Source organism: Chrysemys picta, chromosome 1 (genome assembly GCF_011386835.1).
Source record: "Chrysemys picta bellii isolate R12L10 chromosome 1, ASM1138683v2, whole genome shotgun sequence".
NCBI classification, from domain to species: domain Eukaryota; kingdom Metazoa; phylum Chordata; order Testudines; family Emydidae; genus Chrysemys; species Chrysemys picta.
Window position 1 is genome coordinate 142187748 of NC_088791.1, and position 144179 is coordinate 142331926.

Genomic DNA, 144179 nt, shown 5'->3' on the forward strand with positions numbered 1-144179 from the left:
AAGGCTACGTTTTAGTCACAGGTATATTTAATAAAAGTCATGGACAGGTCACGGGCAGTAAACAAATATTCACGGCCCATGACCTGTCCATGACTTATACTATATACCCCTGACTAAAATTTGTGGGGGTAGGGTGGCTTAGGGAGGCCTGTGCTGTGGGTACTTGGGGGACATGGCTGGGGGGGTGCCCCAGGTGCTGGGGGGGCGGGTGCTCAGGGGGGTTGCGGGTGCTCGGGGGGCATGGGTGCTGGGGGGGCATGGCTCGGGGGGGGAGGGTACTGAGGGGGGGGGGATTGGTGGGGCTGGGGAAGGTTCCCTACCCAGCTCCTGGGAAGTGACCTCCAGCTCCTAGCTCCACGTGCTGCCTCTGCTCCTCCCCAAGCCCTGCTTCTGCAGTTTGGCTGGGAACAGCACCCAATGGGAGCTGCAGGGATGGTGCCTCTGGATGGAGGCAGCACGTAGAGCTAGGAGCTGAGGGAGGGGAGTTCCTGTCGCCCTTCTGGAGAACGCCCCCTAGTAAGCACTGCCCCACACCTCAATTCCCAGCCCCGAGCCCCCCCACACACACACACACGAACTCCTGCTGCTGGGGAGTGGGGGTCCTGAGTCTGTCCCAGCAGCAGCCAGTGTGACTGGCCCAGGGGCTGCCCGAGCTGCTCAGGCGACTCCCAGGCCAGCCGCACAGGCTGCTGCAGAAGTCATGGAGGTCACGGAAAGTCACGGAATCCATGACTTCCGTGACCCTCGTGACAAACATGGAGCCTTAGCAATAACACAGTTTTCACTGACCAAAGCCACAGTGCAAATCTCCAGCCTCACTCCTGCTCAGCTAATAGAGCCCCTGATTTGAAGTAGCCCCTGATATATCAGTGCTGATTTTCTGCCCCCACAACACTGTCAAAGCACCTCAGTCCTGACCTGCAATTTCATTTGCTGCCTCATTTCAACCAAGGGGATTGAAGTATGCAAATGAACTGGTGGGAGTGTGTGATGATTGGCTGAATTACCTCTGATGTCACAGTGCTCCTCTCTCTGCAGCACCAACTGGGCACAGTGTGGAAATCAGGCTTTTATTGTGTTCCTGTTTTCCAGTTATCACCAAAATCATTTAGGGCTCTTTCCACTGATGCCTAGAATGTCCCCATAAATATTGGAATTGATTGGACATGGACTTCACAGATTATTGCATTACGACCAGACAAACAGAGAAATGCCATTGAGTTCTGTGTTGGGCCTCACTTTCCTCAACCAACAAGGAGCCAAGTCTCCTCCCTGTTTCTTCAATAATAATCTGCTTATCTATTCAAGGGACACCATCATAGGACCTAACCACATCAGCCACGCCATCAGGGGCTCGTTCACCTGCACATCTACCAATGTGATATATGCCATCATGTGCCAGCAATGCCCCTCTGCCATGTATATTGGCTAAACTGGACAATCTCTACACAAACAAATAAATGGACACAAATCAGACATCAAGAATTGTAACATTCAAAAACCAGTAGGAGAACACTTCAGTCTCCCTGGACACTCAATAACAGACTTAAAAGTGGCAATTCTTCAACAACAAAAATTCAAAAACAGACTTCAATGAGAAACTGCAGAACTGGAATTAATTTGCAAACTTGACACCATCAAATTAGGTCTGAATAAAGACTGGGAGTGGCTGGGTCATTACAAAAAGTAATTTCCTCTCTGTTGATATTCACCCCTTCTTGTCAACTGTTGGAAATGGGCCACATCCACCCTAATTGAATTGGCCTCATTGGCACTGACCCCTCCCCCCAACTCAGTAAGGCAACTCCCATCTTTTCATGTGCTGTGTATTTATATCTGCCTACTGTATTTTCCACTCCATGCATCTGATGAAATGGGTTATAGCTCACGAAAGCTTATGCCCAAATAAATTTGTTAGTCTCTAAGGTGCCACAAGGACTCCTCGTTGTTGTTTTTTAAAAAAATATATTGTAACTTTAGCGCCCTCGTGGCCGAGATGGAGTCTGCTCTGCAGGCGGCTCTGGCCAAGAGAAGGCGTGCGCAGGAATGCAGCAGGAGAAATCCCTTCCACCCCAGGGGCACCTGTTCCAAACCCTCCAGAGTGAACACACACACCCACAGGAAAAGTACAGTGGATATAACAAGGGAAATATTTATTTACAGAGGGATGAGAGGAGAAAAACAACAAGGGGAAATATAGGAGGAGCAGTAAGACAGGGTTGCATCCAAGCCAAGCCCCCACAGGCCCAATGGTAGCACAGTCTGGAAGGGCAGACACTGAGCAATGTGTCTGAACACAGAGTTGAGGAGTCCTGAGCAAAGTTCCAGTCCAGTGGTGAGTCTTGGGTGCTCCTGGTCGTCTTTGATGCCAGTGAACTTTCCCCCAACAAACCCCTCCGGTGCCCTCTTCTGCCGCTCTCTGCAAAGCTACACAGAGCGACCACCTCCCCACTTAACTAGCTACAGCCTCCCTCCTTGTTTCCAATGCAGAGTCCCAAGCTTCAGTACTCACAGCCCCATGCAGCTCTTGGCAGTCGTGATACTGGGTCCAGTTCCGGCCTGTCCTTCTTGGCAATTCCTCCCTGGCACAGTGCTCCTCCTGGCTCCTGTCCTGGGGTGTCCCCGATCGGCCACCCTGTCCTTCACAGGCTTCAGGCAGGTTCTCTGCTGCTTCACTTTTCCAGAGCCTGCAGGCTACCTCTCCCTTTCCTTGGAGCTCCAGCGCTGCCCCCTGGCATTTCCCTCCTTTTTTTTTTCCTCTCCCCCTCCCCCTTAGGAAAAAGATTTAAAGGGCCATGTTCTCTAAACCCCAAAGGGGTTACAATATGTTTCCAAAGATTTTAGGCATAACAAAGGATTTTATATCTTACTAAGGTACTGATTTTGCTGGAGCATTCTCTTAAAACTAGTTCATCAAATGGTCAGAAGTAAAGAAAGGGAAATTCATTTGTCCAGCTATCTGGAAGGAAAGGGGTGTTGTCCTTTTAAGGGCTCTCTTCAACACGGGGGGTGAAGGGAGAAAGGGATGGACAGAAAGGACAGGAAGACTTTGGAAGCAAGTTTTTTGTACTATAGTAATTAAAATTAAAATGTGTATTTTAGATAAGGGTGGTCTTTTGAAGGATTTATTTAAAAAACTATATTTCTGAAGATCCAAGCATTTAAGGCTAACGATGAATACTCAGATTGTGCATCTAAAACTTTATGGAAGGATTTTTTAGAGATGTGATTTTATCATCTTCAGCAACACACTAATGAAATATTTTTAAAGCAAATTTTAAACTAAGGTCCTGTAGACTAACATTTTCTGAGTAAATATTACAGTAATACACAACTGGTTTTGTCAGTAAATTCAGAAACTGACAATATATACCGGAGGTTGGCAAATGCCTGTTAAAAGGCTTCATTACCACTTGGATGACGCTTTAACAGTCTAAATGTGCAGGCTGGAAGGCTTTTTCACTTTTAAGTTACTAGATCCCCTTTGGAGAAAGCCTCACCAGGCTGCAGTAGTGGACCTGTTATTCCTTGACTTTAGCAAAGCTTTTGATAGGCTCTCCCACAGCATTCTTGCCAGCAAATTAAAGAAGTATGGGCTGGATGAATGGACTATGAGGTAGATAGAAAGTTGGCTAGATTGTCGGGCTCAGCAGGTAGTGATCAATGGCTCCATGTCTAGTTGGCAGCCAGTATCAAGCGGAGTTCCCCAAGGGTAGGTCCTGGGGCTGGTTTTGTTCAATATCTTCATTAATGATCTGGAGGATGGGGTGGACTGCACCTCAGCAAGTTTGCAGATGACACTAAACTGGGAGGAGTGGTAGATACGCTGGAGGGTAGGGAAAGGATACAGAGGGACCTAGAGAAATGAGAGGATTGGGCCAAAAGAAATCTGATGAGGTTCAACAAGGACAAGTGCAGAGTCCTGCACTTAGGACAGAAGAATCCCATGCACCACTACAGTGATTGCCAGGGGCAGGGACTAACTTTCATTTATTTACTTTGTTTAAGCTTTATGAAATGCATCAGTTGCCTGGTCTTGGGGGGCAGACACAGGAATCAGGAAAATAGAAATTGTTTATTAACAAATAATAATGCACTGAGACTCTTGTCACAGCAGACAGACCCTCACAGGCCCCACTAGCAACATCTCAGGTAAACGTGTTAATAAACAGGGGGCCTGATTCTGTCCTGTGGGTCAAAAAAACAGGATTTAATCCCACCAATGTGAGGAATGAGCCCCCAGACATCCAAATCCAGGAAAAGTGAGTGGAAGAATCTCAGATGTCATGAAGGGAGAGAGGTGGATCCAAACTACAGGGGGGATTATAGACCAACACCTTGAATTGCACCATGCAATGAATGAGAAGCCAATTCAGTCATCAGAGAACTGGTGTGCTATGGTACCATGACCTACAACTCTAGTAATAAAGAAGATAAACGTGGGTCTGCAGTGTACCCATGTACAGCACAAGAAGGCAATGCAATTGGTAGATTACAGGACCATGGAGAACTCTGCTGAGTCCACTTCACAGACTAATCATTCCAGTGATGTAGCTAAACTTAAATGGATAAAGGCATTTCTTGTCACAGATGCTACCTGGGGATTTAGGAGTAGACTTGGGAACTGTAGAAGAGTGACTCACTGGCTGGTATGCCCCCACATGGCTGAGCATGGGGTAGCAGGCTCTCCTTCTTTGGTTTCCCCTTCTCCTGGCCTGTGGTCTGCTTTTTCTCACGACTCTGACCAAGTCACGTTCAGTCCCACCCCTTCCGGGGTAGCAGCAAGTCCCACAAACAATGGTTCATTGATTTCATGCCAGGTCTTTGGCCCCTAACTCTGGGCCTAGTGTTCCTTACACTCTTTGTCTGCACTAGTCTTTACTCCTTGTATCAGGGGTTTCATGCCACCTTCCTCGGTGGCCACTAGGGATCCCTGGCCCTTCCTCTACTCTTGGTTCCACTCAAGGGACTCTGTAGCAAACAGCTGAGGTCTGTTTCCTCAGACTCCTTGCTGCCTCCCTGGACCCCTTCCAACCTTGGCCTGTCTCTCGTACCTTTTCCACAGTCCCTGTGACAGGGGCCCTGTCTAGGCTCTGCAGCAGGATCAAATTAAAAGTTGGTCAGTAAGAGACATGTCAGCCATTCTCTTGCAGCACATGACCTCCATAGCTGCCTTTTTGAAATGCCTCAGCAATGATGTGGGTCTCAGTGGGGCAATACAGTAAGGTGTGTGATGAATGCCAGTTACATCCTAGGCAAGATGCAGGCCCCTGTCACCTGTGCTGGGCTTCTGCAGACCAAAGGTGCAATGAAAGTTTTGTTTTGGTTAGTTCTTGGTGTCCTCACTGTTCTGTGGGGGAATCACGGGATCGCACAACCACTGCTCGTTCCAGCCCCTTGCTCTGTCCAACTATGAAGAGATTAGGAGGAGTTTGTCCACAAAAGAACCTCAGCCATGTTTTCTCTTTCTGCGCTCTCCACTCCCAACAGGTTCTGTGCCAGTGCCCCAGATGTCCCTGTGGGAATATGCTTGCAGTTATATGGCTAAGATACTAACCGCTCTGTGCCTTAGCTCTCCCCGTACACTGGGGTTAATAACACCTGACTCACAGAGATGATGTGAGGGTAAATTGATGAATGTCTGGGAGATGCTCAGATACTACAATGACGGGGACCATAAGAATACCTAGAAAGACAAACCATTCAGTTGACAGATATTGTAAAACTCAGCCAGGATGTTATTTGTCTCAGTATGTTTCTGCTTCCAGTACAGCATCCTTCTGTTACACTCAGAATGGACATGACCATGTAAACAAAGCTCAGTAGGGCTATGTTAATCTCCTCAGAAGTTCTGCTCTTTGTTTTCACTTTCATAGAATCATAGAATATCAGGGTTGGAAGGGACCTCAGGAGGTCATCTAGTCCAACCCCCTGCTCAAAGCAGGACCAATTCCCAACTAAATCATCCCAGCCAGGGCTTTGCCAAGCCTGACCTTACAAACCTCTAAGGAAGGAGATTCCACCACCTCCCTAGGCAACCCACTCCAGTGCTTCACCACCCTCCTAGTGAAAAAGTTTTTCCTAATATCCAACCTAAACCTCCCCAACTGCAACATGAGACCATTATTCCTTGTTCTGTCATCAGGTACCACTGAGAACAGTCTAGATCCATCTTCTTTGGAACCCCCTTTCAGGTAGTTGAAAGCAGCTATCAAATCCCGCCTCATTCTTCTCTTCTGCAGACTAAACAATCCCAGTTCCCTCAGCCTCTCCTCATAAGTCATGTGCTCCAGCCCCCTAATCATTTTCGTTGCCCTCCGCTGGACTCTTTCCAATTTTTCCACATCCTTCTTGTAGCGTGGGGCCCAAAACTGGACACAGTACTCCAGATGAGGCCTCACCAATGTCGAATAGAGGGGAATGATCACATCCCTTGATCTGCTGACAATGCCCCTACTTATACAGCCCAAAATGCCATTAGCCTTCTTTGCAACAAGGGCACACTGTCGACTCATATCCAGATTCTCGTCCACTGTAACCCCTAGGTCCTTTTCTGCAGAACTGCTTCCTAGCCATTCGGTCCCTAGTCTGAAACAGTGAATGGGATTCTTCCATCCTAAGTGCAGGACTCTGCACTTGTCCTTGTTGAACCTCATCAGATTTCTTTTGACCCAATCCTCTAATTTGTCTAGGCCCCTTTGTATCCTATCCCTACCCTCCAGCATATCTACCACTCCTCCCAGTTTAGTGTCATCTGCAAACTTGCTGAGAGTGCAGTCCACGCCATCCTCCAGATCATTAATGAAGATATTGAACAAAACCGGCCCCAGGACCGATCCTTGGGGCACTCCACTTGAAACAGGCTGCCAACTAGACATGGAGCCGTTGATCATTACCCGTTGAGCCCAACGATCTAGCCAGCTTTCTATCCACCTTATAGTCCATTCATCCAGCCCATACTTCTTTAACTTGCTGGCAAGAATACTGTGGGAGGCTGTATCAAAAGCTTTGCTAAAGTCAAGGAATAACACATCCACTGCTTTCCCCTCATCCACAGACCCAGTTATCTCCTCATAGAAGGCAATTAGGTTAGTCAGGCATGACTTGCCCTTAGTGAATCCATGCTGACTGTTCCTGATCACTTTCCTCTCCTCTAAGTGCTTCAGAATTGATTCGTTAAGGACCTGCTCCATGATTTTTCCAGGGACTGAGGTGAGGCTGACTGGCCTGTAGTTCCCCGGATCCTCCTTCTTCCCTTTTTTAAAGATGGGCACTACATTAGCCTTTTTCCAGTCATCCCGGACCTCCCACGATCACCATGAGTTTTCAAAGATAATGGCCAAAGGCTCTGCAATCACATCCGCCAACTCCTTTAGCACCCTGGGATGCAGCGCATTCGGCCCCATGGACTTGTGCTCGTCCAGTTTTCTAAATAGTCCCGAACCACTTTTTTCTCCACAGATGGCTGGTCATCTTCTCCCCATACTGTGCTGCCTAGTGCAGCAGTCTGGGAGCTGACCTTGTTTGTGAAGACAAAGGCAAAAAAATCATTGAGTATGTTGGGGTCCACTAGGTATAGCTACCAGGTAACTCGGGAGAGTGGAAGGCCAAAAGTGCCGATGAAGCTCTTTTGCTCTGGGTCCGTGAACCACAGTGACTCCATCTTGGGAACTCTCACCTACTTCTGTGCTAACTGCTTACATGCTCTGAAGTAGGCTGAAGCAGAAATGTAATGTCAGCTTTTTAGCAGATGGCTGCAATTTCACTCACACTAGCAGAAATAATAGAGATAAGAAGCGAGGGAAAGGAGGGGTAGTTAGTTTGCAGGCGTCTAATCCAAGGTCGCAAAGACTGGGAAAGTTTTCTCACAAGCTTATGTAGAGTTTATTGTAACAGTTGTCTGGAAGGGAGGGGTAAGGGGGAATAGCCAGACAAAGAAATGTATGTAAATAGTTTGGAGTATAAAAGGTAAAAGTTGTTTGTATTTGTTGCACTGGATTTGAGACATGCTGGTCTCCTAGTGCCGTTTCAGAGCTCTGAAATAAACTTGGCTTGCTTTCTCCCCTCGGTGTCTTTATTGGTGCCAAGCACACCGGGCAACGAACCCCCTTTTTGCCATCTCGGGCCCAGTTCTGGGCAGGCAACAGTTTTGGCACCCAACGTGTGGCTCGAGACTGAAATTTAGCCTTGCCCGGATCCCTCCTGGTGGCCAACGGATTACGACGACGCCCGACGCCCAGAGCGCTCACCGGTGACTTCATCGGGGGCCTCGGCAGAGATGTGGTTTGCTCGACCCCTGAGGGCACAACGGTGCAACGCACACAGACAGTGGAGAAGCAGCTGCGGGCGACGGTGGGGAACCAGTCCCATGGATAGGGCGAGAGTGCAGAACCGGACCCTTAGATAAGGTAGGAACAGTCCAGTGGGGACTTTATCTGTCTTGACCTGGGGACGCCCAGTGTCAGCCTGTTGTGACCTGGGGACGCCCAGTGTCAGCCTGTTGTGACCTGGGGACGCCCAGAGTTTCCCTATGGGGCAGGAACAGAGTACAGCTGGCAGGGTACAGTGTACACCCTTAGAATGCATTCTGGGGAACTGGAAAGTGTTTGGATCTGACCAGTTGATTAAAAGTTAATTGAAAAGGTTCTGTACAGTTGATTGGCCTCACTACCAGCTGGAGTGCCAAGAAAGGTGGCCACCGGAAGGATCACTCAATTACAACACGATCCTTCAGTTGCTTTTGTTTTGTCAGAGAACAGGTAAATGGAATGAACATCTCTATGCGTATACGTTTATGGTGTTAAGAAATAGGACTGATGTTTTGCTCAAGTGCCATTTGACTCCGACAGGCTTGGTAGTAACGGCTTCTAAACCCCAGAACCCTCCCACTGTTGTAATGCCAGAATCGGTGTCCCCTTCGGTTCCTCCACCCCCACAGGCTTTAGAGAGAACCCCCCAGTGGGATTGTATCCGTTGATTACTGAGAGTGTGGTAGCCCGTCCAGGAACTCAGGAATGGCCAGCTCAGATAGTGTCTGTATATTCGCATGTACCTTTTAATCCAGTCCATCTAGCTGCTTTTAAGGCAGAGGCAGGAAAATTTTCAACAAATCCAAGCAAGTTCATTTCTATCTTTGAAGGGTGTCTAGCTAGCCATAAGCCTGACTGGGATGATTGTAATATACTTATGAGAACCCTGTTGTCTGAAGTGGAGCGGAATCAGGTCATAGCCAAAGCCAGGGAGGAGGCACAGAAAAGGCATGATGAGGAGAGAGAAGGCAAGCCCTTGCCAGATGTCGCTGTCCCCCTAGGGGACCCCCAGTGGAATCCGAATGAGGAGGGGGATTTGAGGCTGCTTAACTCCTATAAGGAACTGCTTATGCATGGTCTCCGACACTCAGCTGTCAGGCATAACAATTGGGCTAAGCCTTATGAACTAATCCAGGACTCGAAAGAAAGTCCAGGGGCTTTCCTGCAGCGTATTCGGGATACCATCAGGCAAACTACTAGTGCAAACCCAGATGATCAGGCAACTGAGGCAATTATAAAGGGTATCTTCACTAGCCGTGCGGCCCCTGATATTAAAAGGAAATTGCAGAAGAAGGAGGATTTAATGGGAATGTCTATGGCTCAGATTTTGGAGACTGCAAACAGGGCTTATAGCCTTAGAGAGGGAGAGAAGGAAAAAAGGCAAGTGAAAATGATGGTAGCGGCGGTGCAGGCCGGCGGCAAAGAAAGGCCACAGAAAGGTGGAATGGGCTGGGGAATGAGAGGCAGTGGATGTGGACGCCCTGGTCCCCGGGAAAGGCGCCTGGGTCGCAACCAGTGTGCCATATGCCGTAAGGAGGGACACTGGAAAAATGAATGCCCTGAAAGGGAAGGTACCCCTATGATGGCAGCGGAGGATCAAGATTAGGGGTGTCAGGGGAGACGGACCATCCTACCCCCGGAACCCCGAGTAAATGTGTGGGTGGGAGATGCAGATATAGACTTTTTAATAGACTCTGGAGCAGCAAGGACCGCTGTAAACAACCCCCTACAGTTGCCAGTGGCAGGCTCCCTCACTGTGGTGGGTGCCACAGGGAAAGGAACCAAGTGCCCAGTATATGCCCCAGCGGAATGTGCCTTGGGAAACAGAACTGTATCACACAAGCTGGTTTACCTCCCTGATTGTCCAACACCACTACTAGGACGGGACCTGCTTTGTCACTTAGGTGCCACCCTGCATTTCACTCAAGATGATATAACCCTCACCTTACCCCCTGAGAATGCTTGGATAATGACCCTTGCAGTCGAACCCTCAGCTATCCAAGCCCCAGAGTGGAGTGAGTGGGAAAAGCAGGTTTTTCCTCTAGTCTGGGCATCAGGGTGTCCCAGGGAAAGCAAACCGTCAAACCCCTGTGCATATTCAGCTCCTCCCAGGAAAAAGCCCAGTGCGGATCAAACAGTATCCGATTAAAAGGGAAGCCAGAGAGGGACTACAAGAGACTATAGATCGGTTCCTAGAGTGCGGTGTATTACGAGAATGCCAGTCAGCTTGGAACACCCCCATTCTGCCCATACAGAAGCCCAATGGCACGTATCGGCTGGTACAGGACCTCAGGGCAGTTAATGAGCGGGTTAAGACTCTGCACCCCATGGTTCCAAATCTGTATACACTGTTGGCCTCTATAGGGAGGCAATATACCCATTTCTCAGTCCTAGATTTAAAAGATGCTTTCTTCACGATTCCCGTTGACACCCAGTCTCAGGAGATATTCTCCTTCGAATGGGAAGACAAACGAAGGGTTAAAAAGCAGCTTTGCTGGACAGTATTGGCTCAGTGATTTAAAAATTCCCCCACTCTGTTCGGCCAGGCTTTGGCCAGAGACTTGGAGGAGTGGGATAATTCAGTCAGAGCCCTCCTGCTGCAATATGTAGATGACTTGTTAATTGCTGCTGTGGGTCTAATCCCTTGTCTCAGAGCTACTGTGAGTCTCCTAAACTTTATTGGACTGCGAGGATACAGGGTATCTCAAAGCAAAGCCCAAATTGCTCATTCAGAGGTTCAATATCTGGGATTTCACATCAGGCAGGGAGAGAGACAGCTTTCAAACAAAAGGAAGGAGGCTATCTGCCAAGTTCCCATCCCCAGCAACCGTAAACGGCTTAGGGCATTCCTGGGCATGGCAGGTTTTTGCAGAATATGGATTCCAGAGTTTGGACTGTGGGCTAAACCTCTGTATGAATGTGTTAAGGGAGCGGAACATGACCCCTTTCACTGGTCCCCAGAAGCAAACAGGGCATTTAGAATCTTGAAAAGGAAGCTAATGGAAGCTCCAGCCCTGGGTTTGCCCGATATATCTAAGCCGTTCCAACTGTATGTGCATGAACGAAAAGGGGTAGCTTTGGGAATGCTTACCCAGCTATTAGGTGCCTGGAAACGTCCTGTGGCATACTTTTCTAAACAACTGGATCAAGTTTCAAAGGGATGGCCAGCCTGTTTGAGGGCGGTCGCAGCTACTGCTCTAGTGCTTGGGGAAGCTGAAAAACTGACACTGGGAGGAACTGTGCAAGTGTATGTTCCCCATATGGTCCGAGCCTTGCTGGACACTAAGGGTGGTCTTTGGCTCACACAGGCTCGGGTTGCTTGGTACCAGGCGAAGCTATTAGAGAATCCTGAAGTCACCCTGCAGACCTGTCCCTCCCTTAATCCAGCTACCCTGCTACCAGAGACAGAAAAGCAGGAACGTGACTGTCGGGAAATCATAGATGTTCAGTATTCTAGCCATCCAGATTTAAAAGATCAGCCACTCCCAAATGCTGACTTGGAATGGTATACAGATGGAAGTAGTACTGTTGTGGATGGGCCAAGGAGGGCTGGTTATGCTATTGTGTCTCTTCATGATACCGTGGAAGCTGAGAGTTTACCTGCTGGGACATCTGCCCAACTTGCTGAACTAGTGGCCCTGACTCGTGCACTTGAGCTGGCAAAAGACAAATGGGTTAATATCTTTACTGACTCAAAGTATGCTTTTGGGGTATTGCATGCTCACGCTGGTTTGTGGAAGCAAAGGGGAATGCTAACAGCCCAAGGATCTCCGGTCAAGCATGGGTCTCAAATTCTCCGGCTTTTAGAAGCAGTACAACTCCCCTCAGCAGTAGCAGTGGTGCATTGCAAAGCCCATCAAAGGGAAGATCAAGATGTAACCAAGGTCAATGCCAGAGCAGACAGGGAAGCTAAGCGAGCTGCTACCCTGAAATCACCAACAGAGGAGAATGCCCAAATGCATGCCCTTATCCCATCAGTGGGTGAGCTTGCAGCCCCTCAGTACTCCCAAGAGGACAGAAACCTGGCTGACAGTCTCGGTCTCCAGGAAAAGGAGGGATGGCTTTATACCACAGAGGGAAAAATCCTCCTGCCCAAGGGCTTGATTCGACCAGTATTGCAGAAACTGCATCAAACCACACACGCAGGCAGAGAGGCTCTTACCCAGCTTATGAATAAATATTTTCTAACCTCTGGACTTAAACCCCTAGCATCACAGGTACAAGCTGAATGTTTAATCTGTCAAAAGAATAACCCTCGACCAGGAGTAGCAGTGCCACCAGCCACCCTGGAACCTACCCCAGGCCCAGGATTAGTGTGGCAAATAGACTTTACTGAGTTTCCCAGAACCCAAGGGTACAGGTACCTTCTCGTCTTAGTGGATCGATTCAGCAGATGGCCTGAAGCCTTCCCATGTCGCAACAACACTGCCAAGACAGTGGCTCTTAAGTTTGTCAAGGAAATCATTCCTCGCTTCGGCCTTCCTCAGTGGATGGAATCTGACAATGGAACACACTTCACATCTCAAATTGTTCAAAAGATATCAAGTGCTCTGCAAATCCCCTGGAAACTCCACACACCCTGGCGACCACAAGCCAGTGGAGTAGTGGAACGCACAAATCAGATACTCAAGTGACACCTCTCAAAGGTCTGTCAGGAGGCTTCTCTTAAGTGGCCTGATGCTTTGCCCCTTGTGTTACTTCGCATTTGTGCTCTCCCTAAGGGTAGGATAGGGCTTAGTCCCTTCGAGATTATGTTTGGAAGAGCATGGCCTATGAATGGTACCCCAGTTCTGGCAGGGGAATGGGAAGTGGGATGTGGTTTCTTGTCTCAGTACATGTGCTCTCTGTCTGCTGTTCTTTCTTCTCTTCACAGGTACATCAAAGATTCACAGCCTCTTCTGCTGGATACTCCGGTCCACTCCCTGCAGCCTGGTGACTCCGTTCTCATGCGAACCTGGAAGGACGAGCCTCTCCAAGAAAAGTGGAAGGGACCCCACACCGTCCTGCTTGTCACCCATACAGCGGAAAAGGTCGAAGGACACAAGAACTGGATTCATCACTCTCAACTGAAAGCAGTGCCCATTCCTAAACAGTGGACTGTCCAGCCTGCGGAGAAGACTGCTAACGATGATTTGGGACTTAAGCTGTTATTCAAAAGACAGTAAGGGTCACTGGGAATGCGTTGTGATCTTTCTGAACAGTCACAGCATACTCCCCGCGAGAATCCTGAGCATTGGTTTTATTTTCTCACAGAAGGCCAACCTGGCCTATATATTTGGTCTTGTTATTTTTTTACTTGTTTAGTGTCAACAATTCTTCTTATCTTCTGGGCATTTGGGTTGTTGTAATTGTCTGTGCTCTTATAGGAGAAGAGTGTTGTACCTATGTCCCAGAGTTTTCACAGGACATTAACAAGCACATCTTGTCAGCTGAACGGGCCTTTAACCAGTGGAAGGCCCAGGAAAGAGAACCCACTATTTTGGATTCCCTTTGGGGTTGGATACCTGGTTTAGGGGAACTAGGAGGTATAGGGGGAAGCATTGTTCGCATCTTGCTCACAGGTGTGGTGATATGTTTTGTTCTTGTTCTTTTGCTCATTTGCTGTAAAGTGCTCATACGTAAGATTTGTACCTCCCATACCCCAGAAGTTCCCTTATACCCTGTCATTGATAATCCTGATTGCATGGAGCTTAATCGCATTTTGTCTTTAGAGTATGAGAAAACTCTGACAAAGGTTTGTTGAGTGTTCTCAAAGGAGGGATTGTTGGGGTCCACTAGGTATAGCTACCAGGTAACTCGGGAGAGTGGAAGGCCAAAAGTGCCGATGAAGCTCTTTTGCTCTGGGTCCGTGAACCACAGTGACTCCATCTTGGGAACTCTCACCTACTTCTGTGCTAACTGCTTACATGCTCTGAAGTAGGCTGAAGCAGAAATGTAATGTCAGCTTTTTAGCAGATGGCTGCAGTTTCACTCACACTAGCAGAAATAATAGAGATAAGAAGCGAGGGAAAGGAGGGGTAGTTAGTTTGCAGGCGTCTAATCCAAGGTCGCAAAGACTGGGAAAGTTTTCTCACAAGCTTATGTAGAGTTTATTGTAACAGTTGTCTGGAAGGGAGGGGTAAGGAGGAACAGCCAGACAAAGAAATGTATGTAAACAGTTTGGAGTATAAAAGGTAAAAGTTGTTTGTATTTGTTGCACTGGATTTGAGACATGCTGGTCTCCTAGTGCCATTTCAGAGCTCTGAAATAAGCTTGGCTTGCTTTCTCCCCTCGGTGTCTTTATTGGTGCCAAACACACCGGGCGACAAACCCCCTGTTTGCCATCTCGGGCCCAGTTCTGGGCAGGCAACAAGTACATTAGCTTTTTCCACATCCTCTGTCACTAGGTTGCCTCCCTCATTCAGTAAGGGGCCCACACTTTCCTTGACTTTCTTCTTGTTGCTAACATACCTGAAGAAACCCTTCTTGTTATTCTTAACATCTCTTGCTAGCTGCAACTCCAAGTGTGATTTGGCCTTCCTGATTTCACTCCTGCATGCCTGAGCAAGATTTTTCTACTCCTCCTTGGTCATTTGTCCAAGCTTCCACTTCTTGTAAGCTTCTTTTTTGCGTTTAAGATCAGCAAGGATTTCACTGTTAAGCCAAGCTGGTGGCCTGCCATATTTACTGTTCTTTCTACACATCGGGATGTTTTTTTCCTGCAACCTCAATAAGGATTCTTTAAAATACAGCCAGCTCTCCTGGACTCCTTTCCCCGTCATGTTATTCTCCCAGGGGATCCTGCCCATGAGTTACCTGAGGGAGTCAAAGTCTGCTTTTCTGAAGTCCAGGGTCCGTATTCTGCTGCTCTCCTTTCTTCCTTGTGTCAGGATCCTGAACTCGACCATCTCATGGTCACTGCCTCCCAGGTTTCCATCCACTTTTGCTTCCCCTACTAATTCTTCCCAGTTTGTGAGCAGCAGGTCTAGAAGAGCTCTGCCCCTAGTTGGTTCCTCCAGCACTTGCACCAGGAAATTGTCCCCTACACTTTCCAAAAACTTCCTGGATTGTCTGTGCACCGCTGTATTGCTCTCCCAGCAGATATCAGGGTGATTAAAGTCTCCCATGAGAACCAGGGCTTGCGATCTAGTAACTTCTGCTAGTTGCCGGAAGAAAGCCTCGTCCACCTCATCCCCCTGGTCTGGTGGTCTATAGCAGACTCCCACCACGACATCACCCTTGTTGCTCACACTTCTAAACTTAATCCAGAGACACTCAGGTTTTTCTGCAGTTTCATACCGGAGCTCTGAGCAGTCATACTCCTCTCTTACATACAATGCAACTCCCCCACCTTTTCTGCCCTGCCTGTCCTTTCTGAACAGTTTATATCCATCCATGACAGTACTCCAGTCATGTGAGTTATCCCACCAAGTCTCTGTTACTCCAATCACATCATAGTTCCTGCCTCTGGAGATTTCCATTACTTGCATCTGAAGAAGTGAGGTTCTTACCCACGAAAGCTTATGCTCCCAATACTTCTGTTAGTCTCAAAGGTGCCACAGGACCTTTTTGCTTTTTATCATAGTTCCTTGACTGTGCCAGGACTTCCAGTTCTCCCTGCTTGTTTTCCAGGCTTCTTGCATTTGTGTATAGGCACTTCAGATACCTCGCTTATTGTCCCGCTTTCTCAGTCTGAGACAAGAGTCCTCCCTTCTTGCACTCTCCTGCTCGTGCTTCCTCCCGGTATCCCATTTCCCCACTTACCTCAGGGCTTTGGTCTCCTTCCCCCGGTGAACCTAGTTTAAAGCCCTCCTCACTAAGTTAGCCAGTCTGCTTGCGAAGATGTTCTTCCCTCTCTTCGTTAGGTGGAGCCCGTCTCTGCCTAGCACTCCTCCTTCTTGGAACACCATCCCATGGTTGAAGAATCCAAAGCCTTCTCTCCGACACCACCTGCGTAGCCATTCGTTGACTTCCACAATTCGACGGTCTCTACCTAGGCCTTTTCCCTGCACAGGGAGAACACCACTTGCGTTTCAAACTCCTTTATCCTTCTTCCCAGAGCCACGTAGTCTGCAGTGATCCGCTCAAGGTCATTCTCGGCAGTATCATTGGTGCCCACGTGGACAAGCAGGAAGGGGTAGCGATCTGAGGGCTTGATGAGTCTCGGCAGTCTCTCCGTCACATCGTGAATCCTAGCTCCTTGCAAGCAGCAGACCTCTCGGTTTTCTCAGTCGGGGCAGCAGATAGATGACTCAGTCCCCCTGAGGAGGGAGTCCCCAACCACCACCACCCTCCTCCTTCTCTTGTGAGCGGTGGTCATGGAACCCCCATCCCTAGGACAGTGCATCTCATGCCTTCCAGTCGGTGGAGTCTCCTTCTGCTCCCTTCCCTCAGATGTGATTCATTATTGATATTAGGACAATTGTCTGAATATCTTAGGCTGTGTATGTGTGTGTGTGTGTGTGTGTGCGCGCGCGCATGTGTGTGTGTTGCACCCCATGTTGTTGTGAGTGCTGGCTTTTGTTGTCATATCTCAGAACATAGATTCACATTCTTAAATTTTAGGGCCAGAAAGGACTATTGTGATCATTTAGTCTGACCTTCTGCATAATATAGACCACAGAATTTCACCCAGTGATTCCTGCATTAAATCCATGTCGTTTGGTTGAGCTACAGTGTGTCTTTTAGAAAGATGGCAAGAGAGATAGTCAAAAATTTTCCTGCTGAACCTTTTTCTGTCAGAAAATGTTGATTGACAAAACAAATATTTCACAGGAAGTATTGATTTCAGCAAAATTTTGGACAGGAAATTACTGAGGCCTTGGCTACACTTGAGAGTTAAAGTGCAATAAAGCCGCCCACAGCGCTGTACCTCACTCCCCATCCACACTGGCAAGGCACGTACACCGCTGTGTCTCAGTGGCTACAGCGCTGCAGGTACTGCACCTCCCCGAGAGGATTAACAGCTGCTGCAGAGTGGTCGAGACGCTGCTGCTCCAGTGTAAACGGCGAGTAACCTTATTACGCAGTGATTGACCTGCGGGAACTTCCCATAATCCTTTTAGCTGAAGCTTCCTCTCTTTGTTTTGTTGTGAACTCCGGATGTTCCGCTTCGGAACTGCTTATCAAAAAAACAAACACAGCTACTGTTTGCTTTGAATGAGTAGAGGCAGGCAGGGGGGCTCCCTTTGGAACACCCACAGCTAATGTTAGCTTGAAGAGAGAGGCGGCACGGGGGGAGGGGGATTGGGGTCTGTTTCGGCGAGCGGCTGCTTATCTGGTCTATGAGAAAAAAACAGTCACTGTTTGCTTTCAGTGAGTGAGAGAGGTGTGGAGGAGGGAGGGGGGTCAGAATTTACAAGGCAGCGTGCTGACACAATCTCAGCATTCCAAAAACCCACTTTCTCTCCCCCCGCGCTCCTTGTCACACTCCCATCCCCCCCTTTTGAAAAGCATATTGCAGCCACTTGAACGCTGGGATAGCTGCCCATAATGCACCGCTCCCAATGCCGCTGCAAATGCTGCAAATGTGGCCATGACAGTGCGCTGGCAGCTGGCAGTGTAGATAGACTGCAGCAGTTTCCCTACTCAGCTGTACGAAGGCAGGTTTAACTCACAGCGCTGTAGAGCTGCAAGTGTAGCCATACCCTGAATTGTATTATTTCAACTTATATATTGTATTATAACACCACACAATATCCACAGACACACACTCCCACCACAACACCCAACATATACACATTCCACCAACGTCCCACCCTATCACACACAAAACCAACACATGCTCAATACCCTCCACACATATCACACTCAATTCACACCCCTCAGACATCACCCAAGCTACACCCAACACATAGACAACATACACTATACCACCATCACACACTTCATAAAACACCCCACACCCAACACTCATCTAGTACCCACACACCCACTGTCAGACACACACACAACACATATACACCGTCACACGCACTGGGGCAACACACATGTAACTTTAGCACCCTCATGGCCAAGATGGAGTTCGCTCTGCAGGCAGCTCTGACCAAGAAAAAGCATGTGCAGGAACACAGCAGGGAAATCCCCTTCTTTCCCAGGGCCATCTGTTCCACACCCCGTGGAGTGAACACACAGACACGCTGGAATAATACAATGAATATAGGAAAGGGAAATATTTATTCACAGAGGGATGAATGGTGAAAAACAACAGTTGAGAAGATGGGGGAGTAGTAAGACAGGGTTACATCCAACTAGGGTTGCCAACTTTCTAATTGCACAAAACCGAACACCCTAGCCCCGCCCCTTCCTCGAGGCCACACCCTTGCCATGCCCCTTCCCTGAGACCCTGCCCCCCCACTACATTCCCCCTCCCTTGGTGGCTTGCTGTCCCTCACCCTCACTCACTTTCACTGGGCTAGGGCAGGGAGTTGGGGTGCGGGAGGGGGTGAGGGCTCTAACTGGGGATACGGGCTCAGGGGTGGGGCCAGAAATGAGGGGTTTAGAGTGCGGGAGGGGGCTCTGGGCTGGGGCAGGGGGTTGGGGTGCGGGAGGGCTCCCACTGGGGGTGCGGACTCTGAGGTAGGGCCCGGGGATGAGGGGTTTGGGATGCAGGAGGGGGCTCCAGGCTGGGGGGTAGGGCAGAGGGGTTCAGAGTGTGGGAGGGAGCTCCCATTGGCCGCGGTTCCAATTGGAGTGTGGAGCCAGTGCTCAGGGCTGAAGCAGCGCGCAGAGCCCCATGGCCCCCCTGCCTAGGAGCCAGACCTGATGATGGCCGCTTCCGAGGTGCAGTGCAGAGCCAGGATAGGTAGGGACTAGCCTGCCTTAGAGCTGCAGCACCGGCGACCAGACTTTTAACGGCCCGGGCAGCGGTGCTGACCAGAGCTTCTAGGGTCCCTTTTCGACTGAGTGTTCTGGTCGAAAACTGGACACCTGGTCACCCTACATCCAACGCAAGGCCTCACAGACCCAGTGGTACCACAACATGACAGGGCAGACACCTAGCACTGCATCTACACTCAGAGTTCAGGAATACTGGGCAGAGTTCCAGTCTGGCAATGAGTCTTGAGTGCTCCTGGTCATCTTTGGTGCCAGTGACCTTTCCCCAACAAACTCCTCTGGTGCCCTCTTCTGCTGCTCTCTGCAAAGTCACACACAGCAACAACTTTCCCACTTAGCTAAATATAGCCTCTTTCCTTATTCCCAATTCAAGGTCACACAGCCCCGTATAGCTCTGGGCAACAGTGATAGTGGGTCCAGCTCTGGTTTGTCCTTCTCAGATGATTGCTCCCTGGCAGGGTGCTCCTCCTGGCTCCTGTTCTGGGGTTTCCCCAGTCAGTCACTCTGTCCCTCCCAGGCTTAAGGCAGGTTCTTGGCCGCTTCACTATGTGATGGCCTGCTCACTGTAGTCCTCTTGTCTGGAGCTACAGACACACACATCCTGGTTTTAAAAGGGCCACACACAAGGTTTTAAAGGGACCACACTCTCTAAACCCCAAGGCGGTTACACATACAACACAACCATATCACATATACAGAGGCATTTTAACCTTCTCTTAGATATTCCCATAGAATATCATCTCTAATTCAAGGTCTCAGTTCATATATTCAACCAAGAGCCTAAGAGGTATTTAGGCCCCATTGAAATCAATGAAAATTAGGAGCCTAAATACATCTGAAAATCTGGGCCTTAACGATTTGGGCCTTAGACATCTCAGGGATTCCCTCATATTCCATGACTGCACTCATCAGCTTTGTCCCTCAGACACAATGGAGCTGTCTCAGGCAAGGGGAAAGCTCATATGTGCAACAGACAGTTTTCGGGGGTGGGTGGGCTGATCAAAGACTCTAGAACAAACTCCCACAGGATCTAAAAAAAAATCACCTGAAAACTCTTTCCGTTCCACTTGCCAGGGGGCTACTTCAATCTGTCTTCACTAACAGAAGCTTGTAGCACATCATGAAACAAAACCACCAATAACTGCCTGTAACCCTCCATAAAAATCCATATGTGCTTTTGCCCCTAGGGGAAGGGGGAGAATGAATCACACATGATGACAGAAAATAATGTCACTTGACTAACACTTTTCACTTGTCACTTTTCTGACATTTTGGGGTTTCACTCAGACCAGTAAGGGGTCTGTCCTGTAACCCTGGGTGTCTCTGTCCTGTGCAGTTTTGGCTCAGGGCCCTGACACCAGCAGCCTGATTACAGCACAGTGGCCTCACCCTGGCTTCCACCACCCTGTTTACTCCTTGGAGGGTGACACCAACGTCACCCTTCCAGTCCCAAGACTCCCCAAATCGTCTCCTCTGCAGTGCCCAGTCCCTCTCACTGTACCCTCACATAAATTATTGCATTCCCTGCCTCCAAAGAGACAGAGTACACACAGGAGCCCGATAGTTTGGCTGAAAACCCGCGCTTCAACTTAAGGCACAACTCTGAGATGTTTCTGTAATCAAACAAAAAAAATGTTTATTAATAAGGGCATAGGTTGGAGTGATTACAAGTAACAGATAGGAAAGGTTACAAATAAAACAAACAAAACATACTTTCAAGTGACTGAAATTTAATTCTAGCAAGTTACAATCTTTGCCTGATCAGTTTCCTAACTTATATCAAGTCATCAGCATCCCTGGTCCCCCACACCACAGGACGCAACTGTCATAGGCTTGAAGGTGCTGTGACCTGTTGCCTGGGATGGATGACAAAACAACTTTTTGCCTCTGTTTATATCTTCTCAAAGTCCACTGACCCTGTTTCAAGAGGTAGGGAGGTTTTCTGGGAGTGTATCCCTCCATCCCCCATCAAGATGGTTAATTGGTCAATTCCCCCCATGATGGCTTTGTCTACCTTGCTTGTAAATGTCCTTTTCATTGTCTTAAGTCACACCTTGCTTAATTTACACTGGAGACACAGTCAAGCTGCAAAAACACATTCCTTTATTTGAGAAAGGCAGCGCTTAGGCACGGTCTGCCAAACACATTTTAGAAATATACTTCCAGCACACATCTCTAGTTCTTTATACAGCACCCGTACATACATCATGCCATTATATTAATGAGCAGCATGTTAGCAGTTTGCATAGAACATCTTACACAACACCTTTTAGATACAGATTACATGAGTGAATTGGGGCAATGAGAGTGTCAGGCCTCGAGAGTTCTGGTATGGTGTTCCCTCTGCCCATTGGCTCCCTGGATCACAGGATGGAGGCAGAATGAACACACATGATGAAAGACAATAATGTCACTTAATTAAGGACCTTCTTTTTAGGTTTTTATTTTGTTTGAAGTTTCTGGGGAATATCTCAGTGTTTATTTCAAAAATTAAAAAATGGTGGAAAATCAATAGAAAAAATTAACTTGGCAGTTTTCTGGGGAAATATCAGGGAAATATGACTCTCTTCTCCTAGGATTTTTTTTTGTCTATTTGTTTTTTAACTTTCAAGCCTCCTTCACCCTCTGTTCTGAAATGTAAGCAGATACAGTTTTTTTGTTATCAACCCATTTTATCATAAAAAGTAGTTAAATACCTTTATTTTGCTTTCACTGCTGATGACAATCTGCACTATCTGTAAAGTTGGTAATATATATGTGGTGTGTGGTGGTTGTGGGATTGACACCAGTACATACACTACCACTCAAGTTGTTCCAGTGCTTTTGGCTTCCCACTCCGGAAGGAGAGATGGTGGCTTGGTAACCTGGGTCACCCATTTCTCCTGGAGCAGGGAGATGGAGTTCCAGCACATCTAAATTTGGGTAAAAATTGTTAAAAATGGAATAACGATTTTTGTAAAACTCAGCAAATGTTCATTAAAAAATCAGTATAAACCAAAGATGAAGGTCCTTACACTTAATGCACCACTGAAAGATGCTCCGATGCTACAGTAATGGGCATAGTATATGAATTTGTATAGAGGAGACGAGAAGAGGATGGGACGGGGGGTATCTTTTAACTGCTATCTAATTGTGTGTGTGCATTAAGGTTCTTATAAATAATGTCCATTTATCCTCCTGGATTTTAAAGGAAAGTCTGGAGTTTGGATGGCGGTTAGGGCCATCTCTGGAGTTAGAATTATTCTGTTGCTGGGTTTTTAACCATTACCACACAACGGACGGAACGTTCATTCTCCATCCAGTACCCTATTGAACAACCTGCAATACCGAGAGGTGATATTTTGCAATTATTATTTTTTGGTTGTTCAGACTCCATCTCACTCTCTTATGATCTCTTATGCACCTTGTGAAAGAAGCATCGTTCCTGGAATAAACTTTTTAAAAGGATTCAATATGAAAAAGGAAAAATTCACGATGAAGAAAATATTAGGAATAAAAAAGCAGGACAAGTTCCAGGCAATCTGATCAATGAGAAATTACAGGGAAAATCACAGACCCTGTCTCAGTCACACTTATATTTCTTGCAACTACATAAAACCCCAATATAAAAGGTATCTGAACTAGATCCATGGCAGGGACTATCTCTGATGCCTCCATGCCCAGTTAGTATTTAGGAGAGAAAGAGTTTAATCATACAGCATTTACATCCTCACAGGATATTTGATCGGAACTCAGTCATTCTTATATTGATGTCTCAGGGATGCCAGCTTCAACATCATCATAACCCGGGTCTCCAGGAGGCAGGAATGGGCCGTCTCTCTCAGTCCCTGAGGCCCCTTCACTTCTTAGGGAGTGCAGATTCCAATCTGAAAATATCAAAGGAGGCACATTACAGCCAATATATCTATTCTACACCTGTGTGCACTCACCTAACATGGGTGAGCAGCCTATAGTACGGGCTGTGAATTATTCCCTCTGTTCCTCTGATTGGGATTCTGACAAGTTTAATCCATTATGTCATTCTGTTCCATAAAGAAAACATCTGGGAGTAGATTCTCTCCATGCTGAGATCTGCCGGGTGCAGAAGTGTGGGAATGTCAGTGGCTTGGTGACACCTCCCTAATGCTTCAGTCGGGGCTGCTTAACTCCCGATGGCTGGCATAGTCCCTAAGGGGACATCTGCCAGGTGAGACCTGGTGGGGAGGAGCAGGGCAGGGCCCCTACCCCAGGGGACATGCAATGGCAAAGAACCCAAAAGGGGAGGATGTCATACAGTTCATCCTGCCCACACAATACACGTTTGCATGTTTTTCTCATCAAGTACAATGAAATGCACATTTCATCCCAACCCACTTTCCTCTGAGGTGCAAAGTGGGAGCTCAGCCCTCAGCATCAGACTGTGAGGTGCTCTGGTACAATTGGGTCCATTTGCATATTGAAGAGAGTGATTTCAAACCTGAAGCCAGGCCACTAACTAACCCCATCGCAGGGCCCTGCTCTTCCCATTACCATCCAGGGCACTGCCACCTTTTTTGGACCCTGATCCTGCAAATCCACTCATATAACTTTGCTGATCTGGACAGTCCCACTGAAGTTGGCACTAGGGTGGAGCTTGCGGGGGCTATAGCCACCCCAAAATTTGTCTTAGCATCCCCATAGCCACCCAGTAGCAGCTGCCACTCTCCAGTTGACTAGGCAGAGCGGAGAGAGTGGCGGCTGCTGGCTGGGTGCCCAGCTCCAGCATCAGCAGAGAAGTAAGCCCGGGCCGGGTGCCGGGGTGCCCAACAGCAGCCCCCAGCCCATGTCCCTGCCTGCCGAGATGCGTCATCCAGGGCAGGTGGATGGTCCAGGGCTCCTCATAGTGGCCTAGACTGACCTGCTCTGGCCCAGGCTCCTGGGCCCCGCCCTCCAAGGCCTCTGTTAGCCCAGAGCCAGGTCCCCCTGCCTGGACAGCTTTTAACGGCTGCAATCAGCCAGTGCCTGTCACTGCCTGGCTCTGGCTTCCAGCCTGCAACCTGGCCAGGGGGCAGGGCCACAGAGAGGGGTGGTACCTCATGGTGAGGAGGAGCACAGCCCCCCCAGGTTTCTGTCTGGCCCACCTCAGTCCCCCCACCAGGAAGAGGCTGGTGTCACCCTTGAGTCAGTGAGAATATTCATGTGATGAGAGTGACAAGTGGGCTCCACTGTTTGTAGGATTAGGGCCTTATCTAGGAATCATCATGTATTTCAGTCCATTTAACCAGGGCCGGTGCAGGAGGCAGCAAACAGGGCTGCTAACAGGGGAGTTTGAGTGGGAGTAGCAGAAGTCAGGGTGGGAATACAGCTGAGGTGGTTAGTTTAACAATACAGGCAAGTCTCATCTTACGCGGGGGTTCCATTCCGCGGTTAGCGCATAAAGCGAAAACCGCATATAACTGCCTTACATTGACCTAAGTCTGTAGTGTAGACCAAGCCATAATGAGACTAGCAATCAAACTGCAAGAATTACAACAGGGCTTTTCCCCACTTACCTCTCTGTGAATCCCTGTTCTTGTCATTCATCCGAGGGGCCCAAGTAACTTCCCGGGCACACTGCCCTGAACCAGGATCATGTTCAGGGTCAGAAACTTCTCTGACATCGTCATAACCATCCCCTGGGACATCTCCAGGCAAGGCATCGCCCTCTGAAAAAGAGACAGGAATTAATGGTAATCAGGGCCAGTGCAAGGAAGTTTTGCGCCCTAGGCGAAACTTCCACCTTGCGCCACCACCCCACCCAGCTAACCCCGCCCCCCACCTCCTCGTGGCAGCTAACCACGCCCACTCCCCCCACCAGAGGAGCCCCCCCCGTGGCAGCTAACCCTGCCCGTCATCACCCCCCACCCGGGGAGCCCGCCGCCACCCCCTGCCCAGGGAGCCCCTCCGACCCACAGCAGCTACCCCCCTCTGCAGCTAACCACGCCCAGGGAGCCTACCCCAGCTCACCTCCGCTCTGCCTCCTCCACTGAGCATGCCAGCGCCGCTCTAATTCTCCTCCCCTCCCAGGCTTGTGGTGCCGATTGGAGGAGAATTAGAGCGGGGGCTGTGTGCTCAGCGGAGGAGGCAGAGTGGAGGTGATCTGGGGCGGGGAGCGGTTCCCCTGTGCATCCCCCCCCGTTACTGCGGGCGGCCCTCCCCGCGCCACCCCGCCCCAGCTCACCTCCACTCGACCTCCTCGCCTGAGCGGGCTTTTAGGCACCCTCAACCACTAGGCGCTCTAGGCAGCCGCCTAGTTCGCCTAGTGGTTGCACCGGCCCTGATGGTAATGAGAAGAGACCTTCCACTGAATAGAGAAATAAATTATACACCAGGTAGGAAGGGCCCTGAGGTACTAACACTCCCACAATGATAAGAGATCAAAAGTCCCCTTCTCCCCCCACAACTTCAGTGTCAGAGGAATTTTATACAGGTCACATTTATCTGACACATTTTAAGACTTGATGTGTCTGTAAATTGCTGGACGGAACCTAAAGCAGACCCAGGTGGGGATGTGGGAGATCTGGAAAGAGATGGCTGGGGGTAGGGTCTATGTCAGAGGAAGATTTCTTCACTGTAATTTGTTGTTATACTAATTATATATCAATTAGTAATTAGTAACAGATAAATGACACTTTAATTTGTTCTGTTTATCACCCACTTCCTAAATTTTCAATTATGGTTAAAAGCTTGTTTTGTTCCATTTCCCTGAACTAGTCTGGCCCATAAACCATCCTCAATCTGCAGTCTCTGGAAGCTGCACCACCAGTTCAGGACAAGATATGGGTCTGTGTGTGAAATCTGTACATCCCTTCACCAATCACAGTGCATGTGAAACTCACGTCTAGATCAGTGGACTCAGCACAGGCAGGAATGGTGGAAAGGGACCGTTACTGCAGATCAGAGGGCTGTGCTCAGAGAGATTGTCCCCTAATATTGTGAGTAATGCTAGTGCATATGAAAGTGAGGGCCAGGGATCAGTGCCTAGAATCAGGCAGCGTGGGCAGGGGGAGAACAAGCTTCTTCTAGAGTCACACTGGTTGGCTAATGTGCCTCTATTCTGACCTGCAGCACCACATGCTTTGCTATTTCTTGGTCCTCTCAGTGCATCTCTGGACTAAACCAGTGCACACAGCCATGTTTTATGGGAGAAGAGTTTGTCAAACAGCTACTTGCAGAAGGCTTGATCCTGTGAAGTGCTGAGCACTCTGAGCTCCCATTGATCGCAGCAGGACGGAAGATGCTCAGCACCTTACAAGAGCAAACCCATAAGACACAATTTTTGTCTCCACAAAGACAATATTATTAGCTTTTTCCTGGGCTAACACTGGTCCCAGAAGGCAGATTCACTCCTCACCTTGGTCGTCTGGAGTCTGGGGATCATCATTCAATGCAGGCTCCTCCACGTTATCGTAATCCAACTGAGACGCCCCAGGGGAAGCTCCCTCTGGAACAGCGAACACAACACTCAGCTCCCTCTGAACACACCCAGTTCCTGAGCAGGTTTCTAGTTCCCCATTAAGTGCCTGTTGCATTGGAGTCCAGGCTATTTATCCTGGCGTTTGTAGGAGAAGTCACAGGGTGATCAAGGAGAAAAGGGAAAGTCATGGACATTCTGTAAATTAGGAGTGGTGTCACTGTGACAGGTTCCCCCCAGGGTGCTACCTGGAACTGGGGTACCACTGAGCCCTCTGACTCACCTGCCTGGGCTCCATCTCACACTGTTGCTGTGACAAGCTGCAGACCCACTCCCAGTCCTACACTTCCACCAGCATTCACACAGGTAGGGACACACCCAGCTGCAGTTACATGCAGGCTCTCTGACCAGCCACTGTATGAACCAACTGTGACGGTACCTCCCATAAGGCTTTATGGAAATATGCTTAGAATGTGTTTTATGCTACATATGCCATAAAGGTTATGATCTACTGAATGTATTAATCCTATTTGTATTCATGTATCATTTTTGTATTCGATGTTATGAATGTTGGCTGTGAACTGGCTTCATTTCTAAATAACCTTAGTAGAGCATTTGGTCAGTTCCTGGAGAAAGGAATGTTGAAATGAATTACCTAATCCAGAAACACTTAAAGGACAATGGATCTTGGAATGCTCCAATCCAATAAGAAGTCTACTTGAGGACAATGGATGCTACCTGTAAAAACTATGAATCATGCATGGACATGTGACTTGCACATGTGACTTGCCCAGGTGACTCCTAAACTCCATCTTGGAGCTGGACTTTGCATAGGATTGAGGAGGGGGTCTCCACCCACAAGAAAAAGTCTATTTAAACCCTGGGGAGACCCCTCCATTTTGTCTTCAGCTGGCTAAAGAGAGGAGCCATCATGAAGAAGCCCCTAGCTCCCACCTGAGCTGGAACAAGAGCTGTACCAGGGGAAAGAATTGTGCCCAGGCCTGGAAGGGGTCCAGTCTGAGAAAAAACTTACTGAAGCATCTCTGAGGGTGAGATTATCTATATTCAGTTTGATTAGACATAGATTTGCACATTTTATTTTATTTTGCTTGGTGACTTACTTAGTTCTGTCTGTTACTACTTGGAACCACTTAAATCCTACTTTCTGTATTTAATAAAATCACTTTTTACTTATTAATTAACTCAGCGTATGTAATAATACCTGGGGAGCAAACAACTGTGCATATCTCTCTAGCAGTGTTATAGAGGGTGAACAATTTATGAGTTTACCCTGCATAAGCTTTATACAGGGTAAAATGGATTTATTTGGGTTTAGACCCCATTGGGAGTTGGACATCTGGGTGTTAAAGACAAGAACACTTCTGTGAGCTGCTTTCAGGTAAATCTGCAGCTTTTGGGGCAAGTAATTCAGACCTTGGGTCTTTGTTGGAGCAAACAGGAGTGTGTGGCTCAGCAAGACAGGGTGCTGGAGTCCCGAGCTGGCAGGGAAGGCAGGGGTAGAAGTAGTCTTGGCACATCGGGTGGCAGCTCCCAAGGGGGGTTCTGTGATCCAACCCGTCACACCAACAATAGAGAGGCTACAGCCAAAACAACTGACAACATTCCAGTCTATGACCCCAGATCTGTATCGTCCTGCCCTGGTCAAAACCCCGACCAGTATGAATTTATTATCCAGTTTGCCTCCCCCTCAATGTGCAGAGGAAATGCAACAGCCTTTTCTCCTTGAGCTAAGATTTCCAAGCACTTCATTCCAACTCACTCATTTAGATAAAGAAAAAACAAGTTTACTAACTAGAAAAGATAGATTTTAAGTTATTATACATGATAACAAACAGATCAAATCAGATTACCTAGCAAATAAACAAAAATGCAAACTAAGCTTAACATACTAGAACGGGGTAGGCAATCTATGGCATGCGTGCCAAAGGCGGCATGCGAGCTGATTTTCAGTCGCACTCACACTGCCGGGTCCTGGCCACCGGTCTGGGGGGCTCTGCATTTTAATTTAATTTTAAATGAAGCTTCTTAAACATTTTAAAAACCTTATTTACTTTACATACAACAATAGTTTAGTTATATATTATAGACTTATAGAAAGAGACCTTCTAAAAATGTTAAAATGTATTACTGGCACGCGAAACCTTAAATTAGAGTGAATAAATGAAGACTCGCCACACTGCTTCTGAAAGGTTGCCGACCCCTGTACTAGAAGGATAGGATTTGACTTAACAATCTCTCATCCTGACTGATGATAAAGGCAGGCTTACAGACTCTCAAGGTACAAGCTGCACTTGCTTTACAGCTAGGAATCCTCAGGTTTTCATACACAGGCTAGAAATCCCTTTAGTCTGGGTCCAGCTCTTCCCCCAGTTCAGTCTTTTGTTCCTTTAGGAGTCTTCTTGTGTTGGGAGTGAAGAACCATGGATGATGTCACTTCTTGCCTTCTATAGATTTAGCATATGGCAGGAGCTATATGTTTTAATCTTGGTTCCCAGGCCAGTTTGTGGAAAAATACTGACATCCCAAAATGGAGTCCAGTGTCATGTGGCTTAGTCACATGCCCTTGCATATCTTTCTGAGTCACAGCAGCCATTACTAACAGGCTGTCTGGAGCGTTCTCAGGAAGTTTAAGCCATTCCACAGCCTATTGTCTTTGTTGATGAGCCATTGGCACTGTCTGTCTTCTTCACTGTAATACCTGAAAGGCTGGCTGTAGGTATGTTCCAGAGTAAGCCCAATACAGATCCATAGTCAATATTTATAACTTCAGATACAAAAATGATACATGCATACAAATAGGATAATCATATTCAGCAAATCATAACTTTTCCAATGACACCTTACATGACCTGTCTTGTACAAAATTCATCATAATTATGCCATAATCATATTATAATAATATCACTATGAAGAATATGGGGTGCAATGTCACAGCAACCTTTAATTTCTCACAAATATTTTGGGGCCCATCCCCACTGAATCCAATAGCAATGTTGTCAAGTCCTTCCATGGGATCTGGATCTGTGTTGGTGCTGAGCTAACACTGGACATACTGACAGTAGCTGCTGCACCAGAACTGACCTTTGTGAATCCAACTGAACTATAATAATAATTAATGGAGATATCCCATCTCCTAGAACTGGAAGGGACCTTGAAAGGTCATCGAGTCCAGCCCCCTGCCTTCACTAGCAGAACCAAGTACTGATTTTGCCCTAGATCCCCAAGTGGCCCCTTCAAGGATTGAACTCACAACCCTGGGTTTAGCAGGCCAATGCTCAAACCACTGAGCTATCCCTCTCCCCAATAAACTCTATAAACATGGTGTAAAGTCTCTTAGTTTATATAGGCTAGATTGTGATTTGGGCTTGTGTTCATGCCATAGCAGCAGGTGGGTAAGACCATGGGCACAGATTAGGGTTTTGTTTAATGCTCAGTGTCAGATATAAAATTCAGATTCTTCTATTGCAAGCAAATATTCCTGGGCCCCATTTCTTGCAGGTCCTCCCGCGGGGGAGGGTACCATGAACTGCACACAGGAAGGGCCAGAATTTGATCACATATTTCCATCACGGGGTTCATCAGAAATATTTGAAAGTCTGGTTAAATCCGATCCCATCAGAAGGGATACAATCAGTGCTGGGCCATGAAATCGAGTAAAGGGAAATGATGGCCTTTACAGAAAGTGACGTGGAAATTAAATTCTCCACCCAGATTTGAGTATTTTTCTTTGTATGCCACCTTACCCCATTACCTCGTTCTGATCCAGAATCGCTTCCCCCCTCACTGTCCCCGGTGTAATACTGCAGCTTCGTCACTGAATCCTCTGCATAAGAGACTGGAGAGACAACAAATGAGATGTTATCACAGTGAGAGCAGCTAAACTGACTGCTGGCTGATGCACCCGGGTCCTAGAGCAGGATTTACAGCATCCATATATTCCAGGCATAGCCAAACCATGGCTCTTCTACAGTTAAAGTGCAGCTCGTGGAGAAACTACGGTCTAACACAAGTTGTGGCTAAAATTAATATTAACACCAATTTTTTAAAAAGGCTATACAAATTGGTGAAAGAATTTCAAAATTGGTTTTCACTCCTACTGAGTAAACCCGATAGTGAGAGTGAGATTGATAGAAAGAGAAGCTCTCACTCATATGTGCATTATATCAGGAAATTGCATCATTCTGTATTCAAAAGTTGTGCTGTGTGGACCTCGAGTGCTCGTGATCTCCCTGCATTCCACAGAATACAGGCAGTGTTTACTGTTCATATGTCACATTTGAATAGTTTTAGATTTAAGTTTTAACCCTACATTAATTTCGTGGATAACAATGACATCTTCAGATTGTAAGAAACACAAGTATGAAGAAGAAAACCAAAGTTTTAAGTCAGAATGGGAGGAAGATTTTGATTCACTGTTAAAGGTGGCAAACCCCTGGGCCTTATCTGCAATGCATCGAAGCGAGCAACTTGAAAAGTAATTCTGAAACAAATCACAATAAATTTTCATCTAAATACCCTTCTGAATCAGAATTAAGGAAAAACAAGATAGCCACATTAAAAGTACACCTAAACAGTCAACAGACACTACTTTCAGCGTTCAGTAAAGAAACTGACACAACGACCAAAGCTAGTTTTGTTATAGCATGGAATAGCACACATGCTCACTTCTGTGAACCCTGTATAGTGCAAATGATTGGGTAGTGTTTTTGCGTAGCTATGTTTTAAGTAAAATAATTAGTTAAGGCATAGATAAGAGAAATCCTTATTTTAACTACATAATGAGGGTCAAAAGACAAGCTTGTTGGAACTTAACTCTAGAATACAATAAGGATTTGTCTGTTGTTCTGTATGTTGTTCCCTCTCCAGATGGAGGGAGAAGACAAGCAGGTACAATACCTTCTGAAATATATACCTGGAATAATCCATCTAAAACCACAGAAACTGTGAGTAGGGCAAGGAGATGTGTTAGGTTATTTCTTGTTTCGGCTTGTGAATTTCACTATGCTACAGAGGTAGTTTCATTCCTGTTTTTGTAACTGTGAAGCTGAGCCCAGAGGGGAATCCTCTGTGTTTTCAATTTTTTTATTACCCTGTAAAGTTACCTTCCATCCTGATTTTACAGGTGCGATTCTTTTTCTTTTTTCTTTATAATAAAGTTCTTTTTTTAAGAACCTGATTGATTTCAAGGTCCTAAAATAAAGGGTCTGGTTGAGCTCATGTTGCTAAGGCAACTGGTTGGTATTTTAGTCTCAAGCCTCCCCAGGAAAGGGGGTGAAGGGGCTTGGGGGGATATATGGCAGCAGGATAGGGACTCCAAGTGACCCTTCCCTGAATTTTTGTGTAAATCACTTGGTGGTGGCAGCAATATACCGTCCAAGGACAAGGAAAGAAATGTGTGCCTTGGAGAAGTTTTAACCTAAGCTGGTAGAATATAAGCTTAGGGAGTCTTTCATGCAGGTCCCCACATCTGTACCCCAGAGTTCAGAGTGGGGGGGAACCCTGACACTCCCACATTGTTGAAAGATTAGGCCCCTCCCCTCCCAGAATCACAGCCTGTGACCAACTGGATGCACTTACCATGCTCAAGAGAGCCTCACAATGTCCTAAACTGACAGTAGCATGTTCCCAACTGATTGATATTGAGTCAAAATGGCACAAAGGTTGAAAGGGCCATGACTCAAAGTTACCCACATCTCCTGGGCTGATCTCTCTGATCCCAGGGCAGGAGGGAGCCAATCCAGCAGACCAGAGGCTGTGGTGGGAGGGAGGCACAGAACATCCCCTGCTCCAGCAGTTTTCAAATGATGCTATAGCCTGGGCCCAGAGACAGTCACATTGCTGACTCACAATTAGTTACACTGCAAGGCTACAAGATGGGCAGATGGGACTAGCTGGGGAGGGGGCTCACCTGACCAGATGCGGATTACTGTTTTGTGGGGCCCTGGGACAGAGCTACTTCTATCAGTAGTCCCCTGCCCCTGGCGCTCCTGCCGAGAAGCAGGGTCAGGTTGTGGGGGCTTCCCCCTCTCCCTGGCAGGAGTGCCGGGCAGGCATACGGGGTGAGGCACGCCCTGCACCCTGATCCCGCTCCCTGGCAGGAGAGGCAGGCGGAGCAGGTGTGGGACCAATTGTCCGGGGACCCTGGGCACAGGCCCCGTTGGTAAGGGCCGGCTTTAAGCCGATTCGGCCGATTCCCCGGAATGGGGCCCCGCGTCTAAGAGGGCCCCGCAACGCCCGGAGCTGCCAGCGGAGCAGGGAAAAAAAAAAAGCCGCGTCCTGCTTCTCCCCCCTCCCTCCAGCGCTTGCGCCGCCATACAGCTCATCAGCACAAGCCTGGGAGGGAGGGGTGAGGAGGAGGAATGCAGGCGTGCTTGAGGAAGACACGGGGCCAGGGCGGATATTTGGGGAGGGATCCAATGGGACAGGAAGGGGGCGGAGTCAGAGCGGGGCTGGGTTGGGGTGGGGGGGCGCGAGACAATTCACGTCCCGGCGTGGGACCCCGCATCTGCTAAAGCCGGCCCTGCCGTTGGTCCAGTGGCTAATCCATCGCTGTATCTACATGAGTTCAGTAACTGGCCCACAGCAGTCCAGGGTTCACAGAGCTGGTGGCTGAGGATATCTAGCTGTGGGTCATGGCCTCAAGATGGAAAGTTCAGTAGGAATGAGACACACATACCTGAGTGACCCAATATCTGCTTCTCTCCCATCAGGTTATAATCAATCTCCTCATACACGGGATCTGAGGGTCTTGTGGCACCTGAAAAAAAAGGACAAGGTTTGCAGAAGGTCATAGAAACTATAGATAGGAAACCCTATTAGATCATCCAGCCCTGCGCCCTGGGGCCAGTCCAGGACCGAACCGTACAGCACATTCCCAATGCTCTGTCCAGTCTACATTTGAATGTGCCAGGTAACAGAGACCACGTCCCTTTCCACAACAACCCTTTGATGATGGTTCCCATGGGCTAGTTTCCTGTCACAAGTCTCTCCTCATATTTAGCCTAAAATTTCCCATTGTACATTAATCTCATTAATCTTTGTTATTCTCCCTGGTATCACCTGAAATAATTCCTCTCCCAATCTGATATTTACAGCTATGAGCAAAATAGCACTTACATACATATATACTTAGTACTACACATGCTGCCTAGGGACTGTGTGGGCATTAACTAGTGAATGTTTTTGCGCTTTTTAAAAATGAAAAGTGCCAAATATTGGAATTGTCTTTGATTTTTTGGCAATTATCACCCAAGCTCTTTTCCAGCATTTCTTCTTCCTCGAACTCTCCCTCCTACTGATTCTCTCTGTTCAGTGTCCTCCCTCACATACACTTTCTTGTACTTTCCCAAATGTGATCTCTATTTTTTGCCAATATTTACCGTCTCTCTAATCCCCTATTTATTATTTCTTTGTCACCACTGCTCTCAAATGCACCCAGGTTAGTGTTATCTGAAAGTGTTTTTGCTCTCCTGGTTATTTCTACAGCCAGATCATCAATGACAATATTAAATAAGACAAGACTTAGCATAGACCTGAGGTCCCCTCACAGCTCTGCCAATGCCCACAGCTCTTCACAGTTGCAGCTCTCCCTGCTATTGCAGAGACTTTCAGACAGTGACACTAATCAGGACCTACCTCTGTGCTGTGCCCTGGCCCTTTGCACCTGCGCACCCAGAATGATTAACAGCAGGCAGAGAAGGACACCCAGGATAATGCAGATGACAACAGGCACCGTGACTCTCCCACTGTCGGTCAGAGGGCGGCGTGGGGGAGCTGGATGGAAATGAACATGCAACAGGGAGAGATTATTTTGTGAGAGTCAGGGGCTCACCAGTGTCTGATTGCACCACCTAGGAAGCAGGGTAATGGGCTAGGACACAGTCTGTGCACCATGGGGGCAGCTCACAGGCTGCTGTTTAAATCATGGCCCTGGTGGCTAGAACCAATAGACAGGAATTGTCCTCCTCAGCACGGCCTGCAGCTCCCACCCGGGTGTCATTCACCCTTAGATTTCACACCCTGTGTAAAGAAGCTCATTTTCTCAGGCTGGAGGTTCCAGCTCACCCCCTGTGAGCCTGGCACTAGATAAATTTAACCCTTGATTGGAAGAGAATGTGTTACCTGTTGTAGCAGGTGAAGCTGTTGTTTCTGTCACACCTGCAAGGGGAAAAGGAAGGAGAGTAGGAGTGTGGAGTGAGGGGGTGGTGACATGCTGTTACATGATTGTTCCTCTGAGTCCCCATGTGCCTCTGCACATCACCTACATTTCACCCATGATATCTTCCTCAGAGCAGCCCAGGCTTAGTGGCTTAGCCTGTGCTGGATAAAGGAAGTGACATGGTCTGATGCCTTAGCACATTAGAATAAAAAAAAATCCCAACACATCCCATCCATTAAGGAAAAAGGAGGCCTGGTCTGTGGGCAGGAATGGGGACCCAGCTGCTGTGATGCTTGCTCTCTCTTAAAAATTATATAACAAAGCAGAAACATCTCCTGTCACTCACCCGAGCAATTCACAGCAGTATCTTCCTTATGATCACAGTTACTCTCACCCCATGGCATGGCAGGACAGTCCCAGAGAGATGACTCTGTCCCTCTGCAGTTCACCTTCTCCACCCAGATGGGACCAGTCCCCTCGCCAAATGCAGCCTCGCCCGTGGCAGATACAGCAGATCCACAGCCCAGTTGTTTACACACAACGTTAGCATCCGCCATGTCCCAGGAGTCATCACAAACTGTTCCCCAGGAGCCACGGTACCAAACCTCCACTCTCCCCGAGCATCTGTCCTCTCCTCCCACGACACGTAACTTCTCCTGGCCTGAAAATGCAGAAACGTCACATGTTACTGGGACAGCTGGGAATGTCGTTAGGGACTGAGAAGGAGACACAGAGAGGCAGAGATACCTGTGCAACTCGTAGAGTTCAGGCATTCAGCAAATGGATTCTGAGATGATTTCCCTTTCCTACCTGTGGAGATAAAACACTGAGGTGAATGGACTGGGTGCATGTGTGCTGCAGCACTTTATAAATTGGTCAAAAGCTAAAATCTGGTAATTTAGATAATTAGCTCTTATGGTATTTCTCTGGATTTTGAAGTATTTGTTCAGTTCCCAGCTGGCATGCATGTGTCTTTATGTAACTGGCAGGACAGTATATCTAAGCTACAATGGCACAGCTGCACCACTTCAGGTAATAACAAAATGTTTTTTAAGTACATCAGAAGCAGGAAGCCTGCTAAACAACCAGTGGGTCCCCTGGATGATCGAGATACAAAAGGAGCACTTAAAGACGATAAAGTCATTGTGGAGAAACTAAATGAAAATTCTTTGCTTCAGTCTTCACGGCTGAGGATGTTAGGGAGATTTCCCAACCTGAGCCGTCCTTTGTGGGTGACAAATCTGAGGAATTGTCACAGATTGAAGTGTCACTAGAGGAGGTTTTGGAATTAATTGATAAACTTAACAGTAACAAGTCACCGGGACCAGATGGCATTCACCCAAGAGTTCTGAAAGAACTCAAATGTGAAATTGAAAAACTATTAACTAACTATGGTTTGTAACCTGTCCTTTAAATCAGCTTCTGTACCCAATGACTGGAAGATAGCTAATGTAACGCCAATATTTAAAAAGGGCTCTAGAGGTGATCCCGGCAATTACAGACCAGTAAGTCTAACATCAGTACCGGGCAAATTAGTTGAAACAATAGTAAAGAATAAAATTGTCAGACACATAAAAGAACATAAATTGTTGGGAAAAGTCAACATGGTTTCTGTAAAGGGAAATCATGTTTTACTAATCTATTAGAGTTCTTTGAAGGGGTCAACAAACATGTGGAAAAGGGGGATCCAGTGGACATAGTGTACTAAGATGTCCAGAAAGCCTTTGACAAGGTCCCTCACCAAAGGCTCTTACGTAAATTAAGTTGTCATGAGATAAGAGGGAAGATCCTTTCATGGATTGAGAACTGATTAAAAGACAGGGAACAAAGGGTAGGAATAAATGGTAAATTTTCAGAATGGAGAGGGGTAACTAGTGGTGTTCCCCAAAGGTCAGTCCTAGTGTAAGCGGGGGAATGGTCCCGCTATTGTGGGGAATTTTCCTGGCTTCTGCACTACCCCGGTGAAGTGGGCTAGCGAAAGGATCCGAGTCCTCGCTCCCACTTCCTTTACCCAGAGGCCTCCCTGCCCTTGAGGACTCCCCTTCCACTCTCCTGTCTGGCAGAGTCCTCGTAAACCCCGACAAGGCTGGGCCCAGGATTCCTGGGGGGCTCGACCCCCAACCCTGCTGTGGTCACCCAGGACAGGGGCTAGGGTGTCCCCACTCCGGGGTACTCTCTCTGCACTGGGCACCTCCCTGACCCACTGATCATTTCATACAATTTAAAGCAAATACAAGTTGTTTAATTAACAATTAATTTTAAAAAAGAATAAGGAAAAATGGGAAAGGTTAAAGGAAAACACATCACCCCGCTCTGTGGCAGGGAACATTACAATCAGTGTCTCTGGAACGTCAGGGCAGTTCACAGTCTGTTCCTCGTAGGTCCCAGGCCTCCTTCTCAGGTCCAGGCTGTGCTGCAGAGACGCTGTGGGTCGGACACTTGCTCTTGCAGTGGCCACACGCTCTCAGGCTCTAGGTGGCAGGATCCTTTTTCCCAGTGTCGCCCCCGCCCGGTCGGGGTTATGATCCCCCTCCAAGTCTGGCCTGCAAGGCCTCTTGGCTGAGGCGTCTCCCTGTGCTGGGCCCACTGCCCAGGGTCCCCCTCACTCTCCCCAGCTGCTCACCGCACCCAGCTCCGGACTGCTCCAGCCCCGGCTCCAACTCCACTCTGCCTCAGCACGGCTGCTGCTGCTGCTCTGCCTCCAGCTCCCTGGGCTGCGTCTCTGGCCTCTCTGGCTCTGGTTGCTGCAGCTCTGCCCCCAGGACAGGTCTGCTCTGCAGGCTGCTTCTGTGACTCTGCTCCCAGCTCTGACCTGCTTCCCGGCTGGTTGTCTGGCCCCTCTGGCTCTGGTTGCGGCAGCTCTGCTCCCAGGGCAGCTCTGCTCTCTCTGGGCTGTGCTCTGGCTTTGGGGCTGCAGCTCTCCTTCCAGCAGCTTAGCTCGGGCCCCTGCTCTCTCCTTAGCTCGGCCCCACTCTGTCTGACCCAGGCAATTCCAGCTCACACGGAGGACGGGACCCACCCTGGCCTCCTATCATGCTGATTAGCCTGCCCGCCCTGTCAATCAGGCTTACCTGGAGCATTGGCCTCTCGCCATTGTTCCTGGGGACTGTCAGTCTCAGGGTCCTGATTTCCCATCGACCCCTCCCCTTTTAGTGCTGGGAGCTAGCAACCAAAACACCCCCACTGAATGTTAGTAAGGGGGCAACAGTCCCCTTACACTAGGACCAATCCTATTCAACTTATTCATAAATGATCTGGAGAAAGGGATAAACAGTGATGTGGCAAAGTTTGCAGATGGTACTAAACTGCTCAAGATAGTTAAGACCAAAACAAACTGTGAAGTACTTCAAAAAGATCTCACAATACTAAGTGATTGGGCAACAAAATGGCAAATGAAATTTAATGTGGATAAATGTAAAGTAATGCACATTGGAAAAAAATAACCCCAACTATACATACGGTATGAGGGGGGCTAATTTAGCTACAACTAATCAGGAAAGAGATCTTGGAGTCATCGTGGATAGTTCTCTGAAGATGTCCACAAAATGTGCAGCGGCAGTCAAAAAAGTAAACAGGATGTTAGGAATCATTTTAAAAGGGATAGAGAATAAGACAGAGAATATCCTATTGCCCTTAAAATATATATCCATGGTACGCCCACATCTTGAATACTGTGTACAGATGTGGTCTCCTTATCTCAAAAAAGATATACTGGCATTAGAAAAGATTCAGGTTTTTCTAAAAGACATGCTGTAGGTAAACCAGAATGTATAAGCTAGATGCAGAAATTACTGGTTAATATGCTATGGCCTGCCAGATTCGATTATTTTAACAGGCTCTTCAGACCTTAAAATCTACAATTTGATTACTTCACTGGATTAGGTCATAACTGATCATGCTGTGTAATATGTATTTTTTAATAATTGATTTCCATGTTTGTTATTAACAGACTACATTCCTATCTCTATAACCTCAGAAACTGAAAATAAGTTTATGCCATTGCTGAGTATGTTAAAAGAATATAGCTATGTATTTCATAAAATATAGTGAAAATATAAAATACCATAATTATATCAAAACCTGTCAGCAAGTTAGACTTGTGGTTTGAGTGTTTATATAGTACAAATAGTTTACTATTTACCTTCACAAGAGATGTGGGTTTCTTCTCCTCTGTTATTACTACATGACTGCTGATTCCATGGGTCTGACGGGCATTCCCACAGAGAACCGTGCTGCTTATTGCACCGAATACCATCCACCCAGGTGGGGCCAGAGCCTATTCCGTATGTAAATTCTTTTAAAAGAATCCCACTGTCTCCGCAGTCCAAATGTTTGCATATAAGTGCCCTGGTGACGGCATCCATAGGACTGTTGCAAACACTGCCCCATGTCCCATTGTAGAAAACTTCCAGCCGCCCAGCACAGGCACTGCCACTCACCAGTCTCAGATCCATGAGCCCTAGAAAAAAATGCAGAAGTTGGCTGTGACATTTTCTGATTCTGAAACACAATGTGGTTTGAAGGCTGAATCCCTGAGATTGCTAACAAATCTGCACATTCTTCTACAGAAGCAACATTCATTTAACAAGTCAGAGAGACTTTTCTGGAGACCAGTGACAGACATATTAATAATGGAATTGTTATTTAAAATACACCGTTCACCAACAGTTACACACAGTGTTACCCAAGATTCAGAATTTAATACATGTTCTAAAGCTAAGGTAATAATACAATATTTCCAGTACCCATTAATATTAACTGTTGTCAGTGTAGACTTTTTAATGGTGACATTGCAGGTGGGTAGGTCAGGAAGAAAGACAGACAGAGAAAGGGAAAGGGAGATAAACTTTCTATTATCCTCATCTCTCTTCAAACACCCATATACTTCACTAAATCCCCTGGTAACCAAACTCATGAGATCATTCACAGAACATACCTGAGCAGAGAACTCCTGCGTCCTCTTTGTGTCTGCAGTTATGCTGGCCCCAGCCCCCGGAAGGACACTCCCAGAGATCAGATTCGTTCCCAGAGCAGTTCACATCATCCAGCCAGATCTGCCCGGATCCTTGCCCATAATGAGCAGAGAGAGTTGCATTGATGGCGTGTCCACATCCCAGTTGATTGCAAACAACATTGGAGTCTGGAAGGTCCCAAGAATCATCACAGACTGTTCCCCAAGTGCCATTGTAATAAATCTCCACTCTCCCGGCACAGCGACCAGGCCCATCCACCAGCCTGATCCGCCTGCTCCCTACAAGGATGAAACCCAGTGGGTAATATGTAATATAATGATAACTGAACAGCTTCCACACAAATCAATGACACTGCTCCAATGGCTGAAATATTGAAATGCTTTTAAAAGTCTGTCTTTAACAAGAAACATAAAGAGAAGTCTGCAGAGTTAGAAAGTGATTAATGCATGGTAAAGAGATCTTAAAAGTGCGTAAGGGAATAAGGCCTAATCCCGAATGCTTGACTTACCTAGGAGAAAGAACTAGCTGAGAGTTTGTGGATTTGCAGAACCAGTTGTGCCTTCAAAACTCAAATCTTTTCAGACGTATTTGAAAATAAGTTTAGAGGGCATTCAAGGAATTATTAGCTCACACGTTTGCTTAAGTACTAATAATTATGTTTGTAAGTGCTGAAGAATTGGGAGGTACTAGAAGATTAGAGGAAATCAAATATGGCACCAATTTATTTTAACAATTATGTAAGAAAGACAAGTGATCCTGATTACTACTGTCCTGTAATTTATATTCCTATTCTGAATCCAATGTAACCATAAGCCATTAGCAGCTGAAATTTACAAAGAAACTGGTCATGCTAAGTACTTTATACTGCTTTTTAATAGCTATCACATCAATGGATGATAAGAATACAATAAATGTAATAACTCTTCATTTTAGTAAAGCATTTAATAAAGTTTCTCACAAAATCAAGCTTTCAGCATTCAGCATTCTGACTTAGATATGATTTTGGCTAGGATGTGATCAGCTGCAGGGCTGAATACACAATGTAATGATAAAATGGCAATGGGTTATGTATAGTGAAAGTCTCAGATTACACAAAACTGGGAGAGACTGTGAACACTGAAAAGTGGGAAATCATAAGCAAAAATATAAAGCCCCATTATATACTATTAACTTTTAAGTATAAATCCACACTAAAGTCAAAGGGGAATTGTGCTTACATCCTGATGACACTATATGGCAGGGGTGACCAAACTGTGGCTCGCAAGCCACATGCAGTGCCTTCACCATTAAATTATGGCTCGCAAGCCCCCTCCACCCTCCCTTCTCTGCCTACCAGACCTGGGGGAGGGGGGGAGGGGAGCTCGGGACCTCTGCCTTGCAGTGCGGTGGTGGGGTAGGAGCTTCTGTCCAGCAGGGTGGCGGGTCTCGGGACTTCAGCCCTGTGGGGTGCACCTGCCGAGGCTCGGGGCTTCTGCAGGAGTGGGACTGAAGCCCCAAGCCCTGGCTCCCGGCAGGTGTGCTCTGGCTCTCGAACTTCTGAAGACCATCATACATGTGGCTCGGCGGGCCAATACGTTTAGCCACCCCTGCTATATGGCCCTTGGATAAGGAAATCAAAATGAGATTCAGTTCAGAAAAATGGAAGTGAATATGTCTGGGGAAAAATAATATGAAGCACATATAATCATTGAGATCAGCTGAGAAGGAGCAAAAGTGAAAGAGACCTAGTAGCAAGAAAGGAAAATAGAATAGATATGAGTCTGCAATCATGGGCAGCAAGTATCAAAGGCAGGGGGAGGCTGTGCCTCCCCAAACAGCCTAGCGTGGTTCTGCCCACGCTCCCCCTCCAGGCCAGGCCCCCTCCTGCTGTTCACAATGATCTGCCCTGGCTGTCCCAGGCTGGAACTCAGAGTAGCTGGCGCTGGGGCCACGCTGCCAAGTGCACTGGGGCTGGGGGCGCTGCAGCCACACAGCCTGGCACTCTGGGGCTGGCTGCCCGGCGCACAGGGGCTGGAGGTGCTGCGGCCACACCACCCGACTACCTGGAGCACTGGGGCTGGGGCCTTGCCCTCCGGCTCCCTGGCGCTAGGGCCAGGAGCCACGGTGGGGTGCTTTGAGCTCCTGGGAGGGGGGGCAGAAGAGGAGGGGCAGGTCCTTAGGCACAAGGGGAGGGAGAAAGGGGGGTCACAAGGGGAGGGGCAGGGCCTTGGGCACAAGGGGAGAGGCTGGGGGCTAACCTCCCCAAAGGCCAGATCACCTGCCACCCATGTCTGCAATGTGATACAACTGCAAGAAACTAAGCTGTCTACTCTAAGCTGCCTGCATAGAGGCATCATATCGGAGAGCCGGGAGAGGAGAGTGGTTCCCAGTATGGTTCTGAGAAGAACTAGTTGAATTTTTCAGACAGAAACATTTTCCATTGGAAAATGATGATTTGACAAAATTGCAACAATTGTATTAATTTTTTCAGTTTTAGATCAAAATTATCAAAATGTATTGTTTCGGTAATGCTGAAATGATTAATTTCTGCTTTATCATTTCTACTTTTATGTTACATTATGTCATATTACAATTATAATAAACATAAAAGTCAAGGCAATGGGGTCAAAACAAAATGTTGTTTCAATTTTTCTGAAACAAAATTTTTGAATTTTTGCTTGTGTGAAATTTCAAATTTTAATTTTAATTTGGAGGGGAAAAAATCAAAATTTCCCAGTTTCCTGTGGAATGGGAATTCTGGTTTCTGACCCTCTCGAATTCTGAGGAGCACACCCGTGAACACCCCTGCCTGATCCTACTCCCTTGACATCATGAGGGGAAAATATGAAACAATCTAATGTGTCTTTAGAAATCTATTTATTGTACATTGGGACAGCAAATACCATTATGCATTAACCATAAATGTAAGTTATTGTGTGGTGTCATTACAGGGCAGAGAAAGAATCATGCTATTGCCTAGAGTGCTCATCCTAGAGGCAGGAGATCTCTGTTCAAATCCCTCTCCTCATCAGGGAAAGAGGGGACTTGAACTGGGGATTTCCCACATCCTAGGTAAGTGTGTTAACCACTGGGATAAAAGCGGCACTCCTCCTTTCTGTTTCCTCCCTCCCCACATGCCTTTTTGCTGTTCATGGAGTTTGGTGTCCTCTGAGCATGTCTACCAGATAGGACTCTGCACCAGAGTTAGGCACAGAAATGCCTCTCTTCCCTCAGTTCCTGGAGCACAATCTGAGACTGGTGCCTCCCTGCAGCTCAGACTTAGGGTACATCCACACTGGAATAAAATAATTGTGACATGGCTGCAGCTGACTCAGGCTCATGGGGCTCAGGCTGCAAGGCTAAAAATTCCTGTGTAGACTGTTATATCCTTGGGGGCAACAGTTTTGGGAAGAAATCACTGGAGACACAGAGAGCTGCAAACCTTGGAGCAGCCATTTATTGCTACACACAGAACTAACCAATAGCCAGCCAAAGCAGGTTGGGCTATCCCCTAATAATCTAACTCAGTTGCCATAGCAACACAAGCTTCTATTACCATGACAACCAAATACACAACATAGACCTTTGGGCTTGGCTTGGGGCCCAGGCTCTGGTATCCTTGCAGCACCTGACCCAAGACAATCACAGATGTTTAATTGCTGTGTAGACATACCCTTAGGTGCCTGTCTCTGTGAGAGGGGCAGAGTTTAGGACACACCCCTCTCACTAGCATCTCCCATTGACTAGTTTACAAGGCTCCCTGCCTAGTGAGCCAACTTTTGTGAGTCCCATTCTAAGGCTCCTATCTTAGGGTTACCATACGTCCTCTTTTTCCCGGACATGTCCGGCTTTTCGGCAGTCAAACCCCCGTCCGGGGGGAATTGCCAAAAAGCCGAACATGTCCGGGAAAATGGCGGCTCTGCTCCTCCCCGACTCTTCGGCTCTGTTTAAGAGCCGGGCTGCCCGAGCGCTACCGGCTTCGGGCAGCCCCCGTGCCTCCAGACCCTGCGCTGCCGGAGCCCGGGAGGGGAAGTGCCCGGCTGGGGGCGCAGGGTCCGGAGGCATAGGGGCTGCCCAAAGCCCAAGCGCTACCGGCTTCAGGGTTTGCCGGGCAGCCTCCAGACCCTGCGCCCCCGGCTGGGCACTTCCCCTCCCGGGCTCCAGCTGCGCTGGGGAAGCGCCGGCTGGGGGTGCAGGGTCTGGGGGCTGCCCGGCAAACCCTGAAGCCGGTAGCACTGGGGCAGCCCTTTCCCCCTGGCTGGGAGTGGAAGGGAGGAGGGGGCGGAGTTAGGGTGGGGAAGGGGCAGAGGTGGGCGGGGCTAGGGGTGGGAAATGGGCGGGGCCAGGTCCCGTGGAGGGTCCTCTTTTTTTATTTATGAGATATGGTAACCCTATCCTATCTCATTCCCACTCATTGTATAGGGTGCCTAACTCAGGTGTTGTAAATCACATCATTCCTGTGATTTTCTAAGCTCTTACGAGATAAGTTTTGCAATGCCTACTTCCCTTTGTGGGTCCAGGCTTTAGTGATCTTTCTTTGAGCTCTCACATCTCTATTGTTTGCAACAGGTCTTTGCTATTCAGCAGAATCTCCTGTGGCTACAGCACTGCCTTTTCTTTGTCCCATGAAATTCTATTCAGATTTGGCTAAGATATACAGTGTTCAAATTGCCATTTCCCTTCTCTCATTTGAGTTCCTCAGGAAAATGTTGGCAGCCTGTCAAAATCACTGACCCTTCTTCCCATGCCAGGCTAACACTATCATCAAAGCAACAGCAGCAGCATTAGCTGTTCTGTGACCAGCACGGAGTTACCAGAGCAGCTGTAGAGGGGGAAGAGAGCAGGGCTGGATTCCTGCCCACTCCTCTGTAAATCCCCAAACCCAGCACTTGGCCTCAGTGGCCCATTTACCACTACACCCCACACTCTTGGGGCAGAGCATGGGACTAGAACCCCAAGAACCTGGCTATGGAGTAAAAGAGACACAGAGTGGATTTCCCCCAGCCATCCTGCTGGTGCAGCACACGGTCCAACAGAAAATCACACAATCTGGGGTAATACATGGAGTGGGAGTTCCCCCAATTTTGAAGGTGAGGGAGAGAGAGCCAGACCGGGCTGGATTTCCCCACAACCACCATGCAGATCCAGCAACCCATCCCCATTTTTGGATAACAGCCTTCTCCTGCTGCTAGCTAATATTGTTAGTTCTGCAGGTTAATAGTAGCAGCAATCTGGGCTCTAGTGCCAAAGATATGAAGTAGGGGTCAAATCCCACTGAGGAGTCACAGGGGGAGGTGAGTGGTAGGGGTGCATATAATAGAATTTGGTTTTACCTTTCTCTTTTTCATAGGAAATTTCACATAAAACTACATTTAAAAAATATTATTTGGGTTGCAGATTCAAGCTGTCAAAAGTTATGAAATAGATTTACGTTTGCTAGTGCAACCTTAATATGGGCTTTTTGTGCATGTGCATTATGATACAGACTTGGAGTATGTGATCACATACTATTTTTTTCACAGACCCCCTGCCTCATTCAGTGCACAGGCTGGATTGTGCAGAATTGCTGAATTGCTGCTTTGCATCGGCACTTAATTGCTAATGAAGTTATGCTGTTGTTTCTGCATATAACACACATACTTTTACTAGAGACAGTCCATAATGTGAAGCTCAAATCCATATCTGTTTGAGATCTCAGCACAAGGTGGGGTGGAGGCAGGCCCCAGGGTGGGTCATGTACCTATTGGACAAGGACAGACTGTTTGTAAAATGTTTACAGTAAGTCACCTGAGCAAACGACACCGGCATCCTCAGTAATTCCTGCCTGGGCTGTCTCAAACGCGGAGATGTTGCAGAGAGTCAGACGAGTCTCATTTCCTGCACACTGGACACTTCTCAGCCCCACAGGGCCCGTTCCTCGCCCAGACTTAGGGGGGTTATAAGCTTTCTCAGTAACTCCGCACTGGAGCTGCCTGCACACCACGCTGGCATCGTTCATGTCCCACTGGTCATCCAACACTCTGCTCCACACACCATGGAGGGAAATCTCGACTCTCCCATCACAGCGGCTCTCTCCATTCAACAGTCTGAGTGATTCCGAATGACCTGGGCCCAGGAGAGATGGGAAATCGACTGTGCACATTAGGAACAATACAAGCTATAGTAGTTCAGTGAATTAAATGACCCATATTCAAATCATTGCATTGATACAGGCATCTGCATGTGTCACAAGGAGGTAGTGATCATGTATGGCAGTGACATGTGTGACACAGAGATCCCTTAGCAAAGGCTCCCCAGTCCTTTGAAATTCTGTTCTCAGACCTGACAAACTCACTACACCAAACACACATCTTGTAGGGAATTTATCCATAAGGGGTAACAGGTAAGTATCTAGAGAAAGCTTGTAACTTTATCACGACTCAGAACCATTATGAGATGTATGTGCAGGTAACATTTAAGGAATCATGGAAGTATATTGAATGTAGACTTTACAGACTGGCAGTAAAAGTTAGTCACCAGGGATAACAGGTCTCAGTGACGGCCCATTCAAGCAGGCAGGAGCTGTCGCCCCTCCCTGGTTAGCTGGTGAGGTAATGCAAGGCTCAATTGCTCCATTCCCAGACTATCAACGGAAAACCATCAGAGACAACTGCAAACAATCAAAACCAATACAGAGGTAAAAAAGGTAAAAAAAGGAACGATACAACAACAGGGAATCATCCTGCCTATGAATATAGACAAAAGACTGGTTCAGTATAACACAGAGTGGGAGAGGCATTCTGGATCCTGTCACTGAGGAGACAATTGTTTGTACAAGTTTGGATCCTGATTCCTGTGAAGCCAGACAGCACTGTAACAGACTTAACTTTTCCGGGAAACCTATTTTTTAGATAGGAAAAATAACTGTTGATAAGTGTAGGCCTTAGGTTGTGTTTTATGATTTTGTTTTATATTGTAACCATTTGTTTTCACCGCTCTCTCTTGTTTCTAGTGAACTTTCTTTCTTAATTAAATTTTCTCCTGTTTTATTATAAGTGCTTACAAGTGCTGTGTGTTATACAGGAGTTTACATTAAAACCAGTAAACTGGGGCACATTGCACTTTTGGAGAATCTGGGACTTCTGTGAGTAGCCAGTGTCAGGGGCTGGATATCACAGGGGAATGATTCAAAGGGACTTGGAGACTAGGATGCATCTCTTGTTAACCTGCAAGGCAAAGACATGGCTGACATAGCCCAGAGGAGAGTGTTTGAGTGACTAACAGACTGGTGGTGTTAGGGATCTAACACCCATCCACCATGGACAAGGCAACCTCTTGCTAGAGGCAAGAGGCCACTAGGTGCCCTGGGTTCCTCAAGAACCCTCACAGTTTGATCAGAGTGTGCCCACAGTGTGCCCACAGTGCACAACAATACAGCTATTCTCTGCTGTAGACTATGGGGAGAAAAGTACAACTTAGAACAGCCCTGAATCTGCTCTTAGTTACACCAGGGTCTGGGCAAGGCCCTACATGGCACCAGAATAAAGAATGTAAATGCAGCTTAAAGCTGCCTTCCCTGCCACCCAAGTGCAGGAATGGAGTGACTGAGAATTAGGTCTATGGTCTCAGTGAGACTTAAATACCTTGAAGACAGAGAATGGTACCTGAGTAGGCAAATGGGTGTTGTGACTTATCTAAGGGAGTTTGGCCAAGGGATGTTAATGGCTTGTGGTGATTAAGGAAACAATCCAAGGTGCTCTGGAGAACAGTGACCAGTGAGTCTTTATGCCAAAATCTCTAGAAAGAACAGAAGAGAGAGAGAGAGAGAGAGAGAGAGAGAGAGAGAGAGACCCTCTTTACGATGGGGAAACTCTAGTACATGGTCCCACATAGTTTGTTTTGTTTGTTAGTCTTGATTTTAACACAAAGAAATTAACTAATAGATCCAAAATATGGTGCGGTGGCAGCCACTGCATACTTATGGTTGGGACTGAGTTTCTTTTATAATTTTGGCCACCCTCCTAACTTATCCTAATAAAGGAGTATTGGCATCTATATATTGCCCATTCAAATCTGTGGTAAAGGACCATTTTCACTGTCTAATTTAAAGTAAACCAGTTGAGGGTGTACCTTAAAGTACAAAGGGGTTCACCAGTCTAAAAATCATTTAATGTTTCATAGCTTTGTTTCTTGACAGAACAAGAAGCAATGGTCTCAATTTGCAGTGGGGGTAGTCTAGGTTGGATATTAGGAAACACTATTTTACTAGGAGGTTGGTGAAGCACTGGAATGGGTTACCTAGGGAGGTGGTGGAATCTCCATCCTTAGAGGTTTTTAAGGCCCGGCTTGACAAAGCCCTGGCTGGGATGATTTAGTTGGTGTTGGTCCTGCTTTTAGCAGGGGATTGGACTAGATGATTCACTCTGCATCATGAAGAGGAGCAGAGTTGAGGCTCGGGGGCTGACCTGAGGGGTGGCACCTGGGAGGGAACAGAACTGATGGGTGGCTGGGTAGGGACAGAACTATTTGCTGGGCAGGGCACAGGCAGATGTCAGGGTGAGAGCTCCTGCAGCCGGGGCCAAAATCATCTTACCCAGTGCAGTGGGGCAGCCACTGGGGCACTCTCTGTACCAGTCTGATGAATTGTATCTCTGTCCTAGCTGCTCCTTTCTGTTGGAGGCTAATGTTCCTATTCTTCTTGTTCAGTCTTAGTACCTTCCATGATAAATGGTCTGGTAGGCAACGTTGCTGAAGTTGGGAATACAGGGATTTCTATTTTATTTTATAATCCTTGTTCCTAGATCATTATTCTTCTCCCTGTGCTCTGGAGGGCAGTGTTGGACACTGAGAGGCAGGTGTCATTAATCCAGCATTTCTGCTGCACTTACCTGAGCAAATCACACTGGCATCATTGTCATGTGGGCACGAAGATGCACCCAGGGCAGTCACAGGGCAATGGCCCAAATGGGGTTCAGTCCCTTTACAGTGAAATGTGTCTGTCCAGACAGAGCCTGTTCCTTTCCCAAAATGCCCTCCTCCTGGAGTTGATACAGCAAACCCACAGTTGAGCTGATGACAGAGAACGTTGGCATCTGATAGATCCCAGTGTGAGTCACAGACAGTTCCCCAGTCACCACGAACCTGGATCTCTACCCTCCCTGAGCACGCTGTGCTGCCGTTCACCAGCTGGAACCCTGAGTGCCCTGGGGAGAAGGGAGAAGGGGTTTAGAGAGGGAGCCTTGGAGCAATTTTATACTAAATCACTAAGTATCATAGAACCATAGAATATCAGGGTTGGAAGGGACCTCAGGAGGTCATCTAGTGCAACCCCCTGCTCAAAGCAAGACCAATCCCCAACTAAATCATCCTACCCAAGGCTTTGTCAAGCCTGACCTTAAAAACCTCTAAGGAAGGAGATTCCACCACCTCCCTAGGTAACCCATTCCAATGCTTCACCACCGTCATAGTGAAAAAGTTTTTCCTAATATCCAACCTAAACCTCCCCCATTGCAACTTGTTCTGTCATCTGCTACCACTGAGAACAGTCTAGATCCATCCTCTTTGGAACCCCCTTTCAGGTAGTTGAAAGCAGCTATCAAATCCCTCCCCCCCCCCATTCTTCTCTTCTGCAGACTAAACAATCCCAGTTCCCTCAGCCTCTCCTCATAACTCATGTGCTCCAGCCCCCTAATCATTTTTGTTGCCCTCCGCTGGACTCTCTCCAATTTTTCCACATCCTTCTTGTAGCGTGGGGCCCAAAACTGGACACAGTACTCCAGATGAGGCCTCACCAATGTCGAATAGAGGGGAACGATCATGTCCCTCGATTTGCTGGCAAATTTACTTATACAGCCCAAAGTGCCGTAAGCCTTCTTGGCAACAAGGGCACACTGTTGACTCATATCCAGCTTCTCGTCCACTGTAACCCCTAGGTCATTTTCTGCAGAACTGCTACCTAACCATCTGGTCCCTAGTCTGTAGCAGTGCATGGGATTCTTCCGTCCTAAGTGTAGGACTCTGCACTTGTCCTTGTTGAACCTCATCAGATTTCTTTTGACCCAATCCGCTAATTTGTCTAGGTCCCTCTGTATCCTATCCCTACCCTCCAGCATATCTACCACTCCTCCCAGTTTAGTGTTATCTGCAAACTTGCTGAGGGTGCAGTCCACACCATCCTCTAGATCATTAATGAAGAAATTGAAGAAAACTGGCCCCAGAACCGACCCTGGGGCACTCTGCTTGATACCGGCTGCCAACTAGACATGGAGCCATTGATCACTACCCGTTGAGCCCGACGTTCTAGCCAGCTTTCTGTACGGGAAGTCAGGGGTGATTGATCCCTTTTTTATTGTTTGAGTTTTACCAGAAGCTAATGGCACCCTATTTTCCCAGCTCCCTACAGAGTGAGATTGTTTTATTGTTGCACCATACTCTAGAATACACAACACTGGGATTTTAAAGAAATCATGCTGAATTCTTACGTGAGCATACGGCACTCGCATCATTTGCATGTGAGCATGTCTGATTCACATGTGATCTCCTGGGACAGTACGCAAGGTGTGACTCATTCCCAACACACTGCAACTGTTCAGTCCAGATCAGCCCGTGTCCTTCTCCAAAGTGAGCTCCTCCTGGGGTAGATAAAGCTCTTCCACACTCTAATTCATTACAGATAACACTGGCAGCTTTGATATCAAAGTATGCATCACAGAGTGTAGCCCATGTTTCACCATGTCTTATTTCCACACGTCCTGAGCAGGGATTGTCTCCTCCCACCAGCCGAGGCTGTGAGTAGCCTAGAGGGTCAATCAATCCATCAATGAATGTTACACTTACACTCCATACTCTCCACTACACCTTTCAATAGATAGACATGTTTTTCAAACTTTTCATAACAATGTTTAGAAATTATGGATTATAGCTATGAATACATTAAAAAAATACAGTACCTGTACTTAAATATCTGTTCTTGAAATATGGACCTTTGTGTCACTATTTAGAAACGAACGCTACTGTCAGTGGTTTTTAACTAATTGTGAAGGATGTGAGATGTATTATTTTATGAAGCTTTGCTTGTTTGCTTCTTGTGTTGTCTGCTACAGGACTACTAAGGGTACTCCAAGAAGAGGTATGTTCTTAATTCAGTTTAGCTAACTTGGGTTAAATAGCAGTGAGGACACACCAGTTCAGCTTTTAACTCAGGGCAGGTCTATACTACAAATGCTGCATCAGCACAACTGCACGGATACAGCTGTAGTGCTTTGATGAAGACACTCTAAGCCGAAGGGAGAGAGCTCTCCTTTCAGCTTAGTTACACCACCTCCACAAGAGGTGATAGCTACATCAGCAGGAGAAGCTCTCCCACCAACATAGCACTGTCTACACTGAGGGTTAAGGTCAGTATAACTAGGTCTCTCAGGGATGTGGATTTTTCACACCTATGAGTAATGTAGTTATACCCATAGTATAGACCTGGCCTCAGATTAGCAGTTCAAATCAAGCCTAGGGCAGCCTGAGGTTGAATTTGAGCTGCTAACCTGAGTTAAAAGGCAAGTTGCCATGTTTTCACTGATATTTTAAATAGAGTTAACTAATGGGGGTTAGCTAACCCATGTTAAGAATACACTTTTTTGCTGTCTATGCATATCCTGAGGGTTAAATCAGACCTGGATGGTTTGTTTCCACAAGAAACAAGACAGTGTTTTAGATAACTCATTTACTGATATTCAGAAGACAATACAGCTGACAACACCGTTGAAGTTTTAACACTGTCCATGCTGCAATCAGCTTGTTGGCTAGTGAAGTGGGGGGAGATCCAGGTGGGAAACTAGATGACCCATTTGAGGGAAGGGAGCAGAAGGAGACTACACTGATTGGAAGGCAAAAGATGCACTGTCCTAGGGATGGGGGTTCCACAACCACCACTCCCAAGAGGAGGAGGAGGGTGGTGGTGGTCAGGGACTCCCTCCTCAGGGGGACTGAGTCATCTATCTGCCGCCCCGACCAGGAAAACCGAGAGGTCTGCTGCTTGCCAGGAGCTAGGATACACGATGTGACGGAGAGACTGCCGAGACTCATCAAGCCCTCGGATCGCTACCCCTTCCTGCTTCTCCACGTGGGCACCAATGATACTGCCAAGAATGACCTTGAGCGGATCACTGCAGACTACGTGGCTCTGGGAAGAAGGATAAAGGAGTTTGAGGCACAAGTGGTGTTCTCGTCCATCCTCCCTGTGCAAGGAAAAGGCCTGGGTAGAGACCGTCGAATCGTGGAAGTCAACGAATGGCTACGCAGGTGGTGTCGAGAGAAGGCTTTGGATTCTTCGACCATGGGATGGTGTTCCAAGAAGGAGGAGTGCTAGGCAGAGACGGGCTCCACCTAACGAAGAGAGGGAAGAGCATCTAACCTAGTGAGGAGGGCTTTAAACTAGGTTCACCGGGGGAAGGAGACCAAAGCCCTGAGGTAAGTGGGGAAATGGGATCCAGGGAGGAAGCACAAGCAGGAGAGCGCAAGAGGGGAGGACTCCTGTCTCATGCTGAGAAAGAGGGACGATCGATGAGTTATCTTAAGTGCCTATACACAAATGCAAGAAGCCTGGGAAATAAGCAGGGAGAACTGGAAGTCCTGGCACAGTCAGGGAACTATGATGCGATTGGAATAACAGAGACTTGGTGGGATAACTCACATGACTGGAGTACTGTCATGGATGGATATAAACTGTTCAGGAAGGACAGGCAGGGAAGAAAAGGTGGGGGGGAGTTGCGTTGTATGTAAGAGAGGAGTATGACTGCTCAGAGCTCCAGTATGAAACTGCAGAAAAACATATCCCACTCCTCCAAGTCTCTGGCCAGGGCCTGGCCAAAAAGGGTGGGGGAATTTTTAAATCCCTGGGCCAGCACTGTCCAGCAAAGCTGCTTTTTAACCCTCCTTTTGTCCTTCCACTGGCTCCACTCTGGGGCTTGCATGGCTGAGGGCTCAATTGCAAGGGTCATTATCCAGGCATTCTTGGGGGGTAAGGTGACCGTCCAGCCTGCAGAAAAGACTTCCAGCGACGATCTGGGACTTAAACTGTTATTCAAAAGACAATAAGGTCTGCTGGGAATGCCCTGTGACCTCTTTGGATAGTCGCAGCACACTCCCCGCGAAAACTCTGAGCCTTGGTTGTGTTTATTTTCACAGGGCCGGCCTAACCTGGTGGCCTGGTCCCTTTTGTTTTTAATCTGTCTGCTATTGGTAATTGTTATTTTGTGGGTATTTGGGGAATTGTAATTATTAGACCTCAGGGTCACCTGCCCAAAATGAAATCAGGTCCAGGGTCTGCCACTGTGTTACTCTTTGCCATAGGGGCACTCCTCTCATTGACTCCCATTTCCCCCCAGGCACATGCGGGATGGAGAGGAATCCCTAAAATCTTAGAAACAAATACATATGAGGCCTTGAAGGTTTGCTTTGCCCAAGAGTTTAACTTCTCTAACTGCTGGGTATGCTCTCAAATCCCGCACCACGCGGCAGGGTTACCTTGGAGGGTAGTCCCCCAAAATTGGTCAGATATCTGTTGGGGATGGTTCAGTAGCGGAAGAAATTCCTCGGGTACCCCCTTGTCGCAAAACTGCACCATAGAAGCCCCCTTTAGCCTACTAGGAAATGACACCTGGAGGCCATTTAGTAATGCTACCACCATTCCCCAAGCACATCCTGTCCTCTGAACAGGCCTTCAATCAGTGGAAGGCCCGGGAACAGGAACCCACTCTATTTGATACCCTCTAGAGCTGGCTCCCTAGCCTAGGGGGCTTGGGAGGTGGTATTGTCCGCCTCCTGCTTACTGGTCTCGTACTTTGTTTCCTCACCCTAGCTCTCTTCTCATGCCTAAAATGTTTAATGGTTAAAGTATGTACCACCTCTAGAAGTCAAGACACCTCCTTTTTCCCTTTAATCAATGATCCTAAGACCATGGCCTTAAATCATATCTTGTCCACAGAATGTGAGAAAACTCAGCCAAAAGCTTGTTGAGTAGTCTCAAAGGAGGGAGTTGTTGGTGTCACTGAGAGTCGATGAAGCCCCCCCCCCCCCGCCCCCCCGCTCTAGGCCACTAGGTAACTCGGGGGGTTGGAAGACCCGAGAATTGATGAAGCCCCCCCCGCTCTAGGCCAAAGTGAATCAAAGCCCCTGCATGTTAAACTTTACTAACCTCACAGGCCAGCAGCTGGGAAGCAGTAGTGATAAGGGAAACCTACATGCTTCTAGCTGAAGGACAAGATTGCTTGCAGAAAGAAACAGTGAGAACAAGCTGCACAGCCAAGGTCGTGTAATGTAGCCAAAGGGAGAAAGGGGGAGAGGTGGGAATGGAGGAGGTGGGGGGTGAGAAAGGATGGGGGAAGAAGGGAAAGGCTTAGTTACAAACTGTATAAAAGACAGAGGCCACTTATGTTGGTGTGCTTGATTTGAGACGTGCCTGTCTCCTTGCACCACTTTGAGATCTCAAATAAACTTTGTTTGCTTCTCCACCCTGGTGTGTTTATTGGCATGACGCACACCGGGCAACGGACCCCACTGTTGCTGTCCTTGGGCACTCTCTGCCGGCAACACTACCAACACCTTCATAGTATCAGAGGGGTAGCCGTGTTAGTCTGGATCTGTAAAAAGCAACAGAGTCCTGTGGCTCCTTTAAGACTAACAGATGTATTGGAGCATAAGCTTTTGTGGGTGAATACCTACTTTGGATGCGTCTGACGAAGTGGGTATTCACCCACGAAAGCTTATGCTCCAATACATCTGTTAGTCTTAAAGGTGCCACAGGACTCCCCAACACCTTCATAATTATGCTTTGGCTGTCAATTTGCCGTCTTTCACCATGAGCTACAACCTAAACTCCTGACTTTGTTCTTACTCAGTCCTTACTGAAAACAAAGGCAAATTTGTATTAAAGCCAAAAGAAATTTTACCAGAGTAAAGACTGAGAAGAAAAAATGTGTAAGGGCCTCAGGATTTACCAATATGAATGGGTCTGAGCCTAACATCAGGGGAGGCAAATTTTAATTGCAAGAATTGGCATGATTTTAGGAGACAGAGAAGAACACTCTTCTTCCCAAATGTGAATTGAGGGTGCAAATGTATTTATTTATTATTATTAATTATTATCATTATTATTAGGTTATGGTAGCATGTACGGTGTGCTAGATGCTTTCCAGACATTCTAGAAGGGAAGGTTCCTGCTACAGGGAGTACATCTTCCAAGGACAGAGAGACAGGTACAGAAAGTTTAGGGGAAGGGGAGAAGAAATAGGGCAATGTTATACAAATTAAACAGATTCACTGTAGACAGCATGGTATGTGAGATAATTAATGTTGCCCACTCTCCCCACTGTACTGGTTAAGATGATTTCGGCCCCGACTGCAGGAGCTCTCACCCCCGCATCTGCCTGTTCCCTGCCCAGCAAATACTTCTGTCCCTACCCAGCCACCCATCAGTTCTGTTCCCTCCCAGGTGCCACCCCTCAGTTCAGCTCCCTAGCCTCAACTCTGCTCCTCCAGGGAGCTCTGCCCCCTCCCAGGCCAGTGCTGCGGAGGGGAGCCTGTTGCTCACAGGAATGGAGGGAAACAGGAGGAAAGAGCTGCCCTGAGCTGATGGCTCTTTGCTCCCCCACCCTCCAATGAAAATGGCTTCAGATTGGTGAAGGGAAAGGGGGAGGAAGAGAGCTCTGACGGAAACAGTTATGATTGGTTGTTTTACCCCAGGAGGCGGGCAAGTGGGGGCAGCCAGCCAATCAGAGGACTCAAGATGGAGCTTCTTGCCTCATTGTAGGACTGGGCCCCAGTCCTACAATGAGTTGTGTCACTTGTGGAAAAAAATTGCAAGAGTGGGCAACTCTGGGCTCTAAGAGGGACTAAATGTGGAGGGGGCAGGACCCTTGCAGATGAGATCCCAGCGGCCATAGCATGTGCAGAGGGACATGTAGTGAAAGGCACAGAGATTTTAGAAAATGGAACATGGGGGGGTTTCTGCTTTGCCTTCTTGTTTCTGAGCCTTTAGGGGTCACTTGTTCAAACTTTTCAACCCACCCACAAAGGCTAGAAACTTCCTTTTAAAACTATGACACAAAACAAAATGGAAAGAGTTGGTACCACTGCAGCTGCGAGGAGAGAATGATATTTTTGGTCCCACCCCTCGCCTACAGCTCTAGCAGGCACAGAGGTCATGTTTTAGAATCCGAGCCTGTCCTACCAGAGCTGCTGGAGCCTGAATTGCCTCTTGCATCCATCTCACCTGTTTCCCTTTCTGGGATCTGCACCAGCTCATACTTTGCCCATGTCTGGCTTTAGAGCATGAGCTGTGCAAAGGGTCCAGCCAGGCCAGGAGAGCACTCAGCTGCCAGCCTCCTGCTCACCTAGCAGCAGCACTAGCAGCTCACATGTTCCACAGAGTCCTGCAGGCTTTTATTTGTGTGTAACCCCCACTTACCGTTGCCAGCTCCTGGAGTTCAGGATTCAGCCTCTGGAGGGCCTTATCCTAAAGGACTACAGCTATAATGGCTACTAGAGCCCCCTGACTCCATTCCCAGCCTGCTTGGAGTTAGGGGTGGGGACAGAAGGAACTAAAAACCTTCGCCAAGGCCAACAGGGAGGCTTCTGCATGGGGGATCTGGATGAGCAGTCCACTGAACCTATGACAAGCCACAGCTGCACAGCTCCCAGTGACGGGGCAGACTGATTTTACACAAAGAGTTTTAATTTGGAAGCTGAAAGAGAGGCAGCACCAGCATCTGGAGAGAGAGATCCAGTCTGGGACTGGCTACTGATAGCCAACTGAGACTTTAGGAGGATTCCAGACCAGGGAATAGCAAGCCTGGTTGGATCCAGGACACGATCCTGCCCCATTCAGGGATGAAGAAAAGTTAAGGGGACTTTTGTGTAAGCTGGCCAGTGTTGCAGTGGTGAACACACTATACTAGGATACACAAACTCAGCCATACTGTCTGCCTTGGGAAGGTGCCAGGCAGAGAGCTGGGGTTTGGAGGAACTTATGAGTTTTAAATTCTGGAGAATAGGCTTACTTATTACTAGAGATGACCAGCAATTTTGCCACTCAAGTTACTGGTTTTATGAATGAGGGTGGGTGAGTATGAATGTTGTGCTGGGAGATTTGTACTGATTTGTGCGGGTGGTGAATGAGGGGTGTGTGCTAAGGTGAGGAGTTGTGTGTGTTTGATGTTATTGTGTGTTCTGTGGGTGGTTGTGTTGATTTGTGCGTGGGTTGTGTTGTGCTGGGAAATTTGTGTTTATTTGTTTGGGTGTGTCAGTTTCCTTGGGTAGTTTGTGGTGAGTTGTCTGGGTGGCAAATCAACCTTTGAAGAACAGTGGCATTTGGGCCAATGAACCCACCATCTGTGCTGTCCCTCTTGTATCACTGACTCATTACAACCAATTAAATTGTTGCATGAAAATTAGCTGCAGGGTAGGGGTGGCAATTGGTTGAGTTAACGTTATAATCACAATGGTGTAGGACTCTTGGCATGGCATAGATGGGTACGTTACTGTTATATTATATATAGATTAGTTAACTTAACCTATATATTAACTTCCCTTGATCCTAGTTTCCTGTTCACAATAAAGTTACCATCACCGCTATGCTGTTATTATTTATGTGTCCTTCCTTTGCTGGGATTTGTTTTATTTACTTGATTGTCTCCTGTGCATTGTGCTTTATACTCCTTTCCAGATAGTGGTATTAGTGCTGATTTTCTCAAAGGACAGCACGCCTGTGTACCTGGTACAGTGAGCAGTCATCTGAGTGGTGCCACCAGGCACCAAGAAAAAGAACCCAGGACCCACCTATGCGAGGAGAGGGGGAAAGCCACTCAAAATATTGGTGATAGTAAGTGCCAGGGAGAGAAAAGGCCATACCTCAGGAGAGAGGCCACATGTGTTAGTACAACATCAGGTGCCAATGTCTTTGTCTGTCACATTGTGTACTCACAGAATATTTCTATGTCCAGCGGAGGGTGTATTGCACAGGAGACCCTTCCCATACTAGATGTAATTATGCAATTTTACTCAGCCCTTGCACAACCACAACAGGAATTTGACGAATTCTGATCACTCCATTTTATGATAGATACTGATAAATCAGAAAATGTTATAAGGAGTGAGACTATGCAGACACACTGTGAACTGGGGGAAAGGGAAACTGTGGCCAAATGCACCCCTGTAATCACACCCTACACTCTATTGTAATAATCTTTGTATAACATATACCTTCTGAGGTATCATTTGGAAACTAATAACTCACTGGGCAATAATATCATGGTGAAATGTGTGTAGCATGATTATGTGTGAAGTTATGAAATCCCCCCTGTATGATGTTAAAGGGACATGTTCAAATTCCCATGGTCCGATTAGGCACAACTGGTCAAGTAAGGCTTAAACAAAGGGATGTGCAGTTACCTCAATTTACATATAAGCTGTAAACAGAGTCCTCAGACAGCAGGGGAGAAAATAAAGGAGACAGAATCTGCATCTCAGAACACATAGGCGAAAAAAACAACATGAAGCCTCTTTCCTCACTAGACTCCATGTTTCCTTCTGCTCATCTGGACAGAATTTTATGAGGGGGGCTGAACTAAATAAGTGAAGGGCAAACACCCCTGGGTATCTCTCTTCCTGTCCATCTCCCTCTTTGTACCTAAGAAGAAAAACAAATAGCCGTTGGACTTTGGGGAAGGGGTCCTGACCTGAAAGTTTGGTCTGTAATGCTATCAGAATCATGTGGTGAGGACTTGACTTTGAATCAAGTGTAGTTTGTTACATTAGGCACTACAAAGAGTTTTTTTCTTTATTTTCTTGTAACCATTTCTAGCCTTTATGCCTCATTACCTGTACTCACTTAAAATCCATCTCTTTGTAATTAATGAACTTGTTTATTCTTTAATTGAATCTACTCCAGTGTGGTTAAGTTAAATTGTCTGGGTAACTCCATTTAAGGTGGCAAGTTGTTGTGTATTGATTCCTAAAAGAGACAATGGACCTAATATCTCTGGACTGTCCAAGAGAGGGCTTGACAGTACAGAACATACATTTTTGGGGAAAATCTGGGACCAGGAGTGTGTTGGGGTCACCTTGCAGAAATACCAAGGCTGGTAAAAGCCAGAGTGTAACCCAAATGTGCAAGTTACACACACACAGTCAGTTTGTGACCTGCATGCTAGCAGGTTGTTCGTGAGCAGCCCAGGTGGGAGCTACTGCAGCAAGGCATTGTAAGGCCCCTCACTGGTCTGGATTGCACCCCGAATGTCACAGAAACTAATGAAAATATGAGAGTAAAAAGATCAGGGAGGAAGAAAGGAGACAAGAAAAGACAAGGAGGAAGACAAGGAGCAATGGCCAAGAACTAAAAATTAAGGGCCTGATTCCCCACTTCCGTGCAGCTTGTGTCATCTATACCTGTACTCCATGGCTACAATATGAATGTATAATGCCAGGACCAGTCTGACAGAGTGATTTCCGGTTTGGTAAATTCATGCACAACATGCCCAAAAGTGAAAAATCAGGCTCTAAATTTCACTCTGGTGGTTGGGAATAAACACTGTGGGAAATAACAGATATACCATTAGATGAGTGACATGAGGTTAGACAAGACTCTAGTGGGAAATGCCTTGCATGACGCTGTAGTTGGCTCTGGCTACTCTCTGCCACTAAAAATTCTTATTGCCTTATACTTTCTAAGCTCTCAAATGGCTGTATAGAGAAAAGTATGAGTCTGTTTCCTTTGAAAACATTATTACTCAACAGGATTTTATGGGGTTTCCAGCATAGAAACTCCAATGCCATGGTGATAGGGGCAGTTTAAATATGTAGATAGAATAGCTTATTAAATATCAATAATTTCCCTAGTTTGGATATTCAAAATAAATTTGAAACCCATAAAAGGAAAATGGAAAATGTGGCATTGAGACAACTGCGGTGAGGTTAATAAAGGGGACTCTAAAGATATGAACACATGATTGGAATGTTGGTGTGGATGGGTACAGCTTGCTCAGGAAGGATAGACAGAGGAAAAAGGGAGGAGGTGTTGCCTTATATATTAAAAATGTACACACTTGGACTGAGGTAGAGATGGACATAGGAGACGGAAGTGTTGAGAGTCTCTAGGTTAGGCTAAAAGGAGTAAAAAACAAGGGTGATGTCATGCTAGGAGTCTATTACAGGCCACCTAACTAAGTGGAAGAGGTGGATGAGGCTTTTTTTAAACAACTAAAAGAATCATCCAAAGCCCAAAATTTGGTGGTGATGGGGGACTTCAACTATCCAAATATATGTTGGGAAAATAACACAGCGGGGCACAGACTATCCAACAAATTCTTGGACTGCATTGCAGACAACTTTTTATTTCAGAAAGTTGAAAAAGCTACTGGGGGGAAGCTGTTCTAGACTTGATTTTAAAAAATAGGGAGGAACTCATTGAGAATTTGAAAGTAGAAGGCAGCTTGGGTGAAAGTGATCATGAAATCATAGAGTTTGCAATTCTAAGGAAGGGTAGAAGGGAGTACAGCAAAATAGAGACAATGGATTTCAGGAAGGCGGATTTTGGTAAGCTCTAAGAGCTGATAGTAAGATCCCATGGGAATCAAGACTGAGGGGAAAATCAACTGAGGAGAGTTGGCAGTTTTTCAAAGGGACACTATTAAGGGCCGAAAAGCAAGCTATTCCACTGGTTAGGAAAGATAGAAAATGTGGCATAAGGCCACCTTGGCTTAACCACGAGATCTTGCATGATCTAAAAAATAAAAAGGAATCATATAAAAAATGGAAACTAGGACAGATTACAAAGGATGCATATAGGCAAACAACACAGGAATGCAGGGGCAAGATTAGAAAGGCAAAGGCACAAAATGAGCTCAAACTAGCTACAGGAAGAAAGGCAAACAAGAAGACTTTTTATCAATACATTAGAAGCAAGAAGAAGACCAAAGACAGGGTAGGCCCATTGCTCAGTGAAGAGGGAGAAACAGTAACAGGAAACTTGGAAATGGCAGAGATGCTTAATGACTTCTTTGTTTCGGTCTTCACCTAGAAGTCTGAAGGAATGCCTAACATAGTGAATGCTAATGGGTAGGGGGTAGATTAAGCAGATAAAATAAAAAAAGAACAAGTTAAAAATCACTTAGAAAACTTAGATGCCTGCAAGTCACCAGGGCCTGATAAAATGCATCCTAGAATACTCAAGGAGCTAATAGAGGAGGTATCTGAGCCTCTAGCTATTATCTTCGGAAAATCATGGGAGACGGGAGAGATTCCAGAAGACTGGAAAAGGGCAAATATAGTGCCCATCTATAAAAAGGGAAATAAAAACAACCCAGGAAACTACAGACCAGTTAGTTTAACTTCTGTGCCAGGGAAGATAATGGAGCAAGTAATTAAGGAAGTCATCTGCAAACACTTGGAAGGTGGTAAGGTGATAGGGAATAGCCAGCATGGATTTGTAAAGAACAAATCGTGTCAAACCAATCTGATAGCTTTCTTTGATAGGATAACGAGTCTTGTGGATAAGGGAGAAGCTGTGGATGTGGTATACCTAGACTTTAGTAAGGCATTTGATATGGTCTCGCATTATATTCTTATAGATAAACTAGGCAAATACAATTTAGATGGGGCTACTATAAGGTGGGTGCATAACTGGTTGGTTAACCGTACTCAGAGAGTAGTTATTAATGGTTCCCAATCCTGCTGGAAAGGCATAACAAGTGGGGTTCCGCAGGGGTCTGTTTTGGGACCGGCTCTGTTCAATATCTTCATTAACGACTTAGATATTGGCATAGAAAGTACGCTTATTAAGTTTGCAAATGATACCAAACTGGGAGGGATTGCAACTGCTTTGGAGGACAGGGTCATAATTCAAAATGATTTGGACAAATTGAAGAAATGGTCTGAGGTAAATAGGCTGACGTTTAACAAAGATAAATGCAAAGTGCTCCACTTAGGAAGGAAAAATCAGTTTCACACATACAGAATGGGAAGAGACTGTCTAGGAAGGAGTACAGCAGAAAGGGATCTAGGGGTTATAGTGGACCACAAGCTAAATATGAGTCAACAGTGTGATGCTGTTGCAAAAAAAGCAAACATGATTCTGGGATGTATTAACAGGTGTGTTGTGAGAAAGACATGAGAAGTCATTCTTCCGCTCTACTCTGCGTTGGTTAGGCCTCAACTGGAGTATTGTGTCCAGTTCTGGGCACTGCATTTCAAGAATGATGTGGAGAAATTGGAGGGGGTCCAGAGAAGAGCAATAAGAATGGTCTTGAGAACATGACCTATGAAGGAAGGCTGAAAGAATTGGGTTTGTTTAGTTTGGAAAAGAGAAGACTGAGAAGGGACATGATAGCAGTTTTCAGGAATCTAAAAGGGTGTCTTAAGGAGGCGGGAGAAAACTTGTTCACCTTAGCCTCTAAGGATAGAACAAGAAGCAATAGGCTTAAACTGCCGCAAGGGAGGTTTAGGTTGGACAGTAGGAAAAAGGTCCTAACTGTCAGGGTGGTTAAACACTGGAATAAATTGCCTAGGTAGGTTGTGGAATCTCCATCTCTTGAGATATTTAAGAGTAGGTTAGATAAATGTCTATCAGGGATGATCTAGACAGTATTTGGTCCTGCCATGAGGGCAGGGGACTGGACTCGATGACCTCTCGAGGTCCCTTCCAGTCCTAGAATCTATGAATCTATGATATCTGGGTTGGGAATTACATAGGGATTTGCTCACTATAACATGAGAGTAATAATTTCAGGATTTGATCATATTTACCCACTTCTACATTAGTTTATGGGAATGGAACAAACTCTGGATTCAATCCCTTTTTTCACATGGCAAGTAGAAGGATGGGCTGATTTCTTACCTGAGCAGGTCACTCCAACAATGGAAGGATGAGCGCATGTTGACTTTATAGTCCGGGTTTCAAATCTGCAGTCCCAGATTGCTGACTCACTCCCATGACAAACATCTCTTACCACCAAGTATGGTGTGGAATCTTCTCCAAAGTGGGCAGCACTATGGATACTAACTGCAGAACCACATCCCAAGTGTTTGCAAGCTACTGCAGCATGTTTCATAGGTGAGACAGTAGAACACAGAATGAGGCTCAGTTCACCAATCTTAATCATTGCTTTCCCAGCACATGGGTTGCTTCCGTTGACCAGCTTCAGATCAGTAGCTCCACCTTCAAGTAGAATCAGGACAGAGTTATTGGAGAGAGCCACATCCCCATTATTATTACTAATGGACTGGTCAAATAGTATTTGAAGAATATAATACTGTAACTCCTTGCTTAACGTTGTAGTTATGTTCCTGAAAAATGCTAATTTAAGTGAAACGATGTTAAGTGAATCCAATTTCCCCTTAAGAATTAATGTAAATCGGGGATGGGTGGAAGGGGGGTTAGCGGTTATGTTAAGCTCCAGGGAAATTTTTTTTTTCACTAGACAAAAGACTATATATATATATAAATATATATATATACACACAGTCAGGACCGGCTTTTTTCCAGGGTTTTTGCCGCCCCAAGCGGCAGGACAAAAAAAAAGCCGTGATCGCAATTGCGATTGGCTGCACTCCGGCGGCAGCTCCACCGCGCCACTTTCTTCTTCGGCGGGAATTCAGTGGCAGGTGCTTCCTTCCAAGAGGGACCCGCCGCTGAATTGCCGCCGAACAGCCCGACATACCGCCCGTTCCCGTTGGCTTGCTGGGCTGGTGCCTGGAGCCAACCCTGTACACAGTATAAGTTTTAAACACATAATTTAATACTGTACACAGCAATGATGAATGTGAAGCTTGGTTGAGGTGTTTAGGTGGTGGAGTCAGAGGGTGGGATATGTCTCAGGGAATGCCTTACTGCTAAACGATGAACTAGCACTCGGCTGAGCCCTCAAGGGTTAACATATTGTTGTTAATGTAGCCTCACACTCTACAAGGCAGTAGGGATGGAGGGAGGAGACACAGCATGGCAGAGAGAGACAGAGACACACACCATGTGTGTGTGTGAGAGAGAGCGAGACAGAGACACATAGTATGTGTGTGTGGGGGGGGAGAGACAGAGACACACATCACTCGTGTGAGAGAGAGAGACAAGCATTGCCCCTTTAAGTACATTGACCCCACTCTAAGTACACTGCCTTTTTAAGTAGATCAGCAAGTTGAGACAGCACCAGCAAGCTCCCTCTGTCCTGAGCCCTGTCGTGTCCCCCCCTGCTCTGTGGAGATGGGGGGCAGGAGCAGGGGGAAGGAGACACCCTGACATTAGCACCCCTCTTCCTCCCCCCTCCCCCAGCAAGCAGGAGGCTCCTGGGAGCAGCTCCAAGGTAGAGGGCAGGAGCAGCACACAACAGTGGGGGGAGGGACAGCTGAACTGTCTGGAAATTGATAGCCTGCTGGGCAGCTGCTGCACAGGGAGCTTAGGAGAGCTGATGGGGGGCTGCCAGTCCACCCTCGTTCCAAGCCCCCATCAGCTAGCTCCAACGGGCTGCTCTTTCTGCAAGCAATGGACAAAGTTGGTGGCTGCCAAACAATGTTATAAGGGAGCATTGCACAACTTTAAACGAGCATGTTCTCTAATTGATCATCAACGTGACAATGCTAAATACGGAGTTAGTGTACTAAGCAGTCTTGCATCTGAAGAAGTGAGGTTCTTACCCACGAAAGTTTATGCTCCCAATACTTCTGTTAGTCTCAAAGGTGCCACAGGACCCTCTGTTGCTTTGTACTAAGCAAGGGTCAATAGTTTATTGCTTTATGAATCAATCAGAAACCAATGCTGTGAATTTTGACCATATTCAATGTTCTAAAATAGTCTCTAATAACAACAGGTGAACAAAGGCTGACTAGGAATCATACAGAAATCCTCCAATGTTATTTGGATTTGCTAGTCAGACTCCCATATAATTCATCCAAATCACATCATTGTGTTTCTGGTCCCTTATTGTTTCTGGTCCCTAAACACAATCCACTGCAGCTTAGTTGTGTCAGAATGAGGTGGACAAGAGGGAAGAAGCACCTATAAAGAGTGTTGCTGCTCCAGGAACTGTTAGATAAGTAGTTGCCATATTGTATTATTAACTAGGTTAGGGGATTTTAAAAAATCTTTTAGGAATAGATTGTATCACTTTGATGCATGTTGAGTAGCAGCTTACTGCATTGATTTCAGTGGGACTACTCACAGAGTAAGGTACTGCTCACTGTGAGTAAGATCATCAGAATCTGGTTCACTATGCCCGAATGTGCACAAACCGGAGCTTTCTGTGCCTTTGCATTTGAACTTCAGATTTCAAAATAGCTGCAATCATTCCTTAGTGTGACACTCTGCGGTGTCTGTGATTTGTCCCAATTGTGATTGTAAGTTTTTGTTTTTGATTTGAAAATTTATTTAATAAATGCAAACAGAGAGAGGAGGAAGTCCCATTCTAAATGTAGTGGAATCCCTCTCATCATGTATTCTTGCTACAAACCTGAAGAGGGCTTTCACTCATATCCAAATTCATGTTGGCCTTTTGGGGATCCTAACTGTCTAGTCTCTTCCATCTAGGTATGTCTGCCTCACTCATATCGCACATATCTACCAGGTGTAGGTTTTGGAATCAGCACCCTCTGCTTCTTAGCACAGTTCCATGCTAAAGCTGACTGTCACATCTTCCCAGAGTTTAGTTGGTAGCTGCAGATTCCAGCTACAAGAAGGGATTCGCTCTGTGACATTCGATACCTTGGGGGAGCATGCTGTAACCCCCATATTCCTCATTTTCATATAATCATGATCTTACATATAAAACATGCCATATAAGGTATCAGGGGAAAGGTTATGATCTGCTGAAAGTCATTTCTCTATCCATATATGTATTATCATTAATGCATATGAAGTTATGAGAGTTGTGTAGTATGGTTGTCACTCAAACATGCTGTAAGTTGGAGGAATCAGCCAAATATTAGTTCCCAAGGGGCAACAGCAAGGAAAGTAACCAATGCCAGGGTTGAGTGTCAAACAACCCATCAACAGCGATTGTCCAGCAAAGGAGCTACAATGCAACGACTCACCTGCATGAGGCCACACCAGGGGAATTGCTTGACCTTGCTTGGAGAGACTCAGTAATGCTCACCTGACTCTGAAGTGTGGGGGGCAAAGCCAAGAGGGAAGAAAGGGCATGATAAAAGGGAGAGACATTTGCCATGCTCACTCTCTCTTCCACCTACATCTGCAGACACCACCACCACCAAGCAACTGAAGCGCTGACTAAAGGGGAGAGCCTGGCTGAAGAGCAGTCAGCCTATAGTGAGAAGCATCTAAGTTTGTAAGGACATTGAAAGTGTTAAGATCAGCTTAGAATGCATTTTGCTTTTATTTCATTTGACCAAATCTGACTTGTTATGCTTTGACTTATAATCACTTAGAATCTATCTTTATAGTTAATAAATCTGTTTGTTTATTATACCTGAAGCAGTGCGTTTTGTTTGAAGCATGTCAGAGACTCCCCTTGGGAGAACAAGCCTGGAACATATCAATTTCTTGGTTAAATTGATGAACTCATATAAGCTTGCAGCGTCCAGCAGACATAACTGGACACTGCAAGATGGAGGTTCCTAGGATTGTGTCTGGGACCGGAGATATTGGCTAGTGTCATTCGCTTGCAATGGGAAGCAGCTTTCATGCCAGAGGCTGTGCATGAACAGCTCAGGAGTGGGGGTTCTCACAGCAGAGCAGGGTAAGGCTGGCTCCTAGAGTCAAGGATTGGAGTGACCTAGCAGATCACCGGTCCGGATAACACCAGAGGGGAACATCACAGGCTTCCTCTCCTGTTTGTCTCTGTTGGTCATTCATACTTTAACTGTGGATTCAAGGCCAGATGGGTGTCTGACTTCTGTTGTTAACATAAGCCTTGTCCCATGTGCATGAATGAATACTGCCATTATTGCTGGCTGCAGCAGTAGCACACACAAAGTGTCAGATTTTCACTGGCCTTTGCACAGCTACACAAGGGGGCAGTAAGGGGACGAAAGTACAAGTACAAGTACAAGAAGATACTCAATGCTTTTTTTGCCTCGGTCTTCACAGACAAGGTCAGCTCCCAGACTGCTGCACTGGGCAACACACTATGGGGAGGAGGTGAACAGTCCTCAGTGGTGAAAGAATAGGTTAAGGACTATTTAGAAAAGCTGGATATGCACAAGTCCATGGGTCCAGATCTAAGGCATCTGAGGGTGCTGAGGGAGCTGACTGATGTGATTGCAGAGCCATTGGCCATTATTTTTGAAAATTCATGGCGATCGGGGGAGATCCCGGACGATTGGAAAAAGGCAAATACAGTGCTCATATTTTAAAATGGGAAGAAAGAGAATCCGGGGAACTATAGACCGGTCAGTCTCACTTCAGTCCCTTGCAAAATCATGGAGCAGGTCCTCAAGGAATCCATTTTGAAGGACTTGGAGGACAGGAAGGTGATCAGGAACAGTCAACATGGACTCACCAAGGGCAAGTCATGCCTGACCAACCTGATTGCCTTCTATGATGAGATAACTGGCTTTATGGATATGGGGAAAGTGGTGGATGTGATATATCTTGATTTTAGCAAAGCTTTTGATACGGTCTCCCACAGTATTCTTGCCAGCAAGTTACAAAAGTATGGATTGGATGAATGGACTATAAGGTGTATGGAAAGCTGGCTAGATTGGCAGGCTCAACAGGTAGTGATCAACGTCTCGATGTCTAGTTGGCAGCCAGTATCAAGCAGAGTGCCCCAGGGGTCGGTCCTGGGGCCAGTTTTGTTCAACGTCTTTATCAATGATCTGGATGATGGGATGAATTGCACTCTCAGCAAGTTTGCAGATGACACTAAGCGGGGGGAAGAGGTAGATACGCTGGAGGGTAGGGAGAGGGTCCAGAGAGACCTAGACAAATTGGAGGATTGGGCCAAAAGAAATCTGATGAGATTCAACAAGGACAAGTGCAGAGTCCTGCACTTAGGACAGAAGAATCCCATGCACCGCTACCGGCTGGGGACCAACTAGCTAAGCAGCAGTTCTGCAGAAAAGGACCTGGGGATTGCAGTGGATGAGAAGCTGGATATGAGTCAGCAGTGTGCCCTCGTTGCCAAGAAGGCCAACAGCATATTGGGCTGTATGAGTAGGAGCATTGCCAGCAGATTGAGGGAAGTGATTATTCCCCTCTATTCGGCACTGGTGAGGCCACACCTGGAGTATTGCTTCCAGTTTTGGTCCCCATACTACAGAAGGGATGTGGACAAATTGGAGAGAGTCCAGCAGAGGGCAACAAAAATGATTAGGGGGCTGAGGCACATGACTTACGAGGAAAGGCTGAGGGAACTGGGGTTATTTAGTCTGCAGAAGAGAAGAGTGAGGGGGAATTTGATAGCAGCCTTAAACTAGCTGAAGGGGGGTTCCAAAAAGGATGGAGCTAGGCTGTTCTCAGTGGTGGCAGATGACAGAACAAGAAGCAATGGTCTCAAGTTGCAGTGGGGGAGGTCTAGGTTGGACATTAGGAAACACTATTTCACTAGGAGGTTGATGAAGCACTGGAATGGGTTACCTAGGGAGGTGGTGGAATCTCCATCCTTAGAAGTTTTTAAGGCCCGGCTTGACAAAGCCCTGACTGGGATTATTTAGTTGGTGTTGGTCCTGCTTTGAGCAGGGGATTGGACTAGATGACCACCTGAGGTCTCTTCCAGCCCTAATATTCTATGATTCTATGATTTGCAGCAAATATTGTACAAAGGTTGTTGTGTGAGGTGTATGAAAAGGTTATGATTTGCTCGTTATGATTATGCTATCTGTATGTGTGTATCATTTTTTTATTTGAAGTTATGAATATTGGCTATGTACTTTTATCTCAATGTGTAGCATTAGTGAAGCATTTGGTCAACTTCTTGAGAAAGGAATTTGCAGATTAAGTGACCAATCAAGAAACACTTAACTGACAATGGACCTTGGGAGACTGCAATCCACATGAAAAGTCTTCCTGGGATGTTCAAGGTAGCATGTGAGCAATGGCTGATCTCCCTGTAAAAGAACTGATTCATGCATGGGCATGTGATTTGCCCATGTGGCTACAAACTCCATCTGTTATTTTGCACAAGAGAAAAAACTGATTTCCGCCCACAAGAGAAAGAATATAAAAGGCTCTGGAAACCCCTCCATTTGTCTTCAATCCTGCTTCTTACTTCTAGAGGAACCTTGCTACAAACTGAAGCTCTGAACAAAGTACTGAATGACCCATCCCAGCTGTGGATGTACTCCAGAGACTTGATTTGAACCTGCAGTTTATTCCATCACTGCTACAAGCCTGAACCAAGAACTTTGCCATTACTGTATGTAATTGATTCCATTTAACCAATTTTAACTCTCATCTATATTTCTTTCTTTTATGAATAAACCTTTAGATTTTAGTTTCTAAAGGATTGGCAACAGCGTGATCTGTGGCTAAGATCTGACTTGTATATTGACCTGGGTCTGGAACTTGGTCCTTTGGGATCGAGAAAACATTTTTTCTTTTACTCAGGTATTGGTTTTCATAACCATTCATCCCTATAACAAGTGGCCCTGGTGGTGATACTGGGAAACTGGAGTGTTTAAGGGAATTGCTTGTATAATTTAAGGTTAGCCAGTTGGGTGAGACCGAAGTCTTCTCTGCTTGGCTTGTTTGATGTGCCTTAATAATAAAGGAAACCCAGCCTTGGTCTGTAACTGCCCTGCTCTAAGCAATTTGTCCTTAATTGATACTCTCAGTTGTGTCCCGCCAGAGGCAGCATCGTTACAGCTTGTTCCCTGTCCCCACATTGACTCAAACCCTCCCAGGCAGTCCATAGTTAATTCTGTGTCCTTCTTTTAGAATGGCATGCCCTGCACCCAGCCAATCAGGTTTGCACAGAGTAGCAGGGTGGGGGAAAGGGAGAAGAGAGAAAGGGGGAAGGGGATCTACCCAGTTCCACACTCTTTTTCACTTCTTACAGGAAATAGATAAGGGAATAGATTCAAAAGTTTTATGACTACTAAAACTGAAGATACCACCTCAAGGGAGGAGAATTCACCAAGATAGGATTACTTAGGCCTGGTCTACACTTAAAATTTAGATCAATATAGCTACATCACTCAGGGATGTGAAAAATTCACACCCCTGTTCACCGTAGCTATGCCAACCTAACTCCTGTTGCAGATGTGGCTAAATTGATGTAAGAATGAAAGTTAGATTACCTAAATCGATGGAAAAGCCTCCATCACTGTAGGAAGCATCCAGGGGCAGCTCCAGGCACCAGCTCAGCAAGCGCGTGCCTGGGGCGGCAAGTTGCGGGGGGGCGGCCTGCTGGTCGCTCTGAGGGCGGCATTCAGGTGGCCTTCCGCGGCATGCCTGTGGGAGGTCCGCTGGTCCCACGGTTTCAGCGGCAATTCGGTGGCGGGTACGGCGAAGCCGCGGGACCAGCAGATCACCCGCAGAAACGCCACCGAATCCGCGTGACTGCGGACCGACCGCAGGCGTGCCGCTGAAAGCCGCCTGACTGCCGTGCTTGGGGCAGCAAAAAACATAGAGCCACCCCTGGAAGCATCTATACCATGGTGCTCCAACAGCACACCTGCAGCACCGCAGATGTGCTGGTGTAGTGCTTGGAGTGTAGGTACACCCTTTGACTGTAAGCTCTTTGAGGCAAGGACCATCTCTTTTTCTGTATCTGTACAGATGAAGCACAGTAGAGTCCTGGTGCATGACTAGGGCTCCTAGGCACTATGGTAATACTACTGATAAGAAAGAAATACATTTTCAAAGAGAAAGAGGAGATGATGATGACAAAACTAGCACAGGGCCACGGGTCTTGTCTTTGCTTTCCACCAGTTACACAGGGGCAGCCCTAGACTAACTGCCAGTAACTGGCGCCCTAGGCGAACCATGCAATTGGCACCCTCCACTCCCAAACCCCAAGGGCAGATCTAAGCTGAGGTTTTTGGTAAACTGGGAAACATTTTGCCCTTTTTTTCTTTTAATGTATTTTAAGCATTTTTTTTAAACAGAGGCTTAATTATTTGGTTTGTCTGTCCTTCCATCTGTCCAACCAATGTTTCTGAGATCAGATAAAATAGAGACACGAAATTTTCAGAATAGATTTGTACACGACAGCTAGATGATATTTCAGTCCGATTTCAAATAAAACTGCATTAAAAATGTTAATTATAATTTTTATTATTACAAATCCAAAATCATCCATTATGCTATCCTGCTTTAACTGCCATTACCACCATATCCAATATAGAAAGAAATAAGAAAATGAACTTTAATTAAATGAACTTTAATCTATATTTACAAAACACTGCGACTAAAGAACTCTCTGTGCTCTTAAAACATGACTTTTCTTGCTTTAAGTTTTGAAAATTCAGTCACTAGTTCTTTTAGATCCAGTTTTCCAGCTATTTCATGCTCTGTTTACATTGTCGCAAGTCCAACAAGTCTCTCTTGCACCATTGTTGAACGCAGATATGTTTTTATCCTTTTTAACTTTGAGAAGCTATTTTCCCCACTAGCTACAGAAACTGGCAAAGTTAAAAGAATGCGTAGAACTATAAAAATGTTTGGAAAACTGTCTGTGAGTTTATTTTCACAAACAAACTTCAGTACTTCTTCAGGAGTGGAATGTTTCTTAAGTCATCTTGAAAAAGCCTGAAGCTCATTACACAAATCTGTAGCATCAATGTTTTTTGAATTTTCATGAGTCAATGCCAACTTCAGTTTTATACAAAATTCTCTTATCTGTTTTTCTGTTTTCTTTTGCAAGCTGTGGATATCATATAGAAAGCCAAATACTGACTCTAGCTGCTGCATCTGTTGAAATCTTTCGTCAACCGAGTGAATAGCAGTATCAAGGTCTGCGAAGTAGAAATTCACTTTGAACCTTTGTTTTGGGTTCTGAATGGGTGTGTCTCATCCTTCATATGAAAACTGCTGCTTCTTTTGCCAAATGCAAACTGGCTCTGGTTCAAATTTTGTCAGAAAGTCTATTTCTTCAGCAAGCTTGAGAGAATCTACCAGTGTTCTTTCAAACCCTTCATCACTTCCGAATTCCTCCAGAATAGTTTTTAGTTTGCTGCAGTTTTTCAATAGCAGAATGTACATTCAAGTTCTTTTCCTGAAGCTTCTTCCTAGTGAGGTTAATCTCGGAAAGGATATTATACCACAAAATGAGTGAAGTCACAAATTTGAACTTGGAAAGGCCATTTGCAAGAGCTTCTGCATCTGAACTTGCCATATTGCCAGATGATCCAGTAAAGGTAGTATTATCAGAAATTTTAATTAGGGCATCATAAATGTTTCCAAGTTCATAGCAAAGAGGCTTCAAAGCATCAATGCGACTCTCCCATCTTGTCTAAGTGGTTTCACAGTTAGAGAATTCACATGGTGAGTCAGAATCTCCCAACGGCATGTTGAGCCTGAGAAAAACACATAAACACGTTGCACCAGGTCAAAGAAACTGCTTGCCTCCGAACAGCATCTAGCAGTATCATTGACAACCAAATTCAGAGAATGTGCACTGCAAGGAACAAAAAAGGCCCTAGGATTGATTTCCATCATTCTCCATTGCACACCATTGTCTTTATCCTTCATATTACTCCCATTATCATAGCCTTGGCCACGTACGTTTTCAACACATAATGACATTGTTTCAAGCACTTGTAGAATAGTTTCAGTCATAAATGCTCCAGTCGTCTCCTTCAGTGGTACGAAACTCAAAAAATGTTCCTTTATAAGCACTTAAACATTATCTTCATCTGCAGACTTTTCCATATCCATAAAACAAATGATCATCATCATTTGTTCCACATGACTCACATCTGGTGTACAGTCCAGTATTATTGAAAAATATTTTGCAGAATGGGCAGCTTCTACAATTTTCTTTTTAATTACATTTGCTAGGATTTGAATTAGTTCATTCTGCATATTTTTTCCTAAGTAATGAACCTGGGTTTCATGATCAGTTATTTTACGTAGATGCTCCTTCATGACTGGATCAAACAAAGCTAGGTATTCAACAAATTTTAAAATGTTCCCATTACCTGGAGTGTATAATTTTTCATTTCTACCGCGGCCGAGGAATGCTAAATTATGCCACTGAGAACTCTCACTAAAGCAATCAGACGCTCTAATATTTGTTTCCAATATTCTTCTTTTTCCTTGATCACACGTAAATTTTCTTCATGGATCACACGTAAATTTTCTTCATGGATGGCTTTTCCTTTTTTCAATCATAATTCAAGTTCTTTCCAATTTTGAAAACATTCTAAATGTTCTGTACTTCTTTCATGTGAAGAGAAAATTGAAGCTATGTTTTTCCAGTCCTTTGAACCATTTTCAGTAAGTGATGTACCAATTGCTTGATTTCTAAACAACTTGTAGCAAAAGCAAGTCCTTCAACACTGAATATTGTAACCAGTTTCGATGAATTTCTTCCCCATTAATGAGTTTCCTCTTGTAATGCTGAGCAGAGAATTTTCTTTTATTTCCATCCTCAGGGAAGGGAAATTCATGAACTTGTTCGGGTCCATGTTCCGTGAGAATTTGCTGCACACTGTCATAACATCTAGGCCATGAAGCTGGGTCCCCTTACTGTAACTTGTTTATAACCTCCTCATCCTTTCTTCCTTCTACTTCATTTACTTCAATTTCTGCCAGTGTCTCTAAATTTTCTTCACTTCCATATCTGTCTGATGCTGTGAGCTGCCTTCATCTAGAAGTAAGTTTCTATCATCTTGAGTTTTCACACTGCTTTTTTGTGGATGTGAGCTACCCTCATCTCAAAGTAATATACCTTCATCTTGATGTTCCAAACTGCTTCCATGCAAATGTGAGCTAACCTCCTCTCCAAGTAAAATTCCTTCATCTGGATGCTGTGAACTGCTTCCATCTTTATTTCGATTAAAGAAAAGATATTTCAGGAAGGATCCCTGCTGTTTTGCTTGGTCCTTTTCCTTCTCAGCCTTTTGTTTATGATACTCAGCTCCTGAGGGTTTTCTTTTTCCTCTTTCTGCCATGGGGCATTTGAATATTGTTATGTACTAACTGTGCTCCCAACTGCAAGCATTATAGCATTAAGGATGGCTGACACACCACATGGTTGGCGATTTAAACCACACTGCAGCCATCCCAACATGTCACTGCTTAAAGGTTCAGTGATTAGTAACATACACTCACTTACCTATTAAAACAGTTAGTTACAGAGTTTACACGGAAACAAAATGACCTTTTTTGACATTATAACCCGATACCGGTGTGACGTTATTGACATAAACTGGGACCGTCTAGATCATTGTTGCAACCAAGGTCCTGTAGTGGCACCCAAATCTTGTATAAAGGGGGTTAAATGGGGTGTCTAGGACAAGGTTATAGTTTACTGGTTATGATTATGCGGTCTATATGTGTGTATCAGTTTTGTAGTTAAAGTTATGAATATTGGCTCTATACTGTCTGTATTTCAAACTTATGCTATGCTGCTGGGTGACATCCCAGACAAGCTGAGATTAGCTCTGCCTAGCCTGCTTGATGGCCCATTAAGGACCATCAGCTGTACAATGGACCCATTGAGAGAAGGCAGATACGCCTTGTAACTCAGCAAAGTATGCAGGGACTGGCCCATGTGACTCCAGACTCCATTTGGCTGTAATTTTCCACAGTAAGAACAAGGAGGTGTTCTTACACCTGGAAAAGACTATATAAGGCTGATGCCTCATCTCCATCTTGTCTTCAATCCTGCTTCATACCTCTGGAGGAACTTTGCTACAAGCTGAAGCTTTGAACAAAGGACTGAGGACCCATACCAGCGGGGGATGTATTCCAGAGACTTGATTTGAACCTGCAGTTTATTCCATCGCCGCTGCAAGCCTGAACCAAGAACTTTGCCATTACTGTATGTAATTGATTCCATTTAACCAATTCTAACTCTCATCTCTATCTTTTTCCTTTTATGAATAAACCTTTAGATTTTAGATTCTAAGGGATTGGCAGCAGCGTGATTTGTGGGTAAGATCTGATTTGTATATTGACCTGGGTCTGGGGCTTGGTCCTTTGGGATCAGAAGAACCTTTTTTCTTTTACTGGGGTATTGGTTTTCATAACCATTTGTCCCCGTAACGAGTGGCACTGGTGGTAATACTGGGAAACTGGAGTGTCTAAGGAGATTGCTTGTGAGACTTGCGGTTAGCCAGTGGGGTGAGACCGAAGTCCTCTTAGTCTGGCTGGTTTGGTTTGCCTTAGAGGTGGAAAAAACCCCAGCCTTGGGCTGTAACTGCCCTGTTTTAGCAATTTGTCCTGAGTTGGCACTCTCAGTTGGGTTCCGCCAGAACCGCATTGTCACAACCGGTTGTTTGGAAAGTAATTCCCTTTCTCATGGTTACCCGCTTGGAGTGTGACATCATCACTTTTGTAGTCTATTAAGCATTAACACTGTTACTTTTCTTTTATGGACCTTATTTATTATATGTGAACCAGCTATAACAAAGAAAATTTCATAATTATACAGCCCGATAATAGCGCTAAGGTTTAATAACGCTTAAAGATACTCACATTTTGGATTTATAATGCTGAAAGACGTTATTCTTTATTCTTTGGAACCAAGAAACACAATTCTCCACAGTATTCGCTCGATTCTTAACCATCTACCTGCAACTTGTGTTAAAATGACCGTTTGACATCTCCACTCTACATGAATTTCTGGCTATGCAATCTTGATGTATATTTGAGTTAGGTGTCACTAGCATTGCAGCTCTTGCCACTGGCAAATGTGTTTCATTGTGGCTGAGTCATTGCTTATCAAAATTGTGGCGTGGGTCATCTCGCAAATTAAAAAAAAATTCGCTAAAATATTATTTATTTTTGCAGTAAATAAAAGATTTGACATATTAGTAAATTCTCAGAAATGTAGAGAAATGAATTATAATTCATATTCCCTCCGTATCACATGGGAATTGAAATAATGCCATCTTTGTTATTTTATTTGTACTTTTTTCATTTTTTTTTTTCATTTTTTTTTTTCCCTCAAATTTGGTGCCCCATTTAACTTGGCACCCTAGGCAACCCCTGGTTCACCTATACGGATGGGCCGCCCCTGCAGCTACATGAGCATTCTGTTGAAGCCAAGTCCTTCTGAATGATGGAGGAATATCTGCAGGACAGTAACAAAGCAGTATCTACAGCTGATCAAATACTAAAAATGAAGTTGGTGGATTATTCGCATACTGATTCAATCATATCTCAGCTCCTTAGTAATGCCAACTTCAGGAACATTTCGAAATCTAAGCAGACACTCTGGTGACCTTCCCCAGACCTGGTGAAGACCTCGGTGAAGCACAAAAGCTTGTATCTTCCACCAACAGAAGTTGGTCCAATAAAAGATGTTAGGATCCTGGGGCTGGGGAGGGGGTAGAGTATGTGATTCATTGTGGAGGGAAGAGAGTTATTAGAAAATTGGTGTAAATTTGTGAATTTGACTGCCTACCTAACTCTGTCTATTCTAGCCTAGTGTAGGCTTTTCTATAGTACCTATAATTGCAGCAGCTATATACTACCTCTCCTACTCCTACACAGCTAGGTCACCAAGGCCCAGGATAGATTGTCTGGAGACTAGAGATTTGGTCATATTAGTTCATACACATGAATTCAAAGTTGAACACACATATTTGAACAAATCTTCTAATGTCTTTCTGACACAAGGTAGGTGAGGTAGGGTTTAATCCCTTACTGCTTCAGTCAGTCCTGTACCTTCCAGCACCCATACTCCCTTCTTGTTTTTGCATTTGTTGTCCCACATACTCAGTTGTGTTCTGGGCCTTGTGGTCGCTCCCCTCAAGCGAGGGGTCCAACATTTAGTTTTGGGTGGGCCTAGGCTCACCCTTTCCCAGAATCCAAATAAACCTGTCATTTCCAGGAAGAAATTATTGTGGGCTGGAAATATACAAGTGGCAGGATGGCTGGTTTCTTACCTCCACAAGTCACTCCAGCATAGTTTCAGGATTTGATCATATTTACCCACTTCTACATTAGTTTGCAGGAATGGAACAAGCTCTGGATTCAATCCCTTTTCTCTCATGCCAAGTAGCAGGATGGCTGATTTCTTACCTGAGCAGGTCACTCCAGAATAGGAAGGATGAGAGCACGTTGACTCTGTATTCGGATTTTCCAGTATGCAATCCCAGATTGTTGATTGATAACATACATCTCCTACCATCAAGTACGGTCTGGAATCTTCTCCAAAATGGGCAGCATTATGGACACCAAATGCATCTCCACATCTCAAATGTTGGCAAATTTCTGCAGCATGCGAAGCAGTAAAACACAGTTTCATCCACTGACCGTTACGTTCGATCTCCACTCTCCCAACACATGGGTTGCTTCCGTTGAACAGCCTGAGATCAGCAGCTCCACCTTCAAACACAATCAGGACTGAATTACCAGAGAAAGCACTGAGCCACGTCCCCATCATTATTATGAATGGAGCTGGTCAAATAGTATTCAACAAATATAATATTTGGCAAATAGCAGTGTTTTGTGTTTTGTGAACCTTTTGCAAACCAAGTCCCAATGTTTCTTTCTAAAATATTCTATATTCTCTATTTCAAAATATTTCATTGACACTAGATGGAGATGGTAAAATTGTTAATAATTATATAAAAAAGGCAGGAGTGTTCAATAAATATTTTTGTTGTATATTGAAAAAAATCAAGATATTGTAGTCATATCACATGAGGATGATGAAATACCTTCTAGTCCATTAGTAACTAAAGAGGATGTCAAACTATCTACTGGGGATAAACATTTTAAAATCAGCAGGGCTAGATAACTTTCACCCAAGAGCAGGCTGAGAAGATTTTTAGCCTGCTGATGTTCATTTTTAATAAATCTTGGAATAATGGGGAAATTCCCAGAATATTGTTGAGATTACTAGAATGGCTGTGTGACAAGGATTCCAGAGGGGGCACAGTGAGATTGCTTAATCAGGGAAAACTGCAAAGAATGGGGCAGACAATTCCCAAAATTGGTGGTTATTTCTAATAATTAGATTCACCAAGCCAGCAACAAAACAGCTTTTACAATACCTACTGGTTACCCAGAAACCAAAAATACAGTTCCCTTAAAGCAACCCAGACTTGGGCTTCCACCCAGACAGCCAAGTCAAATATGATGAGGGGATTACTGAAAATTTTGTTCATCATATAAAAAGTTGTATCATCCCAACAGATCAGACACATTACTCTCCAGGTCAATGAATATTTCAGATCTTATCCAAATACATGCTTACAGCCAATTCTTATTAACTAAACTAAAATTTATTTAAAAAGAAGAAAGAGTATTGGTTAAAATATCATTATACATACAGATATTAATATGAATTAGGTCAGTTTCATAATAGAGATTGTGAGCTTTAGAGTTGAAAGGAATTAGATTAGTTGAAACAGAATTAGTTTAGTTGAACCAGAATTAGTTTAATAGGTTATAGTCCACTGTCCAATATCAGGGTGATCCAAGACTGGAGACCTCAGTCTTGCGACTAAAACTTCCCAACAAAGCTTAAGGAAATCTGAGATAACAGTATCAGGGCCCTAGAGTTCTTTTTATAGTTCTCTGGCAGCATCGTAACAGCGTACAGTCGTTGGGTGAACAATAGGTGATGATAGAATCATAGAATCATAGAATATCAGGGTTGGAAGGGACCTCAGGAGGACATCTAGTCCAACCCCCTGCTCAAAGCAGGACCAGTCCCCAACTAAATCATCCCAGCCAGGGCTTTATCAAGCTGGGCCTTAAAAACCTCTAAGGAAGGAGATTCCACCACCTCCCTAGGTAACCCATTCCAGTGCTTCACCACCCCTTAGTGAAAAAGTTTTTCCTAATATCCAACCTAAACTTCCCCCACTGCAACTTGAGACCATTACTCCTTGTTCTGTCATCTGCTACCACTGAGAACAGTCTAGATCCATCCTCTTTGGAACCCTCTTTCACGTAGTTGAAAGCAGCTATCAAATCCCCCCTCATTCTTCTCTTCTGCAGACTAAATAATCCCAGTTCCCTCAGCCTCTCCTCATAAGTCATGTGCTCCAGCCCCCTAATCATTTTTGTTGCCCTCCGCTGGACTCTTTCCAATTTTTCCACATCCTTCTTGTAGTGTGGGGCCCAAAACTGGACACAGTACTCCAGATGAGGCCTCACCAATGTCGAATAGAGGGGAATGATCACATCCCTCGATCTGCTGGCAATGCCCCTACTTATACAGCCCAAAACGCTGTTAGCCTTCTTGACAACAAGGGCACACTGTTGACTCATATCCAGCTTCTCATCCACTGTAACCCCTAGGTCCTTTTCTGCAGAACTGCTGCCTAGCCGCTCGGTCCCTAGTCTGTAGAAGTGCATGGGATTCTTCTGTCCTAAGTGCAGGACTCTGCACTTGTCCTTGTTGAACCTCATCAGATTTTTTTTGACCCAACCCCCTAATTTGTCTAGGTCCCTCTGTATCCTATCCCTAACCTCCAGTGTATCCACCACTCCTCCCTGTTTATCTGCAAATTTGTTGAGGGTGCAGTCCATGCCATCTTCCAGATCATTAATGAAGATATTGAACAAAACTGGCCCCAGGACTGGCCCTTGGGGCACTCCCCTTGATACTGGCTGCCAACTAGACATGGACCCATTGATCACTACCCGTTGAGCTCGACGATCTAGCCAGCTTCCTATCCACCTTATAGTCCATTCATCCAGCCCATACTTCTTTAACTTGCTGGCATGAATACTGTGGGAGACCGTATCAAAAACTTTGCTAAAGTTACACAATAATATGTCCAATGCTTTTCCCTCATCCACAGAGCCAGTTATCTCCTCATAGAAGGCAATTAGGTTAGTCAGGCATAACTTGCCCTTGGTGAATCCATGCTGACTGTTCCTGATCACTTTCCTCTCCTCTAAGTGCTTCAGAATTGATTCCTTGAGGACCTACTCCATGATTTTTCCAGGGACTGAGGTGAAGCTGACTGGCCTGTAGTTCCCCGGATCCTCCTTCTTCCCTTTTTTAAAGATGGACTCTACATTAGCCTTTTTCCAGTCATCCAGGACGTCCCCCAATCACCATGAGTTTTCAAAGATAATGGCCAATGGCTCTGCAATCACATCCGCCAACTCCTTTAGCACCCTCGGATGCAGTGAATCCGGCCCCATGGACTTGTGCTCGGCCAGTTTTTCTAAGTAGACCTGAACCACTTCTTTCTCCACAGAGTGCTGGAGACCTCCTTCCCATACTGTGTTGCCCAATGCAGTAGTCTGGGAACTGACCTTGTTCGTGAAGACAGAGGCAAAAAAAGCATTGAGTACATTAGCTTTTTCCACATCCTCTGTCACTAGGTTGCCTCCCCCATTCAATAAGGGTCCCACACTTTCCTTGAACTTCTTCTCGTTGCTAACATACCTGTAGAAACCCTTCTTGTTACTCTTAACATCCCTTGCTAGCTGCAACTCCAAGTGTGATTTGGCCTTCCTGATTTCACTCCTGCATACCTGAGCAATATTTTTATACTCTTCCCTGGTCATTTGTCCAAGCTTCCACTTCTTGTAAGCTTCTTTTTTGTGTTTAAGATCAGCAAGGATTTCACTGTTAAGCCAAGTTGGTCGCCTGCCATATTTACTATTTTTTCTACACATCGGGATGGTTTGTTCCTGCAACCTCAATAACTGAACTGCCATATACAAAGGGAGAGGGTGCAGAGAAGAGGTGGTGCAGATTTGGGGGCTGGAGAAAATGAATTATAATGAGACACTTAAAGAGATCCATCTGTTTATCTTATCAGAAGGAAGTTTGAGAGTTTGAGCATTGGCCTGCTAAACCCAGGGTTGTGAGCTCAATCCTTGAGGGGGGCCATTTAGGGAACTGGGGTAAAAATCTATCTGGGGATTGGTCCTGCTTTGAGCAGGGGGTTGGACTAGATGACCTCCTGAGGTCCCTTCCAATCCTGATATTCTATGATATTCTATGACAAATATTAGTCTTGTCACAGAGATGCCTCTATACTGGGCTGCAATACTTTCATCTCACTTTGGTTGTTGGGTTTAGTGTGTGAGTGCTGGCAGCCTGTGATATACAGGAGCTCAGACTAGATCAGGATTTCCCAAACTTGGTTCGTGGCTTGTTCAGAGTAAGCCCCTGGCGGGCCGTGAGACACTTTGTTTACCTGAGGGTCCACAGGTACGGCCATTCTCAGCTCCCAGTGGCTGCAGTTTGCCATTCCCCACCAATGGGAGCTTCTGTAGTGGGATGTGTACAAATTGGAGATAGTCCAGTGGAGGGCAACGAAAATGACTTTCTGGCACATGCCTCCTCTGATACATTATTACCTAATTCTGAAGGCATGGTCAATGCTAAATTCCTTGTTTTCCTTTCAATCCAGGGTCTTAATATATTTATATGAAAGTTCTTTCCCTTTTCTTCAGATAATTCGATTTCACAATATGTCACTCCTACCTGCCTTGATACTACAAACAGACCATGCCATTTAGTTAGCAGCTTATCTTTGGTAGTGGTGGATAACAATAACAGAACTTTACTTCCCACCCTAAGCAAGCTGGAAGAAACTATAAAAGATGGGTAGTGACATCATCACTTGTCTTCACTTCCCCACAGCTCAACACCTGGAAGAACCTCTGGAAGAAAAAGGACTTTGAACAGGGGAAGGGAACCCAGACTGCAAAGCAGATGCAGCCTGTGCCTCAAGAATCTGTAATCCTGCTTGTATCATCAGTGAGGATGAGATATTGCTGATTCAAATCCTATCTAATTTGTATAAGTCTTAGATTGGATTTTGTTTGATTTCCTAGGAAACCTGCTTTGATCTGTTTGTTATCACTTATAATCACTTAAAATCTATCTTTCCGTAGTTAATAAACCTGTTTTATGTTTTATCTTAACCAGTGTGGTTTTGAGTGAAGTGTTAGGGAACCTTAGCTCTGTTAACAAAGGCTTGTGCATATCTTCCCCACATCGAGGGGGGGAGCAGACTAATTAATGGGCTTGCACCATACAGATCCCTGTGCAGTGCAAGACGATATAATTTTGGGTTTATACTCCAGTAGGGGTGTAAGGCTGGGGAGCTGTGAAATTGGCTGGTGCCTCCATTGTTGGTCCATGAGTGGCTTAGGTAAAGCACTCGGGTGACTCAGTTGGGTGTGTGGTGCCACCTGCTGTCATGTTGGGTGATAACAGGGCCCGGAGTATCTGGCTGTGGGTCACCAGCAGAGCAATGTGGGAGGCCAACCCAGCTGAATGATTTGGGGGCACAGTGATTTTAACAGCTTCCAGGCTTCACTCCGGGGGTACACTTCGTCACAGTGCACTGTGAGATAACTTGACTGTCCATCCCTGTGCATCACAGGTAGTTTGAGTAGTTCACCAACACATCCTGCTGAACCAGCACTCTCAACCAGAAAGTGCAGCTACTGCAGCTGGATCTGGATGAACCCAGGCAAGAGAAATTAGGGATGCTCTTTGCCCTCACATAATGGATTTGCATGGGCCAATGGAAGAGGAAGAACAGTAGCTTTACGAATGTGCTTGTGCAATGCTTCCTGTACATTAGGTAAAGGAGAGGAGGATTGATTCCCATGAATTGTACCTTATGAATGAGATGACCACTTAGGAAACTGGAATTGTCGGTGAGGGGAGATGAACTGTGAATTTAGATGTCTGTATTGAGAAATAAATGGTGTTTCTATACAATTTCACAGTTGTCCGTTATGTGTTTTTTTTTATTATTTGAAATACACATTATATGATGTGATGAGGTCTGGTAGTACGATTTCTTTATAAAATAAAAATCTTTGTTTTTGAACATTTATTAGAAAAGCACAGTATTAAACTATTGCCAGGCGGGCCAGCTGCCATTAGCACACCAAACCAGGAACAGCGAAACCAGACCAGGAACAAGGTGCATGAACAAGGGCAAAAAAATGAAACAATTTCCAGGACAAAAGATTCCTTACTGTGGTGAGTCCCCTGGTCCCTGTTTTCTTCTCCCTTCCTTACATGTTTCCTGCACACAGGGTGCTTGGGCAGGGGGGAGAAGGCATCCACATGGAGGGGTTCAGTTTGGGGGACTGCATGGGGAACATTTGGCCTGTACATCTATTGTTAGGGCCTGATTGCATGGCCCACCCAGACATGGAATTGTCCAAACTGTTCCTGGTCTGCAGCACATTGTACTGAGCAGGGGACTCACGCCGTGGGATGGGCTCATCAGGAGCCTACAGGGTGGCAGCCATTAGCAAAAACAGCCACTCAAAGAGTTCTTTCTGCTGTCTTCCTCCCTCAGACGCTGTTCCTCTTCCAGGAACTGCAAAGCTAGTGTCTGCTTACATGCTGAAATCTTGTCCTCAAGCTGTGCAGCCAACCCGAGCCTTTCCATTTGCCTCTCATCTTGCCTTTCCACTTGCTGCAAGTCCCTCTCTCTTTAGTACTGGACCTGCTTGTTGGCCCTGTCCAGGATGTCAACCATAAGTTCAGCATGGTCACACTTCCTCTTGGACCAGTCTGGTGACACAGGCTTCTACTGGAGTGTGGATGAGCTGTCGAGGCAGATGGGCATGGAAGTAGACAAGGCACAGGTGTTCATTGCTGAAATGTCTTGGCACATGAGCAGAGAAACATTCCTTTTGGAATTTCAAGGATATAAAATGTTACTTTCTAGTACTGTATTTCAGTATATTGTTAGAGAGACACTTCCGACCACAGAAGCTCTCTAGACACAGACAGGTTAATTACATGCAAAGAATATGGCAGGTGAAAAATCACAACCACTTTTTTCTAAAAATTGCAGACCAGTTTGGCCTTTGGGGGAAGGTGGTTGCTGTGGCTTTCTACATAAGACTCTGTCATTTCAGGCATTCCACATTTTGGAAGACATGACATTTCTTGTGTTTCCAGAGTGGAAAAAAGAGGTTTTATTCCAAGCTGTTGGTGGGAAGACAGCAATGTACGACACTGAAGTAATCAAATATATGGTGAGTGAACAGTACATCTAGGAGTGGTGTCGGCAGGTCAGCTTCCCGGGTGCCCTGAAAAATATGTCCTTCACCAAAATGTGACTGCCTATCTGGAGTTCCTGCTATGGGAAAAGTTTGTAACTATCAGCACCTGGGATTGGGTCAAAATTCATTAGGGAATCGACAGGATGCTGCATTGGCATCCACATGGTTGGTGCCTCCCCATGGCTTTTGATACAACCTATTATGACTGCATGCAAACACACAGAACCCCACCAGCATCCCCATTCCTCCCCCTGCCTCCTCTGGCACAATTCTGGACTGCATTCAAACCCCCAGATGTACTTCAGACAAATGGATCAGATGGACTACACTTAACTGAAATGGACTACAGTTGTAAATGAACTACATTTCAAACCCCCCCCCCCCCCCTGCAGTTCACTGTTTGCTGACGGCTCATTACAACGTCGAGTTGCTACAGAGTGGGAAGACAATATAAGGATTTTATTTTTAACAGGCTGGCATATCTTAGCAAAAATGTGTGCTTTTCCAGTTAAACTTCACTTTAGGAGGCTTGTTTCACTGTTTGCACTTCCCAGTCTCCATTTTGAATTCCACATATAGGGGGGAGGTGGGGAGATACTGATGGATTGCTGAGTATTTGCATGCAGTCATAACAAGTTGTATCGGAAGCTGTGGGAAGACACCAACCATGTTGATGCTGATGAAGCATCCTGTTGACTTGTAATAACTTTTGCATTAGTTCATTAATCAGAAATCCCTCTCATAGCTATATTAATAAACACAAAAATGGAAACAGAAACTTACCCTGCTCTGGGGTGACTTCTGCCTGTTTAGTTTCTTCTGCTGGTTCTGTAGTGGACCAGTCTGCCAGAAGGCTTTGAAAAAGCTCCTGAAAGTATAGCCACAGGATGTGCTGCAGCTGCTCCTGCAGCAAAGCCACCTTGGGGACCTGCTTCATCACCAGAGTCAATTTGGTGGCTTCATCCAGCACCAGCTGCTGGGTCCTATGCTGGATTGTGGGACCAGCAGTTCACCATCCCAGATCTCCAGGTCATTGTGCATAGCTGTTGGCTCTGTGCTAGGCACAATGCCCAGCACCTCATCAAAGTCATCCTAAAATGGGCATGATGGGCAAGTTCCCGGAGGTCTGGTTCTGGTCCCTGGCTTTGCAGTAGTCATCTGAAGTCTTGCATCTGAAGAAGTGAGGTTCTTACCCACGAAAGCTTATGCTCCCAGTACTTCTGTTAGTCTCAAAGGTGCCACAGGACCCTCTGTTGCTTTTTACAGATTCAGACTAACACGGCTACCCCTCTGATACCTGATATTTTATACAATTGTTTTATATACTGTTTTATATATATATATATACTGAGTGACAATTTGGGCTTGTGATTGTAATTTAATAAACTTTTTTTTTGTTTGTTTAAGAGCATATATAACACATTTTTAGCAAGCAAACACAGGACAATATTAATACAACTAGTAATGGGTGAAACATAATAGACAATATGCTTTTAGAGGTCGGGGACCAGCTTGTAAAAAGGTACCAGTGATAGGCTGTTAGGGTTTTTTTAGATTTAACAATTTTTAGCATGTTTTTATTTGCATGTAATATTTGAATGACACGCTTCTTTATATTTTTTTTGTGTTTGTTGTAAAAACTGAGTCACCTTTGTTTTTGACAACAAGCGATTAGTTAGATTGTGCCAATTTAGGCCAAGGGTAACAGAGAAATTAACCGGGGTGGCGGTTATAGTGCATTGTGCTTTTTTTATTTTTGGTAAATAGTACGTGTGATTGCTAGTCTATAATACACGGGCATTATATATACATTTATTTACTGGGGGTTGGCTAGTATTTGCATTTTTTTTTAATATTATTTTTTAGGATGTAACACATACACATTGTTGTACAAAACACGTGTTGCATTTCTTAGTTTGTTTTATACACGTTTTTAATTATGTGTTTTTGCTGCATGGTTTTGTGGTGATAGGTAGGGATAAGCACATGCATTTTTGAAGGTTTTATTTTGTATACTCTTGGGTGTTGGGTGTTTAATAATGTATTTTTATTTTTATTTTTTAGCTTATTGACCCAAAACCCGGGGTAGCTAAAGGGATTTTATGGTCAATTTTGGGAGTGGGCTTATTTTTTATATTTTTGTTTTTATAGATTGTTGTTGAGCAATTTTAATAATAATTTTATTTAATAACAAATTAGGCTTAACTATGCTGGAAACATATTGCATTTATTTATATTTATAAGTGTTAAATAAGGACCTCTTTTGTTGTTTTAAAAGACGCGTTAATACCCGAACATTTTTAGATATTATTTAATTTGTGTTTTAGTGATGCTAAATTAAGAATTTGCATTTTAGTACATTTTATGGCTAAGGAAGCTTTATTTTTTAATTTTATTTGTTGTTTATATAGCAGCTAGGAGGTGGTGTTTAGCCACTGCAACATATTTTATGTTGCTTTTATGTTTTTTAGATTTATTTGTATTAAATTCACAGTATTATTTGCTTGCTTGTGAATGAGACTATTTTGCAGTTGTGACAAGAAACTTAATTTATTTTTAATTACTTTTAGGTTTATAGTATTCATAATTTTTTATTTAAATTTAACTTTTTAAAATATGGTGTTTATTACATTTTGTTTTGTTTTGTTATTGTAGCATTGATGTGTTTTTATTTAGGCTGTTAAAATAGGAAGGGAGTAGGGGGAACATTTGCGTTTTAATTTAGACACGGTTAACTGAGTTTAATTTATACCAATTTTTATTTTTAACTAATAGTAGATTTAACAAGACTTTACTGGATTACTTTGAGTTACAAACAATTTTGTTTTGTTTTTTATTTTAATTGGGGTACTTTTTTGAATGCATAGTTTTTGGTTTAGATTTTGGTGCATGTGTTTGGGGATCATAGTTTTAATTTATTATGGAGTATTGGACAGTATCCCACAATAACTGTTAGTATTGTTTTTGTTTTAACAGGCTTATTTTATTGCTATGATAAATGTGAGTAGCTGGAACTTTAGGTGGTATTTTTATAGAGACCCTTTATTTTAACACCTACTTTTTAGTGGTTTGGTATTTTTGTGGTGTTTATAAGGTGAACCTTAAGTTTTACTCTTTTTTTTAGGCATACATTTGGGTATTTTTTAAGGATTTTAAGAGTTGGCTAGTATTTTTATTATACCATTTTATGAGGATTACTGGATTATGGGTAGGAATTTATGATTGGTTGGTGGGGAGTGAATTATTTTTTAAATATTGGCTTATAAGGAGGGCTGCATTTTTTTATGATTGCTTTAATTATTTGGGCAGTAAAAGTTTTTAGAAGCAGATAAAGCCAGACCTTATAATGGAGTTTTATTTTTTGTGGACTAATATTGTGGTGGTCAAGCTGTGCTTTGTGCTTAGGTTTTGGGATATATATATATTTTTTTTTGTGCAAAGAATTTAAACATTATTATTTATGTAAACAATTTAATTTGTGAAACATGTACCCATTTCAGTTTTTTATTTTTTTTTAATGCGGTATACCAATGGGCTAAGGTGTTTTACTATGGACTAAGGGCCTATTTATTTTTATTTTAATGAGTGACCCCTTTTTTTTATTTTAAGGTACATGACTTGGGGTTTTTGTTTTTTATAAGGCTGCTTTTCTGGGCCTTTGTTTTTGAATTTTGTTGTTTATGTGTTTGATGGCTTGATTAACCCTATACTGGAGAGTGGTTTTATTTTTTTGTAGCTGTTTGAGCTAATGAAAATAATTATGCTGGGTTATATTACAGTTTGTTTTTTTTATTTTGTACCAGGTAACTAGGATTAATTTTTAGGCTCATTGGATGTCCAAACAGAATTTGGAAGGGTTGAATTTTTGTTTTTAGTTTATTACTGCTGCAGATGGCAGTCAAAATTAGAGGCAGTTTATTTGACCAGTCTTTTTTTGTGTTATTTACTATTTTTTGGAGAGCTTTATTAATAGTGCGATTCATGTACTTTACTTGGCCTGAGGACTGAGGCCGGTATGGTATATGGAGCTTTTGTTTAATTCCCAAGGCTTGTATTATTGTTGTAAAGATTTTTTTTTTATAAAGGCTCCCCCATTGTTAGAATCTATTATTTTGGGGGTGCTATATTTATATATACTGCTTTATTAAAAAACTTTTTGGCCATTACTCTGGTGCTATTATTTTTAGTAGGAAATGCTTTTACCCATCCTGAAAAGGAATCAGTTATTACTAATAAATACTGGATTTTTTTTTTTACTTTTTGGCAATTTATTAATACAATTAATTTGAACCCTGTACTATGACCCAAGCCTTTGTTGGTGCATTATGGGTTGCCAGCGTGGAGGACGAGTCTTGTCCCGAGCACACCGCACATAATTTTGCACCCATGTTTTAACGTTATTTTTTATACACTTTCATTTTGCTATTTGCTTTAGCCTTTTAAAAGTTTTTGTTTACTTTTTTATGCATAAACTGATGTGCTACATTAAGTAACTTTTGTTTTTCTTTTCTTTTGGAACTTGGTTAGGGTGGTCTGTAGTGCCATTTGATGGATTAGATGTGTTAGCAAAGACATTTTTTTTTTTTTTTTTAATTTTTGGTTACAACTGCTATGTTATGCTGTTGGGCTTTTGTATTTACCCGATTATTCTAGGTGGCTTTTATACCCATTTTTTTACTGTGTGCCTTTACATGTTGCACCATTAACTGTTTAGGGTTTTTTGTTACCCACTGGTAAATGTATTTTTATTTTTTTGTATATGCAATATTTTTTTATTTGCTGCTTTTTACCCGTTTTTATACCAATCATGTATTTAAAACTGTATTCCCTTCACACAGAAATTACTGATAGCATAAATATACATGGGCTCTGGGGAAATTTTATATTGCTTTAAAAACTGATAAATTGCGTGGAGCTCGGCATGCTGAGAAGATTCATGATTTAAATGTTTTTGAATAACTTTTTTTTTAAGTTAATGGCAGCGTATTTTACACATTTTTTTTTTACTACCATTGCACTTTTATTAGTAAATCAAATGTGCTTTTTTTGGCCCATAGTATTTAATTCTTTTAGTGGGGGTGCCTTTACCAAGGCAATTTTTTGCTCCAGAGTGACCTCCAGACATTTATGTTGGGTTGTTTTTTTTTAATTAGGGCATGTATTAGCATGTCCGGCTTGGACACTGTTTTTGTGGTCACCCCTTTGTTAACTAAAGTAAGCGTCCATTGAGCCATTCGGGTGTTAGACACTTACGTTCACAGGGATTAAAATTTATTTTTGCTTCTTGTAATTTTTTGGATTTATATGCTACTGGCCCTAGCTTTTTATTATTATTATTATTTTGTAATAGTGCAGCAGCCAAGGCCATGTTATTAGCCACCAAACGAATAACAAAAGGCTGTGATTCATTAGGGAAACGCAGGGCTGGAGCTGTGAGAGCACTTTGTTTTAGCAGGGTTAAAGCACAGTTTTGCTTTTTTAATTTTTATTCTATTTTGTTTTTTAGCAGTTTTATAATGGATGAGTTATTTTAGCATATTTATAAATGTGTGGTTTAAGAAAATTGAATTCTTTTAGTAGTACTTTTAAAGAGTGGGCATCGGTAGAGGCCAGCATTTTTACTAGTGCCCTTACCTTCCTTTGATTTACCTGTCTTTTTTTTGTTTATTTAATGACTATGCCCAGGTATATAACCTGAGGTAACACCAACTGAGCCTTGTCTGAGTCTACTTTGAACCCCGTTTTTTGAATTAATGCCAAAACTTTTTCTGTTAGTGTTTGAGTTTGTGCTTTAGTTTCCCCAAATATTAAAATGTCATTTACATATGAAAACACAAAAGGCCTTTCTTGTGGACTCAACTGGTCTAGCATATTCACAACATGCCGATGGGCAATAGCCGGGATGTTGTGATAGCCCTGGGGCAACTGACAAAAGGTCCCATTGTTGCTTTTTTATTGTAAAGGCAAACCGATCTTGTGAGTCCAGATGTAGGAGTATGGCAAAGAAACAGTTGGCCAAATTAATAACTGAGAAATATTCAGATGTGGCTTGCACTTTTTGTATTACCTGTGTTATATTAGTCACAATAATAGTAGTCACATGTTAGTCACAATAGGAGCCATAGGGATGTTGCCCTTATTGATTCTTTTATAATTAATTGTTAAATGACAGGATTGGCCGTTTGCTTTTAGCACTGGCCACACAGGGGAGTTAAAGGGTGAATTCGTTTTTCGAATGACCCCCTGTTGTTTTAATTTTTGGATGGTTTGCACCAATTGGGCCTTTGCCTCTCTCGGGTATGAGTATTGTTTTTGGGAAGGCACAAATTTCCCAAAAATTTTAACACAAGCATTAATTTTACCACAATCTGTTTTTTTTTTTTAGTTTATACTGAGGGGAATTTTAAGCGCCACTTTTCATCTTGTTGAGCTGTAAGTGCAGCTACTGGTCTTTTCCCCCCTAACTTTTTCTAACTTTTAAAGAGTACCTTTAGGCATATTGATTACCACATTGTTTTTGAACAACCCAGAATAACCATATCGGGAGTTTGGATCAAATCCCCTAATGTCTCAAACCCTTGCACCGAAAAGGAGACTTGGGTCCATTCCCATCCGAGACTAGGTTTTCCTTGAAAGGATTTTAAAGCTACCTGTTTTAATTTTTTTATTTTTATTTTTGCTTTTGGGATTGTTTTGATTAAGGATACAGTGGCTTCTGTATCTATTGAAGCTAGTGTAGAGGTATATTTACCCTGCTGAACATACACACATGGTCGTCCCCCAGGATCCCAGGAGATCTTGCCTGTGATCCTCCACCTTTGTGCCCCTACTGGTGGTGGGGGTTCCCCATTTAGTGGGCTCCTCTATTCTTGCCCTGAAAAAGGAAGTGGGGTCCGGGAAGCATTGCATCGAGGAAAAAGAGGGTGGTGCACTAGGAGTTATGCTAGCCATTTCTTTTGGTGGGGTTTGCAACCTCATGGCTTCCCTGACTAGTTCTAATGTAGGGGCTCCATTCCACTGTTCTTGGTTTGCCCCGTGCTGCATTAGTGTTCACCAGGCTATCCGGCGAACTTTATTTTCCGTGTGCCCACCTCCGTCCTTTGATTCCTGGGAGGAGGCTGTCTCATATTGCCAGAGGTCTGGGTATAACTGATCTCCTTGGGTTTCCCCATCCACGGGAGTGGCCTCTAGTATATCAAGTTGCAATGCAAAAGACAAAAATCATGGCATTCTTTTACTTATTTTAAAATGCTAAACCTACAACAAAGTGGTGACCTCAAAGGTCTGTTACTGCCTTGAATGCAGTCCAGACACAAAGAATTTCTGGCTGATGGATCTCTACCAATGGCTGTTAAGCCATTCCTTTCTGCTATTCAAAAAAAAAAAAAAAAAAAGCTAACAAAACATAATCAAATCATACATCAATACATGCTACATTATTATCTTATTATTCTTTATTTTTTATTTTAAATTATACAAAATACAAACAATAAATTCTACTACTATACCCGAACTGACATCATCCTCCATAGAGCATTGGCAGTGCAAGTTCCTGGGGCTGGGACCATCCATTTACTTCTCTAAGACACTGTGCACCAATACTTCGTGCTGTGCTGGTAATTTTGTTGTAGTGAAACTATATGAATTGTTATTAAAATATAGAAAATATAGCAAATAATGACAACAAATGTTTATGAAATGGACTGAGTTTTACATTTTGTACTTCAAAAAAATCCAAGAGCTTCCAGGGGCCTGTGGCCCCTGGCCCAACCTGCTGAAAACTCTCCCTCCTCCCCCAAAAAAATCGGTGGTACCAATTTTTTCCCAATACTACTGAGGAATTGTTTCTACCGTCCCCCCATCCTAAGAATCTCTTGTCCATTAACTGCTACCACATGACATATCTTGGTGTCTCCATGGACACACATAATGGATGTTGAACTTATGGGTTGTTATGTTTCAACAAGTGTCCTTGAAACAGAGTTTGGTGACTTCCCTGAATCCACCAAGGCTTTTACCACCTTTCCCTCCGGTGCTACTAGTTTAGAAGTGAAGATCCCACACTTGACAAGGAAGAATTGCCAGCTTTTCCCCCTGTGCATCTCTACAATTGGAAACAATGGCTGCAAACAGCATTGGTGTTGAGATTAAGGTGACCAGATAGCAAGTGTGAAAAATCTGGATGGAGTGGGGGGTAATAGGTGTCTCTGTAAGACAAAGCCCTGAATATTGGGACTGTTCCTATAAAATCAGGACAATTTGTCACCCTACAAGAGATAGCCCCATGGTCATATGAGGCTGTCACCCCAGACAAACACAAATTGAAGAGGAATAGGCAACATCTTCTCAAAATCCCAGAAGGGTGGGAGATAAGTGGCACTGTGTCTGCCATTTTGCCCAAGAGGGTCCCAGATAGACAACAACCGCATCCCTTAGATATGTCACAACCATAACTAATAGACTTACCATTGCCTGGCAACAGTGGCACTGCTGATATATCAGGGGAGACCCGGAGGTGGAAGCGACAGATCCGGGCACTTCCGAGATTAATTGAACACTGATAGTTTGCCAGAAGCTGGGATTGGGTGACAGGGCATGGATCACTTGATGATAACCTGTCTGTTCATTCCCTTTTGTGCACCTGCCATTGGCCACTGTTAGAGAACAGATTACTGGGTTGATGGACCTTTGGTCTGACCCAGAATGGCCGTTCTTATGTTCTTATAGTTTTATGCAGTGCTGATCTGTTAGAGTTCAGACAGTGGCTTGGAGTTATCACTAGATACCACACTTTGCTCTTCATATGCACATCACTTAATCACAGGGGACGACTTGATGTGCTTAAAGTTACACCTGTGTTAAAGAGCTTTGTTGGAAGGGAGCTTACATTAATTCCCATAGTCTGATGGGTTGATTATTAAGATGGCCATGTTGTTTTTACATCCCTTCATGAGTAGGCCCTGATGCATTTGTGTCCACTCCCTCCTTGAATCCCATATTTATTTAAGGCCAGACTGTGCAACACTGGTGAGCCCTTGCTCATAGGAGTCGTCCCACTGACTACACAGCCCCACTGGGACTGCTCCAGTCACAAAGGGCTCAGTAGTGTCAGGAAGAGAGATGGGCAACAATTTTCAAATAAGAATGTTTTAGGTCCTAATGAAAATGGCCATGAAATTATTTTAGGCTTGCTGAAGTTCTTTATTTTTGTAAATTTTCCGTAGATTTTGTGGATGGAAATTGAGGCCTATTGCTTGAGCTACAGCAAATAATCATTTTCCGTTTTTCTGTTTCCAGTTTTCCTTAGCTGTCCTTAGCTGCTGTTTTATTCAAGCTCATACACACGCTCATGGTTTGTTGGATTATGAACTTTTAACTAGACACACGTGTGAAGACGATATTCCTGTTCCACAGAGCCAAATTAAAGCCAACAAAAGCAGAGTTGTAACCAGACTTGATTAATGCTCTGACCATGTATTAATACACTGTTCATGAGTGGAATCCGTGGCCACCTTCTCTTTCTGTAGGGTACGAATTATGCCCATTGAAGCTACTGGGAGTCGCTCCACTCTGCAGGGAGAATAGGGTCCCGTGGTTTCACATGAAGCATTCCCCATAGCATGTCAGTCTGGTTACCCAGGAATCCCAGTGGAATTCTTTGCTGTTTCTCTTTTGTAAAATTTCACTTTTATCATGAGATCAAACTCCAGCTAATTCTGTTTAATTTCTTGGGAAGTTCACATACAAACCTCAAATAAGCTGCTCCAGAAAATTCCTTGCTCTAGAATTCCTGGCTCCTACTTTCCCAGGCACAGAGACGTTACAGAGCTATCTGTGATCTGTACATACCAGGTGTGATACCACGGTTTGCTCTAGCAATGCATTTGAGGTTTCTAAAATCTGATTCTCATCTTCAACTTCACTGGTTTATACTTCAGCTCCAGAACAGCAGTGTTTCACACTGCAGCAACTCACAGACATATGCTGCTACTGGACAGTTTAATGGCCCAACACATGGATCATTCAAACCCTACTGAAATTGGCCCAACACATTTAACACACACAGCACAGTAGCACTATTTTAAATTATATGGACTGTGCACATGGAATTATTCACATGTTCCATGCAGAGGCACGGAGCTGGACCAGGGGGATAAGGCTAGAGTTCACAATACAGAGACCTTCCCCCCCTCTTTTTTTTTCTTCCTTTAGCTTGTTTGTTTATCAGGAATTTTTGAGCATTGAAGCCATTAGTGTCACTAAAACCAACTCTGGGCTCACAGTGCTACAACAATGAGATAATTTATAAAGTACTCACAATCAAATAATCTTTGATTATTGCACATGTATAACCTCTCTCTCTAAGAATCATGCAAAGGAGATAATCAGAGACAAATTTAGTTTAACTCTTGCCCTTTGTCTCATTGACTTCTGGAATAAAACCCTGTTTCTAGTGGAACTGAAACTGACTTCCTAGTTCCAGTCTGCCCAGCTCAGTAAGTGAAATAGCAGGCACTTACCCATGGTGACCTGAAGAAAGAGGAGAAGCAGCCAAAGCAGCTGAGTGGCGAGATGTCCCTTCATTGCCATCCTGACCCCTGTCTCCTACTGACAGTGCCCTGGTTGCACCTACACACCTTGCCAGGGCTCCTCTGTGTCTGACAAGTGACAACAAAGCAGTCGCAGAGAAATATATAGATTCAGAGGCTGGCATCAGCTGCCAGTAGGAACCAATAGAAACAATATTCACCTTTTTAGACATTATCAGAGGGCTTATCTAAAACTTTATGTACCCAAAACATCCAATACAATTCTAAAACTCCGGCTGTAACCATATATGAGTGACGAGTCCGCTTCTGATGTCATGTTCACTTCAGTCTTGGATCATCATGCAACCAACCTCCTTAGCACAGGGCAGATCATGTGAAAAATGATTCTACCTTATTAGGCAAATAAATGCAGAGCCTCAAATGCTGCTCGCTTTATAAACCTATTAGAAAATTTGAGGGGGAAAAAACCTCTAAAATTCAACTCCACAGAGCTGTGCGGGTCCAATTGCAGCCATGCTACTAGAGCTGGAATGTTACCACTGGGATCAACAGTATCAGAAATGCAGAGAACAAGCCCTGCTCCTGTTGTGGAACCCAAACTGCTCAGGGCTTCCTGAGTGGAGCAGGAGAATTGGTGCATTGGTAGTAAGAGTGTGTCATAGAGCTTCCTTCTTCAGATATGACCATCAGTGGCTGCAGTCTTGTAGGCTTGTGCTGAGTGCACACTGATTGAGTTAAGAGTAGAGCTGGTCTGGGATTTTCCAGTGAAGCAGGGGGGGGTTTGGTCAGAAAATGCTGATTAATCAGCAACAAAATGTTTTACGGAAATATATCAGTTTTGATGAACTTCTGACCAAACACAAGCAGTTTCCAATGGAACCCTGTCTGGTTTGCTATCAGCTTGTCAGACAGGCTGCTTCCAGAGTCTGTGGCTCCAGGGCTGCCCCACCACCAGGAAGTCAGGAACCCCAGGATCCAAGGCTCAGGGGGGCCCTATCATGCAGACTGCCCTGGGGCCAGAAACCCCCAGGCCTTCCAGGTTCCCCTGAGCCGTAGCTAAACTGGGAGTCTGGGAGCTTTGGTTCAAACCAGGGCTTTCAGGTCTTCCAGACTGCTATCGGGGAGCCAGGCATCTAGAAGCCCTAAAAGCCATGGATGAGCCAGAAGCCTCAGACACTGGGCTCCCAGGCTCAACTTCCATTAGACATTTCCAAATCAGCTTCTTTTTTAGATTTTTTCTTTAGTGGGAAATTTCAACTTTTTGTTCAGAAATAGAACGATTTTTTTTCCGGCCTGATGGAAAGGGGATTTGTCTCCACTTCCCCTGAATGCCCCCTCCCCCAGTGACTAATGGGTAAGCAACAAGACAGAAGCACCAGTGAATGAGGCAGCCTGGCAGTCCCAGTTGCCTGAATCCTCTGATCTTCCCCACAGCAGGTCCAGCCTGTGCAGCAACAGGGTAAGCTACCCCCAACCCATGCGCCTCATCCCTTCCTAGTCTGTCTCCATGGCACAGTCACTCCTTAGCCTCTCTGAGGCTTCCAGGGATAGGGTCAGATATGGGTGGAGGCTCTGATGACAATGTTGCAAGTCCAAGTTTAGCTGGGATGAGAGATCCTATGGGCAGCATAGGACAGCCCTCTGCAGTCACTAGGTAAGTGTCTTGCCCTTAGCCTGAGCTAATGAGAGCTTGTCCTCATGATGCAATATTTTTAATTGACAACCCCTGCCAGAGAGTAGGGTCTGAATTGGCCACTCACCTGGTCCCCGATCCTTGAGCCCAACCAGACCTCTTGCCTCATCCTCCATCATCTGGTCAGCTGCACCCACGATGGAGTAACGAAGACTAATCCAGCCTGGCTGGGGCCCTGCAAGGAGGCATAGATGGCCAGCAGCACCATCTTCAGGAAAGATCTTCTCTGTCCCTTGCAGAAGAACTGGACAAAGACCTAAGCCCAACAGGACAGGAGATGGTGTTATGCACTGGCTGAAAGTCAGCACCTTCCCAGCTCCGGCTGTGTTCATGTAGCTGAGGGCCTAGCTGTCCAGGGACCAGTCCTGAGAGACAGAAACGTCAATCAAGTGTATCATTCTGTTTTTGGTGCATGTTTCCTTCTGTTCCCATTGGTAGCACAGTGGGCAGAGCCCATTTTGAATCAATGGTCCAAAGGAAGAGCAGGGCTCCCTCTAGTGGCTGGAGGGTTCCATCTATCATGGAAATCATGTGACCCTTCTGGGCTCTGGGATTGGCTTCCTGTTAACTAAAGGGACTCATCCTGAGATACTCCCACTCCCCCTGGGGCTGTGCTTTGGTCCTGGGAACCAAACTGGCAACACCCTAGCCTGAAGCCCCTCCCATGTGTAGGGTGACCAGATGTCCGAATTTTATAGGGACAGTCCCAATATTTGGGGCTTTTTCTTATATAGGCACCTATTACCCCCCACACTCTGTCCTGATTTTTCAAACTTGCTCTCTGGTCACCCTACCCATGTGGACCACGGTACTGCCACGCCCCACACTGTCAGCTCATTGTTTAGAAGTCCCATTGTCCAGCTGGGTCAGCCTCAGAAGAGCAGGTTCATTTCTGAGGACGTCCTATTACCTGGTTGGGTTCCTTATTCCTCTGGTGCAGCAGCAGCTCAAACAGATGGTAGATCTTCTCCCAGGTCTGCTGACTGGTGTCCTCTTCTGGGCCACTGATGTACAGAGAGCAGCTGCTCCATGAGGTGCCCCATTGTGGGGAACTCAGATGAGTTTTAAAGGAAGGAGAGGGAAATCTGTCAGCATGTTGCTTTTAGCCCCAATATCTCTGGGCAGGGAGTCTCTCCCCTCCCAGTATCTGTGCAGAGGGTCTGGGAGAGGATTGAATACAAGAGCCCTAATTCTCTCTGCCCTCAAGGGAACCCAGAGCAGAGGGACTGTGGCAGGTCTCTCCATGAAGACTTGCTCCCCGCAGCTGCCCCCAAGAGTGAGGACAAGAAGGGACCATGGGCTGAGTAAGAACCTGCCTGGAGCAGGGTATGGGGCATGGATCCCTAAATGCCCTTGCCCCCTCCCCAGCTCTAGAGACCTTGATGAAGTAGAAGTAGTGACTATGAGGACAATCCCCCCCCAGCACCTCAGAGTCTGTTGCAGAGAAGGGTCTATTCCCCCAGGAACCTCCCGTATCTCAGGGTCTTCCTAAGAAGAAGCCAGTGACTCTCACTTGAACCATTGCCAATGCAAGCTGTGGGGGTTGCACCTGCGGGCATGGACAGTGCACAGAGACCGGCTGCTTCTGGGAGCCACCTGAAGTAAGCACCACACAGCCAGAGCCCGCACCCTGAACCCCCTCCTGCACCACAACCCCCTGCCTCAGCCCTGAGCTCTCTCCCGCACCCAAACTCCCTTCCAGAGGCTGCGCCCACACCCCCTCCTGCACCACCACCCCATGCCCCAGCCTTGAACCCCCTCCCGCACCCAAACTCCCTCCAGGAGGCTGGACCCCACACCTCCTCCTGCACCCAAACCCCTCATCCCTGGCCCGACCCCAGAGCCCACACCCCCAGCCAGAGCCCTTACACCCCCACCCCAACCCCCTGCCCCATCCCAGTGAAAGTGAGTGTGGGTGGGGAAGAGTGAGCGACAGAGGGAGGGGGGATGGACTGAATGGGGGGGCTTGGAGAAGGGGTGGGGCAGGAGGCGGGACAAGGGTGTTTGGTTTTGTGCGATTAGAAAGTTAGCAACCCTAACAGAGAGACTGAAGTCTACTCACTGGCAGGAGGTCCTAGGACAAGCTGATCCCAAAGTCCCCCCTCGCCATCCTCAGTGCTGTGTTCCCGGGGGGGCCCATCCTTGCAGAGCTGTGGGGTCAGTAACAAGGCCCTTCAGTTGATTTGCACAAGCAGCTCCCTCCTCTAGCCCAGGCAACACCCCCTCCCAGGCTAGAGACTGAACTGAACCCAGGAGTCCAGGCTGCCATTATTGGAGCAAGGGCCTGGGAGTCAGGACTCCTGGGTTCTATTACGGGGTTTCTTATTGTCTTGTGGGATGTTGAATAAGTCACTCCCCCTCTCTGTGGCTCAGTTCCCAGCAGTAAAATAGGGACCTAATACATACCCACTATTGCAAAGTGCTGTGAGATTTACCCAGTAAGATCTGCTCTGTCAGTGCTAGGCAGTATTTGATCAGTAAAGGTTAGATCCAAATTCCCAGAGCGAGGAGTGTTTGGAGCTGGGGGTTTCAGTTCAGCCTGGTATAAAGAGAGGGGCCCAACCATGGCATTTGGCAAGAAGGATCAGCCCTTCCTGGGTAGGAAGATGAGCTAACAGGGCTTTCTATCTCTAGTAGAAATAGATTTCCAGGTCTACGAGGCCGGACTGAGATTCACATCACGAAGGCACTCAATGACCAGAAACCCCACAACAATTTCCAGTCCAGTTAGTAACAGAGCATCTAAATCCAAGAGAAAATGAAAGGCAGCAGGAGACAGAGAATCCCTGGGAAATTCCAATCCTTGATTCCAAACCCAAGATGTTTTATTGTCTTTGGATGTTGACAGCAGGAAATGAATCTGGATTTGTGCCCCAAACAGCAATCCTCCATTGTCCTTCTGAACTCCAAGGACTTTAACATTTATTACCTCAGTAAGTTGCACTACTGCCAGGAGGTAAAGAAGTGTCTCTATCCCCATTAGACAGATAGGGAAACTGAGGTATGAGAAGGTATCCAAGGTGATGGCAGAGCCAGAAAAAGAAGCCAATAGCTCTGATTCCTGCTCTAACCAAGAGACCACAATCCCCCCAGAGCCAAAACTCAGGAGTCCTGACTCCCAGCTCCCAGCTGTAATCATTACACCTGACCTCCTTCACAAGCTGTGAAAAAGCCTGTGTTCCCAACAGTCCATCCTCTGTAGCTCTTTCCATTTCTTATAAGCAGAGCATGTTGAAATGGCTGCACAGACACTCTGGAATGAACCCTCACAGCCCCCCAGGGATTTACAGACGAAGAAACTAAGCCAGAGATAAGTGAAGATATGAGTCTAAGGTCAAATGGCCACTCAGTGACAGAGTTCAGAGCAGAACTCAGTAGTCCTACCTTCCCTGTGGACACTGTGCCCAACCTCACAGAGGACTAATCCTACATTTCAAACTAACCAACACAGCTCAAATATATATTGAATGCTCCCAATATAGTGCTCACAAACCAAGAACTGTTCATAGGAATTATTCAGCAAGTATTTTGGAAAAAAACTAATGAATTCAACCCACAATTGCCAGTTAAAATTCTAAATAGCCACTTCACTCTTTCTCTCCATGCCTTGGAGTATATCAGCATTTTCGATTCTTGGGCATATTTCACAGACTCTTTTCCCCTTTGTTTCTTCTGCCCATATTTCCCGCCATTCTTCTCTTAACTCATTTTTAAACTCCAGTTTACTAATTTGCCTATACACCTCCAATATATTGGTATCTTTGTAATTTTTCCACAGTATTTTCTCCAGCTTTCACTTTTTGCCTTTTTATAGTCCTTTGTGTAACTACCTTACTTCTTTTATACTTCATTAAGTCCTCGTTATTCATTGTACTTTTTGCTATCTAATATACCTTATTCCTTTCCATAATTTCTATTTTACTCTCCTTATTCCATCACAGTACACATTTTCTATCCTTAGGATAAGTGTGTACCCTAGGTATAGCTAGGCTTGCTGCCTTTATAATTCCCTTTGTGATATCTCTATTGAACTCCTCAATATTCTTACTTATACACTGCTCATTTACATATTCAACACTTAAAGAGTTCCCAATTAGCTTTTCTTAGATTTCAAGTAGGGACACAATCATCGCCTTCAATATTATCCTTTCCTTGGCATATAATGAGTGTTGGGAAGTGGTCCCTTCCCATTCCCTACTCTATAGATTTCCCAGCTACATCTTCTTCCCAGGTCTAGACAGGAGAAACTTCCATCGGCTACATTTAACCAGGAAGTTACTCCAGCATTCAGAATTACTAAATTATTTTCATCGGCAAATTGCTCTAACAGTTTCTGTTTTTTTTCCTGCTTTCCCACAATCTGTTATGATTGTTTAGATCTCCACATACAATATATCAGAGGGGTAGCCATGTTAGTCTGAATCTGTAAAAAGCAACAGAGGGTCCTGTGGCACCTTTAAGACTAACAGAAGTATTGGGAGCATAAGCTTTCGTCGGTAAGAACCTCACTTCTTCAGATGCAAGACTTCAGATGTCTTGCGTCTGAAGAAGTGAGGTTCTTACCCACGAAAGCTTATGCTCTCAATACTTCTGTTAGTCTTAAACATACAATATACGGGCTCCTAAGTAATCATCATGAGGTCCTTTACTTGACTAGGTCTGTATTTCTGGCATGTTTCACCAGTTTTAATGTTTTTTTCTATGTTTGCATTCATTTGAGGCTGATATAAAACATCTCTAACCCTCCTTTTACATTTTCCTGTTCTGAACTGTCCTTTGTGTATCCTATTTAACATATCTTTCTGTAATGCTTTTGGACAGAGGTGAAAGTAAGCCGGTACAGTCCGGTACGGCATACCAGTAAGAGCCGGTACACAGCCAACCATACTGGCAGGTCCGCTGATGAGGAGGGCCAAAAGGGGCAGCTTTCCTGGGGCCGGGCAAAAGGGCCTGGGCCTCTTTTAAATCACTGCCAGAGCCCCGGGGTAGCACCAGCAGCGGTGGTAGCCGGGAGCCCAGGGCCCTTTAAATCGCTGCTGGGATGGGCAGCACTGAAGGGCTGGCCAGAGGAGTCTGGCCCCAGCCACACCCCTTTTGCCCAAGGCCCCGCCCCTTCCAGTTGAGCCACCCCCCCTCCCCCCCCCAGCTTGCTGAGGACCCCGGCCACCCTACTTACCAGTAAGTCCCTTAAGTTACTTTCACCCCTGCTTTTGGAACAATTATTCTGGTGCCCTTGAACAGATTTCCATCTAGTAAAGAAAGTTCTCCTTCAAATGGATAGTATGGACTGGGTATATAGTGCCCAGACCATTCTGTGCATATAATATGGATGACTCTTTGCAAAGTCTCATCCTCACCTGTGGCTTTGGCAATTTCATTCCACATTCTGTCTGTGACTGGGAATATTTTCTTATGAGGTTCACATGCACATCATGTCCAATTCCTCTTTAAATTCCTGCCTAAGGACTGCATTCCTGTATAGTGGGTCTACTAGGTTCAATCAACTATATCTTATAGTTTGCTGACAACTTTTCAATCCCATTAAAGACTTCTTAAAACTGGTCCTCAGTGTGTGTGATCCCCTGCCCCTCTAAAGAGTACACTGACTTTATAAGGCCCAGGGTCTGACAGATTTTCAACCCTAGCATTGGTACCCTTTTCCCTTGGACAATTACAAACGTTATTCTTTCTACATTGCTTTACTTCAAGCTCACATACACCAACAGGGGGAATCAGCTCCCCACTGTAAGCTCTGAGCTTTACCTGTTTTTATTCAATGAGCTATGCTTTTTTTCTTTAAGTCCTGCTGTCCTATGCCCAGCGACAAGGTTACACACTGGCCAGTGAGTCCCCAAATACTCCTAAATCCCCAGGCAGCATCCATAATAAGAAGCATCTTTATCCATTCATGTGTGTTTAGCTACATCACTGCAACAATATGTCTGTGAAATGGACTCATCGCAGTTGTCCACGGCTCTATGATCTTCTCACGAGTTACCTTTCTGTGCTGTACATGGGCACACTGCAGACCTACATTTATCTTCCCTCTCACAAGTGCTGTCTGTCATAAGACCATAGCAGTTCTTTGATGTCTGCATTGGCTTCTTATCCATGGCAGGGTGCGATTCAAGGTGTTTCTCTATAAACCCTTCTGTAGTTTGAGTCCTGGATAAATCAAGGACCCACCTCTCTCCCTTTGTGACATCTGAGATCCTCCCGCTTACTTTTCCTGGATTTGGATGTCTGGGGGCAGGGTGCTTATTCCTCACACTGGTGGGATAAATCCTGATTTGCTGACCCCCAGGACAGAATCAGGCCCCTTGTTTACTCACACGTTTACCTGACATGCTGCTAGTGGGGCCTGTGAAGGTCTGTCTGCTGTGACAAGAGTCTCAATGCATTATTATTTGTTAAATAATTTATATTCTCCTAATTCCTGGGTCTTCCCCCAAGACCAGGCATTTGGTGCATTTTATTTGAAATGAAATAAATAAATGCAAAGGCTAGTCCTTGGCTATCTGTGGGGATGTTTGTCCAGTGATCTTGATTCACACACACGGGAAGCTATGAAACAACACATGTGGAATAAAACACACAGAGCCAGAGATATTGCCTCAGGCATTTAAAAATAAAGCCCTAAATATTCCCCCTCAAGTTGTGATCACGCTTCTGAACGTGTAGATTTTAGGTGCAGAAACCACAGCGTATGGCAACTTGCCAACATGAGACATTAACTCCCTCCAGCAGAGCCCAATCCAGGAAGAACGTGGTTTCTCTCCCTCCGCTCATTTCCCCCATTCAATGTCACTTCTAGTAAAACACTGTATAAGCTACAAATCTTCAATACACTGGTTTAATGAGTTTGTGGGCATCCTGGGGGTATGGCCACCCCGACCCCCTATCCCAGCACTTTAGTAGCTAATGAGATCCGTAGAGATCTCTCTAATTGTGGGGACTGAGGGCCAGGTGGTTCAGGTAGGTTTAGTCCATTTAGGAGCAGACAGGGGAGGGAAAGTGGGACATTGAGGAACAGAGGCCTCTAGGGTTCTGACAGGCATGTTGGTGGAGATCTGTCAGGAGGCAGGAGCCCCAAGCTTGAAAGGAAATTTTATAGCAGCTGAAGTGGAGCTAGAGGGCGTGTTCTCCCAAGGGCCAGGTGAACTGCGTCAAACTGACGTGGTTAAGTATCAGAGCAAAACAGGTAATTAGAAGAATAGCCAGAATTTTCCTGAGGGGCCGGGGTGGCTCATTTGGAGGTATCCCTGGGGCTGAGCACATTATAGGGGGACAGAAAGTGTGAGAGTCTCCCTGGGATTGTCACATTCATCTAAGACGCTCATTCAGAAATGGATTTTGTGCCCAGTGTCTCTGGGTCAACAGCCAGGTTCCCTCTGTGCTGGGCAAAGGGGGGCTCAATGGCATATCGCAGATCCCCCCTTCCTCAGGGGCACAGATGGAAGCTCCCCCATTGCACAGAGTTATAGGGGGATTTCCCTTCTTGGGACTATCATCTGCCCGAGCTCCCATCAGCCCCGGCCTCCTCTCACCACTCCTAGTCCCCACCGCAGGGCCAGGGGTCTCCATGCTGGATCAGTGGCATGTGTCACTCCAGCAGCTCTCCATTGTGAACTCGGCCTCCCTCACAGTCGCAGAAACTCAGCAGCCCAGCCTCGTTCAGCAGCTCCATGCGGGGTTGGGGCAGCCCTGGTGGGGTCCAAAGTAGATGATCCCACACATAATGCCTGCACCATGGAGCTGCCCAGCCAAGGGAGGAACTGGGGGCTGCCAGGGCTCTGGAGGGGGTTTCCATGCAGTTCCCTGCGGGATGCCACTCTAGGGGGTTCGAGCCCTGGACAGACTAGGCAGACTTGTTCAGCCTCTGCCCTGAATCCTGATTGTATTGATGGGCAGCTCCAGCAAGGGGCCCTGAGTCCTATTAGCCTGAAATGGCCAGTTTTTTCCCAGGGAGAAGGCAGCCTGAACCAGGTCAGTGTATTATTATTACATCCCTGAATCTCTCTACTGCCCCCACCAGAGAGATCAAGACAGTGAATTTATAGCAGTGTCTATGGCAGTGGTTCTCAAACTTTTGTACTGGTGATCACATAGCAAACCTACGAGTGCGACCCCCCCCTTATAAATTAAAAATACTTTTTTTCATATTTAACACTATCATAAATGCTGGCGGCGAAGCAGGATTTGGGGGTGGAGGCTGACGGCTCGTGACCCCCCGTTGTAATATCCTTGCAGCCCCCTGAGGGGTCATGACCCCCAGTTTCAGAACCCCTGGTCTATGCAAAACAGGAGGCAGGGGTTAGCTGACAGGTCCCACATCACCTACCACTGGCAAACAGAGAGGAAGCTGAATGGAAGATTCATAAGATGGCACCAGCTACATTTGAGCAGTTAATCATAGAATATCAAGGTTGGAAGGGACCTCAGGAGGTCATCTAGTTCAGCCCCCTGCTCAAAACAGGACCAATCCCCAACTAAATCATCCCAGCCAGGGCTTTGTCAATCCGGGCCTTAAAAACCTCTAAGGAAGGAGATTCCACCACCTCCCTAGGTAACCCATTCCAGTGCTTCACCTCCCTCCTAGTGAAAAAGTTTTTCCTAATATCCAACCTAAACCTCCCCCACTGCAACTTGAGACCATTACTCCTTGTTCTGTCATCTGCTACCACTGAGAACAGAATCTCCATCCTCTTTGGAACCCCCTTTCAGGTAGTTGAAAGCAACTATCAAATCCCCCCTCATTCTTCTCTTCTGCAGACTAAACAATCCCAGTTCCCTCAGCCTCTCCTCATAACTCATGTGCTCCAGCCCCCTAATCATTTTTGTTGCCCTTGGCTGGACTCTTTCCAATTTTTCCACATCCTTCTTGTAGTGTGGGGCCCAAAACTGGACACAGTACTCCAGATGAGGCCTCACCAATGTTGAATAGAGGGGAATGATCACATCCCTCAATCTGCTGGCAATGCCCCTACTTATACAGCCCAAAATGCTGTTAGCCTTCTTGGCAACAAAGGCACACTGTTGACTTATATCCAGCTTCTTTTCCACTGTAACCCCTAGGTCCTTTTCTGCAGAACTGCTGCCTAGCCATTCGGTACCTAGTCTGTCGCAGTGCATGGGATCCTTCCATCCTAAGTGCAGGACTCTGCACTTGTCCTTCTTGAACCTCATCAGATTTCTTTTGACCCAATCCTCTAATTTGTCTAGATCCCTCTGTATCCTATCCCTACCCTCCAGCGTATCTATCACTCCTCCCAGTTTAGTGTCTTCTGTAAACTTGCTGAGGGTGCAGTCCACACCATCCTCTAGATCATTAATGAAGATATTATTATCATTAATGGAGCAGCCTTGGGGAATCCGCCACCTGCTGACCGTCAAGTGCACTTGGACAACATCCTGGTCCAGGCAGGAACCATAGAGCTAGCTCTGGAAAGGCTGAGGAATGTGTAGAGCAGCTCTGCTGAACAAACCTACAGCTCCCTCTGCAAAGTGCAAACTGTTCCAAAGGGAACCTTTCCCTGGGGGTAAGTGGCCATCCCATGGACCCAGGGAACATGGCTGCAGGGGCAGAGTGGCCATACCCCCATAATGCCCATCAGGTCATTAAAACAGAGTGATAGTGGCCCAAACACAGCCTGAGGAGATGGGGTATTTGTCCCCTGCTGACATGGCACTGCTCCCCATGGATTCAGCGAACTAGTCTGGAGTCCATCAATCATGTTTCTGAAGTAGCAGATTGTTTCTCATTATGAGAACCCTCCAAGTATGTTTATGATGGTAGCCAGCCTGGGTTCACCAGGATTATTGCCAGCAAGTATGGATTGGATGAATGGACTATAAGGTGGATAGAAAGCTGTCTAGATCGTTGGGCTCAACGGGTAGTGAGCAACAGCTCAACGTCTAGTTGGCAGCCGGTATCAAGCGGAGTACCCCAGGGAACTGTCCTGGGGCCAGTTTTGTTCAACATCTTCATTAATGATCTGGGTGATGGGATAGATTGCACCCTCAGCAAGTTTGCAGATGACACTAAGCTGGGGGGAGAGGAAGATACGCTGGACGGTAGGCATAGGGTCCAGAGTGACCTAGACAAATTGGAGGATTGAGCCAAAAGAAATCTGATGAGGTTCAACAAGGACAAGTGCAGTGTCCCGCACTTAGGATGGAAGAATTCCATGCACTGCTAGAGGCTGGGGACTGACTGGTTAAGCGGCAGTTCTGCAGAAAAGGACCTGGGGATTACAGTGGCTGAAAAGCTGGATATGAGTCAACAGTGTGCCCTTGTTGCCAAGAAGACTAATGGCTTATTGAGCTGCATTAGTAGGAGCATTGCAGCGATCGAGGGAAGTGATTATTCCCCTCTATTCAGCACTGCTGAGGACATATCTGGATAGTGTGTCCAGTTTTGGGACCCACACTACAGAGAGGATGTGGACAAATTGGAGAGAGTACAGTGGAGGGCAATGAAAATGATTAGGGGGCTGGGGTACATGACTGACGAGGAGAGGCTGAGGGAACTGGGCTTATTGAGTCTGCAGAAGAGAAGAGTGAGGGGGGATTTGACAGCAACCTTTAACTGCGGGGCGGGGGAGAGTTCCAAAGAGAATGGAGCTAGGCAGTTCTCAGTGGTAGTAGATGACAGAACAAGGAGCAGTGGTCTCAAGTTGCAATGTGGGAGGTCTAGGTTGGATATTAGGAAAAACTATTTCACTAAGAGCACGGTGAAGCACTGGAATGAGTTACCTAGGGAGGTGGTGGAATCTCCATCCTTAGAGGTTTTTAAGGCCCGGATTGACAAAGCCCTGGCTGGGAAGATTTATTTGGGGTTGGTCCTGCTTTGAGCAGTGGGTTGGACTAGATGACCTCCTGAGGTCTCTTCCAACCCTAATGTTCTATGATCCATCACCTAGATCAGTTCCTCTGGCAGAGACTTCACAGAAACAATGGTGAAAGGACTCTCAGGCCTGGTCTACACTACGGGGTTAGGTCAAATTTAACTGCGTTAGGTCGATTTAAAAATGATCACGTCCACACAACGAACCCTGTACCATCGACCTAAAGGGCTCTTAAAATCGACTTCTGTACTCCTCCCCGTTGAGGGGAGTAGTGCTAAAATCGACCTTGCTCGGTCGAATTTTGGGTAGTGCAGATGCAAATCGACAGTATTGACCTCCGGGAGCTATCCCAGAGTGCTCCATTGTGACCACTCTGGACAGCACTTTGAACTACGATGCACTAGCCAGGTACACATGAAAAGCCCCAGGAAATTTTGAATTTCATTTCCTGTTTGGTCAGCATGGCGAGATCAGCAGCACTCAGCAGCACAGGTGACCATGCAGTTCCAGAATCGCAAACGAGCTCCAGCATGGACTGAAAGGGAGAAACTGGATCTGATTGTTGTATGGGGAGTAGAATCTGTGCAAGCAGAACTCTGATCCAAAAGAAGAAATGCAAATATATTTGCCAAAATCTCACAGGGCATGTTGGACAGAGGCTACACCAGGGATACCCTGCAGTCCCGCGTGAAAGTTAAGGAGCTCAGGCAAGCCTACCAAAAGACAAAGGAGGCAAATGGTCGCTCTGGGTCAGAGCCTCATACATGCCGCTTCTATGAACAGCTGCATGCCATTCTGGGGGGGACGCTACTACTATCCCACCACCGTCCGTGGACACCTGCAAGGGGGCAGGGGGGGAGTCTCATGGAACATGGAGAAGGATTTTGCAGATGAGGATGAGGAGGAGGAGAATGTGCAGCAGGCAAGTGGTGAATCTGTTCTCCCCGGCAGCCAGGAACTTTTCATCACCATGGAGCCAATACCCTCCCAAGGTGGGATCCCCAACCCTGAAGCCGGAGAAGGCATCTCTGGTGAGTGCGCATTTGTAACTGCAGTACAGGGTTTAAAAGCAATAGTGTTCATGGTCACCTGGTTGAAATAGGGGAATTTTTGTAAGGGAACAATAAAAGGATCCCGTTCATGCTGGGCTGTTTGCGTTTGGCTAAAAGGGATCATCCTGGAGAATAGCCATGGGGTGGGGTGGGGGTAGGTGTGTGCTGCACATCTACCCAAATACTGCAGCCCCTCCTTTTAAATGTGAAACCCAACCCACTGTTTGCTCTGGGAAAGGGGGGTGCTGCAGTTTGAAAACATCCCACATGTTATGAAGGCGTAAGAAGCCAACCCAATTTTACTCACCCTTTTTATCTCCCCCCCCCCCCCCAGGTGCAAATGTTTCTATGCTCCTCCTATCATCTCCGTCTCTGTGGTTATCGCAGATTAGAAGGCGAAAAAAACACACTCACGGTGACATGTTTTACGAGCTGATGCAGTCCTCCTGCACTGATAGGGCACAGCTCAATGCATGGAGGCATTCAATGGCAGAGGCCAGGAAAGAATTGAGTGAGCGCGAAGAGCGGAGGCAGGACGCGATGCTAAGGCTAATGGGGGAGCAAACAGACATGCTGAAGCATCTGTTGGGGGGACAAACTGACATGATGAAGCGTGTGTTGGAGCTGCAGGAAAGCCAACAAGAGCACAGACCCCCCCCTGCATCCACTGTATAACCGCCTACCCTCCTCCCCATGTTCCATAGCCTCCTCACCCAGACACCGAAGAACACAGGGGCAAAAGGGGAGGCTCCAGGCACCCAGCCACTCCACTCCAGAGGATGGCCCAAGCAGTTTGATTTGTAGTGTGGCTACAATAAACAATGTGGCCTTGTCCGTCCCTCCTCCACCACCCCACCCAGACTACCTTGTCTGTTATCTAATTTTTTTTTAATTATTAAAGAAAGAACGCATGGTTTCAAAACAATAGCTATTTTATTTCGAAGGGGGAAGAGTGGTTGGCTTACAGGGAATCAAAATCAACGAAGGGGGCAGGTTTGCATCAAGGAGAAACACACACAACTGTCACACCAAAGCCTGGCCAGTCATTAAACTGGTTTTCAAAGCCTCTCTGATGCGCAGCGCGCCTAGCTGTGCTCTTCTAATCACCCTGGTGTCTGGCTGCTTATAACCGGATGCCAGGCGATTTGCCTCAACCCCCCACCCCACCATAAAGGTCCTCCCCCTTACTCTCACAGATACTATGGAGCACACAGCAAGCAGCAATAACAATGGGAATGTTGGTTGGGCTGAGGTCTGACCTAGCCAGCAAACAGCGCCAGCGAGCTTTTGAACATCCAAATGCACATTCTACCACCATTCTGCACTTGCTCAGCCTATAGTTGAGCTGTCCAGGCTGCCTGTGTAAGGCTTCATGAGCCATGGGAGCAAGGGGTAGGCGGAGTCCCCCAAGGATAACTATTGGCATTTCAACATCTCCAATAGTAATTTTCTGGTCTGAGATGTAAGTCCCTTCTTGCAGCTGCTCGAACAGCCCGGAGTTCCTAAAGATGCGAGCATCATGCACCTTTCCCAGCCATCCCACGTTGATGTTGGTGAAACATCCCTTGTGAACCACCAGTGCTTGCAGCACCATTGAGAAGTACCCCTTGCGGTTTATGTACTGGTTGGCAAGGTGGTCCGGTGCCAAGATGGGGATATGCGTTCCATTTATCGCCCCACCACACTTAGTGGATGGCTTTGCTGCAATGGGGTTCCCTATGACCTGCACATTTCCCAGAGTTACTACCCTTGATAATAGAACGTCAACGATTGCATTGGCTACTTGGATCACAGCAGCCCCCACAGTAGACTTGCCCACTCCAAATTGATTCCCGACTGACCAGTAGCAGTCAGGCATTGCAAGCTTCCACAGGGCTATCACCACTCGCTTCTCAGCTGTCAGGGCAGCTCTCATCTTTGTATTCCTGTGCTTCAGGGTGTGCTTCACAGGGTTCCATGAAAGTGGTCTTACACATGTGAAAGTTTCGCAGCCACTGTGAATCATCCCATACTTGCAACACTATGCAGTCCCACCAGTCTGTGCTTGTTTGCCTGGCCCAGAATCAGCGTTCCACTGTATCAAACAGCCCCAGTGCTGCCATGATGTCCCAGTTGCCACAGCCCGTGCTTTCAGGAATGTCTGTGTCCATGTCCTCATCAAAATCCTCCTCGTGCTGGCATCTCTTAGCCCGGTTCTGCATATACTCAAGGATAATGCGTGAGGTGTTTACAATGTTCGCAACAGCAGCGGTGACGGTGAGCTGAGTGGGCTCCATGCTTGCCGTGGTATGGCGTCTGCAGGTGAGCAGGAGAGCAGAGTTGCAGCAGAAGTGGTGGATGACGATGGTTAGCACCGCGAAGATTTCTGACAACTTGGAGAAATTTGCTATGGAGACTGAGCTCATTTACAAGAGCAGGAGAGCAGAGTTGCAGCGGAAGCTGTGGATGACGACGGCTAGCAGTCCTACTGTACGGTCTGCTGACAGCAGCACCCAGGACACAACAGCAGCGGTGACGGTGAGCTGAACTGAGCAGGCTCCATGCTTGCCGTGGTATGGCGTCTGCATGGGAAAAAGGCATGAAATGATTGTCTGACGTTGCTTTCACGGAGGGAGGTGCGACTGACGACATGTACACAAAACCACCCATGACATTGTTTTTGCCCCCATCAGGCATTGGGAGCTTAACCCAGAATTCCAATGGGCGGCGGAGACTGTGGGAACTGTGGGATAGCCACCCGACTCTGTAAGTCGATTCTAGCCACTGTAGTGAGGACACACTCCGCTGACTTAATGCACTTAGTGTGGACATATGCAATTGACTGTATAAAATTGATTTCTAAAAATCCATTTCTATAAAATCGACCTAATTTCATTGTATAAACATACCCTCAGTTTTTTTCTCCTTAATCCTATGCCCCCTTCCCACAAGCCTTTAGAAATTCTATGGCAACTCTCCAACCCCTGTGCGTTTTAAAATAAAATACAGACGCCTCAGTAGGGGTCTCATAAACTACAAAGAAGCCTCAGTATGTTTCTCAGTCCCCAATAAGTTTAAGTCTGTTCACAGAGGGCGGAGGTACTGTGAAAACAGAATTCCTGTCCTATGGAAAATTCACATATTTCAACAAAGCAGGATGACAACAAAATGTTTAGATTTTTGTGGAACAAAACATTCAGAAAAATTTCATTTTCAAATGTCAAAATGAAAAAAAAAAAGACAATTTCAAATGAGATAAACTGTATTGATTTGTGAAAATGAACCAAAACAAATATGGTGTGTTTTCTTGCAACTTTTGGAAAGCTAAAAATCTTGGTTTTCCAATTTGATTTTTGGGTTTTAAGGGCTTCCCCTTCACTTGTTTGTTTTACTTTCCCCATTTTTTCCACTGGAAAAAAGGAGTGAAAGGTATGAAAAAAGGTAAAATTAGAAAAACTCACTCTTCACATTGCTTTACGGTTTTCCAGCTGGCAAAAACTGGAAAACAGTAACAAAGCAGTAGGTTTCCTCCCCCACTTTCTCATACAATGTTGATGTTTTCTGAATTTGGCCAATTGGGAAACAGAAAGTGGGAAATATACACACCTTTCACAGGTTTTGACTGTTTAATTTAACATTCACACACACTTTCTCACACTCTGACTGTTTTCCAGCACCTACAAAGGGAGAGGCAAATGTTCCTATTCTTCTTGGTAAATCTTAGTTTCTTCCCTGGTAAAATGGTCTCTGCAGAGCAGGCAAAGTTGCTGAAGTTCCTATTGGGGAACTGTAACAGGGTGCAGCTGGGCCCCTCTGGCTTCTTCTCCTTCTGCACCCACAAACCAGCCAGAGACCTCCACATTGGTGCAATCACCCATGCTCTTTATTTACAGTATGCTTTACCACCACCTTCTATCTACAAACAGCTTCGGTACCTGCACCCCAGGAACTGCTAACTCCTGCAGCCAGCAGAAAGGCTCTAACTCCTCCCTTTCCTTCTCCCCTGACATCTTTCCTGCCAGCCTTTATGTATCCCCTGGCTAACGAGGCTGGCAGCTGTTCCCCATTTGCCAATCAGGCCTAGGCTTACTCAGCCAGCTCCAATCTCCCTTTCTTGATTGGAGCTGGCGTGAGAGAAGTCTGGCTCAAAGTTTCTTAGCCAGCACCCTGTCACACATCTCCCCCCTTATGAACCACCAGGTTCGTCCTTCCTTGTCCTCTATGTCCCCTGCCAGACGGGTTCGTCAGGGGGAGTCTCTCTCCTTCTTTCGGGTGATCCCCAGTGCCATTTCATCCCCCACCCGCAGAAAGTACACTGTGTAGGGGGTGGATGCCTCCCATAGCTCTGCCGCAACCCACTGGTCCTGGTCCTCACACCAGTTGCACCCCTGTGGGCGTCCCTTCTCCTTTATCCCCTTTTCGTTCGGCAAGGCATCAGGGTCAATCTTGAACTTTTACAGGACACCCTGGGCCTCTGTTTCTCCAAAGCCGCCAAGCGGGGTCCTCTCCAGGGAGCTGCGTTGCGGGGAGCTCCAGTTGCCCCTTTTCTTCCGCTAAGGGGCTCGGGCTGGCCATCTCCCCCGCACCTCCTCCCCTTTTTCTATCCTATCTGGGCTCTGTTGTCTGGGGTTTCTGTGTTTGCTTCCCCTAGGACCCTGCTCCTCTTCCTCCCCGGGCTTTTCAGTCTAGGGTTCCCCGCCCCCTTCTTCAGGGAACCTTTCCTTTTCCCTACGGGGAGAGGGTCCCAGTCCGTACCCAACACAATTAGGTACAGTAACCCCTCTACAACTCTGACCCACTTCCATTTAAATCTGACCCGCACTTCTAGGGGCACCTGGGCCACTGGGCAGTATCTCCTGTCCCCGTGGATACACTCCAGGGCCATCCGTGCACCTGGAATTATCCAGTGTGGTTTTATCAGCCCTCTCTGGATGAGTGAGCAGGCTGAAGCTGGTGGACAGCCTCTGCTCCCTTTCCTGTGCTCCAACATTAGTCCAGCCACAAAATTCGGCCCAACCACATTCCATATCCAGGCAGTCCCCCTTTTTATGTCCTGGCCACCTGCACTGCCAGCAAACGATCACACTGGCTCTACTGGGAGCTCCTCAGTGTTCCTCCTTCTTCCTCTCCCGGCCTTTCCCGGGAGGGGTTCCCTTGGCTTCTTCCCCAACTCTAGCTCTTTATAGGGTCGGCCCTTCATTCAGGGGACATCTGCCTCCATGTATTCCTCAGTCAGCTTGACCACTGCATCAACCGTATTTGGCTGATGTCATCTGACCCTGACTCTGATATTCTCGGGAAGGCCCTGAAGCAATTATTCTAGGACTCATCTGCTTCGAGCCAGCAGCCTTATAAAAAAGCAGCCAGTTGCGAACCGAGTGAGTGGCGAACAGAGGAGAGGCAAACAACCGAGGAGAGAAAAACAGAGGAAGTTTGCCTGGGAACTGTCCAATGAGAGCTACGGTGAGTGCTGCATTAGGGGGGCTGTGTTTTGAGGTTGTGGGGTGCATATCTGAGTGTATGTCTGCTGTGACCAGTGGTTTGACTAGAGCTAGTTGCAGGGACTGTTTGACCATGTGGTTGTTTGTTTGAAAAGAGTGAATTGGGAGTGCTTTGTTCCAGGTAGGCCTTGAGTGGTTGATTGGAGGAAAGGCTTTGAGCCGGGCCAACTGCTTCGAGCCAGCAGTCTTATAAAAAAGCAGCCAGTTGTGAATGGATGACAGGAAAACAGAGAGAGTTCCCACAGAGGCTTTTTGCCTTTCAGGCTTCTGTGAGCAGTAAATACAACATCTGAAGAGGCTTTTAGAAGCAAGACATTTTTGATAGGGAGCGATCAGCTGTTGTGACCTGCACAGGATGTGCCATGTTTGTCTTTCTCCCAGAGGATAGAAGCGACTTCCTCTGTATGAAGTGCAAGCTGTACTCCATATTGGAAGAGAAGGTTAAAAGACTAGAGACCCAAGTATCAACCCTGCATTGCGTCTGAGAAAATGAACACTTTCTGGATAGAAGTCAGCGTTTGGTACTGCAGACACAGCATGCTAAAGAATCAGTGTAGAACCGGGAAGAAAATTGGCATCATGTGATGTCCAGAAGAAGAAAGAGGAGAACTCATTATCCCCAATGCAGACAGAGATAAGAAACTGTTTTCAGGCTCTCTGCACAGGTACTATGGCAGAGAATGGTTTGGAAGAGTTATCTGAGGGAAGGGATCAGGAGACCCCATTGACTGGAAGGCATGAGATGCATTGTCCTAGGGATGGGGGTTCCATGACCACCACTCCCAAAAGGAGGAGATGGGTGGTGGTGGTCAGGGATACCCTCCTAAGGGGGATGGAGTCATCCATCTGCCATCTAGACCGGGAGACTCAAGAAGTGTGCTGCTTGCCTGGAGCTAGAATTCAGGATGTGATGGAGTGTCTGCCGAGACAGATCAAGTTCTCGGACCACTACCCCTTCCTACTTCTCCATGTGGGCACTAATGATACTGCTGAGAATGACCTTGAGTGGGTCACTGCAGACTACGTGGCTCTAGGAAAAAGGATAAAGGAGTTTGAGGCACAAGTCATGTTCTCGTCCATCCTCCCTGTGGAAGGAAAAGGGTCAGGTAGGGACCATCGAATTGTGGAAGTAAATGTGGTTGTGCAGGTTATGTCAGAGAGAGGGCTTTGGATTCTTTGACCAAAATCCTGGATGTTGTTGCAGGAAGAAGGATTTCTAGGAAGAGATGGGATCCACCTAATGAAGAGAGGGAAGAGCATCTTCTCAGGCAGGCTTGCTAACCTAGTGAGGAGGGCTTTAAACTAGGTTCGGCAGGGGATGGTGACCTAAGCCCAGAGGTAAGTGGGGAAGTGGGACACCAGGAGGAAACACAAGGAGGAGGGTGCAACAGGGGAGGCCTCCTGATTCATACTGAGAAAGTAGGGCAATCAGGAAGAATTGGAAGTCCTGGCACAGTCAAGGAACTATGATGTGATTGGAATAACAGAGACTTGGTGGGGTAACTCACATGTCTGGAGTACTGTCATGGATGGGTATAAACTGTTCAGGAAGGACAGGCGTGGGAGAAAAGCTGGAGGAGTTGCACTGTATGTAAGATAGCATTATGATTGTTCAGAGATCCAGTATGAAACTAGAGAAAAGTCTGTTGAGAGTCTTTGGGTTAAGTTTAGAGGTGACGGCAACAAGGCTGATGTCGTGGTGGCATCAGCTATAGACCACCAGATCAGGAGAAGGAGGTAGACGAGGCTTCCTTCGGACAACTAACAAGTTTCCAGATCACAGGCCTGGTTCTCATGAGGGACTTCAATCACCCTGACATCTGCTGGAAGAACAATATAGCAGTGCAAAGATAACCCAGGAAGTTTTTGGAGAGTGTTGGGGACAACTTCCTGGTGCAAGTGCGGGAGGAACCAACTAGGGGCCGTGATCCTCTTGACCTGCTGCTCACAAACAGGGAAGAATTGGTAGGGAAAGTAGAAGTGGGTGGCAACCTGGGCAGCAGTGATCATGAAATGGTCGAGTTCAGGATCCTGACAAAAGGAAGAAAGGAGAGCAGCAGAATATGGACTCTAGACTTCAGAAAAGCAGACTTTGACTCCCTCAGGGAACTGATGGGCAGGATCCCCTGGGAGGCTAATATGAGGGGGAAATCAGTCCAGGAGAGCTGGCTGAATTTTAAAGAAGCCTTATTGAGGGCGCAGAACAAACCATCCCGATGTGCAGAAAGAATAGCAATATGGCAGGCGACCAGCTTGGCTTAACAGAGAAATCTTCGGTGAGCTTAAACACAAAAAGGAAGCTTACAAGAAGTGGAAACTTGGATAGATGACTTGGGGGGGTATAAAAATATTGCTCAAGCATACAGGGGTGTAATCAGGAATGCCAAAGCACAATTGGAGTTGCAGCTAGCAAGGTAGGTGAAGGGTAACAAGAAGGGTTTCTACAGGTATGTTAGCAACAAGAAGGTGGTCAGGGAAAGTGTGGGACCCTTACTGAATGGGGGAGGCAACCTAGTGACAGATGAGGTGAAAAAGGCTGAAGTACTCATGCTTTTTTGCCTTGGTCTTCACAAACAAGGTCAGCTCCCAGACTGCTGCACTGGGCAGCACAATATGGAGAGGAGGTTAGCAGCCCTCAGTGGTGAAAGAACAGGTTAAGGACTATTTAGAAAAGCTGGACATACACAATTCCATGGGGATGTAATGCATCCAAGGGTGCTGAGGATGTTGGCTGATGTGATTGCAGAGCCATTGGCCATTATCTTTGAAAAGTCATAGTGATTGGGGGAGGTCCTGGACGATTGGAAAAAGGCAAATTTAGTACCCATCTTGAAAAAAGGGAAGAAGGAGAATCTGGGGAACTACCGACCGGTCAGTCTCCCCTCAGTCCCTGGAAAAATCATGGAGCAGGTCCTCAAGAAATCCATTTTGAAGCACTTGGAGGAGAGGAAGGTGATCAGGAACAGACAACATGGATTCACCAAGGGCAAGCCATGCATGACCAACCTGATTTAGTTGGTGTTGGTCCTGCTTTGAGCAGGGGATTGGACTAGATGACTTCCTGAGGTCTCTTCCAACCCTAATCTTCTATGATTCTATGATTGCCTTCTATGATGAGATATGGGGAAAGTGGTGGACATGATATGTCTTGACTTTAGCAAAGCTTTTGATACGGTCTCCCACAGTATTCTTGACAGCAAGTTAAAACAGTATGGATTGGATGAATGGACTATAAGGTGGATAGAAAGCTGGCTGGATCGTTGGGGTCAATGGGTAGTGATCAATAGTTTGATGTCTAGTTGGCAGCCGGTATCAAGCAGAGTGCCCCAGGGGTTGGTCCTGGAGCCGGTGTTGTTTAACATCTTCATTAATGATCAGCAAGTTTGCAGAAGACATTAAGCTGGGGGGAGAGGTAGATATGCTGGATGGTAGGGATAGGGTCCAGAGTGACCTAGACAAACTGGAGGAGTGGGCCAAAAGAAATCTGATGAGGTTCAACAAGGACAAGTGCAGAGTCCTGCACTTAGGATGCAAGAATCCCATGCACTGCTACAGGCTGGGGACTGACTGGCTAAGCAGCAGCTCTGGAGAAAAGGACCTGGGGATTACAGTGGATGCAAAGCTGGATATAAGTCAACAGTGTGCCCTTGTTGCCAACAAGACTAACGGCATATTGGTCTGCATTAGTAGGAGCATTGCCAGCAGATCGAGGAAAATGATTATTCCCCTCTATTCAGCACTGATGAGGCCACATCTGGATATTGCGTCCAGTTTTGGGGCCCCCACTACAGAAGGGCTATGGACAAATTGGAGAGAATCCAGTGGAGGGTAACGAAAATGATTTTGGGGCTGGGGCAGAAGGCTTATGAGGAGAGGATGAGGGAACTGGGGTTATTTAATCTGCAAAAGAGAAGAGTGAGGGGGGATTTAACAGTAGCCTTCAACTACCTGAAGGGGGGTTTCAAAGAGGATGGAGCTAGGCTGTTCTCAGTGGTGGCAGATGACAGAACAAGGAGCAAGGGTTTCAAGTTGCAGGGGGAGGTCTAGGTTGGATATTAGGAAATACTATTTCACTAAGAGGGTGGTGAAGCACTGGAATGGGTTACCTAGGGAGGTGGTGGAATCTCCATCCTTAGAGGTTTTTAAGGCCCGGATTGACAAAGCCCTGGTTGGGATGATTTAGTTGGAGTTGGTCCTGCTTTGAGCAGGTGGTTGGACTAGATGACCTCTTGAGATCTCTTCCTACCCTAATATTCAATGATTCAATTAAGTGAGTTTAGTGTTCTGTGCTCCGCCTGTTTTGTTTCTTGTCTCCACTTCTCTGGGCTGGGGCTTTTCCTGACCCCTTCCCAGAGCTTTTTCTGCTCTCCCCTTTCAGCCCCACCCTACTTAGCGCTTGGGGTGAGGGACTGAAACTCTCCCTTCCCACAGCTGAAGTGCTTCATTTATTCCTTGCTTTTCTCCCCATCCCTTTGTTTTCTCCTCTCTGTGGAGTGGCTTTGTGTCACTTTTGACACAAGAGTTATGTGATTTTAATGTAACTCCACAGTGACTGACATGCAAAGTTGTCCTCAGGCAGTAAGGAGAGCGGGCCTTGGTTACAATGAATGAGGAACTGCCTCATGTCCTTGGAGGGACTCTTAGACACTAATGATAATAAGCAGGTCACCAGTGTGGATTGAAGTTCAGCCCTAGAAGTGACTGCAGAGCTATGTGCACAGAAGGCTCATTTCCCACAGCACTATGTGTGGGCAGCTGACCCGTTGAAGGAGAGTGTAAAGGAAAGGAAATTCTGAATAAAATTTGTTTAAGAAAAATCAAAATGTTTCTATTTAATTTATCCAAAATGAAATGGAGCAGTTGGCTTTTCTGACTCCTTGGGCCACCTTGCACTTCCCCAGACTGCTCCTAGGGCATCAGTTTCAAACTGATTTGAAGCAAAAATATTTCTTTTGAGTCAACATTTGAAACAAAATGAAAATTGCCATTTTGTTTTAATTTTTAAAGCCAAAATGATGAAATGAAATTTTAAGTTGAAATGAAATTGAAACAAAAATTGTCATTTTAATCTTTTCTGTGGGATTTTTCATCAGAAGTTTTCATCAGAATTGATATTTTATGATAAAAAAATTTCGTTTGATAAAACCATACATTTTGGAGGGAAACCTTTCCCCACAAACAGTTTCAACCAGCTCTAATTAGGCCCTGTGGAGAAAGGTGACATGCCTTGGCATAATAGCTCTGGATGTTCTAGATTTACAGCACTATCATACACATGTTGAAAGGAATCTTCTGTCACTTCGGCATTCTGGAGGAAATAATCACTGACAATGAGCCACCGTTTGCCAGCTTTGAATAAAACTGTTTGGGGTATAGTGTGATTTCAATCATATTACTTCCAGCTCCCCACACCAACAAGGGAGTGGATTTTACATAAAGAGCAATATAAATTACTAAGAGAATTCTGCAATAAAAGACCCCACACAAACTTATCTGAGCTGTAGGGCAGGCCCCATGTCAATCGCTGGAGTAAATTCAGCTCAGATGCTTATGGGTCAACAGATAAGAATGCTGCCATCTCAAGTGTCCTGCTTAAAAGATGTAAGGCTGACAGACAAATCACTTTATCCACCCATTATGTATCCACGCAGCTCCAGAATGCAGCACCATCTGCCACGCTGCACTGTCCACTCATTTCTTAGAGGAAATCACCTGCATCCTAGCCTAGATGACGTCTCAGAGCACCAAGAACAACACAGTGGACAGAGGTCCAATGACACGACACCTTCCCTCTATAATTTCCCCTGTTCACACAATAAGAAATCTAGAAGGATCCCAGAAATGCAAGCCACCCCCTGTGACTTTGATATTTGCATTTTTTGGCTTGTGAAAGAGTCAGAAGCACCTGGGACCTCTACTACAGTAACAGATCATCCACACTTCCTTTGAGGAAGGAAACCACCTCCTGCCTCCCTCCCCCCGCTAACCTCATGAGCTATTTTAAGCTCATATTTAATAGTGGCTCACATGCTCATGGTCTGTTTCCTTATGAATTTTTAACCAGATACAAGTGTGATGATGATATTCTGGTTCCACACAGAGTCAAATTAAAGGCAAGAAAAGCAGTATTGTAACCAGCTCCCATTAGTACCCTGACCAGACTGCTCATCAGTATTGTTCACAGCCACTTTCTGTCTCCACAGGGTTCGAGTTCTGTCCATTGAAGCTAACAGGAGTCACTCCAACCCTGCAGGGAGAATGGAAACCCTAAGGGACTGTGCCATCCATGTGCACCCCCTTGTGGCCGAGGTTGGCATTGCAGTTGAACCATGTTGTATTAATGTAGATCAGTGGTTCTCAACCTGTTTACCATTATGCAGCTCTCTATGCATTATTTGGGCCACATCCACACAACATATATACTACGTGTATGGCCCTGAGGTTGTCACATGGGTAGTAGCTGTGGGTTGACTGGGCCACAAGCGGCCCGCGGGTTGAGAACCACTGATTTAGATGGAATATGTGGACAAAAGGTATTAACATAACCCTGTCACAGTCCAACGTTAAACAGTTTTAAATAAGATTCAGGTTGGGTATACAGAGACCTCAGCTTGCTTAGCAGCATGGCAAACACACCATTAATATCCTTCTTAACCTTTTATTAAGGATAAAGAAAAGAAGGAAAAATAGTTGAAGCATTTAAAGTGTAAAGTATTTCTGATGTTGCAGTCCATATGTTTTATGGAAATATGCTTATGAGTATGAATATGACGTAACTGGAATATGCTTTAGGCAAAACATCTCTTGTAAGGTATCATTACAAAGCTTATGATCTACTGAGTGTGTCATCCCATTTGTCTGCATGTATTATTTCTATGTCTGGAATTAGGAGAATAAGATATAAACTTGTATTACTGATGTAAACATATTAAGTGGAAGCCATTAAGGGTGCTTCAGAATCAATGACCTGTAAATAGCTCTGTTTATTTGCAAACCTTCCTGGGTCCCTGCAGGCCAGCCTTGGAAGAATGGAGGCTGAGGTCTCACAGGACATGTGAACATGTTACCTGATACTGGCATCCATTTTAAACTGGGTGCTTTTCTATTTAGAAAAAAGAACAGGAGTACTTGTGGCACCAGGTGCCACAAGTACTCCTGTTCTTTTTGCGGATACAGACTAACACGGATGCTACTCTGAAACCTTTCTATTTAGAAGGAGGGGTGGGAACCCAGAGAGACAAAAGATTCCCGCCTTGTGCCAAAGCTATAAAAAGGGGTGGAACAGAACAAAGGGGGCTTCCAGCCATGAGAAAACCCCTAGTTTCCACCTAAGATGTCTGCAGGAACTAACAAGGACTGTACCAAGGGAAAGGATTGGGCCCAGACTAGGAAGGAGTCTAGTCTGTGAAAGAAGCTTATTGGAACATCTCTGAGGGTGAGATTTGACCTATCATCAGTTTCTTAATTGTCAAAGTTAGACTCAGGACTCACAGTTTGTCAGACCACTCTGTTTTATTAGCACAGCGCTCTGCTAATACATTCAGATAAAGTGAGCCCCCTGCAAGATTCAAAAAGTCTTATTTATACAGATAAAAGTGTGCGAACTAAACAAAGAGAGAGCAAAATTGTAAAATTTGCATGGGGCACAATATGCATATCCTTATTAACTCTTATCTATCTAAGGCTAATGCTTCGCCAATTGCCCTTAAGTGGGGCAATTCATTAAACAGTTAATGTCTGCTTTCCTGCTCCCTGGCGTGCAGCATTTCTCATTTCTACTTAAAGGCACATACAGCATTCTTTAATTCATTCTATTTCTTTAATATAATTCATTTCACTTTCACAATCCCTCCTTTTGGTCAAGCTTACGCAAAGACCAACAATTACTGGGTTCCACATATTAATCGTTCTTTATCTCTTCGTTCATCAGTGATATTTAAAATCATCATATTAGCACTCTGTTTTGGAGCAGTCACCTGGGTGGCATACCTTATACAATTCTGGATACAACAGGAGATTAACTGAAAACATACAAAAATCATTAGGATTCCAAACAGGATAGTCAGGACTCCCTGAAACAACCAGTTTCCTATGCCAGAGAAATTGAACAGGTTACTTAGCCACTTCCATAAAGAACTCAGCTCTTCATAGGGAAGATATGCGATTTCTTCTAAGTGACTAGTGCAATCTATTACCTCATTGGTGTCGAACACATAACATTCTTTTCCAATGAGAGCACAGGTCCCTCCTTTGGCCGCCAGCACTATGTCCAATGCTTGACGGTTTTGGAGGGCCATCTGTCAGATCGCCCCTGTTTCTTTGGCCAGGGTTTTTTAAACTCTCTCCGGTTTCATTTGCCATTATTTCAACTACTGCTTGTAACCTCAGGAGCCTTTTTGCATGGTGTTGAAAGATTGTATTGTTTTCACTAAGGTTACTGTAGGGGGAACATGAAATTGATTTTTTTTTTTCTGTTTGATCCTCAGGTCAAGAAAAAATTCATATCCCCATACCCAGCCCGCCACTTTTTAGTTTTATTCGAATAATCCCATACTCCACTGTCCACAATATGCTGAAGGCAACGGCTTTTTCCCAGATCCAGCCCTGTCCCATTACACACCCAACACCAATGACTTTTTCCCTCCACCACACTTATCCATTTAGATACATTTATTCCCACTGCTTCCCAAGTGTCATTGCTGTTCCATGTTTTGTTAAACGGATGAGGTCCTCCAGTGAGGTCTGAGGAATTGAGTGGGATTGCCAGGACAGGAATACCAGCTTGAGAGTGGGCTGGGATGTGGCTGCAGACCCAGCAATTAGAAATATTAAGGGTCTGAGCTATCCACACTTGCTGCTGGATAAAAGAATTGTCATTGTGGACTCCCCAGACCTTAAGACACCAGCAGCCGAGGAACAGGCGCCACCAGAGGCGCATGTTGGAGGCAAGGCCCTTCTGGTTCTGACAACCTCAACTGAGGGAACCGCAGTCACGGTTTTACATCCACCAGGCAGCAGGCGCTAGGCTCACCACTGCTTCTTTTTGGGCCTTGCTTTAGGTCGTCGTCTGCTTCTGGCAACCCTTACGAGAGCGTAGATGGTAAGGTATTGCAGGCTGTTCCTCTACGTCTTGTTCTGGAGTCAAAATTGACTCTGCATGGTCCTGAGGTGATGATTGGTTTGCTGGGGGTGGTGCCTTCTTACAGTGGGAAGCATGTATCCACTCTGCTATGCCAGACAGTTTAAAAGCCATCTGGGTAGTAAGCAGTACCTGATGATTCTTTGATGTCCTTTAAGTCTCTTTACTTCTTTTTCCTTGACTTTGGCTATAACAATGGTCTTCACACCTAATTTTTTCCTGATGCATACATTCCTTATTAACACAGATTGAGAATACAAACAGTAGTATTTTATATAGAGCAAAAAGGCATTGCAAATTAAACCTTGCTAAGTTTTACAATCAATAACCAAGACAATTTACATTGAGACCCAAGCCATTAATGTTCCTCTAATCTACTTAACATAGACACAATAGAGAATCCTGTTTCTTACTTACTAAACCTTAAAACAAAGAAATGTATATATAACTAGAGTGCCTACTTTGTAATACATATAGGAAACCATAGTAGACATTATAACTTATTCTAAAACAAAAGGGTGACCATAATCAGTCATAAGGATTGTTCTGGTCTGTCATTCCTTTCTGCTATTCAAAAAGGGTGGCTGACAGAGTGAAATCAAATCATACATTAATTCTCACAATATATTATTAAATCCATCTTCTACATATCCCCCTTTTGACACTAAGATTATTAATCACCAGTGTCACTTCTTATTTAGTCCGCGTAATAGAAAATACTGGGAGGTGATTTGGGCCTGTGGCTCTAGCTTTGCATACATTTGTCTTATGCAACAGCACATTTTAAACATTACAATTAAACACATACAATTTAAAACCCAAAACAATTAGGGTTAGTAACATTAGTAGGCCAGTAGTTGTGGGAGACCATTCAGAAAATATGTTATACCAATGGTAAGCTGTTATGTCTTTCTGCAGTGGCAATTCTTAACATGTTGCCATTTGCATGTATAATATGAATGGTTCGGTTTCCCACATTGCCTTTTTGTTTGTTTTAGGAACTATGTTACCTTTTTACCTTTTGTAAACACAGTACTTTCATCACATTTACATTTGTCTATTGGAAGGTTGCTAACACTTCCATTCTTTTAAAACACTTTTTCCCAAGAATTAACACATACACATAACCCATTATATGAGTACTTTGGTCTCATTATTCAGTTTATCCCACATACAGGATCCTAGTGAGATGTCTTTACTATAGGGCTTTGGAGCAACAGGCATGGATAATCATACCCACTTTTATTTGTTTCTGTATTAGGTTGTCCTGTAGCTGTATCAGCTTTTTCTGAAAGACAAAAATAACATTTTCCTACCTACCCCTTTTGGGGTGGCATTCATTATTGCTTAAAATATTCCTTTCTTTCACAAATACCCTTGCTGATTGCAGGCAAAACAAGAGGAATTGCTTCCATATTTTCCTGTGTTTTTGTTCTATAGGCAGGCCAGGTTTCAATGGCTTCTATCTTTTAAGAGTTATGGGGAAATTATCCCACTGTTCAGTCATTAAATCCATGAGGTGGTGTACCTCAGTTTTTCCTTTACAGCAGACCAAGTTTACAATGTCTTTCCTGCTGTGTTAAGCTTTAAGTTTGTTCACAGGTAACAGCTGAAAAGCATCTTTACCATAAAGGATTTTTCCAAAAATTGGAGATATCCTATCTCCTTGAACTGGAAGGGACCTTGAAAGGTCATTGATTCCAGCCCCCTGCCTTCACTAGCAGGACCAAGTACTGATTTTTGCCCCAGAACCTTAAGTGGCCCCCTCAAGGATTGAACTCACAACGCTGGGTTTAGCAGGCCAATGCTCAAACCACTGAGCTATCCCTCCCCCCTAGAGGAAAGCATACACACTATACATTGTTACAGGGGTACTTATTAACATTAAATGTATTTTAATTAAAGGTATCTTGTTATATTGTGCCTTTTATTTAGACAATTTGTTTGCTGACCAGGTATGTTCTTTATTTGCAACTTCTTTGTGCTGGCAGTTCTTTCCTTCCTTTACCAGTTATGTAATTTGCATCAACACAGTCTTGGCTTTTGTATTCAAAGCCATCAGCAGAGCTCAGAGACTTTTTAAAAGGAACACAATTAACTTTTACCAGATTTTTGATTACTTTTAACTCTTGCTTCCAAAACACACAGAGATCTGAAAAACAAAATACAGTCTATTGTGGCTCCTTTGGAGCCCTAATAGGATTTTAATTAAGTAGCATGTTTCATTTGCATTTCTTTTACCCCCCTCTATAATATACATTGCACATGTCTGCACATTCCTTCTATACTTTAACTTTTAAAACATTAGCCATATTAATTTTTACATAAAGTGTAAAGAACGGTTACTTACCTTCTGTAACTGTTGTTCTTCGAGATGTGTTGTTCACGTCCATTACACATTAGGTGTACGCGCGCCGCGTGCATGGACGTCGGAAACTTTTTCCCTTAGCGGCTCCCGTCAGGCCGGCAGGGCCTCCTCCTTTTCCGCCAGAGCGGCGCCCCGCTCCAGGGTATATATATCCCTGCCGACCCGACCCCTCCGGTTCCTTCTTGCCGGAGACTCCGACAGAGGGGAAGGAGGGTGGGAAGTGTAATGGACGTGAACAACACATCTCGAAGAACAACAGTTACAGAAGGTAAGTAACCGTTCTTTCTTCTTCGAGTGATTGTTCACGTCCATTACACATTAGGTGATTCCCAAGCTTACCATTGGAGGTGGGTAGGAGTCAAGGTACAACTGACTGTAGCACAGCCCGTCCGACCATCGCATCCTCTCTGGTCTGATGATGGATTGCGTAGTGGGCTGTGAACGTATGCACGGATGACCAGGTGGCCGCTTTACAGATCTCCTGGATAGGGACCTGCGCCAAGAAGGCCGTTGAGGACGCTTGGGCCCTAGTCGAGTGGGCCCGGATCTCTGGGGTCGGAACATTGGCGAGCTCATAACATGTGCGTATACAATGCACAATCCACGCCGACAAGCGCTGTGTCGAGATAGGCAAGCCTTTCATACGTTCCGCAATGGCAATGAACAGCTGAGGTGTTCTGCGGAACGACCTGGTCCGTTCCAGGTAGAACACCAATGCCCTTCAAACATCAAGGGTATGTAGGCTGCGGTGATGAGGGTCCGTATGGGGTTTAGGGAAGAACACCGGTAGACAAATGTCCTGTCCCATGTGAAACTGCGATACCACTTTCGGGAGGAATTTGGGGTGTGGCCTCAGTTGCACCTTATCCTTATGAAAAACTGTATAAGGGGGTTCTGAAGTGAGGGCCCTCAATTCCGATACCCTCCTGGCCGATGTGATGGCCACGAGAAACGCCACCTTCCACGAGAGGTGCATGAGCGAGCAAGTGGCTAGGGGTTCAAAGGGGGGTCCCATGAGCTTTGTTAGGACTAGGTTCAGACTCCACGCAGGGACAGGCGGGCGCGAGTAGGGAAACACCCTCTCCAGCCCCTTGAGGAATCGGGTCACTGTGGGGTTGGAGAACACTGACACTCCCAACTCTCCCGGATGGAAAGCCGAAATGGCGGCTAAATGCACTCTAATCGAGGCGGGCGCAAGCCCTTGATGCTTGAGGTGCAGTAAGTAGTAAGGGTCGATGGAACTGAGGCCTGTAAAGGCTGTATGTGCTGAGGCTCGCACCAGTGGGAGAACCTTTTCCATTTGGCCAGGTAGTTCGCTCTTGTAGAGGGCTTCCTACTACTAAGGAGGATTTGTTGAACCTATGATTCTATGAACCCCTGCTCCTTCTGTGGATCCCAGACTTTTCAGGGCTTCCTGAATGGAACAGGAAGAGCAGTGGTACATTGGCATAAGAGTGTTTTCTTCTTCAGATGTGACCATCAGTGGCAGCAGAGTCTTGTAGAGCTTCCTGTTCACCCTCTTAGAACTTGTTCTTAATGCTTACTAATTAAGTTATGAGTGACCATTGCTCATCATAGAATCATAGAATCTCAGGGTTGGAAGGGACCTCAGGAGGTCATCTAGTCCAACCCCCTGCTCAAAGCAGGACCAATCCCCAACTAAAGCATCCCAGCCAGGGCTTTGTCAAGCCTGACCTTAAAAACCTCCAAGGAAGGGGATTCCACCACCTCCCTAGGTAACCTATTTCAGTGCTTCACCACCCTCCTAGTGAAAAGGTTTTTCCTAATATCCATCCTAAACCTCCCACACTGCAACTTGAGACCATTACTCCTTATTCTGTCATCTGCTACCACTGAGAACAGTCTAGATCCATCCTCTTTGGAACCCTCTTTCACGTAGTTGAAAGCAGCTATCAAATCCCCCCTCATTCTTCTCTTCTGCAGACTAAATAATCCCAGTTCCCTCGGCCTCTCCTCATAAGTCATGTGCTCCAGACCCCTAATCATTTTTGTTGCCCTCCGCTGGACTCTTTCCAATTTTTCCACATCCTTCCTGTAGTGTGGGGCCCAAAACTGGACACAGTACTCCAGATGAGGCCTCACCAATGTCGAATAGAGGGGAACGATCACGTCCCTCCGTCTGCTGGCAATACCCTACTTATACAGCCCAAAATGCTGTTAGCCTTCTTGGCAACAAGGGCACACTGTTGACTCATATCCAGCTTCTCATCCTCTGTAACCCCTACTTCCTTTTCTGCAGAACTGCTGCCTAGTCATTCGGTCCCTAGTCTGTAGCAGTGAATGGGATTCTTCCATCCTAAGTGCAGGACTCTGCACTTGTCCTTCTTGAACCTCATTAGATTTCTTTTGGCCCAATCCTCTAATTTGTCTAGGTCCCTCTGTATCCTATCCCTACCCTCCAGCGTATCTGCCACTCCTCCCAGTTTAGTGTCATCTGGAAACTTGCTGAGGGTACAGTCGACGCCATCCTCCAGATCATTAATGAAGATATTGAACAAAACCGGCCCCAGGACTGACCCTTGGGGCACTCCGCTTGATACTGCCTGCCAACTAGACATGGAGCCATTGATCACTACCCGTTGAGCCTGATGATCTAGCCAGCTTTCTATCCACCTTACAGTCCTTTCATCCAGCCCATACTTCTTTAACTTGCCGGCAAGAATACTGTGGGAGACCATATCAAAAGCTTTGCTAAAGTCAAGGAATAATACATCCACTGCTTTCCCCTCATCCACAGAGCCAGTTATCTCCTCATAGAAGGCAATTAGGTTAGTCAGGCATGACTTGCCCTTGGTGAATCCATACTGACTGTTCCTGATCACTTTCCTGTCCTCTAAGTGCTTCAGAATTGATTCCTTCAGGACCTGCTCCATGATTTTTCCAGGGACTGAGGTGAGGCTGACTGGCCTGTAGTTGCCCAGATCCTCCTTCTTCCCTTTTTTAAAGATGGGCACTACATTAATTAGCCTTTTTCCAGTCATCCGGGACCTCCCCCGATCACCTTGAGTTTTCAAAGATAATGGCCAATGGCTCTGCAATCACATCCGCCAACTCCTTTAGCACCCTCGGATGCAGCAGGATGGTTTGTTCCTGCAATCTCAATAAGGATTCTTTAAAATACAGCGAGCTCTCCTGGACTCCTTTTCCCTTCACATTATTCTCCCAGGGGATCCTGCCCATCAGTTCCCTGAGGGAGTCAAAGTCTGCTTTTCTGAAGTCCAGGGTCCGTATTCTGCTGCTCTCCTTTCTTCCTTGTGTCAGGATCCTGAACTCGACCATTTCATGATCACTGCTGCCCAGGTTGCCACCCACTTCTACTTCCCCTAACAATTCTTCCCTGTTTGTGAGCAGCAGGTCAAGAGGATCACGGCCCCTAGTTGGTTCCTCCTACACTTGCACCAGGAAGTTGTCCCCAACACTCTCCAAAAACTTCCTGGGTTGTCTTTGCACTGCTGTATTGTTCTTCCAGCAGATGTCAGGGTGATTGAAGTCCCCCTTGAAAACCAGACCTGTGATCTGGAAACTTGTTAGTTGTCCGAAGAAAGCCTCATCTACCTCCTTCTCCTGATCTGGTGGTCTATAGCTGATGCCACCACGACATCAGCCTTGTTGCTCACACTTCTAAACTTAATCCAGAAACTCTCAGGTTTTTCTGCAATTTCATACCGGAGCTCTGAGCAGTCATACTGCTATCTTACATACAGTGCAACTCCCCCACCTTTTCTGCCCTGCTTGTCCTTCCTGAACAGTCCTTCCTTTACCATGTCTCTACAATCCCACTCATCCTCTCCAGCTCACCTGCTCCAGGCCTTGATCACCCATCCCATTAACTCTGCCCTCCCCCCACATCTCCTCTCATTCCCCTTCAGAGCCCGCTGTAAAATCATCTCACCCATCAGACCAGCCCATTCTGATCCCTCCCCTGGCTCCTTCGCAGATCCTATGCTAGAGCTAGCAAATTCCCAAAAAATGCATCTCTCAGAGCCACCCAAACCATGTGTGAATTCCGCAAATCCTTTCAGCCACACACAAAAAGGGAATGTTTTGTTTTAAAAGTCAAACCAGTCTGTTTGGACCATTCCACAGCAAAATGTTGTCACTTTTCATTTTGAAATTGAGGCAACTTTAAAAAAAGGGGTGGGGGAGTTGAAAAATACCCACAAACAACCTGAAACGAAAAACCAAAACAATTTTGTTTCAGGCCAAACTGAACCAATATATATATATCTTTTATTTCTCCGACTGGCCCCCAAACTGAAAAGTCACTGATTCGCTCAGCTCCATTCAGTACCCAAGTGCAGCTCCTTGTTGAGTCTTTGCAAACTTCTTCCCCACCTAGTTCTCCGGGCTCATTCCCCCGCCACTCTCACAGCCATTCCCTTTGTGTCCTTCCCTGGCTCTCCCTTGCCAACCCTCTGCCATGCTGCTCCTCAGGCTAACATTATTCTCCCTTTCTCCTGTCCCAAACTTTCCTCTCTTCCTTCAAGTTCCTCCTTAAACAAGATCCTGCTCAGGAGAATGGGAAATCAAATAAACAAAGCAAGAGATTCGCTGCTCTTTGGGGTCGGGCCTGTGCCCTCCCCTGTGTTGTACAGCCCCCAGCATGCTGTTGGGACTCAATAAATACCCACGGGTCCTGCGCTCTGACTCCCTTTTATTGCAGCCTTTAGGAATGGGATTTAGTGTCTGTGTGTATCCTTAGAAAAGAATCTTCTCAGCCTTTTTATTCTCTCAGCCCAGGGCACCGATGCAGCTGTGGTTGGACTAGCAATTGGAGCGCCTCACACTGAGACAGCCAGCCAGTCCAATCTCTTGCTTCAGGGATTCCATGGTCACTGAGGGGTGAGGAAGGAATTTTTTACCCATATGGCAGAGAACAGCAAAGCTGGCCAGGTGCATTGTGGGGATTTCACCTTCCCCTTTGCTGCTGCAAGAGGCAAGATACTGGAGTGGACTGACACAGAATGATTTTGCACCTTGTGGTCGAATCTCCTTTTCTCATGACACATTATACAGACAGGGTTTGTGGGGAGGCCCCAGGGCTCCCTTAGATTAAAATTCCCAACAAAAGCCAAGAGCAATCCTCCCTTAATCCAATCTGGGGGATGCAAACCCCAAGAGCTCTAGCCATACAGCCCCAGCCCACCTTGCCTCTGTGATGTCAGCAGTGGCCCTGTGTCACAAAGGGGGTAGGCAGCCTGTGGCTCAGTGTGCTCTGGGAGCTGGAGGAGGGAGCATACGGCTGTCTGGGCTCTGCTTTTCAGACAGTTGGGAGCATTTTTTGGAGTGTATAGCACCTGTTTACACAGAACTCACGGAGGAATCCACATCCTCACTGTCATCTGCGATTATATGTGAGACATCAAAATTCTTCTGTGGCTCGACCAGCACAGGGGTGAGGGACCTTTCCTAATGTATCCTCAGGGGTAGAAAAAAGAAGTACTAAATTATACCAAGATCTGAGAATCAGCCTTTCTTTAGGTAAATATCTAAAAAGCAAAAATGGAAAACAAGATTAAAATCACTGATTTAAATCAAGATTTCCTGTGCTTGCTGATTTAAATCACAATGAAAATCATTGATTTGACTCGCTCTGATTTAAACCAGTCCATACTGCTGTGAACTCGGTGTGGGATGGAAAGGGGTCATTTTAAATTGTGTTGGATGTCAATTAATTTTATCCCAAAACTTAGTAAAAATATTTAAGTTAGAGAAACAAGAAATGCTAGGCTAGCTCTTACTATCTCTTTTTCTGACAATTCAGGGTGTGACTCCACTATTTTAGTCACAGGGGCTCTTTTACATACCTTAGGGGACACCATGATTAAAGCCAAGCAAAATAATCACTGTTATTAACCATGGCTATTTTATTATTAAAGAAAAGAAAACACTAAACAAAACAACAAAAGACAGAACACAAATGATAAAAGGCTGATTTCTGTTCAGTCTCATCTGTATGCTTCTCTCTGGAGAGCTTTGAACAGATTACACCTTTGTGAGCAGGCCTGCCTTTGATGGGGCACTTTCCTTTTTGTAAGTTGAAACCCAAAGTCTTATTTCCCAAAATTATTGTGAGTCATAGATACTAAGACTGTTTATAGATGGGCAAAATAATTTTAAGAGCAGGTGGGTCCTATTAATAACTAGACTGCTTATAAATGGGCAAAGTAAGCAATTTTAACTAAATCCTCTGAAATAGAAGAAAGTAGTTAAATTACTTAGTTAGAAGAAACCATTTAAGGAGCTGTCTTGAGACTGGCCAATTAACAAAATATTTAGAATCTTAAATTCAGTTAAATCCCACTATTTCTCCATTTCCTAATGTTTAGCCCTTGTCTCTTTCCCAAATGCATGGTCTAACCATTTAGTGGTTAACAGGAGAAACTGTTAACATCTTAAATTACAACAGCATTTCCATATCACAACAAAACTGTTACAAGAGTTTATAACTCTAATCCCTTGGCAGGGTTTTAGTTAACTTCTCTTACCAACACAAGCTGAAGTTTTGGGGAGGTTTCCTTGGACTGGTTTCTTCACAAGTCTTCTCTCTTCTGTCTGTGTCAGCTTGCTTGTAGAGAGGGAGAGGATGAGTTGAGTTTGAGCAGGGTAGCAGAGCTTGTGCAGGGTGCTCACAAAGAGTTTTTATACTTGTCTCTTCCCTATTTCCGTGCAATTTTAGAAAAACACACCTCTCTCGCCCTTTCATTAGCTCCGTACATTCATGGAGCCTCTTCATCTTATGGATAGGTAGTTTGTTAATGGGTATATGTGTTAGGGTTGTAAGTCTGTCTTGACAGTTATATTTCCTTTGTTTTTGTTGGAGAGATTCTCAGAACATCTTCCAATTTAGTCTTTTAACTCTTACCTTATTCAGTTCATTTTCTGAGATATTTCTTCAGTTTCATTAGGGTTCAACAGGAAATTAAATTCTGTTTTTAAAAAGTCCAAACCTGTGGTTTATGTAAAGGTTTTTAGTTCTCGAAGCAGTCGTTTAAAATTAAATCATTTTTAACGCGTCTTTAGCTTAAATAGTGATTGAAGAAGTTGTTGATTCTCTAGAACAATTGTTGATGATGATTCTTATCTTTCTGAGTTGGGGGAAGGAGTGGCTAGAGCTCTGCCAGTAACTAATTACTTCCCCATTAATATAATAAATAGTCTAGACTTAAATGTCTTCTTATATTCGTAATCAGCTGAGCAAGGTTATTAGATTTCATGTTAGTACATAATGCATTTTACAACACGTAGCAATGATATTAGAAAACCACATTAGATACTTTGCATTCAGTTAAAATACTTTGCAAATATGCCCTCCAAAAAAGTTTGCCATTTCAATATTTTAGAAATCAACTAAGGTTTTCTACAAAACTTTTTCTCAACTACACACATTTTTCTCTAAAAATTTAAGGACACAAGCAGAGGGTTTTCTTGCCAAGAGGGGCTGGTAGAGCGCACTTTACAGCCTAGATTTATTGTTCTAACACATCCCTAAATTCATTTTGGAATATCCAACATAAATAACATCCTCACCTTCTCCTACAGGGCCAGATCTTTCCTAAAACATTTTTCTTTATAACATTTGTTTTATTGAGATAAAGGACTAGATCTATAATAAACTGGCAGCTTATAGAAGAGGGATGTGTTCTGGTGTAGATAAAACACTCTTTTGGGTGCTTTGATTCTTGAGTTCCTTAGAGTTACAAGTGGTTTGTTATAGCAATTAAACTTCTATTAAATATTTTTTACAAAGCACAAATGCCAATAATCAACACATATTTTAAACAGAGCACAAAAAGAAAATAGTATAAAAGTTAAAGCGGATTAAAATGAGGACAGCTGCCTTTTAAAGTTTGTACAGACATGCTTGCGGGACATAAACAGTTTTATGGTCAAGGAGATGTTATTTTCTGGACATTTGCTTGTTTCTGGATGACAGAAAGCTGAAGCCTTCTACAATTTCTTTGATTAGCGTCAACATTTTATAACCTAGATAACTAAAACTGGGCTACTCTTATATTTTCAAGCATCCTGGTGATAATATACTTATGGGTATATTTGAATGTTCAGTAAAGGCACAAACATGTTTGTAATGACCTAACATTATAAAAATAAGTTATAATAATGCTATTAATAAAAATTTTACATCAATATTGAGGTCTCGCCACCTCATAGCAGTAGCAGTCTTATCTCTCCAGCCAGGCAGGCAGCAAAAAAACCTAAGTCTGGGTCTCCTTGGCCCATCTAGAACCATGTGTGAGTATGGTGGGGTCTGTGTCATAGGAAGGAAGCCCCAGGGACTCATTCACGTTGGTTCTTGTCTTAGCAGCCAATATGGATCTTTATGGCCACCTCTGCCGACTGCTGGTCCGGTCTGGAGGTGAGTAGGAATTCTCCCCAGAAATGGACCCTCCTCTCCCCCATTGCTGTCCTCTCCAGAGCTACCTGCAGGGGACTACTGGGAATCTGCATGGAATCTCCATGTGCTTGGGGAGTCAGGGTCTCCTGTTGGAGGATTTTTGGAGCATTTTAGCTTTATTTAAACCCCCAGACATTTCTAGCCCTTCTGGACTGGCAGGGAATTCTCTGATGGGACCCCAATGCAGCTCTGCCATCCCAGCCTTGTCTGCACTCTCCTTGTCTCCTGAGGGAGATCTGTTATTAACTAGAGAAGCGGGGACAAGCAGACCTAGGGAAGTCCTGGCCTCTCGGGCTAAAATAATAACCATCGTCCTGAGCTTCACCTCTCCCCATAGTGTCCCACGCACTCACCTCTCCCTGGGCCCAGGGCAGGGTTAGCTGTTAGCCCAGCCTATACCTGCGGAGAGCAAGGCTCCAGGAGGGAAGTGGCTGGCCCAAGGCCAGAAAGCAGGAGTATACATCCCTGGTACACTCTGGAAGTGACCTTTGTAGGAGGTGAGCAGGCAGAGACAATGGGCCAGATCCTTGGCCCCTGGTAAGGCTGCATGAAGGGACATTAAGCTCTCCCTTCCAAGCTCCCGCGTGGTTTCCTCACCCCAGCACAGGGGCAGGGAGGAGCCCTTGGATGCTGTCTCCCCATCCCTGACCTGTCTGTGTGGGTCTCTAGACTGTCAGTCCTTCAGGACAGAGATTGTCTCTGTCTGCGTTGTGCTGCACCCAGTGCAACTGGGCCTGATCCTGACTGGAGCCTCTGGGCGCTGCCATAACATCAGTAGTGATAAGTAATCAGGGAAGGCCCCGCTCTTCCAAACCGGGCCCCGCCATCCCTGCCATCTCTCAGCACACAAATCACCCCAGCTGGCGCCAGGTACAACTATCCTGTTGAATCAACCATAAGTGATACTAGGCTAGTGCAAACCAAGGGGTCAAATGCCCCTCCCAGAGAAGGGAGAGTCCGGCACCAGCTGGAAGCTGCTCTCCACCAGGGCCATAACTTTATTCCTTCCAAGTCTGGGTTGTGGTAACCCAGCTGCTGATGGAGACTCTACACATTGGGGCTTGTCTGCCTGACACATCATCACCATATCCTGCGTCTCTTTTCTTGCACAGAGCCTTGCTTGCGTGAGGGACATGGATGAGGCTGCCCTGAGGAAGAACATTGGCACCCTCTTCCCAGCACTCCACTCCATGGTAAGAGATGCTGGGATCACTCAGGCAAAATCCCGGGGCCTGTTGGCTTAAACTGGGTAGGCTGTGGGAAGAGCTGTCCCTGCCTCATCCTGTTTCCATTGGGGGATGGATCCTGGAGAACTCTCCTTTGGTTTCTTTTCCTCCCACCCATCCCAACCCCTTTGACCGGGAACATCAGCCAGGGCCGGCTCTAACTTTTTTGCTGCCCCAAGCAGCAAAAAAAAGCGCCGCCCCGCCGAGCCCCCGCACCCCCCCCCCCGCCGAGCGCCGCACCGCCGGAAGCGCCGCGCCCCGCACCGCCCCCCCACCGCATGCCACGCCGCCCCAAGCAGCAAAAAAAAGCGCCGCGCCACTGGAGCGTCCCCCCCCGCGGAATGCTGCGCCGCGCCACGCCGCACCGCACCGCACTGTGCTGCCCCCCGCCACCCCAAGATTGGCCGCCCCTTACCAGGTGCCGCCCCAAGTATGTGCTTGGTTGCCTGGTGCCTGGAGCTGGCCCTGACATCAGCATCCCACACCTTGTTCCAGCACTCCACATCTTCGGTTCCTGACCCGTCAAACTCTGCTTCTATATGATCCAACTTGCTGGCCTGTTCTTTAGATGGGAATTAGAATCTGCCTCTCATAGACTCATAGACTTTAAGGTCAGAAGGTACCATTGTGATCATCTAGTCTGACCTCCTGCACAACGCAGGCCACAGAATCTCACCCACCCACTCCTGTAACAAACCCCTAACCTATGTCTGAGTTATTGAAGTCCTCAAATCGTGGTTTAAAGACATCAAGGTGCAGAGAATCCTCCAGCAAGTGACCCGTGCCCCATGCTGCAGAGGAAGGCGAAAAACCTCCAGGTCCTCTGCCAATTCCTTCCCGACTCCAAATATGGTGATCAGTTAAACCCTGAGCATGGGGGCAAGACTCACCAGCCAGCACCCAGGAAAGAATTCTCTGTAGTAACTCAGATCCCACCCCATCTAATATCCCATCACAGACCATTGAGCATATTTACCTGTTAATAATCAAAGATCAATTAATTGCCAAAATTAGGCTATCCCATCATACCATCCCCTCCATAAACTTATCAAGCTTAGTCTTAGGGTGACCAGATGTCCTGATTTTTTTGCCCTCCGCACCGGCGCACAGGAGGAGCCCGAGTGTCCCAGGTGGGGCGGAGCGGAGCAGCCTCTGCTGTGGAGCCGGGGCGACGGCGCTCGGGAGCAGCTGGGCCGGGAGCTGCAGGAGGGGCCTGGAGCATGGCTCGGCTGCACAGCTCGGAGCCCAGGCTGGGCCCGGGAGCGAGGGGATGGAGGAGCTGGGGGTGTATCGGGGCTCGGAGCCGAGAGTTGGGTGGAGACGGGGCTGTGCCACTGCCGCCTGGCGGCGGGGGGGGGGGTGCTCCGGCTTTTTTTTTTTTGCTCCGCCCCCTCTCCCCCCCCCCCCCCACGTCCCAATATTTCATCTTTGTCATCTGGTCACCCTACTTAGTCTTGAAGCCAGATATGTCTTTTGTCCCCACTATTCCCATTGGAAGGCTGTTCCAGAACTTCACTCCTCTAATGGTTAGAAACCTTCATCTAATTTCAAAGTCTAAACTTCCTAATGTCCAGCTTATATCCATTTATTCTTGTGTCCACATTGGTACTAAGCTTAAATAATTCCTCTCCTTCCCTGATATTTATCCCTCTGATATATTTATAAAGAGCAATCATATCTCCCCTCAGCCTTCTTTTGGTTAGGCTAAAGAAGCCAAACTCTTTGAGTCTCCTTTCATAAGACAGGTTTTCCATTCCTCGGATCATCCTAGTAGCCCTTCTCTGTATCTGTTCCAGTTTGAATTCATCCTTCTTAAACATGGGAGACCAGAACTACACACAATATTCCAGATGAGGTCTCACCAGTGCCTTGTATCACGGTATTAACATCTCCTTATCTTTACTGGAAATACCTCGCCTGATGCATCCCAAAATCGCATTCGCTTTTTTAACGGCCATGTCACATTGGTGGCGCATAGTCATCCTGTGATCAACCAATACTCCGAGGTCCTTTTCCTCTTCTGTTACTTCCAACTGATGTATCCCCAATTTATAACCAAAATTCTTGTTATTAATCCTTAAATGTATGACCTTGCACTTTTCACTATTAAATTTCATCCTATTACTATTACTCCAGTTTACAAGGTCATCCAGATCTTCCTGTATGATATCCCGGTCCTTCTCTGTATTAGCAATACCTCCCAGCTTTGTGTCATCCGCAAACTTTATTAGCACATTCCCACTTTTTGTGCTAAGGTCATTAATAAAAAGATTAAATAAGATTGGTCCCAAAACCGATCCCTGAGGAACTCCACTAGTAACCTCCTTCCAGCCTGACAGTTCACCTTTCAGTATGACCCGTTGTAGTCTCCCCTTTAACCAGTTCCTTATCCACCTTTCAATTTTCATATTGATCCCCATCTTTTCCAATTTAGCTAATAATTCCCCATGTGGAACCGTATCAAATGCCTTACTGAAATAGAGGTAAATTAGATCCACTGCGTTTCCTTTGTCTAAAAAATCTGTTACCTTCTCAAAGAAGGAGATCAGGTTGGTTTGGCACGATCTACCTTTTGTAAAACCATGTTGTATTTTGTCCCAATTACCATTGACCTCAATGTCCTTAACTACTTTCTCCTTCAAATTTTTTTCTAAGACCTTGCATACTACAGATGTCAAACTAACAGGCCTATAGTTACTCAGATCACTTTTTTTTCCTTTCTTAAAAATAGGAACTATGTTAGCAATTCTCCAGTCATACGGTACAACCCCTGAGTTTACTGATTCACTAAAAATTCTTGCTAATGGGCTTGCAATTTCATGTGCCAGTTCCTTTAATATTCTTGGATGAAGATTATCTGGGCCCCCCGATTTAGTCCCATTAAGCTGTTCGAGTTTGGCTTCTACCTCGGATGTCGTAATGTCTACCTCCATATCCTCATTCCCATTTGTCATCCTACCATTATCCCTAAGCTCCTCATTAGTCTCATTAAAGACTGAGGCAAAGTATTTGTTTAGATATTGGGTCATGCCTAGATTATCCTTAACCTCCACTCCATCCTCAGTGTTTAGCGGTCCTACTTCTTCTTTCTTTGTTTTCTTCTTATTTATGTGACTATAGAACCTTTTACTATTGGTTTTAATTCCCTTTGCAAGGTCCAACGCTAGATGGCTTTTGGCCTTTCTCACTTTATCCCTACATGTTCTGACCTCAATAAGGTAGCTTTCCTTGCTAATCCCTCCCATCTTCCACTCTTTGTAGGCTTTCACCTCTCAGAGATGCTTGCTCATTCAGCTTGGTCTACAACTCCTGCCTATGAATTTTTTCCCCTTTCTTGGGATGCAGGCTTCTGATAGTTTCTGCAACTTTGACTTGAAGTAATTCCAGGCCTCCTCCGCCTTTAGATCCACAAGTTCTTCAGTCCAATCCACTTCCCTAACTAATTTCCTTAATTCTTTAAAGTTAGCCCTTTTGAAATCAAAAACCCTAGTCCCAGATCTATTTTTGTTTATCCTTCCATCTAGTTTGAACTGAATTAGCTCATGATCACTCGAACCAAGGTTGTCCCCTACAACCTTCTATGAGGTCCTCACTACTCACCAAAACCAAATCTAAAATGGCATCCCCTCTTGTTGGTTCTTCAACTACTTGGTGAAGAAATCCATCAGCTATCGCATCCAGGAAAATCTGAGCCCTATTATTATTACTAGCACTTGTCCTCCAGTCTATATCTGGGAAGTTAAAGTCTCCCATGATCACACAATTCCCATTAGTGTTTACTTCATTAAAAACATTAAAGAACCATCTATATCCAAATTGGATCCCGGCAGTCTGTAGCACACCCCAAGCAGTATCTCAGGGGAGGCTCTAGTAGCTTTCTTTCCCAATGTGATTTTTGCCCAGACAGACTCTGTCTTATCCATTCCATCACTTCTTATTTCTTTACAGTCTACCTCATCATTGATATACAATGCTACTCCACCACTTTTGCCTTTATTGTCTTTCCTAAACAGCACATAGCCTTCAGTACCTGTACTCCAGTCATGACTACTATTCCACCATGTTTCTGTTATCCCTATAATATCTGGTTTCACTTCCTGCACCGGTAGCTCTAGTTCTTCCATTTTGTTACCTAGGCTCCTCGCATTAGTGTACAAACATCTTAATTTTTGCCGTTTGGCTTCACTGACATTCTTTACCCGATTAGGCACAGACATTCTACCACCAGTATCACCTATTAGACTGGTATCTACACTACCCTTCTTCCTTATGTCCATTCTCATACCCACGGCTGTATCCTTTCTTACTTCATTTTCTTCCCTCTCAATGTTAAATTCTGCCGTGGAGATTACCTGGACATCTCCCAACCATCTCCCCCAAATTCCTAGTTTAAAGCTCTCTTAATCAGTTGTGTCAGCCTCCATCCTAGAAGTCTATTTCCCTCCTTACTCAGGTGAAGTCCATCCCGAGAGAACAGTCCTCTGTCCATGAATGCCTACCAATGGCCATACATCCCAAAGCCCTCCTTATAGCACCGCTGCCTGAGCCATCTGTTGATCGCCATAATCTTGTCACACCTTTGTTGCCCTTCTCTAGGAACAGGCAGAATCCCACTGAAGATCACCTGAGCCTCGATTTCCTTAAGCATCTTCCCCAGTCTGGCATAGTCTCCCTTGATACGTTCCAGCGAGAATCTAGCTATATCATTTGTTCCCACATGAAGGATTCTTTCCCGCTCCTGTTAGGATCCTTTTCATCCTCAGGTCCACATCCCATATCTTAGCACCCAGCAGACAGCACACCCTTCTGTTTTCCGGATCAGCTCTAGTTACAGGCCTGTCTATTCTTCTCAGTAAGGCGTTCCCAATCACGTAGACCTGCATTTTCCTGGTGATGGTGTGATTCTCCAGTCTATCCCCTGTTCCCTCTGGCTGCAAGTCCTCTCGATTTCTATTGTCCCTTTGAATCCTCCGCAACCCATCCCATATCCTCCTGGGGCTCATATTTGGTGTTGTTATCTCCATTGACTCTTCCCCTCTTCTTATAGGACTAGCTGCTCTTCTCTTCTTCCTTGCCCTCTCACCTTCAGCGACCACCACAAAAAATGTGGTCTTTTGCCACATTTTCTATCTTTTCTACCCAGCAGAATAGCTTGCTTTTGGGCCCTTAATAGTCTTCCTTTGAAATACTGCCAACTCTCCTCAGTTGTTTTTCCTTTCAGTCTTGATTACCATGGGACCTTACCTGTCAGCTCTCTGAGTTTACCAAAATCCACCTTCCTGAAATCCATTGTATCTATTTTGCTGTACTTCCTTCTATCCTTCCTTAGAATTATGAACTCTATGATTTCATGATCACTGTCACCCAAGCTGCCTTCCACTTTCAAATTCTCAACGAGTTCCTCCCTATTTGTTAAAATCAAATCTAGAACAGCTTCCCCCCAGCTTTTTCAACCTTCTGAAATAAAAAGTTGTCTGCAATGCAGTCCAAGAACTTATTGGATAGTCTGTGCCCCGCTGTGTTATTTTCCCAACATATATCTGGATAGTTGAAGTCCCCCATCACCACCAAATCTTGGGTTTTGGATTATTTTGTTAGTTGTTTAAAAAAAGCCTCATCCACCTCTTCCACCTGTTATGTGGCCTGTAGTAGACTCCTAGCATGACATCACCTTTGTTTTTTACCCCTTTTAGGCTAACCCAGGCCTGGTCTACACTAGGCGTTTATGTCGAAGTTAGCGCCGTTACATCGAATTAACCCTGCACCCGTCCACACTGCGATGCTATTTAGTTCGACATAGAGGTCTCTTTAATTCGACTTCTGTACTCCTCCCCGACGAGGGGAGTAGCGCTAAATTCGACATGGCCATGTCGAATTAGGCTAGGTGTGGATGGAAATCGACGCTAATAGCTCCGGGAGCTATCCCACAGTGCACCACTCTGTTGACGCTCTGGACAGCAGTACGAGCTCGGATGCTCTGACCAGCCACACAGAAAAAGCCCCAGGAAAATTTGAATTTGAATTCCTTTTCCTGTCTGGCCAGTTTGAATCTCATTTCCTGTCTGGACATCGTGGCGAGCACCTCAGCACTGGCAAAGAGGCAGAGCTCTCCAGCAGTGATGGTCGTGCAGTCTGTGAATAGAAAGAGGGCCCCAGCATGGACTGATCGGGAAGTCTTGGATCTCATCGCTGTGTGGGGCGATGAGTCCGTGCTTTCTGAGCTGCGCTCCAAGAAACGGAATGTAAAGATCTATGAGAAGATCTCTAAAGACATGTCAGAGAGAGGATACAGCCGGGATGCAACGCAGTGCCGCGTGAAAATCAAGGAACTGAGACAAGGCTACCAGAAGACCAAAGAGGCAAACGGACGCTCCAGATCCCATCCCCAGACATCCCGTTTCTACGAGGCGCTGCATTCCATCCTCGGTGCGGCCGCCACCACTACCCCACCACTGACCGTGGACTCTGAGGATGGGATAGTGTCCACGGCCGGTTCCTCGTACATGTTAGGGGACGGGGAAGATGAGGAAGGAGATGAGGAGGACGAGGCAGTCGGCAGCGCTCACAACGCTGATTTCCCCGACAGCCAGGATCTCTTCATCACCCTTACAGAGATTCCCTACCAACCGTCCCCAGCCGTTACCCCGGACACAGAATCTGGGGAAGGATCAGCCAGTAAGTGTTGTAAACATCTAAACATTTATTTTTAACAGAACAGAAATATTAACAATTAAAAGAATGGGTTGTTCATGATTACTTTGCCCTAGGCGCTTAACGGTTCAGTCATGGGCAGTGCAAGTTTTGAAAAAAAATCTAGCAATATCCGGTTTTGCGTGATTGTCCTGCCCAAGCCGCTCTACTGTTTAGTCCCTGCTACTGCAGCTACAGTAAAATGCGGTCTATATGTCCGGGGATAGAACAGAAATCCTCCTGGGACATCTCGATGAAGCTCTCCTGGAGGTAATTGGAAAGCCGTTGCATGAGGTTCCTGGGGAGAGCGGCCTTATTGGGTCCTCCGTAGTACGACACGTTGCCGCGCCACGAGACAATCAAGTACTCGGGAATCATTGCTCTGCACAGCAGGGCGGCATACGGCCCTGGTCTTTGGAGGCTTTCCCGGAGCATTCTCTCTTTCTCGCTGTCAGAGATCCTCATCAGGGTGATGTCGCTCATGGTGACCTGCTTTGAATTAGGTAGGGGAATGTTAGTGTTGGGACTGCTTGCCCGTTCCTTTACAGAACTGTAACCGCTGGTTTGCAGCCACGCAGTGGAGGCGGGAGAGGGGCAGCCGAAAGGGATCATTCCCGGGGACAGCCGCGATGGGGTGGGACAGGGGCAGAGTTCCCGCTTGCCGGATTGCTGGCAGCAGGGACTGACATTGCTTTCAATGTGAAATGAGGCCAGTGGTAATATAAAAGTTTTAAACTGCCACAAGTCTACGGCTTACCATGTCTGCCTGCAACAGAAATTCCGTTGTGCTGCCCCGCTTCTCAAATGTGCTGTGCAAGACCAGAGGCACTGAATGCGAAGGCCGAGAATTCGACCTTGTGCTGAGTGCGCATGTGATAGGTGCTGTGCATGGTCTTGTTCACAGAGAAAGACTATGTTCTTTGTTCACAACTACATTTATCTTTCTGAGGAATTCACTCCCTTTTTCCCATTCCCACAGCCCCATCTGCGACTGTCTCACAACCTAGCCTGGCATCACACTCCCAGAGGCTAGCGCAGATTAGGCGTAGGAAGAAGAGGACACGGGAGGACATGTTCTCGGAGCTTATGGCCTGTTCCCGAGCCCAGGCAGCACAGCAGACCCAGTGGCGGGAGAACTTGTCCCAAATGCACCAAGCAAACATGGATCGGGAGGAGAGGTGGCGGCAGGAAGACCAGCAGGCGACTCAAACGCTGCTTGGACTACTCAGGGAGCAAACAGACACGCTCCGGCGCCTTGTGGATGTTCTGCAGGAACGGAGGCAGGAGGACAGAGCCCCGCTGCAGTCTATCTCTAACCGCCCTCCCCCGCCACCAAGTCCCATACCCACCTCACCCAAAGTCCAAAGAAGGAGAGGCGGCAGAGTCCGTGCTAACTCTCACTCCACCCCTGCAGAGAGCTCTGGTAGCAGAAGGCTCTCATTCCCCAAAATTTGACAAGTTCTTTCCTTCCCGCCTGACACAAGCCCCCGTCCAAGTTTCACCTCCCAGTTCCATGTGTAGTTGATAATAAAAAATACGTTTCTGTTAACTACTGTTTCCATCATGTTCTTTTGGAGGAGGAGGGGAAAGGGGGTTGGTAATTGGACAGGACAGTCACCTTTGGCAGGGTACATAGGCGGGGGCAGGTACAGCAGCAGGGCACATACACAGTGCAGTGATGCAGTGACTAGTTACCCTGGTTAGTCTGGGAGGTGGTTTTCATGTTATGTGGTGGGGGGTGGGTTGCTCTGTGACTTTGTGGCGGGGGAGGGCAGTTACAGATCTTAAGCGGCGGTCCTTATGCAGGATCACAGAGCCACGCAGCAGGGGATCTGTAACCGTCCTCCCCCTGCCACAAAGTCACATAGCCCCCCCATACACACAGTCCCGATCAGGAGGGGTGACAGGCTCCGTTGAAACAACCATCCCACCACAGCGGAGCCTGTCAATCCTTGAGTTTAGAAGCTTCATTTGCGTCACTACACTACACCCGCTCCGCACCACAGTCTGCGTCCCAGTTTTAAAAAATTCCCGCGAAAACAGTATTAAAGAAAACGGTGTGCATTAACAAAGTAGAACTATTTTTATTTCGAAACGTGTGTTGGAAGGGGGGTGAAGGGGGTATGTAACTGGATAGGATAGTCAACATTAACTGGGTAAAGAAACGGGGGCAGGTTCAGCTTCTCTGTACACAAACTTTAAAGTCACAGGTTACCCTGCTCACTCAGGAACTTAGCTTTAAAGCCTCCCGGATGCACAGCGCGTCCCGCTGGTCTCTTCTAATCGCCCGGCTGTCTGGCTGTGCGTAATCAGAAGCCAGGCTATTTGCCTCAACCTCCCACCCCGCCATAAAGGTTTCCCCCTTGCTCTCACAGAGATTGTGGAGCACACAGCAAGCTGCTATAACAATGGGGATATTGGTTTCGCTGAGATCACAGCGAGTCAGTAAGCTTCTCCATCTCCCCTTGAGACGGCCAAAAGCACACTCCACCACCATTCTGCACTTGCTCAGCTGGTAGTTGAAGAGTTCTTTTTCAGTGTCCAGGGCGCCAGTATAGGGCTTCATGAGCCAGGGCATTAGCGGGTAGGCTGGGTCCCCGAGGATGACTATGGGCATCTCCACATCCCCAACAGTTATTTTGTGGTCCGGGAAGTAAATACCTTGCTGCAGCCGTCTAAACAGACCAGAGTTCCTGAAAACACGAGCGTCATGAACCTTGCCCGGCCATCCCACGTAGATGTTGGTAAAACGTCCCCTGTGGTCCACCAGTGCTTGCAGCACCATGGAAAAGTAGCCCTTTCTGTTAATGTACTGGCTGGCCTGGTGGTCCGGTGCCAGGATAGGGATGTGAGTTCCATCTATGGCCCCACCGCAGTTTGGGAATCCCATCGCTGCTAAGCCATCTATGATCGCCTCCACGTTTCCCAGGGTCACTACCTTTGGCAGCAGTACATCAACGATTGCCTTGGCTACTTGCATC

General features: G+C 45.8%; 1 protein-coding gene across 1 annotated transcript; it reads right to left on the bottom strand.

Annotated features, from left to right (window-relative positions):
• Positions 1-21562: 21562 nt before the first annotated feature.
• LOC101948899 (scavenger receptor cysteine-rich domain-containing protein SCART1-like) lies at positions 21563-110134 on the bottom strand. Its single transcript, XM_042855029.2, has 19 exons — positions 109944-110134; positions 96870-96981; positions 96097-96215; positions 84500-84699; positions 62528-62848; positions 50127-50441; positions 48534-48848; positions 45454-45771; positions 39651-39965; positions 38856-39173; positions 35462-35524; positions 35061-35375; positions 34678-34713; positions 34192-34329; positions 33233-33313; positions 30308-30391; positions 26476-26565; positions 24635-24787; positions 21563-22990 (listed from the first exon to the last, which is right to left on the bottom strand). The coding sequence occupies exons 1-19, from the start codon at positions 110132-110134 to the stop codon at positions 22866-22868; spliced, it is 3609 nt and encodes a 1202-aa protein (XP_042710963.2). The 3' UTR covers positions 21563-22865.
• Positions 110135-144179: the final 34045 nt, after the last annotated feature.

Bases quoted from the DNA above. Each gene is read 5' to 3' on its own strand.
- LOC101948899 (XM_042855029.2), bottom strand. From the start codon at position 110,134: ATGGAGCCCACTCAGCTCACCGTCACCGCTGCTGTTGCGAACATTGTA. The intron at 96,982-109,943 runs GTTTGATACAGT...CTCATGGAGCAG, and splicing joins ATCATGGCAGCACTGGGGCT to CTGCTCTCTGTACATCAGTG. The intron at 48,849-50,126 runs GTAAGAATTCAG...CCTTCTCCCCAG, and splicing joins TGCGAGTGCCGTATGCTCAC to GGCACTCAGGGTTCCAGCTG.